Source organism: Anastrepha ludens, chromosome 2 (genome assembly GCF_028408465.1).
Source record: "Anastrepha ludens isolate Willacy chromosome 2, idAnaLude1.1, whole genome shotgun sequence".
NCBI lineage: Eukaryota > Metazoa > Arthropoda > Insecta > Diptera > Tephritidae > Anastrepha > Anastrepha ludens.
In genome coordinates this window covers 74234498-74357187 of record NC_071498.1, presented here as the reverse complement: position 1 = coordinate 74357187, position 122690 = coordinate 74234498, and the positions used below count along the sequence as shown (strand labels likewise).

Here is a 122690-nt window from a genome sequence, read left to right as displayed (position 1 = left end):
ATAATTTGTATGAAGAAAAACTTTCACAACAGTATTGTGACAGCTGATTGTACATTTTGAAGGTAATCTGCCATATGTGAGGTAATCACCATATGTTGAAAATGGTGGACATGTAAAGCTGGTGGACATAGGTGAACCGGGTGAAAAGTGGGCATAGCAGTAGCAGGAGTGGCTGGATGTGGAAAATGGTGGACAGGTACCGCTGGTGGACATGAGTGAACCGGGTGAAAATTGGACATAGCAGCAGCAGGAGTGGGTGGAACTCGGTGGATGTGGAAAATGGTGGACATGTGAAGCTGGTGAACCTGGTGAAAAGTGGGCAGTGCAGGAGCAGGTGTGGTTAGAAGTAGGTGGATGTGGAAAAGAGTGTACATGTGAAGTTGGTGGACAAGGGTGAACCGGGTGAGAAGTGGACCTAGCAGCCGCAAGAATGGGTGGATGTGGAAAATGGTGGAGATATGAAGCTGGTGGACAAGGGTGAACAGTAGAAATAGAAACAACAGGAGTGGGTGGATGTGAAAACTGGTGGACATGGGAAGCTGTTGGACATGGGTGAACCTGCTGAACCGGGTGAAAAGTGCATATAGCAGCAGCAGAAGTGGGTGGATGTGGAAAATGGTGAGCATGTCAAGATGGTGAAGCTGGTGAAAAGCATTGTCCGCAGGAGCAGGAGTGGGTGTAATTGGGTGGATGTGGAAAATGGTGGAGATATGAAGCTGGTGGACAAGGGTGAACCGGGTGAAAAGTGGACATAGCAGCAGCAGGATGGGGTGCATGTGGAAAATGGTGGACATGTGAAGCTGGTGAACCGGAGTGGGTGGAAAGGGGTTGTTGGGAGCAGCACCCGGTTTTGAAGGATATATTGTAGTTTAATTTTAAATTAATTATGTAGTTTAATATCATAGTTTAGTACTATAGTTAAATTTATAATATGGTAATATTTTGTTACTGTTGTTGTTGTTGTTGTTGTTGTAGCAGAATAAACATTCCCCATACTTACCTACGGGGAATGCTGCTGGAGTGACAGTCCTTGGCCGGATATAAATCCGGGTCGTTTCGGTAACGTAGAACCGACTGTCGTGGAAACGATACTCGTTTGTTACTCGTTACATTTGATCACCTTAATTCTTGTTCTTGTACTTGCATTATACTAGTACACATTATCACATATTTGTCGTTTTGTAATATTCGTGTCGGCTTACATTATCATATACATATATTATACATAAGCTGTGCTCAGTAAATATTTCGACACTCGAATTGCGACATCAGCTCGGATCGGTGAACTTGACAAATTGTAAAATAGCAAACACAGGACCACTTAACTTTTAAACTGTGAAATAAATTGTAAAGTTTTTCCAAAATTAAAGTGTTTTAAATTAATTTTAAAGGTAATAGCTGCCAAAAAAACTTGGTCGCTGAATATTTTTGGTGGCCCCAACGTGATTATCGTGTGTTTTACTTGTGTAAAATAAAAATTTATAAATATTATAATATTAAATATAATAATATTGTTAATGCTTCGAAAATATTTTGTTACGGTAGTTAATTATTGTCGCGTAGAGGTGCCCTATATAATAAATAAAACCGCTTGGTAATTTTTTGCGGGACTTGTAAAACGAAGCAGCTAAAACCGCAACCTATGTATATTAGGGCGGGTCGATTTAAAAATCGCTCATTGCTCTGTGAAAATCGTATTCTAGGGATCAAAATAAGAAACTTTGCCGAAGGAACCATACCTCTAAAACGAATTCTAATGTCCCCCAATTTGGGTCGAACGAAAAATCCCACTTTGACCCATTTAGAGTGCTCCAATCGAGTCCAAATGTATGACCGACCCCCAATAACTTTGGACGGCCGATCCATCCATGCCAGTGGCACACCCCCTGGAACTCCCCTGGGGGGTTCCCCATACAATCATTTCAAAATATCACCATTTTTGGCCCTTACATGAGAAAAGAAACTAAAAAATTCGACCCAAATTGGGGACATCAGAATTCGTTTTAGAGGTATGGTTCCTTCGGTAAAGTTTCTTATTTTGATCCCTAGAATATGATTTTCACAGAGCAATGGGCGATTTTTTTGCCTCCCCACAAAAGACACTAAAAGTTCGACCCAAATTGGGGGACATCAGAATTCGTTTTAGAGGTATGGTTCCTTCGGCAAAGTTTCTTATTTTGATCCCTAGAATATGATTTTCAAAGAGCAATGAGCGATTTTTTTGCCTCCCCACATATCGACCCGGCCTACTGTATATATATGGCTAAAAATTAACATGCACCATTCCTATTTATTGATTTTTTTAAGGGTTTTCGTGTACATAGAACCGTGTCTGTATATTTGTGCGCTATCGATATAACCGGTCAGTTAAGTTTTTAAGGCAAACATTCAACAGGTCGCTTAGTCCACGTAATGTTACCTTAATTAGAAGTGATTTACCAAACTTCAGACCGAGTGTCGTTTTTAAAGCTGATAATAATGCCAGTCTTTAGTCGACTTCAGCATATGACAGCAGAAATGAACACCGAAATGCTACAAGGCATGGATTAGTACGGCTTGGTGGCGATTGTCGAACCATTGGGAGATTTAAAATCAATATTCACCAGTTTGGAAGAATTGGACTTCGTGTCTAATGCCAGTGACCTACCCTACGTTAGTGAAACTTAAGGCGAACCTGCAACGAGAGATGAGGAGACGTAGACGAGATTTAGAGCAAGCACTGGTGACTCGCAGTCGATCATCGTGAATGCCATTCGTTCTGGCTTGCCTTTGCTAATGCTACCCAAATTTAGTGGCGCCTACACCAAGTGGAGCAACTTCTTCTCTATGTTCACCTCCTTCATTGCCAACGATGGCGACCTAACGCAAAGCAATAAGCTGCAATACCTGCGTTCCTGCTTGAGTGGTGCTGCTTTGGAGATAAACGAACCTAATTATAAAAATTCATTAGATCTACATAAAAAAACTTTTTTATAATAAGCGAATTATATTTCAGACACACATCAGACAGATCTTTGGGCTGAACGGGGCAGATGCATCCGCAAGCAAACTGCGGGAGTCCACGGACGAGGTCACATCAAACATACGCCCGTTGCACTCGTTTGGGTCACAGTAATTAATCGCTGACTGTGTCATAGTTGAACTACTAATCCAGAAGTTGGGCAAGGCTACTCAAACCAAGTGGGTAGAAAATTCCTACATCAACGAACTGCTGTCGTGGGACCAGTTAGCTACATTTTAGGCAAAGGGGTGTTGGACCCTGAAAAATGTGGATCATGCCATACAAACCCAAACGGATCAAGTAGACAGAAACGGAAAAACTGTGAGTACATCTAAAAAAAATCATTTGTCGTTTTGAATACCTCAGTAGGTTGTTGCACGTTTTGTCGGTGCTCTAATCATAGAATTTACCACTGTCGGCGGATTTGCAATCTTTCTCCAAACCTAGATTTCCAGTTCTTCTTTCGTCATTTGTGGCCAATCAAAGGTCTTCGAGAGACATCAACTCTGATACCCGACTAGACGATTTGGTACGTCGCTTCTGGGAAGTAGTCACGTTTTGGATCCAATCAGTAAAAAAGCAATGGAGGAGCTCGGCTGCGAGGCACATTTTTAGCAAAATGTTTCACGTTAACCTTCAGGCAAGTACTCGGTTCGCTTACCTTTGAAACTCGGCTGAATCACATGTCACTGGTCTCCGGCGCTGATGTCCACGAATGCAAATATTTCTTACCACATCACTGCGTTGTCAAGGAAGATAGCTCCTTCATCATGATGCAACGCCTTTTTGGATTCGTACATAAGTTCATCAGCATCGCAAAATCGTTAAAATCATCGCATCGTACATCCCAAAACATACGTCGAGGAACTCAACTGCTAATTCTGCGATTCATACATCGCGGAACTCAACTGACTACCGCGGTCCATTTAATTTCAAGCCGAAATCCGCAATAAATCACCCTAGAATGCTACATTAGCGTCTTCATCTGTTTTGCAACCAGGGCCGTGTGGATGGAGCTAGTGAGTTATCTTTCAACTGGTGCTTTCTTGGAAGCTCTTAAGTGATTTACTTCCACACGCGGCATGTCAAGCTATTTGGTTTCGATGAATTGCGTACATTGGTATGTCAAATATCTGCTGTAATTAGCTCTCGACCTCTTGTAACTCTTTCAGAAAACCCAGAAGTCCTTGATGTCTTAGGTAGGTAGGTAAGATGGCAAGAGTACCCCAGGCACATCATGGCACTTACTTCCAACAGCTATTTTGGAGACGATGGAGCGAAGAATATCTCACTCTTCTTCAACAAAGAGCAAAATGGTGTACCCCTCACCTCAATGTAAAAATCAACGATATTGTGTGCATCAAAGATGAAAATTAGCTCCTCTTAAGTGGCCTCTTGCGCGAGTTACCAACCCAACACCCTCGCCACTAGTTCTATGGAACGGGACTCAACAACACACAAACACATATATGGTACATTGATTCTTTGTAAAAACACACAAACACATATAAATGTAAGAAACTGAAATAAAAATAACTTTGGTTTTTGCATTTGAATTGACCAGACGTTTAATCTACAGTGAAAAAACCCACACACATATACACCATCCAGCTCCCGATGGTAACGTCGCATTTGCAAAGTGTGTGTGCATTGTTGTTGTTGTTCGTTAAGTGACACCCGTCGAAAAGTTCGGCGCCACCGATCTGCTAAGCAAAGCTGCAACGGGCAGACGACGCTAGCACAAGTAACAGCCTTTTACTTTACACTCATTTGCGAAAGTTATCTCGAGTGAAAAGACATAGTCAAATTAAAGTGTGTCTAAATTTTTTGTGAGACTAAATATTTTAAAACTTTTGCAGTTTCCAAACGAATATTGATAACAACGTACAAATAATACATGCAAATGCAATCATAGTTTAAAAACACCCCCACGTACACAAATCACGTTAACATAAATTTCATTCGATTTCAGTTCGTTTATTTCAATTATCACATAAATAAGATTTTATAAAATGTCAAGAGGATCTACATTCCGAACAACCAGATCAGAACAACAAGAACATCTGCCAGACGAATTCCAAGACAAATAAGTGAAAACCCAGTTTGCCCACCCAACGAAAACGCAGTGGATTCTGGCAACGCCTCGGTATCACTTCCCACTACTATATCGACTTCAAACGGGACGCCTACAATAAGCAGCATGGCCAACATCTTCTCCTTAATTGGCGCTATAACCGCTTACGAGTTTTTGGCTGAGTTTAACAAAGCGCGCCAGTCGTTTCTTTCTCGTGCTAACCGGAGCCAGTTGGACGCACCAAGTGAAGCCAAGTCCTTCTCCACCTGATCTTTCCAACGCAGAGGAGGCCTTCCTCTTCCTCTGCTACCACCCGCTGGTACCGCATCAAATACTTTCAGAGCCGTAGCGTTTGTATCCATTCGGACAACATGACCCAGCCAGCGTAGCCGGATCTTCATTCGCTGTACTATGCCTATGTCGTCGTAAAGCTCATACAGTTCATCGTTCCATCGCCTGCGATATTCGCCGCTGCCAACGTGCAAAGGTCCAAAAATCTTGCGCAAAATCTTTCTCTCAAACACTCCAAGCGTCGCTTCATCGGATGTTGTCATCGTCCTAGCATCTACGCCATACGTTAGGACGGGCATGATGAGAGTCTTGTAGAGTGTTAGTTTTGTTCGTCGAGAGAGGACTTTACTGCTGAATTGCCTACTTAGTCCAAAGTAGCACTTGCTGGCAAGAGAGATTCTGCGTTGGATTTCAAGGCTGTCATTGTTATCGCTGTTAATGGTTCCTAAAACGAAGTCTTTTACAACGTCGAAATTATAACTGTCAACAGTGACATCTGCATGCGCCAACAATTGTACGCTCTTATAATATAAAATATTGTGCCTGATTAAGTTCTGCAGCTGTTACGATGTTCTCCAACATTAGGTTAAAGAAGTCACACGACAGCGAGTCACCCTGTCTGAAACCTTGTTTAGTATCAAACGGCTCGGAGAGGTTCTTCCCAATTCTGACGGCGCTGCTGGTGTTGAGCAACATCATCTTGCATAGCCGTATTAGTTTTAGCGGCATACAAGTAGCTCCTTTCTAACTACTGTCGAATGCAGCTTTGAAATCGGCGAAAAGATGGTGTGTGTCGATTCTCCTTTCATAGGTCTTTTCCAAGATTTGGCGTATTGTGAATATGTGGTCGCTGTAGACTTTCCAGGTCTAAAGCCACACTGATAAGATCCAATCAGGTGGTTGACGGTGGGCTTCAGCCTTTCTCACAATATGACATGGCCAACATCCCAACATCTTTAAATCCAACTGACATCCTTGCTCTCATCAAAGAGCTACCTAACTTTGACGGAACCCTTAATCAACTGCAAGACTTCATCGTTAATGTGGAAGAAGTGATCACATTGATTAATGGAATCGACCAGACCCTATACAGCCCTTTTGTCCTAAGAGCCATCAGGAATAAAATCGTGGGTAGAGCTAATGAGGCTTTAAAACTGTCCGACACTGGACTCATCTGGGATGACATCAAGGCTAATCTGATTCAACATTATCGTAACAAGAAAAGTGAAGCTATGCTTATTCACGATTTGAGAAACTCCTGATAGTTTATCTTTAGGTCAACTTTTTTATGGTATTTTGAAATAAGATCTCAATTGACAGACATTTTAGAAAACGCTAACCAATACTCAACTGACAAAGCTAAGCTAACGAAATCTGCTTGAATACCATTTTAATAAATTTGCGAGAACCTCTTAAAGCTTTAGTAAAATCAAAAAATCCGCTAAATATTAAGGAAGTCTATGAATATTGCCATGTAGAAAAGACCCTGATAACAGCATATTCACTACCCCAAAATATAAGAAACCAACCAAACAATAACCCAAATTCTAACAATAGAAGTAATTCATATAGAAATTATTCAACCATTACTCAGCCTAACAATAACAACGCAAAAGAAATTCAACTGTAAATCCTTTTAACTCACCAATCATACCCAGCAATCAATTACATAATATTAATGAGCAGCAATCTTCAACTGACCTTTATAATATTAACGACACAGGAAATTTTTTTCGAAACTGCCTCCGAGAATCAACAGGGTAGTTAACAAAAAACACACGGGTCAACACCCCCTTTCATATGGACTAATTCCATCACAAGCCAACCCATAAAATTTTTGAGAGAAAAAGGTTCCATACATTTATTTGTAAGTCCAACTATAGTTCCCAATGTCGATCGCAAAACTCTTGATAATCCTATAACTGTCTAGTTAGGCTTAAACCAGCACGTCATTTAAGAAAAAACCGTGATTCAATCACTAACAAAGTTTAAAGAACAAATAAAGGTAGACCTTCTCCTTTTTGATTTTCATCCACATTTTAAAGGTCTGTTTGGATGTTCTTAGGAAATTAAAAGACAATATTAATCTAGCCCATTTTTGTTTTGAAATTCTAAAATCATGTTTAAAAATATGTATACAAGAGAATCCATTAACCGATGTACATGTATTCCAGCTTTACCAAAAGTTTTAGTAAACCTTCCGGTCCAATTAAAGCAAGGTAATATTTACACTCAACAGACAACCTATAACAAGCCCTTAGAGATATCAGAAGGACTTTACAATTCAGCTAACGGTTATAGCAATATGCTAATTATAAATAAGTCTCTCGAAGATCAGCATCTATATTTGGAACAGCCATTAGAAACCATCCCCTATGATCAAAATCACTTTGTTGAAATATACAATATATCTTCAGACAATCAGAATGCTCAACATGCCCACAAACACGTTATCACATTAAAAACAGAATACCCCAACCCCGAAGAAAGAATTGCATTAATGCAACTTTGCAGTAAATATACAGATCTTTCCTATGACGATAATCAAAATTATCATTCACTAGCGATATTAAGCATTATATACGCACAACTGACGATACACCAATCTTTGTCAAATCCTATCGCTACCCTTACACCCTATTAACCTACCCTTACATTAAAGAAAGAAGTAAAAAACCAAATAGAGTCAATGCTAAAACAAAATATAATTACAACCAGCTATTCACCTTGGAGCGCCTCACTTTGGGTAGTTCCAAAAAAATCGAACCCCAATGAAACACAAAAATGCAGACTAGTTTTAGATTGTCGTAAACCTAACAAAAAAAAATATTTCAGACCGCTATCCGATTCCAAATATAATTGATATTTAGACCAACTTGGTAAATCCAATTACTTCTCAACTCTCGATTTAGCCAGTGGAATGATTGAAATGAACCAAGCAGATAGAAACAAAACAGCTTTTACTGTCGAAGGTGGCTACTTCGAGTTCGTCCATATGCCGTTCGGGCTGCAACATTCCAAAGAGTTATGAACCATGTCCTTGGAGATCTTGTAGGTTCCATTTGTCTAGTATACCTGCGTGACATAATAATTTTTTCGACATCTCTGCAAAGACACTTGGTTGATATTAAACAAGTATTTGATAGGCTTAGATCCGCTAACTTTAAGTTACAAATTGCAAAATTTGACTTCCTTCGAAGAGAGGTAAATTTTCTGGGTCATATCGTGACTCACGATGTGGTCAAACCTAATCCCAACAAGATGAAATCCATTCAGGAGTTCCCCATCCCAAAAAAACAGGAAACAAATTAAATCATTTCTCGGCCTTCTTGGTTGTTATCGAAAATTTATTGAGGACTTTGCTCGCGTAACAAAGCCACTAACACAACAATTAAAAGGTACAAAAACTGTAACGATTGATGAAGAATACTGTAAAGCTTTTGAGTTTTGCAAGACATTACTTTGTAACAATCCAATATTGATTTACCCAAATTTGAACGAAACGTTTATATTAACCACCGATGCAAGCAATTACGCCATCGGCGTTGTTTTATCCCAAAAATTATCCGGAAGTGGCAAACCTATTTCTTATGCAAGTCGTACATTATCTGATGAAGAAACTCGTTATTCAGCTACAGTAAAAGAAATGCTTGCAGTTCATTGGACAGTAAAACACTTTAGGCCTTACTTATTCGGGAAAAAATTTATTTTAGTTTTAGATCACAAAACATTAACATAGAACACAGGGCCCGTTGGAAATTACAGTTAATGGAATATGAGTACGAATTTCAATACAAAAAAGGCTCTCAGAACGTAGTAGCAGATGCACTGAGTCGTATCCGGCCCGAAGCAGATATTAACGTTAACAATATAAAGGGTGTTTTTTTTAGAGGTTAGGTTTTCAAGATGAAATAAAACGTATATAATTTAATGTTATGGCCAAGAATTTAGCTTTATTATAAAGATAAGGGTTTGCCATTATGTTTTAAAAATGATTTCGGGCAAGTGGCCGCCGCGGCTGGCTCGAATAAATTCCAGCCGAGAGGCCCAATTTTCGACCACTTTTTGCAGCAATTGGGGCCGTATGTCAGCAATATCGCGCCGAATATTCTCTTCCAAGACGTCAATCGTCTCGGGCTTATCTGCGTGGACAAGCGACTTCACATAGCCCCACAAGAAATAGTCCAGCGGTGTTATATCGCACGATCTTGGAGGCCACGCCACAGGTCCACGGCGCGAGATAATGCGCTCACCAAAAGTTTCCTTCAATAAGTCGATTGTTGCGTTGGCTGTATGGCATGTAGCGCCGTCTTGTTGGAACCAAAGGTCGTCCACATCAACATCGTCCAATTCAGGCACGAAAAAGTCATTAATCATGGCTCTATAGCGGTCTCCATTGACTGTAACATTATGGCCGGCTTCAGTTTTAAAGAAATATGGACCAATGATTCCCTCTGCCCATAGAGCACACCAAACAGTGACTTTTTGAGGAGGTAACGGCGTCTCAGCAATGGCTTGCGGATTATGTTCACTCCAAATGCGACAATTTTGCTTATTGACATACCCATTCAACCAAAAGTGAGCTTCATCGCTGAACAAAATTTTTCGACTTTAAACTTTCTTAACAGAACACGAATTTTTATGATAAAATTCAATGAATTGCAAGCGTTGTTCAGGTGTAAGTCTATTCATTATGAAATGGCAAACCAAACTGAGCATAAATCAAGTGACAGCTGTCAAAAAGACCATCTACGAAAAAAGTAGTGCCAACTTGAAAACCTAACCTCTAAAAAAAACACCCTTTAGATATAGATAAATCTAATAGCCTTTCAACCAAAATCCCAACTGTTGAAAAGCCACTTAACCATTTTAACTTGCAAATTGTTTTAATTGAAGGTCTTCCTGCTTCTTATAAGGTTTCTACTCCCTTTAAAAACAAATTAAGGTGAACAATCACAGAACCAAGCTTTAACACAGATATTGTACTGGACATTTTAAAGAAAACATTAAAGCCTAACAGGACATACACAATTTACACATCTGACAATATTTTTAAAATAGTGCAAGATGTGTTTTCTAAACAGTTTTCTCACAATAAACTATTTAAATTGCTTAGGTGTACAACTCTTTTAAACGATATCACTAAAACTACTGATCAAGAAAAAATAGTCAATGATTATCACAATAAAAGCAAATCCCATAGATGAAAAGTAAAATAGCACAAATAATAAATAGTTGTGAAGTTTGCCTTACACTTAAATATGATAGTCGCAAAAAACCCCCCTTTGAAGTACCCGAAACTCCTTGCAAACCAATGGACATAATCCATACAGATATATGTATATACGATAAACAAAAACTATAACCTTACACTAATAGATAATTTTCAAAATTTGCATGTGCCTACCTTACTACTACATTCAACACTTACCGAAACCTCCCAGCAAGAAGAGTGGTGGTCATGTTACCCTGCACATAACCGCCACGCGTGGTCTGTAAACTGTCACTAGCCCCGCCCCTTTGCAATCACTTTGTTAAAAGTGTTGGGAAAATCGTGCCAAAAATTTTGTGTACGTGTGATTTTTTATCCCTTTCATACATATGGATTCGTTTGCCAGTGCCAGTTTCATATAAACGTAGCGACGAACAAAATAACTTTTAGGCCAGCGCCGGCAGCACAGCGCGATAGCCTAGCGGCTAGCAATGTGGGCTTCCGATCCAAAATCCTTGGTTCGAATCACAAAAAAAAAAATTTTTTTATACATTTATTTTATTTTGTTTTATGATATGTTTATGAGGAGAATTTTTTCATGGCAGAAATACACTCGGTGTTTGCAAAGCGACCGCTATTAGAAAAATGTTTTTATTAATTTTGCTTTCACCGAGATTCGAACTGACGTTCTCTGTGTGAATTCTGAATAGTAGTCAAGCACCAACCCATTCGGCTACGGCGCTTATTTACTTTGTTTGATGCAAAAATGAGTAAAAGTATTTGAATGAACTTTGCTTACTGCTAACACATTTGCCAAAAGTTGACAATTTGATTCTCGGCCTACTTTGATATCAAAAAGAGAGAAAAGATATCTTTTTGACTTATTGCTTTGACAGCCACTTATCGTTTTCTTTTGTTCTATTTCTATTGATGCAAAAATGAGAAAAAATATATGAATAAAGTTTGCTTACTGCTTACACATTTGCCAAAGGTGACGGAGAATCAAAAAAAAAAAGTCGATTTCCAAACAAATACGAGTGCATATGTGTTAGTAACAAATAAAAAAGTGTAATTGTGTGAGAGTTTCGGTCACGCAGGTTTTGCTGGGCTATATAATAATTACAGAATTAAAAAAGAAACACAAACAGACAAACGAACACGAAGAAACTCTTTCTGAAACTCTTCTCACATATAATAACGCTATACATTCATCTAAAAAATACACACTTTTGAACTTTTCACTGGACGCACACATATACTTGAGCAAACAGATAAATACAACACTAATCAAGAATATTTACAAAAATTAAATTTCTTCCAATCAAAATTATACCAAGAGGTAAAAGAAATGTTGCATACAAATACCAAAAACAATCTGGATAAACTTATCCACCAATTATGGTGTGTGTTCTGCCATGAAAAAGCTAGTCATAAAAAATATCTGCCGTTCGGAATCGGCTTGAAACTGTAGATCCCTCCATTTGTGGAACAACATCAAGACGCACGCCACAAATAGGAGGAGGAGCTCGGCCAAACACTTGAAAAGGGGTTACTCGTTACATTTGGTCACCTGAATTCTTATACTTATAATGCAAGTAATATTAGTACACATTATCACATATTTGTTGTTTTCTAATATTCGTATCGGCTTACATTCTCATACACATAAGTACACATATGTACACCAAGGGCTGCCGCCACACTAAACTAGTCCTGTCTAGTGTACCGTATCCCACCCCAATCTCTCGTCACTGGAGCAATCTCTTGCAGCACGTTTGCTCCAAATACTTCTATTCAGGGCTGGCGTCGAACCCAGCCTGGATCAGAAGTATTTTACTGCTGCATCTGCACAAACGGCTCCACCCGAACTCCACCTCGGTTAGGTGCAATAAGTGCAACGGGTGGTGCCATCTTAAGACCTGTTCAGGCCTTAAGACTCATAGGGAGTGGTCGACAAGGTATGTGTCCACGTGTTGCTCCCACCATCAGGCGGCCCGTGCCACAACGGCGCTACCGTCCGCACTTCAAACAGTCGCTACCAACAATACCTCAACGGTAAAGGAGCCCTCAGGCGCAACATACCTCCCCCACTGACCCACAACCCTCCTGCTCCTATCCCAGTGCGGGGACAAACCAGCAGCTCTTGGTCCGCCGCACCGTCTGCTCCGTGTGTCAGACCAGGGTCCCTCGGAGCCTGATAACAGTCCAGAGCAATTCTTGCAATGGCTGGTACCACGGACATTACATTATTTCTTCTTACCAAAGTCGTCTGTAATTTTGTTTACTACTCTGTTGCACAGTTGAATGTTGTTTTCGGAAACCGAACTGGTGTGAGGGGATATCGTCTTTTTGTTTTAGAATCAAGTCAATTCTGTCAAGCAGTATTTTCTCAAACAAGTTGGAGAGGATTGGCAGCAAGCTAATTGGTCTGTACGAGCTAGCAACAGTGCCGCTCTTGTTTGGCTTGGGGATCGCTTTCCATGCTTTGGGAAAGTATTGTAGCCTAATTATTCCGTTGAAGAGATCTCGTACGTAGTTTATTATAGTATCGGGTAGCTCCTTTAGTATTTTTCCGTTCCGGGTGTCTTTTTGTGTTTAAGTTTCTTTATATAATATTTTATTTCTTCTTTTGTCGTGTTTTGTATTGCGTGGTCTGCATTTTCAATTGAGTTTGGCAGGTCAATGTTTTGATCCTTATCTTTGCTTGTTATTGCCCATGTGTTGGAATTTTTATTTATTGGAGACTTGCATACGGTTGTTTTAGTAAGTTTTTTAGTTGCTTTCAATAGGGAATAGTTGGTAGCTGTAGTTGTTTCGAGGCTGCTAAGGTACTTCTTCAGTTGATTGTCATTAAGTTCTTGGAGAATTTTTTTTAAACTCATTTGATGATTTGTTTCGTTTAGTTTTATCGGCTGGGTGCTTGGAGCGTAGCTAGTCTTTTCTAAGTTTGCGTTTTTGTTGGAATTTTGTCTAAAATAAAAGTAGGGACTTTCTTCGTTGTTAAAGTGTGTAATATTGGGGTCGATTGTGTTACTGCTTTTACTATGTTATCGTTTAAGTATTCAATTGCATAGTTCGGTGGTGGGTCTCAAAGAGACTCTAGTTTCCATGTTTTTACTTATGACATCACGAAATATATTCCAGTTCGTCTTATGGTTATATAGCGAGGTGATGATTTTTCCAACAGGTTTATCCTGGAGCGCTATTATTATTGGTGAGTGGTCTGCAGATAAGTCAAGGCATGATTTTATTGCAATGTTTTCATGAGTCAGGTTTTTCGTAATACAGAAGTCGAATAAGTGCGGAAGTTTTTTAGTTTCAGTTGGCCAATACGTCGGTTCTCCTGTTCTTAAAATGATGTTGTTATTTGCCTTAATGGCCTCATATAGGTGTCTTCCTTTAAGATAATCGAGGTATTGATGTTTTGTATTATTATACTTCGGTGGACAATAAACAGCTGATATTGTATATATCAAAGTTATACAATAAAACACAGACTTTGAAATTTTCCGAGAAACTATTAAAAGCTCAATTGACTGCAATGTATCTTTTAAAACTGAAGAACAAAACGACGGCGCTATTGCGTTTTTCACCAAAGCAAACACACAACCAAAAGAAAATATATCGGACTTAGACAGAAGATAAAATGTAAAAGAAAACTGCGGAAACAATGGCAAACAACAAGACATCCAGGCGGCAAAACAATCTTAAACAAAATGACTAATAATATTAAACAGATGTTAAAGGAATTTGAAAATAAAAACCTGGTGAGCTTAGGCTCTACAATAAAATAATCAATTCTCACTATCGAAAGCGACGAAGAACATTAACAAAACAACACTTCACCAACATGCAGTTCTGACCGAAAATAATACGTGGGCTAAAACAAATTTGGATAAAGCCTTCCACAATTCAATTCAAAATAGGCAACAAAATAACTTACCTGATACATTTGAATTCAAAGATAGAAAAATAAGAAAAGTGACCCTACATGAAATACTGACAAAAATTAAGAATATAAACAATAAAAAATCTCCAGACCACGACAGAATTAATGGACAAATTATAAAGAATCTACCCGACGATGGAATTAAGTATCTAAGGCATATATTTAACTCGTCAATAAGGCTCAAATATTTCCCTTTGCCTTGGAAAGCATAGAGCAAATAAAATACAAAAAGAAATTGACAACAAAAATTATTTCGTCGAAATCTATCTTGACGTGGCTAAGGTTTTGACGTTTTGACAGTGTATAGCATCCCGGATAATTACACAAATTTAAAAAAAAATACTTTCAACTGACTATTATCTACTCTTGCGGAGTTACCTTAATGAAAGATATTTTTATGTTAAATATCATGACGAAGGCTCTGATGTACTACGCATGGAAGCAGGTGTTCCACAAGGAAGTGTTTTGGGACCACTCTTATACATTATCTATACACACGATATAGTCTGCCCAAGTGACGATAGCATGGTTGCAACCTCTGCTGATGACACCGTTTTAAAAACCTCTAACAAAAACATAAATGTTGCCACAAATAAATTACAACAGCTACTTAACTCAACGCTGGCCTGGTTCAATACATTTTGTTTTATATATATATATTTTTTTTATTTAGTTATTTTTTTTTATATCTTTTTTTTTTTTTTTTTTTTGTTTTACTTTTTATTTCCATAATAATTAACAATCTGTTAATATTAATAATAAGTAATTGGTGTTGGGGTTTGGAATTAAAATGGCCCTTCCCTTTGGAAGAGAACATTATTGTCTTTGGTGGTATTTAGTTATAATTTTACTAACACAACATAATTTTCTATAATTTTATTTATATTACAGTACGAGCAAGATCTGTGGGTGTTTTGCGCTTTAGTATTCTTGGTTGCAGTTCCATTTCCGGTATCAACCTCATTTCATAGTCTAATAGCCGCAAGATATTCTTACTGCTGCTTCTTTTTGCTGTTTCAGTGACAGTGTCTATGCCGAGGACGCGGTGAATATCGTCATTTCTTATGTACCAATTTGCGTTTGTGATTGTCCTTAGCATCTTAGATTGACTTCTCTGTATGTTTTGTAGGTTTGATTTACTAGCAGTCCCCCAAATTTCTAGTCTAATAATAAACTACGTACGAGATTTCTTCAACGGAATAATTAGGCTACAATACTTTCCCAAAGCATGGAAAGTTGCTCAAGCCAAACAAGAACGGCACTGTTGCTAGCTCGTACAGACCAATTAGCTTGCTGCCAATCCTCTCCAACTTGTTTGAGACAATACTGCTTGACGCAATTGACTCGATTCTAAAACAAAAAGACGCTATCCCCTCACACCAGTTCGGTTTCCGAAAACAACATTCAACTGTGCAACATATGGTTCCATATGGTCGAAATTTTATTGGCGGGCCAATCGATATTATACCTTACGTTTAAAATTGAAACAGTGGAAAAGACTATTCAGGGGGCATACTTCACACAGCTCATAAAGTCTACGTACATCTTACAAACATGTTTTATTATTTCGACCATAAATAAATAAATAAATATTTAACAATAGATGTTATGAATGGTTCTACACAAAAATAATAAATACTATCAAATAAATTTTAAATTTATTAGCTTTACTTCCCAATAAGGTTTCCCTTTACTACAGAAAAAGCATTGAACCACCTAAATGTATATAATTTTGTGCTATATATAAATAAGTAAACTGTTTCTCAAAGTTTCCTCCGAACTTACGTCATCGAGACCGGTTGTTCTTTATTATCATGCGTATCTCTACAGTACCAATTCCCAAATGTAATCTTTATGATTCCACTTCAAACTGTAGGCCATATTTATCGGCACCACCAAGCCTTTAAAAAATGTATTTCTAATCAAAGAGTGTTGAACTTGAAATTTCTTTCACTTCGTAAGTAATTTTCAATCTGGCTTTTGATCTAACCACAGTTTGATAGTAAAACACCATATTAGTACTTGTTAATTTTTCCAAAGCTTTCGATATTATAGTAAGCCTTGATATTTTACTCTTGAAACTATATCATTATTTCGGGTTACACTCAAAATCAGAATAGGCAGCAATTGGTTCTATATGGTTGTATCTTTTCGCAACGTAATGCAATCTTTCTGGTGTAACTCAAGGATCAATCTTGGGCCCGATACTATTTGCTATTCTTGTTAATAATATTGTCCGTTGCTGCCAAAATGCCTCATACACCTTTACGCTGACGATAATAAATATGCTTACGCTCTTGACGCGTACACCCTTTGGCCCAGTTTGGCCCAGCTCCTTCTCCTATTTGTGATGTGCGTCTTGATTTGTTCCACAAATGGAGGGACCTACAGTTTTAAGCCGACTCGGAACGGTAAATATTTTTTATGAGGAGCTTTTCCTTGGCAGAAATACACTCTGAGGTTTGTCATTGACTACCGAGGAGCGACGGCTAGTTCATTATGTGAAATTAATAATAACTTAATACTTTTTGAATATATGTATATTGCTTTAGGATATAAAAGAAGCCGCGCCACAGCCGAGAAACTCAATTAAGCGTGGGTCATAAGAAGTACCACCCTTGCGCAAAACATGGAACGGTTGATTCAATCTGTTACCTATGTATGCTTCAGCTAACGGACGACTGGCTTATGGATATTCTCCCAAAAAAAACGCAGTGCAGCTGAAGCCTTGTAATAAAAGGAAGAATTTAAAATTAAATTAGCTTTCAGATTGCAAGATTTACCTGTCGAAATCGGTTAGAAATTAGGTCCTCAGTCAAAGGTAACCGGAATAGTTATTGGAACTTCCTTGCAACCAAATGGAAAGGATTGTCCACATCACACAAGCCATGGGCCAAATACTCGAAATACATATTTTATTAATATAATTCAAGCTATTAATTCTTGTTTTCTCGTTTAATTTAAAATTGTTGTTTAGTTTGCGATAATCGAAAGGATAACCAAACAGCTGATTTTGTTTTACCGATTATCGTTGTGAAATATGTTACCGAAAGCAAATTCGTTAAAATTGTGCTTAAGGAAAGAAAACAACGCGAATATCGTTAAAATGTGTTAGTGAATCGCGCTATATAGATATATCTAATCTTGCAGCATTATATGATATTCTTAATTGTGAATCTAAAAACTAATTAATTTAACTGTACACGATGCACCAGATTTATATACGAATATTCTGGCAAAAGATTGACCTTGTTTCGTTGTGTAAAAAAATTATAGGCTCTAGCTTACGAATTTACTGGGGGTGTGCGAATCCCATTCGATTCGAATCCTAGGATTCGATTCGATATTCGAGTCGAATATCGAATAGTTCGAAATATTCGAATAATTCGAAATATTCGAATAGTTCGGAATATTCGAATAATTCGAAATATTCGAATAGTTCGGAATACTCGAATAATTCGAAATATTCGAATAGTTCGGAATTTCCGAATAGTTTGAAATATTCGAATAATTCGAGCGATTTGAATTATCCGAAGAAATAAAATCCTAAACAGGTTATTCTATTATAGTAATTCTACATAATAAAAATAAAATAAATTTTCTATCATTTAATTATCGTTGAATATAACATTTATCAATAACATTTTGAACAATATAAATAATTATAAGCTAATAAACTTTTCTAATTAAAAATTTCTTTCTAAGAATACGTTTGCTCGCGTGTCTAAATAGAATAGCGTTATTTTATTTAAAATTTCGATATAATATTCAATCAAACATAACGAGTTATATTTTTATTTAAAAATAACAACCGAGCAACATTATCAGGTGATAATGAATTGCGCCTTTCAGTCACAATGTCTCCAGCAGTAGAAAACAGCCTCTCACTCTCAACAGACGTAGATGGAATTGGCAAATAACGTCGAGTAACTGATTCTTTTTTCCACCAATGAATAGGATCATCCCAATGATCAATATCTGCTGAATACAAATATTGAATAAGTTCTTGATCAATGTCTTTCTCAAGGCGCAAGGTTCCTGTTTCTTCTCTATTAGCCCGTCGCTGTTGCATGAAGTCCCAAAACTTGGTGGGTTTGATTACAGGAGGTTCAGCAACAGTTTCATGTTCGTTTTCAAAAACACTATTAAAATACTATTCACAGACTTGATAATTCTAGTCCTTGGAGTCCGGGACAAAGTTAGGACTCCAAGTATATTTGCCATCAACCACCAAATAGTTCGTTGATAGTGGCTGTAGATACACTTGTCATGTAAAATAATACTATATGTTTGGAAAAGCCAATTGCATTCGGCATTTTTTTGATATGAAATTAATGGTATTTTATTCATGAACTTTAGTATTATTTTTTCCTTTCCTAAGCAGATATATGTAGCTTCCAAGTATAAACTTGAATGTACACTCATTAAAATTAGAAAACAGGTTTAAGAACAATACTGTAGTGGAGAATTGTAATATGCATAAGAGATTAGTGATTAACCATTCATCTAAGATAGAAATCATTTCATGTGTCGATCGATACGTACGATTAGAAGAATCGATATCATTTAAAAACCTATATCAAGTTATTTAAAACTACTAATTCTATAAAAATAATGATATCCTAACCGAAGATTAAACAATGAACTTTAAGCCATGTTAATTTTGCTTTTATTAGACCTGAAATCTTCAGAAAAATCGTTTAAAAAAATAAAAAAAAAGCATGCACTCAGTTAAATATTCGAATTATCTGAATTATTTAAACTATTCGAATTATTCGAATAGTTCGAACTATTTTAACCATTCGAATAATTCGAATAGTTCGAACTATTCGAATAGTTCAAACCATTCGAATAGTTCGAACCATTCGAATATTTGAGTCGAATCTCGGATCGAATAATTCGGTTCGATTCGCTTCGAATAGTTCGAAATTTCGAATATTCGCACACCCCTAGAATTTACCTTAATGTCCGCGATACCTTTTATTTTGCCGTTTTTGTTTATTTTAATAATGAGATACCACCAACTTTGCTGAGTGGGGAGCTATGTCGTAAAAGCTAAGTGTCGTAAAAGCGCAAGAGAGATTTACAAATTGGCGAAAAACTTAATATTTCGAGAATTTTTGTTTATCGCATGATCAATCGTTTTTCCTAAACGTCCGGAAGTCCTGGTCTGAATCCATTAGACTACAGTTCGAGTTTAGAATTAGATGCCATGGCCTGCCGAAAACTTCACAGAAATTTGGAGAGTGTCAAACAATCTTTTTTTTGGTTCAGCGACGTCAATATCCATGAAAACTGTGCATGCTACAATATTGCATATATATATGGGGCATTCTTCGCCAACCGGACACCCCCATCTGCCCAGAACAGTTTTTATAAAAAAATGTTTCCCTATGCCGAAATAAAAGCTTATGTCATGTACTTTAATTTGTCATGTGGCACTTTTTAAATATTCAAGATGGACGACGAATATTGACAAATATGTTGGAAGCTTAACAAAAGATTCGAGTCTGCAGCACCAGTACCAGAAATACTAAAAAGCCATTCCTTCCAAATCTTAAACAAAAAGGAAGTGATTATTAAAAGATTTTCCAATTCTCCAGAAGAAAAAAAAGTTTTACTGTGAAAAAAATCCTGTATTATGAAAAAAATTCCAATTTCAGCAATTTCCTTCAATATTTATATTCAGCAGCGAGCCCAGAAACCCCCGAGCATCATGTCAATATTCGTCGTCCATCTTGAATATTTAAAAAGTGCCACATGACAAATTAAAGTACATGACATAAGCTTTTATTTCGGCATAGGGAAAAATTTTTTTTATAAAAACTGTTCTGGGCAGATGGGGGTGTCCGGTTGGCGAAGAATGCCCCATATACATATGTAGTAACACTGCTGGGTGACAACACTTTTGACGAGGAACGTAAACAAACAGAAGTAGAAAACACTGTCTCTTTGATTCAACGCAGCCAGCATACTTACTTACTTGCCGCAAGGATTAGCAGACGCGTCAATATAAAGGGGAGTTTTTTAGAGCTATAGGAAAGTTTTTCAAAAAAACACACGTAAAATTTAGAAAAATGCAGGAAATTTTTATTTAAATCGATAGTACAGTACAGCCCATATAATTTAATGTTTGAAGATTATTTTTTGCAAATGTTGACCGCGACTGCGATTCAAATGGTCCATACGCTTAGTCCAATTTTGGCACACTTTTTCCAATGTCGGTATCTAACATATAAATGCTTTAATGTTGTCTTCCAATGCGTTAATTGAGGCAGGCTTATCTGAATAGACATGAGCTTTAACATAGCCCCACAAAAAAATAATCAAAGGCGTTAAATCGCACGATCTGGGTGGCCAATTGACAGGTTCCGAACGTGAAATAAAATGTTCACCGAACTCGCCTCTCAACAAGTCCATTGTTACGTGTGCTGTGTGGCATGTGGCACCGTCTTGCTGAAACCACATGTCATGCATGTCAAGCTCTTGCATTTTGGGCAAAAAAAAAGTTGGATATCATTTCACGGTAGCGCTCATAATCGACAATTCTGCTTATTTACGTACCCATTGATCCAAGAATGAGCTTCGTCGCTGAACACAATTTTTCGATAAAAAAGTAAATCTTCGGCCATCTTTCCAAGAGCCCATTCACCAAAAATTCTCCGTTGCGGTAGGTCGTTCGGCATGAATTTTTGCCCCAGCTGCTTTTGAAAGGCTTCACACCTAAATCCTTTCACAAAATTGTCCACGTTATTAAGTAACAGAAGCCCAATTGCTGCGAACGGCGACGAATCGATAATTGATGGTCATCATTAACACTGCCCGATACAGCTGCGATATTTTCTTCAGGGGGTCGATTAAACTGACCATAAAATGGAAGAAGCGCGCGATAAACTTTCTTAACAGAACACGCATTTTTATAATAAAATTCAATGATTTGCAAGCGTTGTTCGTTTGTAAGACGATTCATGGTTAAATTATAGACCAAACTGAAGAGGTTTGACAGTGAAACAAAACACGAAACGTGCGTCAGCTGTTTAAACCAACTGTTTAAAAAGATAATAGCTAAAAAATCACCCGTTATATTCCTTTTTTCTCTCTCTCTCTCATTCCCTCTCGGGCCTCTCCCTTTTTCTTTGTCTGCCTTGAAAGTTTCACTTCTGTTATGTGTACTACGCAAGGTGGATTTAATAAGGTGACAGCATTCACCCAGCTGAATTTTTCGCCGTAGGTATGGCTTACGTCAAAATGATATGCTTTGTTTGTATGTATTGGTATGTTTACATTCGTATGTTTACATTTGCTTGCTGATTTTGACATGATGCTTGCACCAAACGCAACAACAAATACATGTAGGGTTTTACTTATATGTGTTTGCTGTCACCTGTAATAAATTCGCCTTGGTACTACGGTACACGTACTATTTTCCTTATTTGGCTAGTGCCTCTTATCAAATGAACCGATAAATCAAGCACAGTATTACGGCTGTTGAAGTTTTACTACTGCGAAATATCGTTAGATGGAATAATACTTTGAAGCATGTCTATTCGAGCAAAGTACAGACTTCACGTGAATTATCAGAATTTGGATTACTATACTTTGGCGTTATATTTCCTTGGTGCCTACTGTTTGGGGCGTTTTTTAGTCCCAATTTTTTTTGCGTTGTTTTTTGGTGCCTCCTTTTTGGCGCTTATTTCCGTTTCCTGACAAGCTTGTGCGTACTATAAAGTGCTATCCATTCAGGCGTCGGATTTATTGGTATTGCCTTGCGGTAATTTGTGCCGTTGTAGCGGTATTTCGCAGTAGTAAAACTTCAAAAGCTGTAATACTGTGCTGGACAAGCTAAATCTCTCTTTAAATCACTTTTTCCTTCAATAAATATTGCATCAACGATGGGTTTAAAACGTTCACTCGTTTTATATTTGTTTGATGCGGCGGTAGTTATTGCTCTCAGAACTTTATCATAGCCATCACGCTCTGGAACAATACAAAAGGAAGCCAGTAACTTGACAGCTTCACACATTGTATGTGGTTTTCGGGGGTTTAACGACTGTGCTAATAATAATACAACTGTATGCAGCTCAGGTGTCAATACTAAGTTCAAGCCCCATGTATTGTTCATTACAGCTTTCAAACAGCGAATACACTCAAATTCAATTCTATCAAAACCACTTTTTTTCAAGCAACGTCTTAACAATAAAACTATTTCATTCATCCCATCTTCTCCGAATTCCTTTATCCATGAAATAGGATTGCTTGTAAGTGCTACCCGTAAACTTTCAAGGCACTGATATATTTTATTTTCGCTGTGTTCTTTATTACGCATACACTCTATGCAATCATACGGTTTCTCAAATCGTGAACTTGAGCGGTGTTCGTTCGAATTTTTTCCTGAAATCAAAGGAAAAAACATCAAATCAATGCAAAAACAAGCAATCAATCAAACAGTAATATTAATTTTAAATTACCGATAAATAACATATATACATATGTACATCTACTTACAAAAATGTTTTAAAAGTTTAGAATAAAATTTATGATACGCGCTGTAAGCTGCCAAATCGAAATTATTTTGCACAGTGTACTTAGATCAACTTGAAAGATCGATCTCACACTCCCAGTCTGTGCACTTGCAAGCTCGCTTATCAGGTACAATATAAACTCCACTTAAACTCTATATGCGCTCGAAACATAAAATGTGATACGAAAAGTAGAGGTGGCAGGAAAATAGGGCATTTCTTACGAAATAAAGCGATAGTGTGTTCGGTGGCAGAATTTAATTGGCAAAACTTTCCTTTACTACCACGATATATTTGAATGGGGGGCGGAGGGGGAGGAGGCGTGGCACCACCCACCCCGCCCATTAGAAAGAGCGAGGTCACACCATTATAACTGTGAAAGTCCCAACCTCCTAGTGTCCCTATAGAACCCCCAGGAGAAGTTTAAAAATTAGGTTTTTTCCGACCGCATTTGCAGTTTGTACCGAAATACAGTTGAAGAGAAGAGTATACAGCAGTCGTCAACCCAACAAGCATTTAACTTAGGTTTTATATATCATAGCACTTATGAAAACGTTGTTTTATCGTAAAAGTTATGAGTGCCGATGGCGAAAATGTAGGTCAAAAATTGTCCGATTTTGCATTATTTCACTATTTATAAATTTTTTTTTTTGTAAAAATATTTGTTTTTGTTATATACATGTATATTTGAAATCAAAAAAGCGCCGCAGGCGAAAATTTGGACTAAAAATCGCGCGATTTTTATTCCAAATTTTCAGTATTTGTTAAAATATTTGTTTTTGTAATATATATGTATATTTGAAATCAAAAAAGCGCCGCAGGCGAAAATTTGGACTAAAAATCGCGCGATTTTTATTCCAAATTTTCAGTATTTGTAAAAAATTTTGTTTTTGTAATATATATGTATATTTGAAATCAAAAAAGCGCCGCAGTATTTATAAAAATATTTGTTTTTGTAATATATATGTATATTTGAAATCAAAAAAGCGCCGCAGGCGAAAATTTGGACTAAAAATCGCGCGATGTTTTTTCCAAATTTTCAGTATTTATAAAAATATTTGTTTTTGTCATATTATGTATATTTGAAACTAAAAAAGCGCCCATATAAATAATAAAAGAATTGTTCGCTTTTGGGTGACTGGGTTTTTCTTATTTCGCTTTGTTCTTCTCTCTCTCATCGTCCGTTTGACAGTTCGCTCCTCAAATTTATTCTGCACGGTACAAGGTGGATTTAATAAGGTGACAGCATTCACCCAGCTGAATTTTTCGCCGTAGGTATGGCTTACGTCAAAATGATATGCTTTGTTTGTATGTATTGGTATGTTTACATTCGTATGTTTACATTTGCTTGCTGATTTTGACATGATGCTTGCACCAAACGCAACAACAAATACATGTAGGGTTTTACTTATATGTGTTTGCTGTCACCTGTAATACATTCGCCTTGGCACGGTATTACAAACGGTTAGAAGAACATTTGTAATAATAGAATTTTAATAGAATTTGGACTATTATTTAGTAAAAATAGCTTTAAATCGAATCTTAATGTAATAAAGAATGTTTATAAGTGATTTTGTTACTTTTCTGTGTTTGTATTTATGTGAAATAAGCGTCTGTAAAAGGGAATTTTTTCAAGCTTATGCAAAAAATCTGCATTTTTAACGTTAAATATTGCTATTAATTCTTAATTTCAATTTATCAAAAGTAATATAAATCAAAAGGCTGATATAGTGACTACATTTGCGTGTAATAATTTTTAAATTCGGTCCACGCACTTAGACATTATAAGCAAATATATCGTGGTAGAAAAGGAAAGCTCAGCCATTTAATTTAACTTCTAACTTTTTAATTTAAAGCGAATGAGCCCTAGCTTCGATATTTGTGTGGGTTATTTAGTCACGATGTCGCAGTGGACAAGTTAGCAACGTGCGGTCGTAAACGAAACGTATTTCAAGACCAATGATTTGTGTGCATTGCTCGTCTTTGTTCACTTCACAATATTCGATGTTTACATGTGTGGTATTTTCAATTTTTGTGTGGGCAAAACTCAGTGTGGTGTCTATAAAGTCGATGTTTTAAAAACCCTTACTACAAACATTTCAAATCTCAATTGTACTAAAAAATGTTAACAGTAATATTTGCGCCTTCTCATTCCATTAACATTCTCTGCTGGTACCAAGTGACCAGACAGAAGCAGCGTAATTTATAACCGGCCGGTCGATTGCTTTAAATGTTGCCAGCAACGTTCCTTTGTTTTTGTGCAAAGTACTGCCGGTAAGCGATTTGAGGACCTTGCTGCGTTTTGGACCTAAGTAGTAATTGTTGTTGTATGCATTAAAAAGGAGAGCAAACTATCAAAGGTGATGATCAAAATGTTGGGGTTGCTTACCGTCGATATTGGTGTGTCATCGACTTTTACCTTTAGCTGCAGTTTGACCCTCTTCGCCCAAGTGGTAAAGAAGGTCGCCGTGGATTTAGTGTTGGGAAGTTGGGGATTTATCGTAGTGAAAAGGCGAGAAAGGCTAGCGAATAGTCGTTCACTTTGGAACACAAGCTATCGATGTCACTGCCCATTCCCATTCTGAAAGCGTCCTCTTCCACATGAATTTGAATTTGAATTTGAAGAGGTCGAGCCAAGGAGCACCATGAGATTTGGTGGCTCCTAAAACACTCAGGCTAAAAAGCCCATTGTATTTAAAGCTCTGGAAAGGGGGTAGATAGTTAAGGAGGGAGGGAGAAAAGTATCAGAGAAAGAGATAGGAAAGAATAGAGACAGAGATAGAGATAGTTAGTCCTGTGAGAATTTTCCAGATTCTTTGGCGAATCTGTAAATATCCTCCAGTTTTAGAGAACGAATATTACTCATTCCCATGACATCGGAACCCAATACCCGTAGTCGCGCTCTAGCAAAGGCAGGACACTCACAGAGAAAGTGCTCAGTGCTATCCGCCTCCTCCAAGCAGGACAGGCATACCGGGTCCTCGATGATTCCAATGGTGGTCATATGCTGACCCCATGGGTTGTGTCCTGTAATGATGCCGACCATCAACCGAATGTCTTTCCTTCTAAGTTTTAGTAGAAAGTTTGACAGTTTTCTGTTCGGACTTGTCACAAAACACTTTGCAGTTCTGCAGCGTTCTAGACCGGACCATCGCTCTTTATGTAGATTGCCTACATAATCGTTGATCCAATTCTTGATTCCTGCGGGACTGATTCCGATTATTGGCTCTGGCCCCTGTGGGGGCACCGCTGATCCACGGTTGGCCAATTCGTCGGCAATTTCGTTTCCTTGAACACCGGAGTGTCCCGGAACCCATATAAGTACAAGCCTGTTTTGTCTTGCGACAGAATTAAGCTTCTTCTTACATTCTTGAACAATCTTCGAGGTTTGCTTCGCGTTCTCCAGGGCCTTCAATGCAGCCTGACTGTCACTGAAGACTCCAATCTGTTTCCCGCTCCATCTCCTCTCGATTATCCATTCGGCTACTTTTAGGATGGCAAAAACTTCTGTTTGAAAAACAGTTGCCATTCCCCCCATAGCATAGTGATACTTATTACTATCGTTTAAGTACCATCCGGCTCCAGACCCTATTTCAGTCTTGGACCCATCGGTAAAGAAAATATCCGTCAAACCTCCCTGCATGCATTCTGGATTGCTCCATTGCTCACGCAATGGAAATCTGACATCAAATTTCCTTCCGAACGAAACTGTGGGTATCAGGTCATCTTTAGGTGCCAAAAACAGTGGATACTGCTCCGACAGCAACTTAAAGATTTCTCTGTGTCCCGAAGTTCCATCTTCGTGCCAGAAACCATATTTATGGAGCCTACACATTGCTTTTATTGCTTCCTGTTGTATCTTAAGATCCAGGGGGAGCAAATTAAGCATAGCATTTAGGGCATTACCAGAGGTTGTACTCATGGCACCCGTGATGCATAAACATACACTTCTTTGCAGCCTGTATAGTTCCCGGATTGTGGACTTAACCATGCTCCGTCGCCACCAGACCACAGAAGCGTAAGTGATGATTGGTCTGATAAGTGCCGTGTATATCCATAGGACCACAGCAGGTTTCAGACCCCAAGTTTTGCCAAAGGCTCTACGGCATTGCTGAAAAATCTTCAATGCACGATTCACCTTCAGTGAAACGTGTGTCTCCCAGGTCAGCTTCTTATCCAAGATTACTCCTAGATATTTAACTTCGTTGGAAAGACCAAGTGTCACACCTTTCAGTGTTGGAAGACTGAGTCCATCCAATTTCCGTTTTCTCGTAAACAAGACTATGGTTGTTTTGTTCGGATTAACGGAAAGACCTTGTCTCATGCACCAATCATCGATTTTGTCAAGGATACTCTGCACTTTCGTGCAAAGCCTCCTTAAGGATTTATCCGATGTTAGCGCACAGACGTCGTCCGCATATGCTTGGACGTGAAAGCCGAGTTCCTGCATCTCCGCTAATAGGGAGTCTACGACGAAGCACCACAGCAGCGGAGAAAGAACACCCCCTTGGGGACATCCTTGCTTGGCCCTGACTGTGATTTGCTCGTCGTCGCTCCCACCAGCGGTTAACAGCCTCTCAGAGAGCATGGAGTATATCCATTTTATAATGGCTTGATTAACTCCGTGTCGTTCGGCAGAAGAACATATCGAGCCGAAAGTGGCATTATCAAAAGCCCCCTCAATGTCCACGAACACGCCCATTGTGTATTCGTCAGCTTCCAGCCCAGCTTCAATCTTGCTAACAAGATCGTGTAAGGCTGATTCACATGATTTTCCACTCTGGTAAGCGTGTTGATTTCTACTAAGTGGACTTCTCGGCAATACCCCCACTCGAATATGTTTCTCCACCACTCGTTCCAGACTTTTCAACATGAACGATGTCAAACTGATTGGTCTGAAACTTTTTGCTAGGGAATAGTCATCTTTTCCTGGTTTTGGAATAAATACTACTCTTACGCGTCGCCATTGGGATGGTATATAACCAAATGCAAGACAGGCTGTGAAGATCCTTTTCAGGGCCTCAATCAGCCTGTCTCCTCCTTTTTTAAGCATTACTGGATATATTCCGTCAGGTCCAGGGGACTTAAAGTTGTCAAAGGAAGATAAGGAAAACCTTATCGATTCCCTTGTCACTATCCGACTAGCAATATACCAGCTGTACCTAGAGGTTCCACCGTTGCCACCGTCATTGTTCATGCCACTCTCAGCTTCAGAGAGAGTTCTACTACCCGGAAAATGGGTTTCGAGTAGAGCATTAAACGTTTCCGATTTGGAAATGGTGTATGAACCATCAGGTTTTCGAATGGAATCCAGCCTTACTGAGCGGTCTAAATGAAGGACCTTACAAAGTCTCGCTGTTTCCCTCATTTCTTCGACGTTACTGCAGAAATTTCTATAGGATTCAAGTTTGGCTTGCCGTACATTTTTCTTATATTCTCTCTGTGTAAGTCGATGATTGGCCCAGTCCTCTTCTGTTTTGGTCTTCAAGGCCTTATTAAGAAGTTTCCTGGACCGTACACGAAGCTTCGACAGTTCAGGGTTCCACCAAGGAACCGCTTTCCCCTGTCTGCTTTGCCTGAGTGGACACAGTTCCTCAAAGCAGTTGATTAAAGTACCTTCTAATTTCTTAGTAGCATCTTCAATCATTTCTGCTGATTTGAGTTTTTTCAGGTTTGGTAATCGCTCTGTTACAAGCTCACCATACCTGTCATAACAAAATGTTTGTAGATACATATACATATATACATATAGTATAATTATGTTTGGGTATTTGGCCGAGCTCGTCCTTCTATTTGTGAAGAGCGTTTTCATGGCAGAAATACACTCGGAGATTTGCATTGCCTTCCGAGTAGCGACCGCTATTAGAAACAACTTTTTATTCAATTTGGTGTTTCACAAGGGTTTGAACTTACGTTCTTCCCGAATTCCGAATGGTAGTCACACACCAACCCATGTGGCTACAGTTGGAAATAATACAATTGGCCAATGTAAAAAAAGCATATGGAAACTTCTGATAAAAATGTTAAAAATTTTTCAGAATTTATATAATGCTTTTTGTTAAGTAATATAGTCAAAACTAGAAATATAAAAGTGTCGCACACCTCTTTTATTGTCCATGTATGTACACATATTATTTTATTTTTTCTTGAGTCCTTTTCAACTTTTTGTTTTTAAATTTTATACTCCGGGGTAGGCTTGCTCGCTTCCTAGACTTATTATCTGCTTTAAAAAGTTCTGTAAATTAAAATAAAAATTGTGTCAATAAGTACGACTTACAAGTAATAATAATAATCATGTAATAGTTACCTTCGTCAGGCTCTTCACCCACTTCCTCTTTGTAGTATTCAACATCATTTTCAGGTTCGCTATCCTCCTTCGCATCATCTCCAATAGCTGCAGTATTGTTTTTATTTTTCCTGCGCTTCCCTAGCAATGCTTCTTGTTCACGTAAATTACGTGTCCGATTATCTTCTTGCACTTTCTTGCGATACTCTTTGAGTTTACGTTTCTTCTCAATGTTTTTACGTAAAGATTCTTTCTCTTCTTCCGTTTTGAGTATGTGATCGTGATATAGTACTTCGCCGGTTAGCAGACCTTCCTCAATTTTTATTAGCTGTAGGGTTAGACGTGGACCAATTTCATACAGCCGTATTGCGGACTTATTATCTTCTAAATTACTTTTCCGCTTAAGAGTTTGTGGAAGCACAATCTGTGAATGCTCATCATCTTCCATTTCTGATTCTGAAGCTGCCCCGTCTCTTCATATATAGTAAACATAAGAATAAATGCAAGAAAGCACTAACTGAAAGTTAAACTTACTGCATTATGAAGTCAGCAATATCTTCGCACTTGCACAAATTAGGAACTTTGCCCATAACAAGTTTTTTAATGCCGCGTGTTAATCCCACCGGAACCACTTGCACAGAATAATGCCGCATTTCTATTAAATTTGTATCTGGTATATAAGAAAATAACACACAACGTCGAATTGTAGCTATATTTACCTACATAAAAATAAAAATTAATTATAGCATACTGAAGGAATTGGGAAGTATTTAATGCATACTTGGGCCAAATTAATGGCTGGGAACATATTCTGGAACGTACTGGCCATTAATTTCAAGTGTTTACCATCACCAGTGAAATTGTTCATGATAACTAATGGCGAGGTCTTGAACATGTCATCGTCCACAAATTGTCGTTTGTTGGTGGATAGTACATCGCGCGCCAATGTGAACTGGTGTACCTGGCATAACAAAAATTCGTTTTATAATCTGTTTCCAGAAAACTGTTGGCAGAAAAATTACCTTAAAAGTCAACGTTGGACCACGAGGCATGCGTACGATTTTAAATGACAATTGTGATGTTGCCTTATTAAATATTCCCATATGGGAGATATGAAAGAAACCACTCATTGCCACAAAATCTTTAATGCGATTAATTTTCTTTTCCTTCAGTTGGGATGCAGTGAAAGGTTCCATTATTTTACGAAAATCCAATGTCAAATCGGTTATGTAGGGGCAGGAGAGACCCCGATGGATTATGAATGAATGTGGTGCTTCTACAAGCTCGCTTGACTCCTTCTCTTTGAAGGCGGCAGTGCGTTTTCTCGGATGTGCCTTTTTTTTTGCTTTGCCCATTACTATTACAACTAATTATTTTTATATTTTATTGTTAGAAGAGTACACACGCGGATTAAAACCAAATTACAATTTAATTGAATTAAGAGCATGCGAAGTTCAGAGTTTACAATAATTACATTCTTACTGATTATGTTACATTCACAATGGCGTTTAAGATGCAAATGCTCTCAAGGCGAATTGAGTACCATAAGTGGCGCCTTTTCAAAACTCTTTATTTCACGATTTTGACAAGACTGACGTCAGCTCCTTTTCCTATACAAAACAAACTAAGCATAATCTCTCCTACATGATTGTGAAAATTCAGGGAATGGCTTGGTAATTTTTCGATTTGTGATATTTAAACAAACTAATGAAATCAAAGTGCCGTGTGTTTAGTTCGAAAGCACAAACTAATAAAAAGCCTCCAAATGCAGTTTGTTTCCCTTTTTATGCGTAAGAAGCCATGACAATATAATTTATTGTTTTTGGTTGTTTCTATTGGTTTCGCCTTCTCTTCCTCTTCAAAAACAAGTACTTCCCTTTCCTTTTGTTTGTTTATTCATGTGCTCTTATGACAGCGAATTCGGAAGGCACAATCTTTTATTCTATCATTCTTGAGTTGCTCTGAATCATGGTGAAAAGAGTTTTAGAGTTGTGCTCATAACAGACCGTTATTCGGCTCACAGCAAATGTGAGAGCTGCAGCTGATAAGCCAAGGTGGATTTAATAAGGTGACAGCATTCACCCAGCTGAATTTTTCGCCGTAGGTATGGCTTACGTCAAAATGATATGCTTTGTTTGTATGTATTGGTATGTTTACATTCGTATGTTTACATTTGCTTGCTGATTTTGACATGATGCTTGCACCAAACGCAACAACAAATACATGTAGGGTTTTACTTATATGTGTTTGCTGTCACCTGTAATAAATTCGCCTTGTGATAAGCAGACCAAACAGGAGACTTGTTCCGAAAAATACTCAGCTGGTGCTAGTGACATATGACGTTGTTACAACGTTGCGGCCTGAACAACGACTGATTGGACGAGTGTGCGAATACGCGTGGAACGGCCGGGTATAAATCGGCTGTTGAGGGTTTTGTGACGGGGCAGCCAAAGTTGCTCGTACATTTTGATATTTCACAATAGCTATTGGCCAATATTGGTAAATCTATCACCAATTGAATGACTTAATGTAGCGAGTAGGGTCAATTGACTCGAGGTGACCTTGCCATAGTAGCTGTTTTGATGCATGGTGATAAGATTTTTTAATGTGTGGGCTATATCAGACCGTTAACCGGCTCTCACAAAGCGGTTTGTTTATGAAAACACTAAGATAGTGTTAGTGATATACGATAAAGATCAACACAACACATCATATTTTGTTGCCTTCCAAACAACGACTGGTTGGACGTTTGTCTAAAGAGGTGTGAAATGAGCGGGCAGAACTCGGCTGCCTAGTACTCGACAAAGCTAAGGGCAAAACCTGGTAAATTTATCATCTTTGGTTTTGTGGACAGCGTAGCCGGTGTTGAGCTGATGAGGATTTTTTTGGAGCGCTGGTAAAGGCTGGCCACGCAAAAAGCAATTTTACGTAGAAAAAATTAAGTGGCCGCGTAACCTTCGTTAGTGATAATGAGGGTCATGTGTTCGATGGGCTAGTGGGAAATCTTTAGTATAATGTTTATCGCTTTGAAAAAAACCGTTAAAAGGGGGTGATAGAGGGGCGTATCCTCATCTTAAAACTGAAAACAGAACCTGCCGGAGACTTATAGTTTTTAAGTAATTTAATGTTAAAGTTCTCTAATTTAGCGAAAAGTTGGTGTTGCCATACACCTGAAATGAAAACGAAGTTCGCACGCAGAGATGTTCAGTGGAAGGTTCACTGTAAAACTGTAGTATTTTTTGCTGTAATTTAAAGTTGAGAAATAATTCTGAAAATAAAAACATACAACTCACTTAAACTTAAAAACAATGACATTAAGCGTATCACAAAAAATAATAAAGTAATTAAAATTAAATTAAATTAATTAACACAGTATTTTAGCGAAGAACTTCTTATCGCGTGGGCGGCCTTTGGCCGCGCTTCAAAAAAATAACCCTCATCAGTCCAACTCCGGCTACGCAATCCACCGTATTTTTGCGTAGTACTTCTTTTCGCTTGGGCGGCCTTCGGCCGCGCTTCAAAAAAATAACCCTCATCAGTCCAACTCCGGCTACGCAATCCACAGTATTTTTGCGTAGAACTCCTTTCCGTGTTAAAACCATTGAACCCAAAATTAAAACGTCATTTGCGTGTATGTAGTAAGGAGGCACAATAACCCCCATCCCCATCATTAACACTAAACTCAAGTACTTAATTTTTGTTTTCATTTGCAGGCATCCGGCAACACCATACTGTTGTAATTCCAATCTTCTTCTTATTCGCGTTTAAAATTGGAAAGTGATTGCATGGGCAAATGAATTTGCATTTAATTTTAATAGAAATAATTAGAATATTAGCATAAAAATCAGTAAAAACACGCGTGTGAGTGTATATTTGGTGAATTTTAGTGAAATGTTAAAAAATGTAGTGTAATGTGGCAAATTATAGTGAAGTTCCCGAGGGAATTTTGAATGCAAATAATTAAAAAATTATTATTTCCCGAATAATTTAAAGTTATAAAGAGTGTTCCTTAACACCTCACTAAAATCTCCACCAAGTTTCATTACGAACAACATTATACAATAGTTTGCCAAAAATTCCCAAATATACATTGTTCTAAATTCCAGCCGGCTAGTTCTATACAAAACGACAACCCCACTGGATAGGCTAAGCTTGAATCATCGAAAAACGCTTTTCCTTTTAAGTAAATCAAATCAAATACTCATAAGTATATCAAATATAAACAAAATAGTGCAAATTTGGAGTAAAAAATCGTTTCGAATTATATTTCATTTATTATAATCTATAGTACGTGAATTGTTTTTTTTTTTAATCGTCTGGCAGCATTTCTGCATTTTCTTCTTCTTAATTATCGCGATAACCGCTTACGCGATTTTGGCCGAGCTTAACAAAGCGCGCCAGTCGTTTCTTTCTTGGGCTAGCCGGCGCCAATTGGACACAACAAGTGAAGCCAAGTCCTTCTCCACCTGATCTTTCCAACAGAGGGGAGGCCTTTCTCTTCCTCTGCTACCACCAGCTGGTACCGCATCGAATACTTTCAAAGCCGTAGCGTTTGTATCCATTCGGACGACATGACCCAGCCAACGTAGCCGCTGGATCTTTATTCTCTGCGCTATGTCTATGTGGTCGTAAAGCTCATACAGCTCATCGTTCCATCGTCTGCGATATTCGCCGTTGCCAACGTGCAAAGGTCCAAAAATCTTGCGCAGAATTTTTCTCTCGAACACTCCAAGCGTCGCTTCATCGGATGCTGTCATCGTCCAAGCTTCTGCGCCATACGTTAGGACGGGCATGATGAGAGTCTTGTAGAGTGTTAGTTTTGTTCGTCGATAGAGAACTTTACTGCTCAGTTGCCTACTTAGTCCAAAGTAGCACTTGTTGGCAAGAGATATTCTACGTTGGATTTCAAGGCTGACATTGTTATCGGTGTTAATGTTGGTTCCTAAATAGACGAAGTCTTTTACAACCTCGAAATTATAACTGTCTACAGTGACGTGGGTGCCGATACGAGAATGTGCCGACTGTTTGTTTGAAGACAGGAGGATATCGATATCATCGGCATACGCCAACAATTGTACGCTCTTATAAAATATTGTGCCTGAGCGATTAAGTTCTGCGGCTCGTACGATGCTCTCCAACATCAGGTCGAGTCACCCTGTCTGAAACCTCGTGTGGTATCAAACGGCTCGGAGAGGTTCTTCCCAATTCTGACGGCGCTGCTGGTGTTGAGCCACCTCATCTTACATAGCCGTATTTGTTTTGCGGGGATACCAAATTCAGACATCGCGGCATACAAGTAACTTCTTTCCGTACTGTCGAATGCAGCTTTGAAGTCGACGAAAAAGATGGTGTGTGTCGATTCTCCTTTCATGGGTCTTTTCCAAGATTTGGCGCATTGTGAATATTTGGTCGATGGTAGACTTTCCAGGTCTGAAGCCACACTGATAAGGTTCAATCAGTTGGTTGACGGTGGGCTTCAGCCTTTCACACAATACGCTCGATAGAACCTTATAGGCGATATTTAGAAGACTAATCTCGCTGTAATTGGCACAAATTGCAGGATCACCCTTCTTATGGATTGGGCAGAGCACACTTAAATTCCAATCGGCAGGCATGCTTTCATCCGACCATATTTTGCATAGGAGCTGATGCATGCACCTTACCAGCTCCTCGCCGCCATGTTTGAATAGCTCAGCCGGCAGTCCTTCGTCGCCCGCGGCTTTGTTGTTCTTTAGCCGTGATATTGCTATTCTCACCTCGTCATGGTCGGGTAACGGAATGACAATTCCGTCGTCAACGATTGGGGTATCGGGATCTTCACTTTCTCCTTGCCCATCCTGGCGTTGAAGTCGCCAAGCACGATTTTTATGTCGTGGCGGGGGCAGCGCTCATAGGAACGTTCCAAGCGCTCATGGAAAGAATCTTTGGTCGCATCGTCCTTCTCTTCCGTCGGGGCGTGGGCGCAAATTAGCGATATGTTAAAAAAACGGGCTTTGATGCGGATTGTTGCGAGACGCTCGTCCACCGGAGTGAACGACAGTACTTGGCGACAAAGTCTCTCTCCCACAACAAATCCGACACCGAATTTGCGCTCCTTTACATGGCAGCTGTAGTAGACGTCGCAAGGTCCTATTGTTTTCTTTCCTTACCCCATCCATCGCATCTCTTGGATGGCAGTGATGTCAGCCTTTACTCTCACGAGGACATCAACCAGCCGGGCAGAGGCACCTTCCCCATTAAGGGACCGGACATTCCAGGTGCATGCCCTCAAATCATATTCCTTATTTCGTTTGCAGGGGTCGTCATCAGTAAAGGCAGTTCTCATCCGAGGCTTTGCAGTTCTTTTCATTGGGGGGGATTTTTAAGTGGCGGGTCCCAAACCCAACGCACAACCAGCTATTCTGGAATGCTTCGCCTTCTGACGTTAGCTCACTCCCGAACGGGTGTTCGGAAGCTACCCAGAGGATACGTGGGCTAATCCCAGTCGTTGTGAGCTGCTTGAACCATATGTGGAAGAATCGTCCTGGCCATTCCCAAGTGAATGGCGATCAGTAACTTTCCCCACATGCGTGGACTTCTACACATGGAACTACCCGCTATAACTAAGTGTGCGATTTTCGCATTTAGAATGTAGAATACGTCCAATACCCTCACATTTTAACTAATGTTTCAAAACGTGGTCCATAAATATAAAACTTAAAATTTGAGCGCTGGAAATAAACTTTGACAAATGATGTCTAGTATGGCCATTTACTGTATTTCTTTTTGGCATATTTATAAGGAATATAGTGAATAGAGAATATAGTGAACGTATAGCAACAGTGTGCTGGACACACTCTCGGAAGACGAACTGTTGGCTTCTAGCCCGGACACAGTGTTCGGACCCAGCACGTCGAGTGCTCACCACAGCACTCCACTGCTGCAACCCAGCCGTCTACAGCCAATAACTCCATAAACGCAATGCTCTTCTCCGGTGACCTCTGGTACGGATGCCTAAAAGAAAAAGAAAAAATTCTCTGGGTCGCTGCTCAAAGCGCGCCAAATTCATTCTGGCTAAGATGCTAAGAATGAATTGGCCGGTAGACGAAAAAAAAACTTCGAAACAAGGGCAAAATTAAAGTCTGGCTGCGTACAGAAAGTATGTTATATTGAGCTCGATTGTATTTGTATCACATTTTTAATTAACTTGTGTAATTATCTATTCTCATAGGATATTGATGGACTATGCTTCTAAAGACTATGCAGATGACTATGATCATAGCATAGCATATTCCATAAAAAATGTTTTCTCCATGTTTTTAGAAAATTTAGATAGAACACATACAAATAGATCGCTATGATTTACATCTAAAATTGTACCCTTAAAAATTCTGGATAACAAATTTCTAACATGCTTGTGAATTCAATTTATATAATTATACTTTATTAAATATGTATGTATAAAAGAAAAAAAATATTTTTTTGTACACTTTTTTAGATCTCTGTTGAAACAGTTTATCGATGACGAATGAGTATTCCTAATTTTTTTTTACGATATAAGAAAAACCTGGGTTTTATTATCTGTATTTTAGCTCACAACGGACCCATTCCGTGGTCTAAGTGGCATCGTTGTCTCTATGTGCGGTGCGGCTGCCAAACCTATCTGTATTTACAACATAAGTACTTAAACTTTGCAACATTTATTTAAAAATAAATTATTTAATTTAATTGCGGTATCGATATATGTACATATGTCTGTAGGACGTTCTCTAAATCTGTGTCAATGATATATTATTATTATTCGAACTATTAGTATGTATTTTTATTTGCTAATACTCGATATCTGAATTAGCATTTAATTTCAATCCATGCAACAAAATATCTAATGTATTCACTGGCAGACGCAATTTTCTGGTTTATAATCGCAATTGTATGTTTAAAACTGTAATATTCGCTTCCATCAGTGCATGTGGTAATTCGGCAGCTTCAATTAAGGGATTCTGTTTAACGAACAAATACAACAGCTCTGGACAACTCACCAAATGTTGGTATGCAAATTTCATACCTTGTAGTCATTATATAGCCATTTCGGTATAAAAGCGACTAAAGAGACTTAGCAGCTTGTTTGCTATATTTTAGCGTATGCTAGTAGAATTTTCTAACACATAATCATAAATGAGTTTTTGTAACAGTGACCGGGCCATATCGGCTGTTTTATTGCGATGAGGCAAATCTAAATTACAGAAAAAATCGTATAGCAAAGAAAATGAAAGAAACTTATTCTCACCACCCATTTAATTTTCTTATAACCACGACCATGCTTCATTAGCGCCTTCCTTGGTACTGCGGCGTACCCATATGGGAAGAAGGGTATATTCAGAAACGCATTATAAATGCGCAGTAATTGCAGCGCTGGCAGCACTGCCAATGTGACAAGTGATGCAATTGATAGATTTGTTAACGATTTGCAAAAAGATTTGTTGCATTTATGAACGCGTTTTACACTAAAATGGAAGTATTATTGAGTTTAGTTGTTGACGATATATTTGAAGTAAAAAATGATAGTTTTTTGCTAAATTTAAAAAAAAAGACGTGTAAAGCTAAACAGAAGATCACATATAGTAAGATGTTCATTAAAACGAAAAATTCCCAAAAATAAATCTTTTTTGCTAGTCGCTAATGCTTTTTAATTTATTGTGATTGTAATTCATTACTTTTCCAATTTTCACAAAAAAAAAAAAAATCTTTTTTTGAAACAATTAGAAAATTTTCGCCGCGCGATTTACCCGTCTATTTTCAAATCTTTATTCACTTTTTTTATTTCTTCCGCCACCTTATTCCACAAAACACTCTTTTTCCTCCTCCCTGAAGCAAATTCACTTTCCATGCTCAGTCGGACTCTGAGAAGCAACTTTACTTCTGATGTACTTAGATAATCGCTAAAATCAAGAAAAATGTAATAAAATATTGTTTTAATAACGTATATTTAATATATCTTTGCATTAAAAGCTAAAAAAATTAGTTTTATACTCAGTTTTCATCAGACATCATATTAGCGTAATCAGCGGCAGTATTAAATTTTTTCCTGCAAATAATGCATGACGTTTGATACAAAAATGGCGTTTTGGAACGCGACGCATTTGCAGTACTGCCATATTTGCATTTCTGAACGCATTGCCAACACTGCAAAAGTACGTTGCGCATTTTATAATGCGTTTCTGAATATACCTGAAGTGATGATTCGGAGCCAGTAAGCAGCTCCAATGCAGCAGTATATAAACCACCACCAGTTAAATGTTTGCCAATTCTTATAGACCTGCATTAATAAGTATTTGTACGTCTTTTCGATAATCAGCGAGTCGAACCAGTGCTTTGTATTATTCACCACGGTCTAGCAATGATACAGCTGCAATAAATTGTAATAAAATTTTAAATTAATTAAATTAAGGGACAACCGAGAGTCAATAAATTGGCATAATCATGAAATTTCGTTGTTCCTATTTACGGCGAAAAATTCAGCTGGGTGGTTACCATCACTTTATTAAGTCCACCTTGCATCTTATTATCAATTACCTATGCCATCTATGCTACACAATAAGAATTCTGATTAAAGTTTTGGTGTAAATTTGTAGAATTTCCACAACTTTTGCACAAAATAAAAAAAAAAAAACGATTTTTATGCTTTTTGTAGGATTCGTGATTAGTGTACCCTTCGTAAAAAATTAAGACACCGAATAAACAAAAGTATAACAAAACTAGTCAAAATATCGCACTTTTTATTTTTCATGAGTATATATATATATCTACAAAAATATTATAACATTAAAGAATACGCTTACAATGGAATATGTTCTTAGTGAGACTTAGTTTTTATTTTAACACATCACACGATGTCAACACATTATATCAAGTTTACATCCTTCTTTTTAATAAATGCTTTCAACGAACTTTAGGTAAACATGCGCTTTACTAAATTTTTATATTGTTTATTACTAGACTTCCAACTTTCCGTTATGCGTTGATGTAGTTTGGCGAATTCCTTTTTCTCTTGATAATTCCGAATATGTTCGATGGTGTGCCTTGCTTTTTCAAATTCTTTAAGGTGGTATAATGCCATTGCTCGTCTATATATACTCTTTTCTGATGCATCCGATTGTTCTTCAACAAACTTTGTTTGATATATTACATCTTCATAACGGTGTTGAGACAACAAGCAAGCTGCCAAATTTGTTTGTATTTGGGTGAACAGCATTTGTATATTCTTACGGGACACACCATCCATACATGCAGACAAGCTATCGTGAGGTTTATACGAGATCAAGCACTTGGCAGCACGTGAGAAATAGTCGTGCGCAAAGAGTGGGTATTGCTTGAACATAGTCACACCGTTTTCTTTGTAACGCAACGCTAGCGAGTAAGTTTCTGCCACGCTTAGTTTTTGTATTTCTTTTGTTTCATGTATGCTTACCAGGGACATTATAAAACTTATTTCTTCTCGTTTTGTAGTAATAAAGCAACGAGCCCGTTCACCCACTACAAATTGACGCACAAGCAGTTCTACATAGTAGTCAACCGGCGTAAGCGCATTACCCATTTCAAGTAGTTGCTCGAGACCAAGTACTTCATTGGCCAAGTGTCGACTTTTACGTTCATTCAAATTATGTACTTCCTCCACCTTTAATGTAACCTTAGACACCAAATGCGGTTTATCCAAATGCTTGAAATTGTCCAAAGAGAGTACATGTTTGCGCAACCCCTTTCGAGGCATTGTCCACTCGCTGCCAATATACCATGACATAGGCTTGAACATATCCATTGTAAGCGGGTATTATTTGGCAATGATTAAATGAAGAAAACTGGTATATTCTCCACTGTGTTGAAGTACTTTTCGTAAAGTTTATTTACTTTTTAAATATTCTGACCTAGATGGTTTCTAATAGCAGAGCTGAAGTCAAAGTAAGGCAAATTTATAGTGTGCATTCGCTTCAAAATAAAAGTAGGTTGATTCTAATCAAAGCGAATAAAAGACCAAAGGTGACGCCTTCCCAAAAGTATACTTTTATTTTTCGCGATTTTGACAAGTGCGGCTTCAGTCACCTTATTAAGAAAACAAATAAACAAAGCCAACCAAACTCTATGTGGGTTGGCTTTCCATGGCTAACACGAAAAATTTGCTTATAATGTCTAAGGGCTGGGATTCGCAATAATGTACATTGGGCAATTTTTGTCAAACTATGTCTTAATTAATGAAACTTGGTGCAGATGTTAGGGAGGTGTTAAGCAACAATCTTTATAACTCCCAATTATTCGGGAAATAATATTTTCGTAATTAATTGCCTTCAAAATGCCCTCGGGAACTTCGCTATAGTTTGGTACATTACACTATACTCTTTTACACTTCACTAAAATTCACTAAATATACATTCACTCGCGTGTTTTTACTTATTTTTATTCTTGTATTCGAATTATTTTCATTGAGATTAAATGCAAATGCATTTGTCCATATAATCACTTTCCAATTTTAAACGCGAATAAGAAGATTGGAATGACAAAAATATGAACAAAAATGAATTATTTCAGCTTAGTGTTAATGATGGGGATGGGGGTTATTGTACCTCCTTACTACACACACACATATGACGAAGGCCGCCCACGCGGAATGGAGTTCTGCGCAAAAATACTGTGGATTGCGTAGCCGTAATTGGGCTGATGAGGGTTATTTTTTTGAAGTGCGGCCCAATTCCGCCCACGCGAAAAGGAGTTCTACGCAAAAAAATTGTGGATTGCGTAGCCGGAATCGGACTGATGAGCTTTATTTTTTGAAAGGAAACGAATAATAATAGTAATAAAGACAACTACAATCACCCTATTTGTTTTGCAGACATGATAATCGAATTTTTGTGGAGAAAATCTGTTTATAAAAAGCATGAGGACCCGTTTGTAAAACTAATCGAAGCAATACAATATACTATAAACCGTAATTTTTTATTTTTAATTACTTTATTATTTGTTGCGACTTTAAATATCATTGTTTTTAAGCTTCGATGAGTTAAATACGGGCACAACATAATCCAGACAATCGCACTGTTTTTATTTTCAATTTCCTTCTGCAACGCCTTTTTTGTATGTTTAAATTTTCAAAAATGTTTCTCAATTTTAAATTACAGCAAAAAATACTGCAGATTTACAGTCAATGCTTCAGTGAACATCTCTGTATACGAACTTCATTTTTATTTCAGGTGTATGGTCCGATGGATTAAGATCTGGACTTCCAGACGTCCAATCTTCTGCGGTTATGAGCCCAATAATATTGTTTTTAGCCTCTGCTTGGCGGTTTTTGCCTTATGGGCTGGAGCAGAATCTAGCTAGAGGATTCAACTAAGAGAGTACTGCTCAATGGCTTCACTACGCCTTCTATGACATCTTCCTGGTAAACTTTTGCCCGGTTTTAATCCCTTTTTCCCAGAAATAAAGAGATGTAATGCTTTTTTAAGACACTCCTCGCTAAACCATTATGGAGGCTGAATGGTGGTCACACTGAAGTTTTAGCTTAGATTTTCTCGTTATTCTAATAAGGAATAATACTAAAATACTTCTTTAACAGGGGAAATTGTCTCATCTGTGAGAATAATATTTTCATGGCCGTTGACCGCGTACCACCGAAGAAGCTGCTTGGTTCTGTCGAGTCTAATTTTTTTCAAGCCTGTTGTCAAAAGATGACGAGTTGAGCGACGGAATACTTTCATGTGGAGATCATTTCTAATTGGTCTTGACATGGATCTGATTGATACATTCGCTTCTCTGGACATGATTTTGTGTTTTTTAAAGGGATTCTCTCGAATTATTGGTTCGAGCCACGCTTAAATAACGTTTCCACGACAGTCGGTTCTACGTTACCGAAACGATCCGGATTTATGTTCGGCCAAGAATCGTCAATGTTTATGGCGCTACAACAACAACAACGCTTAAATAAAATTAGCAAATTCTACATTTTAATTATATTCTTTTTCCAAACTGCTTGGAAAGAATTTAATTGTTTCTTTTGTGTTTTAAGAATACCATTTTATTTCGTGTTTTCTTTTACATATACATAGTATAATCGTAATGTAATTATGGTCGTATCGATATTTTATAACGTAATAAAGAATTTAACAGCATGAATATAAATATAGAAATTAAAATATATTTAATTTTTACTCTTTGCTTAATATAAATAACATTTATTATAAACACCTAAAGCGTACTTTAGAAATATAGAAATAAATTTAGAAATATATATATATAGAAACATTTCCGCTTGAACAATTTGTGTCATGCATGCTGGAAGATACCCTGGCGACAATATGAACTATGTATTCATTTATACGATCACGCCCATTATCAAAAATGCGGCGTCACGTCCTTTACCACTTTTATACTATACACATTACTGCCAGTAATATCACCTTATAAATTTCACAGCATAAACATTTCAATTAGGGTCATTAGGGCCACTTCTAATACCAATTGGTACTTTTGCTCTTAATAATAAACATGAATGGAACGAGTTCACAAATAAAATAAATGAGAATATCACTTGTGCTTCGCACTCAATTCGAATGTGTTCAGGGAATTATATATATGTATATACATATGTACAGTTTGTCAAGAATATGATTATTGAAAATAAATTCAATTTGTCTATTTCAATAGAAAAAATAGCACTCTTTATTTATCTTTGATTTCTTTTTTGTACTGATTCAATTTATTCACAGCATTTGAAGGGAATTAATAAAAAAAACTTCAAATTGATCGGAAAACCAACAGCTAAAGCAACAAAAACAAATATCACACTAATAAACTGTTTTAACAAACTTTAATACAGGACTTTTTATTAAATACATAATGTGGATATGTGATTTTTTAATTAATTTAATATTCGGTATGGTAACCGTTAGCTTCAATAATATTTTGCTGACGCTTTTTCATGGTATGGACTAATTTATTTACGTCGTATACGTTCGGTATGTCATGCCATTTCTCCATTATTGCAGTTTTTAATGCTGCTGCATTCTTTGGATGTCTTTTAGCTTCTCTTTTCTTCAAAAAGGCCCACACATTTTCATTCACATTTTTGTCGGAACTCTGGGTTGGTGTATTTATAGCTTTGTACCACACTCCTCGTTAAGCTCCTTTGCAAGTGTTCCCAAGGAAATTCTCGAGTTTTGATTCAATTTTCAGATCATCAAGTATTCTGCAAGTTCAGAAATTTTACATTAGGTTATGTTATGATGGTAGTCGGTTCGTACGACCAACTCACATAGACCTTACAGGTCCGTTGTGATACCACTGTGTGATACGGGAACCTTGAATAACCTCGAGTTACTGGTTGTTACCTTCGAAAGTTTGCTCTTCTGCTTATCTTCACAGCAAGGCTACTATGGTCCGAAAACAGGCCCTTCGTCGTTATTGGTGGAGTGACCCCCTAAGCGATTTTGGCTGAGCTCAACAAAGCGCTTCTTTTACATGCTAACCTAGTGACACCAAATCCTTCTCGACTTGGTCTTGCCCTTCTACCTTCAGGCGTTGTACCGAATACTTTCAGAGCCGGTGCGTTTGTTTCCATTCGAACAACTTTACGGTTTATCAACTCTTGTTATTGTGATAATTTTCTGTGAAATTAGATAGGCTTTCATTGAAATTGAAGATTGAATTGTAATTTCGAAGCTGAAGAAACGTATTTATATTTGGATGTTTACTACATCATCACTTCAGGATTTTGAGTCTTCATCACAACATTTGGCCCCTCTCGCTGTGTAATTTGGATGGGTCATCGACGCTTGCGAGAACGTGTCTTGTTACAAAAATGTTATATATGCCTAGAATACGGCCACATGTCGCGCAAATGGGCTAGTCGGAAATGTGGTGTTGACGGTCACTTCGCCAAGCGCTGTAAGGCCGCTCAAGACCTATTATCACAAAAAGTTGAAGAAATTAGAGCAGATATTGCCATTATAAGTGAGTCCTACAAGTGTGAAAACCACAGCACATGGGCCTCCGACAGCTAAAACTGCGCGGTCATCTGGCTTTATGGAGGGCTCGCTTTCTAAGAGGATAATAGCGCTGGTGAAGCGTTGTTCTGATCCAAAATAAATGGAACCAACTTCGTCAGTTGCTACGCAAGACCCAGTCTGACAACAACGCAGTACGAACAGCTTCTTCAAAACATTGTACTGGAAGCTAGTAGGAAATCGCCTTTAATCATACCGGGTGATTTCAACGCTTGGGCAACCGAATGGGGAAGCCGGCGCACAAACAAAAGAGGAGAGATGCTTCTTGGTGCATTCGCTTCCCTCCACATTACTGTTCTAAATAGCGGGTCAACTTACACCTACCGTAAAATAAGAATGGGGTCAATTATAGATATTGCCCTGGCAAATGATTCTCTTGCTCAAAAAATGGAGGGTGAGCGAGGGCTACACGCACAGTGACTATCAGCTATCATAATGGACATTACTGAAAGCTGACAGGTCCAAAGTCGAAGGACGAGAAACTAGGCGAAATCCTTAAATATATGATTAGTACCGGGTGGTATTATCCAAAGCGAAAAGCGTACGCCCACCCCAAATTACTTGCCCAGTAAGGCTGCGCCAAATTGTTACTACTATTTTTCCTCAAAAATCTGAAAACATTTTGCCATCCTGCACACAATACGAAGCAGGTGACATCCCTCGAGCCATCGAACAAGAACTCCAAGCGGCGTATAATAAAATAAAGTCAAAGAAAGCTCGAGGTCCAGATGGTAAACCAAATAGAGGACTGAAATTAGCGATTTCCAAACGTCCATACATATTTCTAGCGGTATTCCAAACCTGCCTTAACGAAGGCACTTTCCCAAAGAGGTGGAAGATGCAAGCACTTGTGCGGCGATTTCGAGTCTTACCGACCAATTTGTCTACTAGACACAATGGGAGAAATTTTAGAGAGTATTATTTGCGGCAGCTTGTTATCTTTCGCTGAAGATGAATGTATTCTATCTACATACCAGTTTGGCTTCAGTAAATCCCGCTCAATAGTGGATGCTATCAAATGCATAGTAGATTTAGCAACAGAAGCCATTGAAGGCAAGAGATGGTGTGGCTGGAAAAAAGAGTACTGCGTAACTCTGAACTTTAGAAACGCTTTTAACATAGCTAGCTGGCAACGTATACTGGAAACCCTCGCAAAAATAAGGTCGGAATAACTGGAAGCTATTTCATGGACCGTGAGGTTTAGAAGCGAAAAAAGTGCTGAGGAGTACATCGTGACAGCAGGGGTTCCTCAAGGATCAGTTCTGGGTCCACTGATATGGAACTTAATGTATGACGGGGTTCTAAGACTGGATATGCCCCTAGAATTTAAGTCATTGGATTCGCGGATGACATCGCGGTGGTAATGGTATCAAAGAAAATCCACGAAATAAGAGAATTGCCAGCAAATCAGTAAGAAGGATCAAGGCTTGGCTAAGGTCTATAAAGTTGGAACTAGCTGAACATAAGACCGATGTAGTCCTAATAAGCAGTATAAAGGTAGTAGAAACTATGAATGTAAATGTCGGGACTGTAACTATTAAAATACCCTGGAATATGCTGTGAAAAAGGCATCGAGGCTGAGGCACTGAATATCTACACAAAAAAACTGATAGCCGTCTATCGGATAAGCGCTTTGCGGACTATCTGCGGCTTCCGACGAATTTCGAACAATGCGTCCTTCGTTATAGCCAGCTTAGTCCCCGTAGACAAAGCTAACACGGTGGTAGAGCAAGGCATAAAAATATTACAGAAAAACGTTGTTCGATCGCTCGCTGGCAAGACCGGTGGGTGGACGCATGGATTAGTACCCATTCTCACTCATTGTTTTACATTATTCGCGGCATACAGGACTGCACACTCGATGCCTTCTTTACAGCACATTCCATTCATAGTTTTTACTATCTTTCTACTGCTTATTAGGACTACATCGGTCTTATGCTCAGCTAATTCCAGCTTCACAGACATCAACCCAGCCTTGGTCCTGCCTACTGATTCGCTCGAATCCAATTAATATAGTTCTAGGGGCATATCCAGTCTTAGAACCCCGTCATAGCGTATAGCAGCTACGTCTCATCTCAACAGATGGCACGAGATTCGTCGAATTGTTATGCCATCCTCAAGGATTTTTAGATGGATGAGGTAAGTACATCTGTAAAGACGAACTGGTGCATCTAGTAAAGAAGAACTTCGATTGCTGCAGCAAAAGGTCTGCGAAATATTGAGGGAAGGAGGGTTACAATTTCGAAAGTGATCATTGAACTGCACTGAACTAAACGCAAGCATTTCCAATGCATCTACTATCATACCACATTATATCCTCTACGCTAAGGTGTTCACGCTTTATGTCTTATCTGGAGCACAAGGGGAGACTACTTCACGTTCACCATTAATTTGAGGGAACTGCCTGTTAATTTGACCATGCTTATGTTTCTATCACGCAATACGTTCTTCGATCCTCTGGGGCTCCTGGCTCCCGCAACTATAAATTCTATGATGTGGTTTTAACACATATGGCGCACTAAAGTAGGTTAGGATTAAATCCTTCCTAAGTCCATCGCCACGAAGAGTTTGGAGCACCTCATAGAACTGCAGCAGTTGTCACGTTTGGATTGGTGCGGGAGTAGTTGGGTCATTTATGCAATTGCACGTATTCGCTGACGCGCATACGCTGCCGTTCTATACGCGCGTACACCACACAGCGACGGTAGCATTACTGTGCCACTAATTTGTTCGAGAACCAAGGTGACGGCGCTTAAATCAACACCGTTGCCACATCTTGAACTATGCGTCGCGCATCTTGCTGCGAAACTGGTGTGAACCGCGGGACACTGCTGGACCGATCTCAGCTAACCGCTTTGACGGGCACTCCCAAAGCATTTGCGTGGTTACAAGCTGACCCCAGCAGATGGATGACGTTTATTGCAACCGCGTCACTGACATTCAAAAAATTCTGCCTCCCGAATGTTGGAATTACGTCCGTTCTGAACAGAATCCTGCAGGCTGCGCTTCAGAAGTTATTACCCCCTCTGAATTATTACGTCATCAATTGGGGTGGGCTGGTTCTATTTTCCTGAAAAGCGCTTAACAATTGTGGAAGCAGATTACATCTAAGAGCACACGACAGAGCTGGGCATACGAAGTAGCCCTTGTGCCCATGTGACTAACTCTACGGATCCCTGGTCGGTGATGACGAAATACTCATAATTTTCCCAGCTGCGTCGAGTCATAACCTGCGTTCTAGTCGTATGAATGACGAAAGTCATATGAATGATAATTATAATAGCAATGAAAGAGACGAGTTCCATACAGCTGAAATATTGATTGACGGACCGAGCATAATTGAAGTAACCGAGAATAAATAAATTAAAAAACAATAAAACAGGTAGGGAAGACGGAATCCTGGCCATTCCGATTACAGGCGGTTCTTCGTTACCGGAATGACTCGGGATTTTCCCGTTTAAGGGCTGCCGCCCCAGTAAACTAGCCCTGTCTAGTGTACCGTATCCCACCCCCAGGCCTTAAGACTCATAGGGAGTAGTCCACAAGGTATGTGTAAGGTACTTCATACTCGCTGGAAGGATCCGGGACACACGTCCCAATTTCCCAGCTGAAGCAGCTGTTCTGGCGAACGAACGTGATCGCCTACACCTGGTAACTCAACACAACCGTAACAAATGGGAAGAGCATTTGAAGTCCTGTAACTTCACCTCTGGTATAAGCACGCTCTTAAGGTCTCTGTCGAACCCACCGGAAGGTCTCTGTCGAACCCGACGAAGCACAATGACAAGGTGGATATGACCTTCAACGGTCATGCTTCGTTGGATCCGAAGAGATGCGTGTGCCATTTTAGCCGGCAATTTATTCTGCATCCTCCGGCCGACAGATCCAAATGTAGTGCACCAGACGGCTGCACAAACTGACATACAACAGTGCGCCACTTGGTTTCTCCAGCGATGAGGTTCAGGGAGCCCGATAACTCTCCTTTCCCCAGTAGTGAACACTCTTGAGGCCCTTCTACTCCCGCTCCTCACAGAACAGTTGACCTCAGCTTCACACCAGCATGGCCTCCGAAGAGTGCATAGCACCACCACGGCACTCACCGTCATTAACACCCAGGTAAACCGCGGTCTCAACCAAAGCCGCCTCTGCAAGAGGGCTATCCTAGTAGCGTTGGATCTACAAAAGGCTTTCGGCATCGTCTGCCACGCCACGCTACTAGATGACATTTTACAGTCGACACTCCCGCCAGGGCTGAAGAGGTGGACCGCGAACTACCTAAGTGGTCGTCATTCGTCGGTGATATTTCGAGACCAAATATCTAAACAGAGGAAAATAAAGCAAGGCGTACCGCAGGGTGGTGTCCTTTCACCCTTGCTTTTCAACTTCTATGTCACGAAACTCCCCCAGCCACCAGAATGAGTCTCCCTGGTCTCATACGCCGACGACTGCACGATAATGGCGCCGGGCAATGACATTGATGGCCTATGCTCCAACTTAAACGACTAGCCTTTTTTCGCTTCTTCACTGCGAGGAATTTACAACCCTCCCCCACTAAATCCACGGTGACCCTTTTCACCACCTGGACAAAGGAGGTCAAGCTAAAACTCAAGGTGAAAGTCGATGATACACAAATTCCGACGGGTAACAACCCCAAAATATTGGGAGTCACCTTTGACAGCTTGCTCTCCTTTTCAGCGCATACAACAGCTATTGCAACTAAAGTTCAGAATCGCAACAAGGTTCTCGAGTCACTCGCCGGTAGCACTTAGGGCAAAGACAAGGAAATGTTGCTGTCGACTTTTAAAGCAATTGGCCGACCGGTTCCAAACTATCATGGCAAGAAAACAAAAACAAACTAATTCACATATTCAAGCTGCTAGAAACAAAAGCAAAAATTATAGGGGTGAATGTTAACGCCGAAAAAACTAAGTTTATGCTTCCCTCAGCACGTAATATGGATGCCAACAATCTACGGTTCTTACTTATGGCGCTGAAATCTGGACACTGTAAGCTAATGATATAAACCAGCAATTGCGATTTGAAAGAACTATAATGAGAAAAATCTACAGTCCTATTCGGCTTGAAAATGGCATATATCGCATCCGTTACAACAACGAAATTCAAAAACCTTATTGGTGGTGAAAATGTAATACGTTTTGTTAAAGCGCAGCGGATTAGTTGGAGTGGCCACATCATAAGAATGTCCAACAAAAGAATCCAAAAAAGGGTGTTTAATTTGCGTCCAATTAGAAGAGGAAAGAGAGGCCGACCAAGAAAGAGATGACTTGATGACGCAGAAGCAGACTTTAAAGCGGTGAAAGTTCGTAATTGGAGTAATGAGGCAAGAGAAAGACTGAATTGGAGGAGGATTGTTGATGAAGCTATGGTCCACCACAGACTGTGAAGCTAAGAGAGAGAGAGAGTTCTTATACATACGTGCACTTATGGTAAAGCACTTAAAGGTTTATCAACTCTTGTTATTCGTGATAATTTACTGTAAAAAAGGTAGGCTTTGATTGAAAAAAAAATATGTATATAAAGGGGAATATTTCGGAAAATATACATATGTAGATAAATTGTAATTTTGAAGCTGAATAAATGAGATTATATTTGAATTTTTGCCACAACATCATCGTTTTAATAACCACAGGATTTTGGGTTTTCATCACAACCTTTGGTCCCTCTGGCTGTATAATTTTTTTATCCTATGAACTGGATCCTCTCGCATTATATGCGAAACCTTTAAGCAATGGAGGATATTCCCCGCAACATGATATAAATTTCTTACTGTCTTCACCGCTTAAACCTATTTTTTTTTCTCCGTAAAATATACTCTGCATCTAATTCTGCCGCTCGCTTAGGTGTTTTAGTTGTTTCAGTACTGTATCCAGCAGCTTTTTTTTGTCATTTTTGCGCAGTACTGAAAACATTGTTTTCTTGTCTGCTTCGCGTATCTTCTCCAAAATAGTAATAATCGATTGTGGATGCACCAAGTGATATCTATTCTCTTGCTTGCCGTAATCATGCAAATATGTACTCCATTCCTCCATAATGAGTAAGTCGAGTAGTTGCCGATTTTCGAGAAAATATTTGGAAAGTTCACCTTCCCGCAAACCAGGGACCGGCTCAGATGCAGCAAAGAATTCACATTGCAACAAATCCAAATTGATTTGTTGCAGTGCGCCAGTTGAAATTTGTTTCACTTCCTCATCGTAGAGTATATTATAAATTTTGTTTGCGATGTGTTCACAGGTGCGTCGGCAAGCCGTTTGTGCAATGCCCGGCAATTTGAAAGCAAAGCTATCAAATGTACTCTTTAAATAAGAAATCATATCGGTAATGTAAGCGGATGCGATCCCGGGTGGTTCAATGAGCAACCAATCGTAGGCTGCCAAATCAAAGAATTCATCTATTTTAGAGCAAATGCGTACGGCAACCTGTTTTTCTGCTTCCTGGCGAGCCACATGGAACATAGCCGATGGCGTTAGTGAAATATTGCTTACCGTGTTAGTCATGTAACAAACGAATTCATCCAAAAAGCGACCAGCCTTTTCCAAGTACTGCGTGTCAATAATAATTTGAATAAGTTGCAGTAGGGCGACGCTAGGATTGCGAAACACCATAGACAAACAACCACTAAAGCTACGTGTCAGCAATAAATTTGCCGCTTTCCGTACCATTGCTGCCACTTCATTTGGTGAAAGTGTAAGTTCTTCAGCGAATTTCATACAGGCGTACATAAATTCTTTCGCTTGGTGATAGACTTCCGGTACCATGCGTGAAAAGGGAAATTTCTTCGGAAACGTCGTATGTTCCAATTGATCTGAATGGAAGGGAAAACGTTCAATAATTGACTCATATTCCTCTTGATTTTCTACAATCATCGGCAGAAATTGCTCCTTATCCAGTACATCACGGAAAACATGTACCCAGCGTTGTAATAATACCTGAAAATAAAGGAATTATTAAACTTTTTATATTTTCTAAATACTTTTTTATCTACTAGCCTCATTATAGTGATCGCGCATATTATGTAAACACTCGAACAGCATGTTTACTGTGTAGCCGTAACATTTGAAAGTATTGATGGACAACATAATCAAATTCTTTATGCGCAGTAATATGTTTGGATCGGTACAAGATGACGATGCCATGCTAATCTCATTTACGAATTTCGTTAAGGAGATGGACCACATATCTTCCAAATATGACGTTGTTACCACATCTCCAGCTGTATTTTTAACATGATCCTCCACAATGAAAAAGCCAACAATAGCACATATATATGTTTTGTATGCATCCAAGTTGTCGTGCATGCCTGGCGGTGGTTGCAGCACCAGCTTTGATTGATCTCGACGCTGTTGCCGATAGTCTTTTTCAAAGTATTCACGTTGGCCTAAAACTATGTTAATGTGTAAACAACGATATATTGGCGAGAAATCAATAAGATTCTGTGCACTTAAATTATTTTCTTCCTCACGATTGTCAGGCTGACGCAACTTGTGCTCTTCTATAATGGCATTGATATCACGTTTCTGCAGTTTCTTGGTATGCATTATAGCCACTTCACCGATCTTCGGTGAAAATTTTCTAATATTTTCGAGAAACTCTCGAAAGTCGGCCTCGGCGGAACGTCTTATATTCTCTTTGGCGACTGGTATTGCTTGCCGAATTTGAGTGGCAAAACGATAGTTGTTTAGTCCAACCAAGTGCTGGGATTCCAATGATTCCAGCGTGCGTAAAGATTGATAATACTGTTTATTATTTGCTTGCTGAATAAATTTAATGTAGCATTCGAGTGCCGGAAGACACGCTTGTAGAGCGTCAATGGCGTTAGCCAAATTTGACTCAATTTGGCGCGCACGCACCAAATCGTGTCCTTGCTGCAACACCGACGTACTTATTTGCTGTAATGAGCGATCCAATGTATGCACCTCTTCGTGAAGTTGTTTTGCTTGTGTGCGCACTTGCAGCAGCTCCTGTATGGAGTCTATGAATCCTTGATAATAGAGGTTGCATATTCGTTCAATGTCCTTATCATGGCTGCGTATACGCTGGTCGAGCTGTTCGGAGATTGACTCAGTATTGTTGCCTTAAGTAGTAAGAGTAAAGTTGTAGTAGTGCGTGGATATCTATGTATATATACACATTAAGTTATCCAAATACCTTCTAAAATTGAACGAAACGTGGGTCCCCAGTAGTCATCCACGGACTCAATATCCTGCACAGTAACTTTTGACATATCCTTATTGTAGGATTTTGTTGTTCAAAATAAAAAGATATTCAACTACTTAATGAAAGTTAGTAAATAAAGAACCCGTCAGCAAATTTTCTACTTCTTGCACTATTATCTGTTCACAATAGTCACCTTCTTATGGTTCAAGCAGAGAACGTAAATTCATAGAGAAGGCTAGAACGAAATGATGTCAATTGCTAACAAAACGTGGGTAAGAAACTTGTATTATTTCACCACGGCCTTGGAAAAGTTAACAGAAGAGAGTTAACATAGCGTAGCGTAGTCAACAGAATTAAATATAGCGTTTGCATTGAAATGTAAAATGCCAAGATTTGGTGTTAGGCAAAATAAAATAACAACAGGCGTGTACATTTTTCTTTCAGGCTTATTTGCCATCGGCATTATGCATGCGCAAATGGATTATTTCGTGTGAGATGAATATATTTAATCTAAGTATATGCATGCATGAATGTGAAATTTTAAGGATCTAATACTTAAATTGTATTGATATGGAGTGTATTATTAAAATTATTTCATAATATTCACATAAAAACTAATTTTGTAAACTATTCATTTACATCAAGGGTTAGTATTCAACAATATGTTGTACTTTTTAAATTAGTATGTATATTCATATACTACAAAGTGTTGAATGCATATAACAGTCACCATCCATTTTCAGGTGGGCAGAAATAATCTTGACCTGCCTCATAACGTCATCTATGCTCATAACACAGCTTACATGCATATCTACATACTATAAAAAATTCAAGAGCAAATAGACAAACATATGTAAACATATTAATATACCTATATATGCAAAAATTTCATGTAATCCGTATGCGTTTACATATACATATGAATATATATGTTGGGACAATGTATGTACGTAGATGTTTCTATTCTAAGTAAAACAATGCATATTCGTATATACATATGTATGTACATATAACCGCTCACACTCACTTTATGCCTCTTCATGCGTTTGTCTTCAAAACCAAAATTCTAAGCCTGGCGACTACAAAAACAAAATGCATTCATAGGCACGTTTGTAGCGGCCATTATTTACCCGCGACGGCGCTGAACAGTTTCAAATATTAGAAAGCACAACAAAAACAAATTCATTGATAAGTTCGAGCTCATTTTTCTACGAGCAAAGTACTTTCATACATAAAACGAGCCACCCATATGCCAATTTTCTTGACCATTCGAAAATAGTCTATATTGGAATATTTCGCATTGAATCATTTGCCAATTTTGGTAAATCTTGAATTTTTGTCATGTCGAATGGTCGCGTCTCCGTACATATGTATGCATCAATATATGTATGTAAATATAATATGTCTTCTTAATGTTCGACAACCGCAGCTGATGTGCGTCAAGTGCGCGCATGAGTACACAGTAAGTTGCAGAGAACAACAACAGCAGCTTGAATGCCCAGAAGTTTGCAAGCAGTCATCGATGCTGGTGGTGGCTCAAAAAAAAAAATAATAATTTCCACAAATTTAATCAGTTTTCCTAGATAATTCTTGTTTTCTAAGTTCGTATGTACACTTTTGTCAGTGCCTTTTTTTGGTTTTTCGTGAATAACTTTTAAAGTAAATATTGAAAATAATTTTTTCCTTTACATTTCATTTCTTTTAAATGCTTTAGATGGGGAGAAATTAAAAAAAAGGGATCGTATGGAGAGTTTTGTCCGCAACTGTATGTTTGTTTTGATATTTTTATGAGGTGCTTTTTCATTGCAGAAATACACTCTCAGGTTTGTCATTGCTTGCCGAGGAGCAACCACTATTAGAAAAAACTTTTTCTTCATTTTGGTGTTTCAGCAAGATTCGAACCTACGTTCTCTCTGAACTCCGAATGGTAGTCACGCACCAACCAATTCGGCTACGGCGGCCGCCGAGTATCGTAGGTGCCGTCTTTAAAAAACAGTTACTTTATTTTTTGCGACTTTGACAAGTCTGACGTCAGCGCCTTTCGCAATACAAAACAAACAAAAGGAAGGGAAATTATACATGTTTAGGAAAATTCAGTAAATGGCTTGGTAATATTGTGATTTGTGAGATTTAAACTACACACACCAATGAAAACGAAGTGCCGTGAGTTAAATTGTGAAAGTACAGTTGTGTTTAGTTGTATCCATTGCATTTGTCTAGTCTTCACCATCACAAACAAGTAATTCCTCTTCCTTTTGTTTTTTTATTCATAGAATCTTACGACACAGTGAATTCGGAAGGCGCAATCTATTTCTCGCTCAATATCGGATTAACACTACAAGTCTCCAAAGTGTGCTGCTTTCATGTTTCCGGATTCAGGTTCTCAAAAGTCCATTCCTCATACCACATCTTCTTCTTCTTATTTGGCGCGATAACCGCTTAAGCGATTTTGGCCGAGTTTATTAAAGCGCATTGTCGTTTCTTTCACGTGCTAACCGGAGCCATTTGGACAAACAAAGTGAAACCAAGTCCTTCTCCACCCGATCTTTCCAACGCAGAGGATGCCTTCCCCTTCCTCTCCTACTAAAGGTTGGTACCGCAATGAATACTTTCAGAACCGGAGCGTTTGTATCCATTCGGACGACATGACCCAGCCAGAGTAGCCGCTGTATCTCTATTCGCTGCGCTGTGTCTATGTCGTCGTAAAGCTCATACAGGTCATCGTTCCATCCCCTGCGATATTTGCCGTCACCTTGGTCTGATGGTCTAAAAATCTTGCGCAGAATCTTTCTCTCAAACACTCCAAGCGTCGCTTCATCCGGATATTGTCATCGTCCACGTTTCTGCGCCATACGTTAAGACGGGCGATGAGAGCTTTGTAGAGTGTTCATTTTAATCGTCGAGAGAGGACTTTACTACTAATTTACCTACTTAGTCCAGGCTAGCACCTGTTGGCAAGAGAGATTCTACGTTGGATTTCAAGGCTGACATTGTTATCGGTGTTAATGCTGGTTCCTAAGTAGACGAAGTCCTTAACAACCACGAAATAATAACTGTTATCAATGACGTGGGTGCCGATACGCGAGTGCGCCGAGTGTTTGTTTGACGACAGGAGGTACTTCGTTTTGTCCACGTTCACCACCAGACCCATTCGCTTTGCATATTTATCCAGCTTGGAAACGGCAGAACTAACAACGCCGTTATTAAGGCTGATGTTCCTGAGCAATTAAGTTTTGCGGCTCGTACGATCCTTTCCAACATCAGGTTAAAAAAGTCACACGACAGCGAGTCAACCTGTCTGAAACCTCGTTTGGTATCAAACGGCTCGGAGAGGTCCTTCCCAATTCTGACGGCGCTGCTGGTGTTGAGCAAGTTCATCTTGCATAGCCGTATTAGTTTTGCGGAGACACCAAATTCAGACATCGCGCATATAGGTAACTCCTATACGCACTGTTGAATGCCGCTTTGAAGTCGACGAAAGGGTGGTGTTAATGGTTGTTGATGGTTTCAGCCTTTCACACAATACGCTCGCTAGATCCTTATTGGTGATATTTAGAAGACTAGTCTCCCGTGTGGAGTTGCCTGATCTCCCATCGGGCTCGTCCCAGGTGGTAGATAGGGAAGCCCTGACATCACACGAATGGCTTTCCCTGATAGGGTGGGTTCAACACTCGTGTGATGAATCAAAGTTGGCATAGAATCAGGGTGCCATCCGCGAACCAAACTGGCTAGGAAGGAGTCCCGAACAAAACAACCGAAAAAGTAATGGACAACAATGGATCAATTACTCCAGGTGGAATCCACACAAGTGGCAATCCACCCGCTTCAGCGAGAGGAACATGGATTCTGGAGGCCCCAACCATTACCCAAGTCTCTCAGCTCTACGGGCGAGAGCGCATCCTGGAGGAGACGGGGGTTGCTATCGCAATCTCCGCTCCTTCAGAGTCTGAAAACGTTCCCCTGTTTCGGAGGGCCTGAGTTGTGAGGTCTCTTCGTTGGCTGCATGACCTCCCAAAGAATCGAAGAGCGTGGCAAGGAGGGAAAGAAGAAAGCGATGGGCAAGACTCACGCGGGAGCAATCCTCATGTGGCTCTACCTGCCCTTCTGCGTCTGTGTTTTCCAAAAGACCTCGGTCAGCGGAAGTGACACCCACGGAAACTACCGAATCCTCGGTGGGCACGGGCGCTCCTAAGCTGTCTTGCTCTCGAGGTAAGCGGAGACGTACGGTGGCTGAAAGCAGTATACCTCCCTGCCCTGCAGCTGCCGCTAATGGCCGAGGCACGACCCCCCAAGGTACGAGCGCGGTCTTGGCGCCAGTCAATGTGGTGGGAAAAGGTTCTGCTGAGCCACGTCCCTATAGGCGCCTCGACAAAAAGTCCAGCACAGCTGTCTGCCCGGCGAAATTCTTGTCAGTGGAGGATGGGGAGCTTGACCTTCGCCCAAGCAAATCCAAGGGTGCGGCCAAGCTATCTTAAAGCGAGAAGACTGCTGGCCCACGAGCGGGGGCTGGGATTGGTAAACCGGGTCCTCACCATCAGCTGACGGATGCAGAAATCAAATACTGCAAAAGTCGACTGATGCGTCAGGTTATTACCTCCGGTCCTGAATCCAACGCGAAGGGCAATGAGACAAAGGACGGCACCAGAAGGGTGACGGGCGCGTCTCTGGCCAACTTCGAGTGGATCAGGCCCGTGGTCAATAACGTGCTCCCCATGGGGACCACTCGCTTCGCAGTCTACAATGAAGAGAGTGTACCCCTCAGGAAGGTCATCTGCTGGATTCCGGATGCAGACCTCTCTACGGCGAATATCCTATCCTGTCTACGTGCCCAGAATCCGGACATCAGCAGGAGGCTTTGGCGAGACCTCTCGTACACCAAGAGCAAAAACCGGGAAGGAAAGGAAGGGGCTGCTCTTGTGGTGCGAGTGGATGAGGCCAGTGTTGATGTCATGGGCTCACGGTACGGGAACCGTCTGAGTCTCTTCTTTGGGACGGCCAGTTTTCACGTCGTTCCCAAGTGATTGGCTCGAAAGGTTCCTGTAGCTACCGTGCCTTGATGGTGAGGCAGATTAACTAGCAGCTTTCCAAAGCCGCTACTGCACTGCTAAGTAGAAGGCTTACCCAGCTGCACACATTACCCCACATAACATCGGTGCAAGAGCCCTGGATCTTTAGAGGCCGCCTCTGTGGCTTAAGCGCGTTGAAAGGGGCCACGTTATTATATGACAGGAATTCGAGTAGACTTAGGACCGGTCTTATAGTATCATTCCATCTCACTGTGGCGAGTCTTGAGCAATTCCGTTGCCAAGACCTGGTAGCGGCTGAGGTGTGTTACAGAGGTAGATGCGGATGGCCGAAGTTTGTGATTGCATCTGCTTATTTTCCTTACGATGCTCTGGAAAGGCCAGCATATACAAGGTGATTAAAAGATTGAATGATGTGGCGTATCGTCTACAGCAATGCAAAACTGGACAGGGAAAAGTCAAAGTAGTACATCTGGAAAGATTGTCTAGATTTGGATCGATAGATTTGGTGTTTAATCGGGACAATCAGATCACGAAAAGGGCAGTGTTACAATAGCGAAGTTTCGGGAAACGCCTGGCAACAATAGCGAACGTGAAGCCAAAACAAAAAAATTGATTAACCTTGATGGCGACAGCGCATGGCGAGGCATTACACTTTTTCTGGGTCTACTGCAAGGTGGATTTAATGAGGTGACAGAATTCACCCAGCTGAATTTTTCGCCGTAGGTATGGCTTACGTCAAAATGATATGCTTTGTTTGTATGTATTGGTATGTTTACATTCGTATGTTTACATTTGCTTGCTGATTTTGACATGATGCTTGCACCAAACGCAACAACAAACACATGTAGGGTTTTACTTATATGTGTTTGCTGTCACCTGTAATAAATTCGCCTTGGTCTACTGCTATATGAGTTAGATGAAGACGACAGGTGACTAGTAAGTTGCTGCTACAACAGAACTCGCCAGAAGGTACGAGCTGTCAGATCTAGATTTGACGATAAATATTAAGCACATGTATACAAGCCTTTTTTAAGAATAACTTTAACATTTAGAAGTGTTGGAAATAAAGTGTTGCCATTAATTTTTGTTTTTATTTAACAATCCAGTGATCGAGCTCACAGAGTTATCGTAAGAGATTTATTTTAATATTATCGTAACAATATATTTGTTTAAGTATCTCGTTTGCTCGTTAATTGTTGTCATTCGGTTCGCGAAGTTTCTTGTTTATTTTCAATGTTTGAGTGAATATTTACAAACAAATAATTTCTCTGCATCCCCATCTTAAAACTCAAAACCGCACCCTCCGGAGAAATATAGTTTTTAAGTAATTCAATGTTAAAGTTGTGTAATTTAGCGAAAAGTTGGTGTTGCCATACACCTGAAATGAAAAGGAAGTTCTTATGCAGAGATGTTCAGTGGAGGGTTAATTGTAAATCTGCAGTATTGTTTGCTGTATATAAAATTGAGAAACATTTTTGAAAATATAAACATACAAAAAAAGCATTGCAGGCGGTAATGTGCGATTGTCTGGATTATGTTATGCACCTGTTTACCTCATCGAAGCTTAAAAACAATGATATTTAATATCGCAAAAAATTATAAAGTAATAAAAAACCAAAAATTACGGTTTATAAGTTTATTGTATTGCTTCGGCCAGTTTTACAAACGGGTCCTCAAGCTTTTTATAAAGAAATTTTCTGCGCGAAAATTCGATTATCATGTCTGCAAAACAAATAGGGTGATTGTAGTTGTCTTTATTAAAAAACTCGTTTCCTTTCAAAAAAATAACCCTCATGAGTCCAACTCCTGTATTTTTGCGTAGAACTCCCTTCCGCGTGGGCGGCTTTCCACCGCACTTCAAAAAAATAACCCTCATCAGTCCAATTCTGGCTACGCAATCCAAAGTATTTTTGCGTAGAACTTCATTTCGAATGGGCGGCCTTCGGCCGCACTTAAAAAAATAACCCTCATCAGTCCAACTCCGGCTACGCAATCCACTGTATTTTTGTGTAGAACTCCTTTCCGTGTTAAAATCATTGAACCCAAAATTAAAACGTCATATGCGTGTGTGTAGTAAGGAGGCACAATAATAATACGTTCTCATAGAAGGAGACGATCTACTTTTTCGTGCTTAACTCAAAATCCGTGATTAAAAAGCTCAATTTCCCATACAATTTTTCTCTCCCAAAATCTGAGATTATAAAATAATCCCAGATAATAACGATACTTTTTGACATACAACCCTGTGTTTTCTGTGTTAAAGATAATTATTATTACGAATGTGAGGAGAAACATGAAAATAAGAACTAAATGAAATGGTCGCCGGCAAAGAAAACAGGTCTGTAAACATAATTCTAATAAAAATTTTGTTGAATATTATTAATTATAGATTCATTTTACAGAAAAAAACGTGTGCCCATAAACGTTTTGTCCTGTTATTAGTTACTATAAAATGTAATATCGAATTCCGTATACGTATTACTGCCACAATTTTTTGCAACCTCAGTAAACGTCGCATACAGATTTCCTCCTACTATTTATTATTAGCAGCCAATTAATTTCGCATTTAAATTAGCTGTTCCTTCTCCTTGTATTTTCTTCATATCGCTAATAATAATTAAAGAAACCAAATACACCGAAATATTCCACCAAAATTGTTTCTATGAAGAAAAGCAATTTCTCAAAGCAGTATTGACAGCTGATTGTCAATTTTGCAGGTAATCTACCATATGTGAACGGGTAGATTAATTTGGTGGATTTATAGGTGATTAATGCATATGTTAACGTATTCGCGTTCAAAATTGGAAAGTGATTATATGGACAAATTCATTTGAATAGATTTGAATTTTAATGAAAATAATTCGTATACAAGTATAAAAACAAGTAAAATCACGCGTGTGAGTGTATATTTAGTGAAGTGTAAAAAAATATATAGTGTAATGTGTCAAACTATAGTAAAATTCACAATAGCACTTTGAAGGCAAATAATTACGAAACTATTATTTTCGAATAATTGGGAGTTATAAAGATTGTTCCTTAACACCTCCCTAACATCTCTACCAAGTTTCATTAATTAAGACATTATAGTTTGCCAAAAATTGCCCAATGTGCAATATTGCGAATCCCAGCACAAAAATTTTACAGTATATTCTTAAAAGCCTATGCTTTTGAAATATCAAAAAAAAAAAATCGATTTTTTGAAAATTCTATACCACCCGGACCCCTTAAAAGTCTAATCTTTTTGTTTATATTTGTAGTTGCGTTTGTTGTTTGATGCGTTTGCTACATACATATATTACTGTAGTATTCGGTAGCTTTTGAATTTGTCGCTCTGTATACACTATGTCTGGAGCAAGTTTCACTTTATATTATATGTAATTGTAAAGTCGGTCGGTCAATCCGGTTCAGCGCTGTGATATTTGGCAAATAGAGCATTTAAAGTACTGAAGCATACCAATAGAATCCAAAGCGTATTTATAATTAAGTTTTAAGATTTTGTTTTAGGGTGTTTCTATTCTCCATCCACATGTCTGAACTCACGATAAGGAAAAGCGGTAATGGCGACAAAATCATAAATAACAATGGTGGAGACGAAGTTAACAGCGCAAGCCATGATAAGCGGATGAAGGAAGTACAAAAAAACGATGGTAGCAAAAATGATGCGAACTCTATGGTGACCGTTGTATTTATATCACTGATATTTGATTTACTCGCTTTTACCATGATCCTGCCACTCATGCCTTTATTGCTTGAGCATTACCGCCAGAATGATAGCTCTGGATTGTTTAATTTGCTGACGCAGCAAATACATTGGTTCCAGCAATTGGTTGGCGCACCTGAACGCTACACTTCGGTGTTATACGGTGGGTTCTTGGGCTCCATGTTCAGTTTTTTGCAATTCGTAGCGAGTCCGGTAGTGGGCGGTCTGTCGGATTACTATGGTCGGAAGCCGTTAATGCTAATTTGTACAGTGAGTAACTCAAATATGCAATTGCAGAACATTTCTGGGCTGTGCTTTCCTTTTCTACCACGATATATTTGCTTATAATATGTAAGTGCGTGGACCGAATTTAAAAATTAATACACGCAAATGTAGTCACTATATCAGCCTTTTGATTTATATTACTTTTTATAAATTAAAATTAAGAATTAATAGCAATATTTAACGTTAAAAATGCATCTTTTTTGCATAAGCTTGAAAAAATGCCCTTTTACAGACGCTTATTTCACTTAAATACAAACACAGAAAAATAACAAAATCACTTATAAACATTCTTTATTACATTAAGATTCGATTTAAAGCTATTTTTACTAAATAATAGTCCAAATTCTATTAAAATTCTATTATTACAAATGTTCTTCTAACCGTTTGTAATGCCGTGCAGAATAAATTTGAGGAGCGAACCGTCAAAAGAACGATGAGAGAGAGAAGAACAAAGCGAAATAAGAAAGACCCAGTCAACCAAAAGGGAACAATTATTTTATTATTATTTTTATTATTTATAGGTGCGCTTTTTTGATTTCAAATATACATATATATTACAAAAACAAATATTTTTACAAATACTGAAAATTTGGAATAAAAATCGCGCGATTTTTAGTCCAAATTTTCGTCTGCGGCGCTTTTTTGATTTCAAATATACATATATATTACAAAAACAAATATTTTTAGAAATACTGAAAATTTGGAATAAAAATCGCGCGATATTTAGTCCAAATTTTCGTCTGCGGCGCTTTTTTGATTTCAAATATACATATATATTACAAAAACAAATATTTTTACAAATACTGAAAATTTGGAACAAAAATCGCGCGATTTTTAGTCCAAATTTTCGCCTGCGGCGCTTTTTTGATTTCAAATATACATATATATTACAAAAACAAATATTTTTACAAATACTGAAAATTTGGAATAAAAATCGCGCGATTTTTAGTCCAAATTTTCGCCTGCGGCGCTTTTTTGATTTCAAATATACAAATATATTACAAAATTAAATATTTTTACAAATACTGAAAATTTGGAATAAAAATCGCGCGATTTTTAGTCCAAATTTTCGCCTGCGGCGCTTTTTTGATTTCAAATATACATATATATTACAAAAACAAATATTTTTAGAAATACTGAAAATTTGGAATAAAAATCGCGCGATATTTAGTCCAAATTTTCGTCTGCGGCGCTTTTTTGATTTCAAATATACATATATATTACAAAAACAAATATTTTTACAAATACTGAAAATTTGGAATAAAAATCGCGCGATTTTTAGTCCAAATTTTCGTCTGCGGCGTTTTTTTGATTTCAATATACATAAATAATAGTGGTGTATGCGAACGTGAACGGTCGTGTTTTTTGATTGCTCCGCTATCGAAGTTTTAAATATGATCCTAAACCATCATAAATACGAAATTGTGTAATTTTATTTGCGAGACAGTGACTCTATTTTAATAAAATTATTCTTCTTGGCTATTGCATAATATACTGATCTAAAAATGCCGTGTCTATGTGCCAACAAAGTTGAGCGTACACAAGACAAAGTGCAGTGCGACAAGTGCAATGACCTTTTTCATTTAAATTGTGTCAACCTACAACCTGTTGACCTTGAATTCTTGCTTAAATCGGGTAAGCAATTCATATGTGATAAGTGTGCCGCTGCTCGACGACAATCCCTTCGAGCACCATCAACTCCCATTAACCTGGATGACGAAATTGCCACTGCTGATAATGTACCTGTGAATCCAGCTAATCTAAGTATACAATTATCACCACATCAACAACTGCCGAAATCAACATCAGCTGATGACGTAAACAATTTAGATATCAGTCTGAATACAATTATCAGAGAAATTGCTGCACTGAGATCGGAAAATGCTCGTGCGATGGCTGCAATTAGCTCTCTCAAAGTGGATAAGCAGTTGCTGATTTCGCAAATAAGTGATTTGTGTGCAGAAGTGAAGGAGTTACGAAAACATCAAACGGTTGATGTCTCCTCTGCTCTGGTACAGCTAACCGCTGAGGTGAAAGACCTTAATGCTTGTGTTCTTGCATGTGAGTGTCATGCAAGGAACACAAAAAATGCGAAAAGCAAATCGAAGAGACAGGAATCACTATCAGTGACTGCTGCTACGTCGCCTGTAAACGTGCCTATTGTTGCTGCTCCGCATGGTGAGACTAATTCGTTTTCCTCTGCTTCGCACCCTCATGCTGCTGCTGGTGATGCGCCGCTCTCTTATAGCGCTGCTGTTACTAATACAGCTAAAGTGAAGCTGACGCCAATTGCTGCTGCTGCTGCTACTACGTCCGTTCCCCCATCAACATCAACTTGCAGAAAAGCGTCGGCATTGCCGACTTCTCTTGCACCTACATCAAATCGTACACGTGAATGGAAAACCGTAACTAGAGCTAATAGGAAAAAGCTTAAGCAACCTTTAGTTATTGGTTCAAACCAAAATAGTGAATTAAGTGTAGTTCCTAACATGAAGTGGCTGCACATATCGTCCTTCTCAAACACTGTGACAGCTGCCGATATTGTTGATTATGTTGCGAAACATGCAGAAATTGACCGCAAATTTCTTTCCTGCTATATGCTTATCAAAAAGGATACCCTCGTAAAGGATTTCAAGAAAATCAACTTTAAGCTAGGCGTATCTGAATTTTCCTATGATAAGCTTTTAAATGCGGATATATGGCCTACGAACGTAAAAATTCGGCCATTCACTTTTTTTCAAAAAGACGTCACTCCACCTCTAAATCCGTAACTTCTGCAGCTAACTCCATCACTAGTAATAAGTTATTAAAATTGTATTTTCAAAATATATCTGGACTTCGGACTAAATGCTCCACGGTATATATGAAAAGTTCTTTCTTAGATTTTGATATTTTTGTATTCGTTGAATCTTGGCTGAATGAAAATTTCTTCGACTGTGAAATTTTTGACCTCAATTTGTACGATGTTTTCCGTAAAGACCGTGACCCTGTCAAATCTGGATGTTCCAGAGGAGGTGGTGTTCTCATTGCTGTTCGGAGAAAATTTCGGGCATCATTGGTTACACTTACCAATTCTGACACACTCATTGATCAGCTTTGTGTACGTGTTTATGGCTCATCTGGAACAGTTTATGTGTGTGCATCCTACATTCCGCCGAATAGTCCGGATCATTTATACTTTGCACATTCTGACAATGTTGTGTCATTAGCATCAAGCATAGCTGGTGACAGTCATCTTTGTGTCCTCGGTGATTTTAATTTATGTCGCCTGAATTGGTCCCCACTTAGAAACTCGGCTGCTTTTATGGCTTCTAATGTAAATTCTTCAGCCGAAATTCATGTCATTGATAGCTTTTTAAGCATTGATTTATCACAAATCAATGGTTTTTATAATAGCCTTAATAGAATCCTAGATCTAGTGTTCATTTCAAATAACATCAACTACACATTGTCTGAAGGCATTGCTCCCATATCTTTAACTGATAAACATCATGTTCCTCTTTCTCTTGAGTTGGAATTTTATGAGTTTTCTGAGGTATCCGATGAGCCTAACATCAAATTTAACTACAACTTATGCGACTTCTCAATTTTTAACGAAATTTTATTAAGTATTGACTGGGGTAATGCCTTCCACGACAATGATGTTACCTCTTGTTTTAATTTTTTTAAGACTAAGGTTTCTGAGCTCTGTTTGAAGCACATTCCTATTTATCATAAGAAAGTATATAAGTCACCTTGGCATACCAAACGGCTTAGGCACCTAAAGAATCTAAAAAACAAATTCTCTAAACTGTATAAAAGGTCTGGAGACCCAATGCACTTCTCAAAATTTCAATGCCATTTAAAAGAGTTTAACTGTTTGAACAAGTTCTTATATAGAAATTACATCTTGAATTTCGAAAACAATATTATTTCGGATTCGAAGGCCTTTTGGCAATTCATCAAATCAAAAAAGTCTTGCTCAATGGTGCCAAACAATGTTTTTTATAATGGTAAATATGCAAATTCTGCCATAGAATCTGCCAATTTATTTGCTGACTTTTTTTGCTCTAATTTTGAACCCGACCTAGACTCCGATTCTAGTTTGCCCTCTAATAGTTTTTCACCTCTAAATTTTGGGACTTTGTACCTATCTGTTACTGATGTCGTCAAGGGTATTACGAAGCTTAAGTCTACAACGAAAACTGACTCGGATGGCCTTTCGGGCATTTTGCTGAAGAATTGCTTGTGTCTCGCTGAGCCTCTTACAATTATATTCAATAAATCGTTGTCCTCTGGTATCTTTGTTGACGACTGGAAATTTACTTCCATTACGCCTATATTTAAGAGTGGAAATAAAAACGATGTTAGCAATTACAGACCGATTTCGAAGCTTTCGTCTGTCTCAAAACTTTTTGAGATAACAGTAAATGATAAGTTATATTTTGCTGTCAAAGGCCTAATATCTACCAACCAACATGGTTTCGTTGCAAGTCGCTCCACTGTCACTAACTTGTCTATTTTCAATGATTACTGCATTTCAGCCTTCCAGAACAGATCTCAAGTTGATGCAATTTATACAGACTTCTCTAAAGCGTTTGACAAAGTATCGCACCGAATACTCTTGTCGAAGCTTGCATCATTGGGTATACACTCCACTTTTTTGTCTTGGATCAAATCATATTTGTCCAACAGACACTGCGTTGTAGCCGTCGATAATACGACATCCCGTGCATTTATTGCATCCTCCGGTGTCCCACAGGGAAGTATTCTAGGACCCCTCCTCTTTATACTCTTTATTAACGATATTGGTTCTTGCTTTTCATTTGCAGAACACTTGTTGTATGCTGATGATCTTAAAATATTTGCGGTGATTAACAGTGTTAGGGACTCTGAAAAGTTGCAAACCGACTTGCACAATGTCCGGAACTGGTGCTATTTAAACCATCTGTCACTAAATATTAGCAAATGCTTTCACGTAAAATATGCTAAATCAAACAACACTTTGCATACTTCGTATAATATTGCTGGCTTACCTTTGCAATCCGTTGAGGAAATTAAGACTTAGGCGTTATTTTCGACTCTAAGCTGAATTTCACCAGCCATGTTAACCACGTCATAAGACGATCATATGCGATGCTAGCATTCGTTCGCCGAAATTGTTCTGCATTTACCAACCCACACACTCTCAAAACATTGTATTGTGCTTTTGTTAGATCAAGATTAGAGTATGCCGCTATTATTTGGAGACCGTACCAAATAGGTCTGTCTAATCGGATTGAGAGAGTGCAGAAAGTCTTTCTTCGTTTTGCGCTCCGATCTTTAAACTTTTCTGAACCTGTACCATCGTACCGCTCTCGATGTTTACTAATTGACTTAAAACCACTTGATAGCAGACGGTCTATTCTATCGTGCTCATTTATTATTCGTATTATTTCTGGATCTATTGATTGTCCTTCCCTCTTAAGTAAAATTCAATTTAATATACCCAATATGAGGCTCCGACAGTACGAAACCTTTAAAATTGGCTTCTCGAGAACCAACTATGGGATGAATGCTCCGATTCCTAGGGCATGTTCAGATTTAAATATGTTTTTCAATTCTTCTGGTGCTGATTTTACATGGCCGTATGGCATCTTAGTCAATCATCTTAAATCGTTCTTTTCTTAGTAACTAATAAACTATTGTACATTAGCTTAATATAGTCTGTAAGAATGTATCCATTCAAAGACAATAAATAAAAAAAAATAAATAAAATAAATAAAAATAAAATAAAATATTACAAAATTAAATATTTTTACAAATACTGAAAATTTGGAATAAAAATCGCGCGATTTTTAGTCCAAATTTTCGCCTGCGGCGCTTTTTTGATTTCAAATATACATATATATTACAAAAACAAATATTTTTAGAAATACTGAAAATTTGGAATAAAAATCGCGCGATATTTAGTCCAAATTTTCGTCTGCGGCGCTTTTTTGATTTCAAATATACATATATATTACAAAAACAAATATTTTTACAAATACTGAAAATTTGGAATAAAAATCGCGCGATTTTTAGTCCAAATTTTCGTCTGCGGCGCTTTTTTGATTTCAAATATACATATATATTACAAAATTAAATATTTTTACAAATACTGAAAATTTGGAATAAAAATCGCGCGATTTTTAGTCCAAATTTTCGCCTGCGGCGCTTTTTTGATTTCAAATATACTTGTATATTACAAAAACAAATATTTTTACAAAAAAAAAAAAATTTATAAATAGTGAAATAATGCAAAATCGGACAATTTTTGACCTAAATTTTCGCCATCGGCATTCATAACTTTTACGATAAAACAACGTTTTCATAAGTGCTATGAAATATAAAACCTAAGTTAAATGCTTGCTGGGTTGACGACTGCTGTATACTCTTCTCTTCAACTGTATTTCAGTACAAACTGCAAATGCGGTCAGAAAAAACCTAATTTTTAAACTTCTTCTGGGGGTTCTATAGGGACAGTAGGAGGTTGGGACTTTCACAGTTATAATGGTGTGACCTTACTCTTTCTAATGGGCGTGGTGGCTGGTGCCACGCCCCCTCCCTCTCCGCCCCCCATTCAAATATATCGTGGTAGTAAAGGAAAGTTTTGCCCATTTCTGTTGACTTTTGACAAAACATTAAATGAATCTCGAAATTTGCAATTTAACTGCCAATAAGGAAGTTTTATTATTCTTAGTTAGGCGGAAATAAGAGTTTTAATATTGTAATAAACCCCAGTTTGATTTAAATTGTATTATTATGAACCATTTAAAAGACCTATTATATTTTTTCACCAACTTGTTAATATTTTCGTGTATTTAATAGACAGGAATTGCACTATCGCACCTGCTGTGGGCATTTTCCAGCAATTTCACGCTATTCGTGTTGGCCCGATTTGTTGGCGGTATCAGCAAAGGTAACATATCGCTATGCATGTCTATCATCACTGATGTTTCCAGCGTAAAAACACGGTCATTCGGTATGGCCTTAGTTGGTGTCGCTTTTTCGGTGGGCTTCATAGCTGGTCCTTTAATTGGTGCACTATTTGCGGGTTCATTAAATAATTCAGGAGAATCGTGGTATGTGGCACCCTCATTATGTGCTTTTGCAATGGCTGTATGTGACTTAAGTATCATTGCATTTGCCCTGACAGAGACGTTGCCAAAAGTAAGTAATAATATTATATTACTAAGGAAAATCCAATACTACAATTTTTGATCTCTTACTAGGAAAAGCGAGTAAAAGAGATTTCTTCAGCGATATCATACGCCACACAGCTGCTAGATATTCGCTCAATATTCAAGTGAGTATAATTGTGAAAAATAAAGAACATTGGACAAAATTTATTCCAGTGTTTCAGACACGTTTTTCCCATTCAAACCCCCAACAAAACTACGTACGTTAATTGCTTTCTATAATTAGCATTGGCAAAATTTGTTAATTACCTTAACTTTGCTTACTTATATTATTGTGCTCGTGTTTAAAATGAGCCACCACCAGCCATTTACCCAAATCAATAGCATATACTCTCGCAAAGAGCAGAAAATGCAGAAAGTAGAAGAGATATAGGTTTGTGTTGTTCTAAAACAAAAAAAAAAAAAAAAAAAAAAAATGACACAAATATACTTTATGTGTTGTAGTAAAGTTTCTCGTTGTTAAATTTTACATTTTGTCGTTTTGGAATATATGTATAAGTAAACTGCAAATTTCAGGCCGGTGCAGGGGCACGATAGAGCAGGTTGCACAAAAAATAAATTTGTTTATTTACAAAGAGTTTAATCATACAAGGGTGATAGAATCTAATGTTTTTCCATTGGAAGCAAGATTTTGAGAATAACTTTGGATGTTACATAACGGATGTACTTTGGATGTTACATCATTTCACACTTATCCTTTTCCTTCTGTCGTTCAGACCATATATGCCGTTCAGAGTAACGAAGTAACATGAGCATTGGCTGCGTTAACTTTATCGTATATCACCAATCTCTGTTTTTGTCGATCTCTGTCGTAGCCCTGTCTATTACCGGACCCCGGTTACGTTAGCAAAACAGCCGATTCCTTCAAATTCGTTAAAAGTCAAGCAACGGCTTGATGTTGGCCACGTCTTTACGTTCTATACAATGTTCAATCATTTGCTTTAAGATCACGGAGTATAGAATACAAAAGGTGACAAGTTCCGAAAACCGCTACTTTCTTTTTCGACATTTTGACAACCAGATGACGTAAGTGCTGCATATATACAAACAATGGCGAATCAAATAAAGGTGGTATCGATTTCTTTTCTTTCGCTGCGACCATGTGGCTGCGAGCCCAGAATGAAACATGGCGAATTTATTATTGGTTTTCTTCTTTGCCAATACTTTGCTTTGCTAACCAGAGCTACAAAACATTGTTGTTGGTCTAGTGGCACCACCTTTAATGAATGCGCATTGATACTAACAAAACGATGATAAGTTGCTTGTTTGACGACATTCAGTGAATGGCTTGGTAATATTGTGCTTTTTAAATTAAATTGATGAGGTGCCACGTATTAAATTGCGAAAGCATTAATTATAACATTAAATATGGTGTTTTGCTTATTTTTTGCCAATTACGCTGTAGTAAGAAATTATATATATGTGTGTAATTTTACTACCAAGCCATTCACTGAATTTTTACAAACATGCAATTTCTCGTAATTTTGTTTGTTTTGTATTATTATGGCGCGTGACGTCAGCCGTTGTCAAACTCGCGCTAAATAAGGTAACCTTGGCATAACTACGTTCTGGACATTGTAGCCGGTTAAACTTCTACTTGTGCAGAATAGACCCTGACATACCAAACATATGCCCAGCATGTGAGGGCACCCTGCACGGCACTAACCACCTTTTCACATGCCCCATCAAATCGACTCATGTAACACCCCTCTCCCTCTGGACCCAACCTGTCGAAACAGCAAGTTTTCTGGGCCTAACGTTAGATGAGCTAAACGAAGAGAACCGATGATTTACATTGCACTTGCTGTAACAACAACATCAATAGCCGTTTGTTTATTATGGACACTATGATCTTGTTCACTATGCTTAACAATGTTATACCCCTCCAATTTTCGCATTCAGATAAATTTTCTTTCTGCGGTAGTAGCGTAATAACACCTCCCTTAAATTCGTTGGGAATCTTTTCAGAGTTTCAAATATCCTCTAATATAATAAAGGAAGTAGACATCGTGGACTCACTTAAGGGTTAGTCTTGAGAAGTTCTGGATTTATCTTATCCGGTCCTGGTGCTCCAATGGCTATTATGATCTCAGTAACGGAATTCACAGAGAGAACGTAGGTTCGAATCTCGGTGAAGCACCAAAATTAAGAAAAACATTTTTCTAATAGCGGTCGCCCCTCGGCAGGCAATGGCAAACCTCCGAGTGTATTTCTGCCATGAAAAAGCTCCTCATAAAAATATCTGCCGTTCGGAGTCGGTTTGAAACTGTAGGCCCCTCCATTTGTGGAACAACATCAACACGCACACCACAAATAGGAGGAGGAGCTCGACCAAACACCCAAAAAGGGTGTACGCGCCAATTATATATTTTATATATATGTAACGTCTGGACAGTTGGTAGAGATATCGCGCCTTACAAAGTGGTGTGGGGAATCGCACAGCTGAATGGATGCCGATGGAGTAGAAGATAGCAGTTTCCCATAGTATTTCTCCCATATAAAAATTTGTTTGTTCTTGGAAATTGTTGTTTCACCATACTCACCTTTCAGCGGCTTTGTAGCTTTGACTGAAGTTTTTGTAGGGCTACGTACAGATCGGTAGATGTAGCGGGTGCGGTACGTATCCGCAGCGGGCTGTGCTTTGCTGGCAAGGTTGTCACTCCAAGCTCTTTTGTCTTCTCTTGCAATTCTTTACTTGTTTATCAATGACGCTGAATCGCTTCTGCAAAGCTGCTTTTGTAATGTTGCAAGCTGTTGAGTTTGATTTTTATTGCTTTGCGCTCACTAATTAAATTCCAGGCTCTATTTGAAATCCAGCATTTGCGTTTACTCGTACGGAATCCAATGTGATTCTCTGCCGCTTCCAGAAATATGTGCTTATTTCGCTGCCATTCAATTACACAATGTGTTGTTGAGGAATTGGTTAGTGGTTAGTGCTTCGATAAATATAACGCAGGTATTTTCGTCTATAAGTTTTTCTACATCCAACCAATGTGGGGTCTTCGATTGCTTAATGTTGATGGCAGCAACTTTTACGTGAACTACAAAACAAACTAAAAAATGATCCGCAATTACAAGATTGTTGCTTGAACAAAGCTCGATGAACATCTCGACCCGTTTGTGTGAGTGTACCGAGACCAAAACAACCCATTGTTCAGTCGCCCATCAGAATAGTGTGTCTCCTTTATTAACCTTACTTAATACATTTGTGAGACTGCTAAAGAAAGCTTCCTTAGCTTCGATGTGTGCCGCGTCCGTAGGAGCGTAACATTGAATTATTGTTACCTTTCTTACCCTCGTGCACAACATTAATGTTATAATCCGGTCAGAATGTACTTTCTAGTCTATTATAACTGCCGAAGCAGACTTGGAGAGCAAGAAGCCCACACCGTGTACCCTTCGCAGCTCGGTGGAGAGTTGGAAAACTTCTGACCAGTCGCTGTTGTGATTTCGCCAGAGTGTACCCAACAAACCTCACACTGCCCAAGCACTAGGAGATTATAGCGTTCAATTTTTTTGCATAATTGCGTTAGCTTAGATGGTTCCAGCAGTGTCCGTACTTTCCATGCAACATTTCGTGATCCTTTTTTCATGCTGAGGGCCGCCATCAATCCGTCGAGTTTGCTATTTTCCTTGTTTGTATTGGTATCGTTGATCTGTATGGTTTTAGATGGGTAGGGCATTCGAGCCTGGTCCCCGAGTTGTCGGCTTTGCCTTCAGGTTGTCATGGAGGGCAAGGACATTTTCCCTCGTTGTTTTTAGGTTATACCGCATATGCTCGGTCGTCAGAGCCTCGTTCATTTTAAACAGGGAGTACCACGGGAAGGTGTGCGTGGCGGTTGGGTGGGACAAGCTTTATACTTGCATCACCGTCCCCAATAACGCACGTAAGATCGTGTTTAGTGGGCCCGTGTTGATATATTCAGGCTATATTCCTCATTTATTTCTAGCGTTACCGTTCGAGGGGATATAAAAGAGGTCATTCTTACTTTGTTTATGCCTCGTTCTGCTGAATTGCTGTCTTTCGCGCAGGCGTTTCGAACTTTCACTTTTTAAACAAATTTTTGTCTGTACTAATACATTTGATGCCATTATGTACCATTTTACGTGAAGAACTCACGCGAGAAGCTTTCGACCTACGTTAAATTTACGTGATTATCCCAAGTTGTTCTTTGGTTTAAAATGATTCCGAGATTTTTAGTCATATGCATATTTAGTCATATAATTGGTAGCAATGATAGCAATGCCGTTAAGTTGGAAAGATTGAAGTGTGAGTGTATTTCTAGAAATAAAAAGCACTTGAAACTTTTTAGGATTAAGAGTCAGATGCTCATTTGTTAATGCGGCATAAATTTTGGTTGATTTTATGAATATTTATATCATTGAGCTTGCAATATCAGTAAATTTGGACATCATTTGCATACAAGTGAGAATGCATTTCGGTAAAGATTGTTGGTAGGTCGTTGATGTCCAAGAATATATTCTTGCAGACCTCTCCTATGTAACTTTAAAACAGATGATGCCAGAGGTCCAGTACTGACAGCTTGTGACCTCTTTTGTAGAGACGAGGCAGTCAACGGTATAGAAGTAGGCGAAAGCCCAAATAAGATACTGTCCTTAACTGAATCGAATGCCTTTCAGATTGCCGTTTGCTTAAAAGGGAGTTCTTAGAAAGGAAAGCGCTTAACTGTTTCTCCATGATTAACTCGAATACCTTTGAAAGATAGAGTTTGAGTTCACCGTCGGCTTTAGGAATCGGTCAAATTTTAGCGCTTTTCAACATTTTGGGAAAACGGACGTTTCTGGTTTCATGATAAAGCAATGAGTAATATATGGAAGTAGAATTGGCAAAACAGCTTTTAGAAACACAGCTTTCCCAGCGGCATTTGATTTGATAACGAGAAAACATTCAAGGACGTCGGACTGGTTAACACACAAGAACTAAATTTTAGATCATTTGGTACAGGGCAAGATAAATTTATGTTAGTTTTCGTGGCTCGAGGTGCTAAAATATTTACAAATTATTCATTTGTAGAATCAAGATCTATCAAGCTTTAACAATTTTTCACTTTACTTTTAATAAGAAATAATGGTTTAGAGCCGAGCCCCTCCTCCTATTTGTGGCGAGCGTTTTGATGTTGTTCCACAAATGGAGGTACCTATAATTTTTAAGCCGCCTCCGAACGGAGAATGTGTTTTTATGAGGACCTTTTTCATGGCAGAAATACACTCGCAGGCTTGCCATTGGCTGCCGAGGGATGATCGCTGTTAGAAAAAACATGCACGGAGATTCGAGCCTATACACTCCCGAATGGTAGTCACGCACTTACCCATTCAGGTACGGTGGCCGTCGACAAAGAGTGCGACATAATTTGGCTTCGTTGTTGACAAATTGTCTCAGTTTAAAATCTATCTGGACAACAATTCAAAACATAAGGCTCATATGGACAGAATGTGGTTTCTTTTTAATTGCAGTAAAGTATTGGACTAACACTCGATGGCGCAGAAGCTTGGACGATGACAATATCCTATAGAACAATGAGGGGTATGAGATTCTTGACGACATAGACATATCTCAGCGAATAAATATCCAGCGGCGTCGGTGGCTCTGAAAGTATTCGATGTGGTACCAGTTGGTGGTAACAGAGGAAGAGGAAGGAAAGATCAGGTAAATGACTGGCGCCTGTTAGCACGAGAATGAAACGACTGGTGGGCTTTGTTAAACACGGCCAAAATCGAGTTAAAAGGTTATTTAAGAAGGAGGACACAAAACACTTCACTATATTCTTCAAAAATTGCATAATTCTATGAGAAGCAAACTACAACTTATTAGTTGGTCAGTCGGGGTCTTTCAAAAGAGATGCCTCAGGCCTGTAGTGAATAATTCCTAGACGATACCTTTCTCATCTCTGACATTTTTCAAGTATAAAGATGTACAGTTTTACACGACAGAGCAATGCGTTAAAATATTGAAACCAATTATGAAATTGGTCGATCTTTTCCAACAAAATATTGTAAAATTCGTGATATTTTTGGTACAAGTAATCTTTCGAATGAATCGAAAGCTTTGTTAAAAAATTTCAAGAAACTGATTCTGTTGTGGATAGAAAAAGGGCTGGTAGACCAAAAACTGGACTGGATTTTACTTGTAGACGTGCTCATGGTGGGCATTTAAATGAGCCGCATTTTGGGTAAAAATAGTGGAACCTGGAAGAATCTAAATTTTACATGTTTAATTTTTTTCAAGTGTGTTAATAATATAATAAATGCATTCATATAATAAGCGTATGGAATAAGTGTATAATGTTTTGGCCCGCCGTAGCCGAATAGCTTTGTGGGTGACTACCATTAGAAAATCGGAGTACGTAGGTTCGAGTCTCCGTGAAGCACTTATATGAAAAAGTTTTTTCTAATAGCGGTCGCCCCTCGACAGGCAATGGCAAACTTCCGAGTGTATTTCTACCATGAAAAAGCTCCTCATAAAAATATCTGCCGTTCGGAGTCGGTTTGAAACTGTAGGTCCCTCCATTTGTGAAACAACATCAAGGTAGGTAGGTAGGTGAAATGGTTGAAGTGCACCTGGCACTCCTCAAGTAGCACTAAAGCGCCGTTTTGATACCATTATGAGACCTCCAGCAGGCAGATATCTACAACCAACCAGAGCTATTGATATAATGGAGAAGATTGATTGGATTTAGGTTGGCGCACTGCCCCAAGCTGTCGAAGCAAGGAGCTCCCAGTGACCGTAGTCTTCTAGCTGCCAAACCCGGACATTTTCAGAGAAAATGCTCAACGGTCTCCTTCTCTGGAAGGTCCCCCCACAGCTTCTGCAATGGGGGTTAAATGGTAACCCTAGCTTTTCCCCGTGTGTGACCGGTAAACACAGCTACCAGTTTGGAAATTGAATGGCGAGGAGTCCAAAGAACTTTCTGAGTTCTTCGTATATCGTATTGGGGCCAAAGGGTTTTCGAAATAGCACATGAAGAAATGGAGCTCCATCTAATATAAATTTATAATAAAATAATTAAAAAAAAAACATCTAGGCGCGTGATTTGACTGACCCTTTAGAAAATATAGGTATAACTTAAAGCTATTTACTGGAAATGTAAAAAACTTTCTTGACAGTTGTGTTTAAGTGTATATTGTTTTTAATTTTAATTTTTCTGTTTTTTTCAAACGGAATAACTGTATTTTCTGCTGTTGGCTTATGAATTATTTAGATTTTCTTCTTCTTAATTGGCGCGATAACCGCTTACGCGATTTTGGCCGAGTTTAACAAAGCGCGCCAGTCGTTTCTTTCTCGTGCTAACCGGCGCCAGTTGGGCACACCAAGTGAAGCCAAGTCCTTCTCCACCTGATCTTTCCAACGCAGAGGAGGCCTTCCTTTTCCTCTGCTACCACCAGCTTGTACCGCATCGAATACCTTCAAAGCCGGAGCGTTTGTATCCATTCGGACGACATGACCCAGCCAACGTAGCCGCTGGATCTTTATTCGCTGCGCTATGTCTATGTCGTCGTAAAGCTCATACAGCTCATCGTCTGCGATATTCGTCGTTGCCAACGTGCAAAGGTCCAAAAATCTTACGCAGAATCTTTCTCTCAAACACTCCAAGCGTCGCTTCATCCGGATATTGTCATCGTCCACGTTTCTGCGCCATACGTTAAGACAGGCATGATGAGAGTCTTGTATGGTAGAGTGTTAGTTTTGTTCGTCGAGAGAGGACTTTACTGCTCAGTTGCCTACTTAGTCCAAAGTAGCACTTGTTGGCAAGAGAGACTCTACGTTGGATTTCAAGGCTGACATTGTTATCGGTGTTAATGCTGGTTCCTAAATAATCGAAGTCTTTTACAACCTCGAAATTATAACTGTCTACAGTGACGTGGGTGCCGATACGCGAGTGCGCCGACTGTTTGTTTGAAGACAGGAGGTATTTCGTTTTGTCCTCGTTCACCACCAGACCCATTCGCTTTGCCTCTTTATCCAGTTTGGAGAAGGCAGAACTAACGGCGCGGTTGTTAAGGCCGATGATGTCAATATCATCGGCATACGCCAGCAATTGTACGCTCTTATAAAATATTGTGCCTGAGCGATTAAGTTCTGCGACTCGTACGATGCTCTCCAACATCAGGTTAATTATTTATATCAGTCAAGTAAAACTAAAGATTGAAAAAAAGCCATGAAAAAAAAAATTTTATCTTGAACAAATCTGAATTTTGCTCGATTAATAGATGTCAAAACACTTGCTTGACAAGCTGTTTATGATATGAAATTTTATGAAATGCGGCATACGAAAACTGTAATGAAACAGTTCAATATTTTGTAAATTTAGACTTAACTTTAGATTATCACAAGAAATTTCACTAAAAATATGCAAGGAGTATATATGAATGTTCAAGTATATGTGGTATGTCCAGCCGAACGTAGAAATTTTTTTATTTTTATATCTCCTTAAATGTTGTGTGTCCACTATATATGTATGCATGTATGTATACATATAAAGTTCATAGCATTGAATCTCGTGCTCGTTTTTATGAGTATGACAATTTTAAGATGTTCGTTGCAATAACTTTCCAACTCGTAAGTTGAGCTTGAAGAGTTTTATTTTAATATTATATATAATTGGTAATTTTGAAACCAAATGATTTTACGATAGTATTTTTTGTATTTCCATTAACAGCTTCTCGGCAATTAGGAAAGTATCAAAAACGGATATAGATGCACTTCGAAAAATTGGACTAATTTACTTCTTATATTTATTTTTGTATTCCGGTTTGGAGTTCACTGTTACATTCCTCATGTTTCATAAATTCGGCTACAATTCCATGGAGCAAGCGAAAATGTTTCTTATGACGGGTAAAAATTACTATATATTTAAAAATATTTCATTAAATTCCATTTCCCTACCGTTTTATCAACATTATGATTTTTTTTACAATGCAGGTATTGTTATGGCCCTCCTGCAGGGCGGAGTTGTGCGTCGTCTGCCACCACAAGCGACCAAACCATGTGCCGTATTTAGTTTATATCTTATTGTGCCCTCGTTTGTGCTGGTTGGTCTAGCCAAAGATGGACGTTTGCTGTATACGGGCATGCTGCTGTTTGCAATTTGTAAGTTTGTGAAAAGGACATTTTTTATATGTGCTTATATGCTTACGAAACTTTTTTGCGTCCTTTAGCCACTGCCTTTGCTGTTACATGCCTAACTACATTAGTTTCGCGCTATGGTAATGACGACCAGAAAGGTTCGGTTCTAGGTATTTTTCGTTCACTAGGTGCTTTAGCGCGAGCCATTGGACCTTTTGTAGGTTGCGTATGTGAGTATATGTTTTTTTTTTAATTTTTGTATGTAATTAAATTTTAATCTTTCTTTGATATTTATAGCATTTTGGTGCTTTGGCTCGCAACTTACTTATATTACTGGTGGTCTTTTATTGATATACCCAGCATATCAATTGCAACGTGCAAAGCTCTGAACTTTTCCCGAAAAGTACAATTTCAAGTATTTACCGGTATTTATTGTTTTTGAGGCGAATTTTTTTCAAATGTGTTAATAATATAATAAATGCATTCATATAATAAGCGTATGGAATAAGTGTATAATGTTTTGGCCCGCCGTAGCCGAATAGCTTTGTGGGTGACTACCATTAGAAAATCGGAGTACGTAGGTTCTAGTCTCCGTGAAGCACTTATATGAAAAAGTTTTTTCTAATAGCGGTCGCCCCTCGGCAGGCAATGGCAAACTTCTGAGTGTATTTCTGTCATGAAAAAGCTCCTCATAAAAAAATATCTGCCTTTCGAAGTCGGCTTAAAACTGTAGGTCCCTCCATTTGTGAAACAACATCAAGGTAGGTAGGTAGGTAAAATGGTTGAAGTGCACATGACACTCCTCAAGTAGCACTAAAGCGCCGTTTTGATACCATTATGAGACCTCCAACAGGCAGATATCTACAACCAACCAGAGCTGTTGATATAATGGAGAAGATTGATTGGATTTGGGTTGGCGGACTGCCCCAAGCTGTCGAAGCAAGGAGCTCCCAGTGACCTTAGTCTTCTAGCTGCCAAACCCGGACATTTACAGAGAAAATGCTCAACGGTCTCCTTCTCTGAAAGGTCCCCCACAGCTTCTGCAATGGGGGTTAAATGGTAATCCTAGCTTTTCCGCGTGTGTGCCAATCGTCCAGTGACCGGTAAACATAGCTACAAGTTTGGAAGGAGTCCAAAGAACTTTCTGAGTTCTTCGTATATCGTATTGGGGCCAAAGGGTTTTCGAAATAGCACATGAAGAAATGGAGCTCCATCTTTTCTGCGCTTTCCTGAGAAATAATTTGTGGAGTTCCCCTTTAACAACTGTCAAGGGGATGCCGATGACCGGATAAGAGGTCTCTGAGGCCAGTCCATTCCCCTTCCTGGCAAGCTCATCAGCAATTTCATTTCCCTCTATGTTCCTATGTCCTGGAACCCAGATCAGAGAAATGTTACCTGCACACCCAAGTGATTTGATCTCTTTACAGGCGTTTACTAATTTTGATCTGCACCATGGGGTCGTCAGAGCCTTAATCGCGGCTTAACTATCGGAGAAAATGTTAATATCTCCCTCGCTCCCGCGTTCCTTAAGCATTTTGCATGCCTGCAAGATCGCAAAGACTTCTGCTTGAAAAACACTAGTAGTGCTGGGCGGTTTAAAGGAGTTAGATAAATTGGCTGATTTAGAGAAAACCCCTGCTCCGACTCCCAATTCCACCTTGGAACCGTCAGTGAAGACAGAGGTGCAAGCTTCGGTGCAGATTTTCCCCTCGTTCCAATTCTGCCTATTAGGAAAGATTGCTCTAGCACGACCCTCAAACTCTAGTTTGCGGATAGAGAGATCTGTTCGAAGTTCGCAGAAATACGGTGTTAACTGCCCAAAAATGCTTCCATGTCCCTTGAGAGATTGTCTCCAGAGACTAATCTCCTTTAACCTTTAAATGACGGAAAAGTCGATGGGAAGTAAGTGCAAAAGGACATTCAGGGCAGCACTGGCGCAAGTTTTACATGCTCTGGTGATGCCAATGCATACAGTACTTTGCACCCTCCCCAGTTTAGTGATATTATAGCCCTTCCGAAGAGCTTCCCAAACCAGGCATCCGTACGTAAAATTGGCAAAACCACTGCGTTGTGCATCCACGGCACGACCTGTGGCTTGAGTCCCCATTTTTTACCGAACATAGATTTGGAGGAGTAGAAGGCTATACTGGCCTTCTTTACCCGATTTTCAATATGTAGCTTCAAATGGAGTTTGGAGTCAAGTATCACTCCAAGATACCTTCCGATGAGAGCAACATCAAGACGCACGCCACAAATAGGTAGACCAGCTCAGAACTCTTTCATATGCTTTACTAAGTATGTATAATCAATTTGAATATATAGTACACTAGTTGCGTTCGATAACACAAAAATTTGTAATAAAAAGGACATAGTTATCTTTTAATAACTAGACATAGATGCTGAAATTGATCTAATCTTGGATTTCACTTTTCAGTTTCTTAGTCATTTGAATTTTGTCATCGCCAAATCTAGACTTGCCTTCATTCGGCGTTTTCCGCTCCATACACTTTAAAGTTACTATCACATCTTTATTTGGAGCCCATATCATCAGTGCCACACATGCAAAATAATTTTTTTCGTTTTGTGCTCAGATTTTTAACCTTCACTATTCCGATTCCTTCATACAAGCAAGGTGTGCATTACTAAATTTAAAATCGTTACAAAGTAGAAGAGGCCTGCTTTTTTTCGATGTTGTGAATGGTCTATATACTCGTACATATGTATGTTTTTGTGCATTTTTTATCAATTGGAGAACCACATACTATGACAGAACAATTTATCTCTCGCCTCGGCCCAGTGGATTGGCCACCAACATCGTGTGATATCATAACTTTGGACTTTTATTTGTGGACCGAAGTCCATGAGTGAGTTATTGAAAAGTGGTGTATATACTGATGGCCGAAGTACAGCGCAGTTTCGGAGAACATTTGAAAGGGATTGTTTTTAAAAAATAAATTTCATGAGTTTCTACGTTGTTTTATTTTATTTTATTTATTTAAATTCCGATACCTCGTAATTTCTAGATGCAGCTCGCTTGTTTTGGCGAGTTCTGATTCGCCATCCGTTGTCAGCATCAAGCTTTGCGCGTCTTATGGAGCATGTGTTGAGGAAACTCCACTGGAAAGCGTGTTTGGTTTATCTAGATATAACCATAAGTATAAGTTAAGCGACCATCTGAAAAACTGGGAAGCGCATTGCCTCCGCTAGAATACGATTGAATCTGAAGAATTGGGTCTTGTTTAAAATAGAATTCACGTATCTCGAGCATAGGGTGACCACCGAAGGCATTAAGACAAACACAGAGGAAGCAAAGGCAGAAAAGATGAGCCAAGATCAAGAAATATGCGCAAAGCCTATATTAACGTATACGGACGCGGGAAAAAATTCGTTTGGAAAAGCTGATGTACTATCTCGGCGAACTTTTGCTATAGAGTGTAAAGATTCTTCCAATGCCGAGAGATCTGAAGGGATAGTTGATAGTCCTGAGGCTAAGGTATACTGAGTACAATGGAATGGCCTTAAAATAATTGATGAAGTTCTGCATCGCATACGGGAAAGTGGATATGAAATCATTCCCGTAATCTGCTTATAATTCCTAAATCCACAATTACATCCCTTTTAGACGAATTCCACAGTGGGCCAAGTGAAGATAATCTGGACATTCAAACAATTGGAAATTTTTTAATTTGAAATTTGTAAGACGAATCCTAATATATTGTTGGCAGCATGGTCAGTATAAAGGTGTTAAAGCATTGTTGATACGGGACATTATCATGTAAGTGAATATATAGTTGATATATGATCGCTACAGTACTTCATCGGATGCCTGGTGAAACATATATGGGCGTGTTCAAATGAAAATTTGAATAGATTAAATTTACAAGGTACGCTTTAGCTGTTTATAGAAAATGCGATTTATAAAAAGTTAATAACAAAAATTAAATAGATTTTAATTTATACATTGAAATTCCAGCTGTGAAATTCTTTGTTTTTACTATATATGGTATTATAGAATAAGAGTTTGTGCCTTCCGAATTCGTTGTGACGTTAGTCTCCGAGAATAGTATAAACAAAAGGAAGGGGGGAGTTACTTTATTTGTGAAGGCGGGGACTAGGTAAGAGCCAATAACGATAGATTAGGAGGTTTGGCCAATCTGCTATGGTGAAAATTTAAGTTGTGTGAGCAACTTCGACTTCAGTTGTTGTTAAGATGGCAACGCAGGAACATGAGTGGAGACTGTTGGTTTGTTTTCGTATATTATCAACACAATTTTAGTTTTTTCGTAAACGTAAACTTTGGTGACGTCAGCCAATCAGCTGATTCTTTCAAATCCGCTGAGAGTAGGTTAATGGTCTGATCTTGGCCACACCTTCTGAATTATTTTCAACATAGGTGAAAGCAATAGAAAGTACCAAACTCGTATCAAACCAAATTATACACACACACACATTTTCTTGCCACGGCGTCAACCACAGAGAAACTGCATTTGGATGTACTTTTATAATTCGTGCTAAGTCGTATCTATACAAGGTTATGTGATTAGAACAGTTAATTTCTTCTTCCTCAATTCGACTTTAATTTATAATGCCAGTTATAACGGAATGACAGAAAGTTTTTTGTACATTTAATTCATTATGCGAAAGTGAATAATCGTCATATGGTGACTTTGTTCGTTTTATCTGTGAATTTAAAATAAATAAAAATATTGTGTGCGTACTTAAAAAAATTAAATGCGGAAGTAACCTTTTTTTAAATTCTAATTGGCGAACCTGTACGGCACCTTTGGTCCCGATCATGCCGGACGCTGCTTGAAGGTAAAAGTTTCGTATGTTCGGATCCTTTTTATGCACTGATATGGTTATCAACTGTTAAAGCTACCAACAATTAAAAAACAGAAATGCTAATTTTTAATATAGCACGGTCATTGCTACATCAGTTTCGCTAACAGAACTATCTCAGTGTGTGGATTTCCGCTAAGTATGTATGATGATATCTGTTAGTAATAAAATTATTTATCTATTTTTTTACAATAGTTTGGCCTTTTCTTTAGCGAAGTGAGCAAAGACTGGGACATACTACCACCTAAACACCAGCTACCACCAAAAACGACGTTAAAAACTTCAGGTAAGAAATAAACGCAAACTATGTGGAACAGTACCAACAGATTGATGGATCAAGTTTCAACAACTGCACCAAAAAGACGTTGTCAGTCCACCACAAAATTCTCCAACGACGTATCAAAGATTTCCGGACCCTAAAATTTGTAAGTATTTGTATGACTGGCGTAAATCCTCCACTGAACCCTTCCCTAGCTTGCCAGCTGGAAATAAGTTACACAATTGTCCTATTTTTAAGAGGTACTTAGCTAAGTTAAGGGTATTATGGTTAGTGTTCGATACTCCTCAATATTACAGCACTATTCAAAGTATTTTTAACGTGGTCGGGGGTGAAGGGCTGGATTAAGGTTTGATGCGACCCCTGCCGAGAATCTGTCTGGTTTGGGGGTCTTTTTGTAAATAACCTTTTTTGTAAATAATCTCGAACGGAGCTTTCGGATACCTGACGCCCTCCGTAATAACTAGCCTTACCCTCCGACACTCGTAGGTCCAAAAATGTTAAATTCAAATAACAAAAATAACACTAAAAAAAGGAGATCGGTCCTCCTCCTAACAGACCGACAGGAACAACCAGTTCCGCAATACGAGCAACGGTCGCACCGGACTCAAGGAAAAATGCAAATATCGGCTTAATAAGTCATTCCAAACAAGTGACAGCCGTAGCGAAAGGCAGTCCCGTAACTATACAAGCAACAGTACTGGGCACAGGTCCAAGCACAAGTAAAAGTGCACTAGACCGGCAGTCAACTGTGATTCAACCCCCAAAAACGGTCCCGACCGGAAGCACAGCTACTGCTAGCTCTAGTACCGAAGGATGGCCGCTTTGGTAGGTCCAGCGAAAGCCAGCTACCAGGATCGCAGAAACGCTGCAAGTCTCCTAAGGAGTGTGTACGAAACCAAGCCTAAAGATAACGAACTCACACAGGAGTTGAATGAAGCGATTGAAACAGCGAAAGCAATCATTCCTGACTTCTACCCCGATTTCAAATCAGCACAATCTGTTCCAAAACGACAACAGTCCTTGAAGGTAAATAAGCCAAACGCAAAAAAGGACAAAACCATTGGCTTGACGCCAATTCTTTGCGGAGGTTGCAAAAGACCGCATAATAATAGGAGTCCTGGATGAAAACCATGCCGAAGGAATGATCCCCAAGGCCCAATGGAAATGGGTTGAGGCCGAGCTAACGAAAGTGGCACTGAAGATTATACTGGAGAACCCCGGCCTCCCGCCTGCGTGCGAGGCTTAAGGCTGGCACCAAGGCCAGATAAAAATAATAGCGTGCGATGATGAGAGATCGGAAGATATAATGAAACTCATTCGGGTCTGCAATGCAGACAACCTAACGCAGGAGGGGAGATACGTCAAAGCGTTAAGTGATAAGAACAGCGCAGAAGAATCGAAAGAGCAGAAGCGCGCTGCTATGCAGGCTCTCCTACTCCTGACCGAAAACTCGATTGAACCGTTAGCGAAATGCGATGGGCAATTGAAATACGGTCTTGTAATAATAAAACTACATATTTACACAACCGATACGGAGGCAATACGATTCCTCACCACTAAGGATAACACAGAACCCATGAGCGAAACAGAACCAATGAGTGAATACGCCTCTTCAGGCTCAGAAATGGGTTTAGGGAGGTTGTACTTCGAACGGGAGAGTAAGTATTCCGCACAACAGCGAAAGTATTCCGAAAGAGAATTTTTATGCGAAAATAAATAAGATGCAGACATAACGCTAAGGGCTGATGCATTTTCTACAGATAAATCTACTTCACTGTAAGGAAGCCTGCCTTGCCCTCCTGGATCGTCTGGCAGAAGATCAGCCAGATGTAGTCCTCATCCAGGAACCCTGGGTATGGAATGGCGAAATCTGCGGCTTGAAAACCTCAGGTTATAAGTTATACAAGACCAATTGTGAAGGTATTAAAAGGGCATGTATAATTGCAAAAACACAACTTTATATATTTATGATTAAAAATTTCAGTAACGCGGATACTACGACGGTTAGTTGGGAAGTGAGCGGAAGCAACATCTGGCTAACCTCGTTTTACTTTGCCGGAGACGACACAGGTCCACTACCGTCCCCGCTGATAAGAACACTTGCGGAAGACTGCAAAGCACACAATCGTGAATTAGTCCTAGGAGGTGCTCTTATGGGGGAGCTCGGATACAAACGAATGTGGTGAGTTTCTCTTTAATTATAGTATAAGTAGTAAACTTTTAGTGTGTAACAAAGGTAATGAACCCACAATTATTATACATAATAGATAAGAAGTTCTTGGTATTACGCTAGCAAGTCACACCCTTTACGGAAATATGATGCAGTGGAGAGTTCTGAATGAACACTCATACTCCGATCATCGCTATATAGAAATAAAATTTGAGGGAAGCAGCTCACGGGCCCCTGATGCCAGCAGGAGCTTGAAAAATACCAATTGGCACGTATATAAACTAGAACTTAAGGAGCTTAAGACTTCCTAATCCCAAAAATATCACTACTGAAAATAAAGAATCACTGAATGATCACGTACAAATCCTTACGGAGATCTGTAGAACTGCGCTAAATAAGGCCAGCCCTATATTTAATTATAAGGGTAAGAAAAAACCGCCCTGGTGGTCTGGAGACCTGATAACATAAAGAAATTACAGCAGAAGACAGTTTAATAGAGCGAAAGTGTAGAGACTGGGACTGCTATTACAGTAAACTAAGAATTTACAAAACAGGAGTTTGAAAAGCGAAAAGGTCTGGTTTGCGGACATTCTGTGGAGAAATCGAAGGAACCACAGAAGCTTCTAGACTGCTTAAGATCCTTTCAAAAAATCATATTCATCCGGATACCTCCAAAAACCGGATAAGAGTTGGACTATCTCGAGTGATGAATCTTTGAAGTTGCTAGTGGACACACACTTTCCCAAAAACGAATAACCAAATGTATTAACCAACAATCAGAAAAACAAACAGAAAACCCTAATTCTGACATTGAAGATATGATATAATCATTGAAACTAGGATAACCAGGGCAGTGAACACCTTTAAACCATTTAAACCACCGGGTCCAGATAGTTTATTCCCGGCCCAAATACAACATTCACTCAATTATATTATAGAGTGGTTAACGACTATATTCAAGGCTGCTCTGAAGCTTAAAGTACTGCATCAAGGAAATAAGTAAAAGTTGTCCTTATTCCCAAGGCGGGAAAAAGTTCACACACAACACCCAAGGATTTTAGGCCAATTAGCCTATCCTCCTTCTTGCTAAAAACATTAGAAAGATTAATAGAAGAGTATATTAAAGCTAACCCTAAAAATCTTAGTATCTCACAACATGCGTACTGTACAGGGAAATCTACAGAAACAGCGCTTAAATCAATTTATAATAAGGAATACACACTGGTGTATCCTTGATATCGAGGACGCGTTTAAAAACATCCTGCCGCATACCATATAAAAGCACTGACTGATTTCGAGATCTCCGGGACTCTGGTTGAGTTTATCAAAAACATGCTCATGAGCAGATTTGTGATCGCAACCCTAGGGGCCACGAAGATCAGGAAAAGAGTCAGTAGAGGAACACCTCAAGGTGGATTGCTTTGCCACTAAAGTCCAAAATAGCAACAAGGTCCTCAAATCGCTTACCGGCAGCACTTGGGGCAAAAACAAAGAACTGTTGCTATCGACATTTAAGGCAATTGGTCGCCCGGTTCTGAACTATGCTGCGCTTGTCTGGTCGCCTGGAACTAGTGACACGCAGTGGATAAAGCTACAGACATGTCAAAATACCGCCATTCGGACAGCGACCGGTTGCCTCCTGATGTCTCCCATTCAACACCTGCATAACGAGGCACAAATGCTCCCAGTAGTGGAGCGCAACAAACTGCTCAGCAAGCAGTTCCTGCTTGGATGTTACCACAGGTTTCACCCCTGCAGACACCTGCTTGAGCCTGAGCCGCCTCCCAGGCACGTCAGGAGACACCTTTTAGACTACGCTGACGGAATCCAGGACAAAATCTACTGGACCTGACAGTATCTAAGTCAATAACCGGCTTTCACCACCTTCTTAAGCTCCCGTCCTGTGAATGCCGTAATCGGAGTCCAACCACCACCTACAGCAGATGAACAGCTCCAGCTTCCTCGTGAGACACGTGTAACACTGGCACAATCACGTTCTGGATATTGTAGCAGGTTAAACTCCTACTTATCCAGAATCGACCCCGACATACCAATTTCCTGGGCCTACCATTAGATGAGCTAGACGAAGGCGACCGGTTATATGCCCTACACTGGCGGGGCTTCTATTACTGTTAACAAACAACGAAACATCCCAAGAACAACTAAAGCTGCCATTGGCTCAAGTGTTCAACAAAATCGCAAGAAGTTTAACATTATTGTGAACTAACCTTTGAGATCTCAATGCCATCGTTCACACAACCGTTGGTTTTACGTTACCGGAACGACCCGAATTTATATCCGTAGGCAGGAAATTCAAACAGACGAGCACGTGCTGACATAGTACCCAGCACTGATTCCTAAGCAGGACGTAAACGTATATTACTAGAAGAATAAATAAAACACAATGAATAGGGCAAATACTAAAATTTATTGAGGAAGTTGAGCTCAGAGAAACACTCTGCATCCCTGAAGGGGCACAATAGATTTTTCAGGTCATCTTACGAATTCAGCTTGGTAGTAAATATGGTAACAGAAAATAGGGCAGAAATTGTGCCCTACTGATACTTTTTCTTTGAGAAGCAGGAAAAGTCGTTAAGAAATACAAAATTTTAAGAGTAGAACAAGTTTTTTAATTTATATACATATGTAGGTAAATATATATATATTTTTTAACAAAAAAGGTGTTTTAGAAGATAAACGTTTTGAGGACCATCCAAACTCTATGCTGACATCCCGAAAGGCATTCTGGCTGACAAACGAAGCCAATTTTTACGTCGAATAAAAAATCGGATTTGCTTTTGTAATTTTTAAGAATTTTTTTAATTTTAAGCTCACCTTGTACATTTACTGCACAAATAAAAAGTTGTAAATTGGTGATTAATAAAAGCAAAAGCCTTTGTGAAAAAAAAATCAATGAACTAACTTTGAGAAAAGAAATCGTGTTACTCGTACATTTTTCTTGTTTTTATTTGATTTGTATTATATTTATTGAGATATACTTAACATAGGTAAATATAGCAAAACACAATGTAATTGCATTAATCAATCAATCGATTAATTATATTTCTTCTCATTAATATTATAATCATCAATAATTTACAACTGGCTGTTGTTAGATGTCTTCTCGCTTTCCTTTGCTTAATTCATATACGTTTTACGATTTGCTACGCATTTTCATTTTTTTCCCATTAGCTTCGCTACAAACTTCCTATTGCTTTGCACACCAGATCAATAAATTCCCATGCTATGATGAATTCTCTAGTCATACGCTGAGTGCCGATTATTTAAATAGTTTTTCATTCCATATATACTGAACTACAACTGCCAGTCCTCTACTTACTCTTCAAGCCCATCCTTATGCATTACTCATGGCGTGTATTGGTCTTCGAACGATTTTTGATTACTTCATAATTTATAATTTTATATAAAACATCATTTATTTTAAATTTGATTGTTGTTTTATAATTAAAAAAGCAGAATATTCAATTGTTCGCGTTTTTCTCTTGCGTATGTTGCCCTTACTTATAATTAATATTTAAATTAACTTAGTTTTTTTTTTTTGCTTTTGCGTTTGTTTTGTTGCTTTTAATTTGTTTTCACTAAAGCATTTACTTTTTTTTTTTTAATAAATCAAGATGGAATAGTTTTCTTAATTACCTCAGCATCTAATCTTGGTCGCTTTTCCTTTAAGTCAAATGTAAAAAATGTTTATAAAAAAAAGTGTATTTCAATTTATCGAACAGATTCATAAAGCTCAATTGAGAAGAAATATTTAAAAACGCTCTAGTTTGAACTTAACGACTATACGAGCAGAAGAAATCATTGGAGAGGCGGTGGTCATGATAATGGCTGGGCGATTGGAAACAGGCAAAGTGTACAAATAAAGCTCTCACCAATACAATACTCATTTATGTTTCTTTTTGGCAGCGGTTTTAAGGTATATTTTGTGGGATTTTTTAGGGGGACTACGCCTTCTTAAGGAAATACGAAAACGGGAAAAATTATTCTTGTAGATAGCGTTGAGAAGATATCAGTTTTCATTTCATTAGAGAGTTTTGAAATCATAATTACATATGAATGTTATTAATCTTCCTTCTAAAAAATTTTCAATGCAGTTATATTTTTTTTCTGTTTCAATTGTTTTCTTGCCATTTACTATAATATTAATAATCGTTTAAGCTGCTTTTTATCTATTTAATTGTTTCTGCTTTTTTTGTTGCCATGGTTTTGTAGTTTGGAATTGATTTTGATTTGTTTGGGGAATCGTGATCGTAGTTTATTGAAGTATTGTTGGTTGTTGTTATTTATGCATAGATGACGTTTAAAAGTAATGCAGGACGTGCATAAGGCGGTCACTGACAGCACTGCTTACGAACATCAGCCGTAACAGTCGGCTTTACATCGATGGGCTCCACATTTGGACGAATAACATCACCTTCGGGTGGGTCTCTGATTTGCTTCTGTGATACGATTCGATAAATTTCTGTAAATATCAAATTAAGGTCGTTCTGAAGAGTCCACTTTTTCGCCCTTTTGATAAATTTTAATTTTACCTGTGAGTATATTTTGGAATGCAGTCTCGACGTTCGTCGAATCCAGTGCAGACGTTTCAATGAAACTTAGCCCATTGCGTTCTGCAAAGAGTTTCGCTTCATCCGTGGGCACAGAACGCAAATGCCGCAAATCGGACTTATTGCCAACAAGCATAATAACAATATTCTGATCGGCATGATCACGCAACTCTCGCAACCACCGCTCCACATTCTCGTACGTCAAATGTTTGGCAATGTCATAGACGAGCAGTGCCCCAACAGCTCCGCGATAGTATGCAGACGTAATGGCTCGATATCGCTCTTGACCGGCTGTATCCCATATCTGCGCTTTAATCGTTTTGCCATCCACCTAAATGAAACAGAGAAAGTAAGCGCAATGAAAACAAAAAAACAAGTTACAGGTAGCCATCAAATTAGCTGACGATTCAACAAATGTGAGTAGATAAACGTTCAAATTAATAGTTAGGCAAGGAAAAAATAAAATAAAAAACGTAGAATTTGTCTTTTTAGATAACAAAAAATTATTAACCCAACAAGTTATTTTTTGGTTAGACAATATTAAAGCACTCCTTTAAAACAAATGTTTAATAAAGAAATCTGACTTGCCTCTATGCTGCGTGTTGCAAATTCAACTCCAATTGTCGACTTCGACTCCAAATTGAATTCATTGCGCGTGAAGCGGGAAAGTAGATTACTTTTGCCGACACCGGAATCACCAATAAGCACAACTGCAAAAGTTAAAACAAGAGTTTAGGATGATAAAAAAGATATACATACTTATACAGTCTGTCTGATAGAAGCGCGAACGACAAAATTCAAACTGAGTGTTCGCAATTTGTTAATTTTATGAGAAATTTAGAAAGCGTACGCTGTTTTTACAATATGAGGTCTGCGTAAAAAAATCGATTTGAAGCAATGTTATACGGTTACGTGCATCTACTTCAAAATATTTGAAGAATTAGAAGACTTTCATACTTAGTCCTGTCATAAGTTCTGTTTCATATTAAATCGGTCATAGATTTGAAATTATAATACTTTTTTAATGAAGTTAGTTCCATTTAATCATGTAAAAATTAAAAAAATTCTGTGAGATCTTCCAGAGGTCATGTTCTTAAGTTCTGACCGAAATTGATTTAGATCTGAACTTCCAGACGGCCAAACTTCTGCGGCTATGAACTCAGGAATATTGTTTTTTAGCCACTGATGGGTGGTTTTTACCTTATGGGTTGGAGCGGAAAATTGCTGGAAGATCCACAGGGAACTGGGAAGGTAACGAAAGAGCACAAGATCTCGAATCAGGGTGCAGTTGTCTCAAAACCTACCAAGCGATTTAGTGAGGTGGCACGGGACGATCTTCAAATGGCATTGGTAGTTGAAAACTCCAACCGCGGAAAACCAGTGCTTAACAAGTGGTGAGAGATTGAGCCACGGTTGTCTCGAATAGTCGTTGACCATATCATGACGAACCCGGAGGATCAAACACCAGGATTCGACTCGGTAGAGGTAGTTCGCGGGTACCGTGTCATCAAATGCGATGACTAATTCTCGATGTACTTCCTAACAAACGCTATTGGTAGAATCCAGAACAGCTGGGAGGGATTGAAACTCAAGCTAATCCCGGCTTACGAAATTCCACGAAGGCCGAGGGCTTGCATCTGGATACGAAACATGGAGTTTGATACCAATCAACTGATCCCCTACCTTCAGTGGAAACCAAACTTCGGTTCGGCATTCGGAAAGCCCAACTCAGGATATTCCGTTCTGCAAATCCATAAGAGGAGCAAGATGAGGTCGATGGTGTCTATGAACAGCTGACTGGCATGCAGCTAGAGGACACCGAGTCCGAAAAAGAAAACTGATAAACATGGGTTTAAAGGTTGTCCAAATTAATCTGCAGCACTTACAGACTGCAACGGACAACCGCAACCCAACCGTTTTCGTGGCGGAGGAGGACATGACCATCGCCTTAATTCAGGAACCCTGGGTGCGGAGCACCGAGGTGAAGGGATTTACTGGAGAAAACTACAGTATCTATTATAAACGGATTCAAAGTAATCCCATTTAAATACATTTTTAATCCCATTATATAGTTCACAGGATGTGACAGCTGTTGAGGTGGCAGCCATTGACGGAGTCAGAATTATACGCGCCTCAATATACATGGCACATGATATACCAGCACCGCCTGAGGAGAGCCGCAGACTTGTGCATGAAGATATAACCAAAATCTTGCTTCTCAGATGCGGCGCCAATGCGAGGCACGCCTTATGGGGAAGCTCCAAAACAAACGACCGAAGTCAGTCTCTTTATGTTTTCATAATTAATACTAACTTGTCGGTATGTCACATGGGTAACACTCCCACTTTCACCTTTCCTAGTACGAAGTACCTTATGGGATTTGAGGGAGTGATTGATGTTACTCTATTGTCTGAAAACAGCTCAGTAAGGTTAGACAATTAGAGGGTCTACAATAAAATGTTTTTTTCGGATCCTAGCTGGATATTCTATGATCCAGACCTTAATGCTGACCTAATCGTACCGAAATCCATTGAGAACCAATCGGAAGAGGTTTAAAAATGTAGTTAAAATAGGATAGGATGGATTCCGATCGACCAAATCACTCTCACGGGTTACAGCATTGGAGAAGACATTTAGTAGGGCCTACAAAACGTCATGTCCTCTGAAATACAGCAAAAAAAAAACACACACTAAGAGAAAATTCTAGGTCAACATTTAACCTCAGTTACTGTTACAGGATATATCAACATAACCAAGAAGGTCCATAGGGGCATTCCCCACGGGGAGTACTATCTCCACTTCTTTGGTTATGTGTAATTAGAAAATTCTTAATAAAACTGAGGTGGGGTAACAGTGGTGGCGTACGCTGATTATGTGGTGCTAATGGCGTCAGGACTGTCTCCCAATTCGATCAGTGGGATCATCCAAAGGGCGTTAAGCGAGCTTAACTTAAGTTTAAACCATATATAAGGTACAAAATTTTACCCTACCAAATATTAACGGACAAACTTTTTCACTCTCACGCAGTGCAAAGCACTTAGGGGTAATTCTGGACTCCAAACTTAGATGGAAATTAAACGTAGAAGAACGGGTAAGTAAAGCAAAAATTGCTTTATATGCTTGTAAACCTATGCTTAGAAGAAGATGGTGTCTTCAACCTAAGCATACATTATGGTATCGTAATGTTCGGAAGTTTGATGGAAAACTCTAGAGAGGGATTACAATAACAAATTACTCGGCGGAATACAAAGATCAGCTTGTGCAATAACAGTCAGTGCAATCAGATCATGTCCTAGGGAGACTCTCAATGCACTGGCAAACGTTATTCCAACAGACAGACCTACATATTAAGAAGACGGCAACCATGAGTGCATTTAGGTTAAATGAAGCGGGTCGCTGGAAAGAAAACACGTATGGTCATGTAAGTCTATTACTGTGACAAACACAGTTAACCTCGGAGAGGACCGACCACAACGTCCCGACAGTAACATTTAATAGAAATTTTCCCACTCTCTTTCCATCTAAGGAGGAATGAAATAAAGGACTCTCACTAAACAACTTCGGCACTAAAGTCTATACACATGGCAATACACATGGCAATACAATGGATTGTATCGCTCGTTTGCGCCCACGCCTTGGCGGAAGAAAAGGACGATGCGACCAAAGATCCCTTCTATAAGCGCCTGGAACGTTCCTATGAGCGCTGCCCCCGCCACGACATAAAAAACGTGCTTGGCGACTTCAACGTCAGGGTGGGCAAGGAAGGAATTTTTGGTCCCACAGTCGGAAAAATCAGCCTGCACAACGAAACATGCGGTAATGGACAGAGGCTGACCGACTCCGGCTGGGCCCGAAACATGGTAATCTGCAACACCAGATTCCAGCATACGAAAATTCACCAAGCAACGTGACTGTCTCCTGATCGGAAAACGCGAAACCAGATCGATCATGTTGTGATTGATGAAGGACACGCTTCTAGTGTTTTAAATGTAGTCAAACTACAAGGTCAGGCGAGCTGCTACAATTGCCCACTGCCCTGATGGGGGCTTCGTTGTTGTTGTTGTTGTAGCAGAATCAGGGCGAAGATCAGTGTGTAGTGTAATGGCCGGTCGTATTCGTCTAGCTCATCAAACGGTAGGCCCAGGAAACTAGCTGTTTCGACGGGTTGGGTCCAGAGGGAGAGAGGTGTTAGATGAGTGGGTTTGATAAGGCATGTGAAAAGGTGGTTAGTGTCGTGCGGGGTGCCTTCACATGCCGGACATATGTTTAGTATGTCGGGGTCGATTCTGAATAAGTAGGAGTTTAACCTGCTACAGTATCCAGAACGTAATTGTGCCAAGGTTACGCCGGACTCTCGGGGAAGCTGGAGCTCTTCATCTGCAATAGGTGGTGGTTGGACTCCGATAACGGCATTCGGGCTGTTTTGTCCTGGATCTCGTCCACGTAATTGAGGAAGTGCCTCCTGATGTGCCTGGGAGGTGGCTCAGGCTCAAGCAGGTGTCTGCATGGGTGAGGCCTACGGTGATTTGCTGAGCAGTTTATTATGCTCCTTTACAGGAAGCATGTGAGCCTCGTCATGCAGGTGTTGTATTGGGGACATTAGGAGACATCCTGTCGCGGTCCTAATAGCAGTATTTTGGCAGGTCTGGAGCTTCGTCCACTGCGTATCACTGGTTCCGGGCGACCAGACAGGCGCAGCATAGTTAAGAACCGGTCGGCTTATTGCTTTGAAAGTCGAGAGCAACATTTCTCTGTCTTTGCCCCAAGTGCTGCCGTCAAGCGACTTGAGGACCTTGTTCCGATTCTGTACTCTCGTTGCAATAGCGGTTGTGTGCACGGAGAAGGAGAGCAAGCTGTCAAAGGTGACTCCCAATATTCTGGGGTTATTTACCGTCGGTATTGGGGTATCATCGACGTGTACCTGAAGTTGCAGCTTGAACTCCTTTGTCCAGATGGTAAAAAGGGTCGCCGTGGATTTAGTGGGACAAAGTTTTAGGTTTCTCGCAGTGAAGAAGCGAGAAAGGCGGGCGAGGTAGTCATTTACTTTGGTGCATAGGCCATTAATGTCATTGCCCGACGCCATTATCGTGCAGTCGTCGGCGTATGAGACCAGTGAGACTCCCTCTGGTGGCTGGGGGAGCTTCGAAATGTAGAAATTAAAAAGCAAGGGTGAAAGGACACCACCCTGTGGTACTCCTTGCTTTATTTTTCTCTGTTTTGAAGTTCGGTCTCGAAATATCATCTAGTAGCGTGGTGTGGCTGACTGTATCGAAAGCCTTTTGTAGATCCAACGCTACTAGGACAGTCCTCTCGCACGGGCGGTTTTGGTTTAGTCCGCGGTTTACCTGGCTGTTTATGACGGTGAGTGCCGTGGTGGTGCTGTGCACTCTTCGGAAACCATGCTGGTGTGAGGCTGGAGTCAAGTGTTCTGTGAGGAGTGGGAGTAGAAGGGCTTCAAGAGTCTTCACTACTGGGGAAAGGAGAGTTATCCGACGATAGGACTCCCCTTAGTTGGCGGGTTTCCCAGGCTTCAGTAGTGGGACCACTCTCCCTAATTTCCACTTATCAGGAATGATGAGAGTGGCCATAGACAGGTTGAAGACCTTGGTGAGGAATTCTACTCCCAGTGGACCCAGCTTTTTCAGCATCAGCATGTTTAATCCATCAGGGCCAATGGCTTTAGATGGTTTCATATGTTTGATGGCCCCCTGAACCTCGTGGCTGGAGCAAGCAAGCGGGGCACTGTTGTATGGCACTTTGTGCAACCGTCTGGTGGCACAACGTTTGGATCTGTCGACCGGAGGATGCAGTATAAATTGCCGGCTAAAGTAGCTCTCGCATCTCTTCGGATCCGACGAAGTACGACCGTTGAAGGTTCTATCCACCTTGTCGTTGTGCTTCGTCGGGTTCGACAGGGACCTTACGGTGGACCAGAGCTTGCTCACACCAGAGGTGAAGTTACAGGACTTCAGGTACTCTACCCATTTGTTCGGCTTGTGTTGGGTTACCAGTTGGCGTATCTCCGAATTGAGGTCCTTTATTCGAGGATCCCCGGGATCGGTCTGGCGTAGGCGGTCACGCTCGTTCGCCAGAACAGCTGCTTCAGCTGGGAAATTGGGAGGTAAGTCCCGGATCCGTCCAGCGGGTATGAAGCGAACCGCGGCGGCTGTGATCGCCTTGCGGAATGCGCGTTCGCCTGCGCGCACATCGGTGGGAATGGGTAGGGATGCGAAAATGTCCTCAGTAAATTCCGTGAATCTGGCCCAATCAGCTTTGTTAGAGTTGATGTATGACCGGTGATCCGCGGAAACAAAGTCGGCAGGTTTCTCGATCGATATGATAATGGGCAAGTGGTCTGATGCAAGCGATAGCATAGGTCGCCAGGTTTTGCTATTTATCAGACCTGCGCTAGCAATTGTTATGACAGGCGAGCTGCTGCATTTGCCCACTAGCCTGGTGGGGCGTCGTCGTTTACAGTGCTGAATGTCGAATCGCCTATCTGCTCTGCCAATAGCTGTCCCCTACGATCATTTGGCAAGCTTAAATGCCAAAGATCGTGATGCGCGTTAAAGTCACCTACTTCTTCTTCTTAATTGGCACTATAACCGCTTACGCGATTTTGGCCGAGTTTAACAAAGCGCGCCAGTCGTTTCTTTCTCGTGCTAACCGGAGCCAGTTGGACGCACCAAGTGAAGCCAAGTCCTTCTCCACCTGATCTTTCCAACGCAGAGGAGGCCTTCCTCTTCCTCTGCTACCACCAGCTGGTACCGCATCGAATACTTTCAAAGCCGAATACTTACAGCTCATCGTTCCATCGTCTGCGATATTCGTCGTTGCCAACGTGCAAAGGTCCAAAAATCTTACGCAGAATCTTTCTCTCAAACACTCCAAGCGTCGCTTCATCCGGATATTGTCGTCGTCCACGTTTCTGCGCCATACGTTAGGACAGGCATGATGAGAGTCTTGTATGGTAGAGTGTTAGTTTTGTTCGTCGAGAGAGGACTTTACTGCTCAGTTGCCTACTTAGTCCAAAGTAGCACTTGTTGGCAAGAGAGATTCTACGTTGGATTTCAAGGCTGACATTGTTATCGGTGTTAATGCTGGTTCCTAAATAGACGAAGTCTTTTACAACCTCGAAATTATAACAGTCTACAGTGACGTGGGTTCCGATACGCGAGTGCGCCGACTGTTTGTTTGAAGACAGGAGGTATTTCGTTTTGTCCTCGTTCACCACCAGACCCATTCGCTTTGCCTCTTTATCCAGTTTGGAGAAGGCAGAACTAACAGCGCGGTTGTTAAGGCCGATGATGTCAATATCATCGGCATACGCCAACAATTGTACGCTCTTATAAAATATTGTGCCTGAGCGATTAAGTTCTGCAGCTCGTACGATGCTCTCCAACATCAGGTTAAAGAAGTCACACGACAGCGAGTCACCCTGTCTGAAACCTCGTTTGGTATCAAACGGCTCGGAGGGTCCTTCCCAATTCTGACGGCGCTGCTGGTGTTGAGCAACGTCATCTTACATAGCCGTATTAGTTTTGCGGGGATACCAAATTCAGACATCGCGGCATACAGGTAACTCCTTTCCGTATTGTCGAATGCTGCTTTGAAGTCGACGAAAAGATGGTGTGTGTCGATTCTCCTTTCATGGGTCTTTTCCAAGATTTGGCGTATTGTGAATATTTGGTCGATGGTAGACTTTCCAGGTCTGAGGCCACACTGATAAGGTCCAATCAGTTGGTTGACGGTGGGCTTCAGCCTTTCACACGTTTGAATAGCTCAGCCGGCAGTCCGTCGGCGCCCGCGGCTTTGTTGTTCTTTAGCCGTGATATTGCTATTCTCACCTCGTCATGGTCGGGTAACGGAACGCCAATTCCGTCGTCAACGATTGGGGTATCGGGATCTTCACTTTCTCGGTGACATGCGCAGCTGTCACTGTTTAATAGGTTCGAGAAGTGTTCCCTCCATAATTTAAGATTGCTCTGTACGTCAGTCACCAGTTCGCCGTCTTTGTTCTTACAGGAAAACGCCCCGGTCTTGAAACCTTCTGTAAGCCGCCGAACTTTCTGGTAGAATTTTCGGGCGTTGTTCCTGTTGGCCAGCATCTCAAGCTCTTCCCACTCACGTATTTCGGCCTCTCGTTTCTTTTGTCGGATAATACGTCTCTCTTCCTTTTTCAGCTCTCTGTAGCGATCCCACATGGCTCGCGTTGCGCCCGATCGCAGCGTGGCTCTATAGGCGGCATCCTTTCTTTCTGTGGCAACATGACATTCCTCGTCGTACCAATTGTTTTTTCGGGCTCGCCGGAATCCGATTTCTTCTTCGGCGGCGGTACGTAGAGAACGAGAAATGTTGCTCCATTGCTCATGCATTCCGGTTTGTTGGGCAGTACTCTCTGAGAGCAGGAGTGAGAGTCGAGTGGCGTATCTTCTAGCTGTCTGTTGTGATTGCAGCTTTTCGATGTCGAACATTCTTTGCGTAGGTAGATGCACGTTTTTTGCTGCACAGAGGCGTGTGCGCAGTTTGGCTGCAACAAGGTAGTGATCCGAGTCGATGTTGGGTCCTCGGATCGTACGTACATTTAATACACTAGAAGCGTGTCTTCCATCTATCACAACATGATCGATCTGGTTTCGTGTTTTTCGATCAGGAGAGAGCCAAGTGGCTTGGTGAATCTTCTTATGCTGGAATCTGGTGCTGCAGGCTACCATGTTTCGGGCCCCGGCGAAGTCGATCAGCTTCTGTCCGTTACCGGATGTTTCGTTGTGCAGGCTGAATTTTCCGACTGTGGGACCAAAAATTCCCTCTTTGCCCACCCTGGCGTTGAAGTCGCCAAGCACGATTTTTATGTCGTGGCGGGGGCAGCGCTCATAGGAACGTTCCAGGCGCTCATAGAAGGAATCTTTGGTCGCATCGTCCTTCTCTTCCATCGGGGCGTGGGCGCAAATTAGCGATATGTTGAAAAAACGGGCTTTGATGCGGATTGTTGCGAGACGCTCGTCCACCGGAGTGAACGACAGTACTTGGCGACGAAGTCTCTCTCCCACAACAAATCCGACACCGAATTTGCGCTCCTTTACATGGCAGCTGTAGTAGACGTCGCAAGGTCCTATGGTTTTCTTTCCTTGCCCCGTCCATCGCATCTCTTGGATGGCAGTGATGTCAGCCTTTACTCTCACGAGGACATCAACCAGCCGGGCAGAGGCACCTTCCCCATTAAGGGACCGGACATTCCAGGTGCATGCCCTCAAATCATAATCCTTAGTTCGTTTGCAGGGGTCGTCGTCAGTATAGGGAGGTCTCATCCGAGGCTTTTTTAAATTTTTCATTGGGGGCGATTTTTAAGTGGCGGGTCCCAAACCCAACACACAACCAGCTATCCTGGAATGTTTCGCCTACACCAATCGGTTTTCTCCCCTGATGAGCGCACCAATATCAGAGAGATATCCTGCCGGGCAGCAGGTGACAGGGGGTATGTATATGTTAAATATATTATTTCGAGCTCGGAATCGCCTGACCGGACAGCTATGCCTTGACATTCTAAGGTGCTGTCCCTGCGGTTGAAACCTTCATCGATGAGACGATACTGCACTGTGTGGTGGACTATGAACGCTAGGCCACCACCGTTGTCTCGCTCGCGGTCCTTTCTATGCACATTGTAGCCGTCCCTGGTAATCATGGGGGAGCTAGCGTGCAGTTTTGTCTCCTGGACCGCAGCTATCTTGATACTATACCGGCGCATGAAGTCGACTATTTCGTCAATCTTGCTTGTGAGTCCGTTGCAGTTCAGTTACAATAGCTTGAAACTTCGCGGGAGTATGGTCGTAACTCGGGGGGTGAGGGATGCGTGATGTTGTCAGCGTTGGTCCTGCTGTGCGTTCCGCAAAATTGGTTGTGGCCTGATGTTGACTGGTGGCCGCGCCACTGGGAGCGGTTGCGGGTGCAGAATTCTGCAGCAGGGGGCAACGTAGTCGCGTGTCCACTCACGGGTGGTGTGCAGGCCGGAGTACCTCCGAAAATGGCACCAGCCATTGCAAGAATTGCATTGGACAGTTGTCAAGTTCCGAGGAACTACGGTCTGACACACGGAGCAGACTGTGCGGAGGACCACGAGCTGCTGGTTTGTCCCCGCACTGGGGTAGGAGCAGAAGGGTTGTGGGTCAGAGAGGGAGTTGTGTTGCTCGTGGGGGGCTCCTTACCGTTGAGGTGTTGTTGGTGGCGGCAGTGTGACGTGCCGGCACTGAGGGCAGTGTCGCCGTTGAGGCAGAGGCCGCCTGTGAGCGGGAGCAGTACGTGGCCACATACCTTGTGGACCACTCCCTGTTTGTCTTAAGGCATGAGCAGGCAAATGCAGCAGTAAAATACTTCTGGTCCGGGGTTGGGTTCGACGCCAGCCCGGAAGAGAAGTATTTGGAGCAAACTTGCTGCAATGAGTTGCTCCTGTAACGAAAGATTGGGGGTGAGATACGGTACAGTAGACAGGGCTAGTTTACTGGGGCGGCAGCCCTTGGTCGGGAAAAACCCGAGTCATTCCGGTAACTTAGAACCGGCTGCCATTTAGCATGGGGGCTTCGTTGTTCACAGTGCTGAATGTCGAATCGTCTATTTGCTCTGCCAATTGCTGTCCCCTACGATCATTTGACAGGCTTGAATGGCAAAGATCGTGAGGCGCATTAAAGTCACCTACAACCAATCGGTTTTCACCTCTGATGAGAGCACCTATATCAGGGTGATATCCTACCGGGCAGCAGTGACAGGGGGTGGGTATATAAATGTTAAAAATTTCGACCTCGGAATCGCCTGACCGGACAGCTATGCCTTGACATTCTAAGGTGCTGTCCCTGCGGTCGATCCCTTCATCAATGAGACGATACTGCACTGTGTGGTGAACTATAAACGCTAGGCCACCACCATTGTCTCTCTCGCGATCATGTCTGTGCACGTTATAGCCATCCCTGGTGATCAGAGAGGACCTAGCGTGTAGCTTGGTTTCCTGGACCACAGCTATCTTGATACTGTGCCGACTCATGAAGTCAACTATCTCGTCGACCTTGCTCGAGAGTCCGTTACAGTTAAATTGAAGAAGCTTAAAACTTCAGGGTGAAGTCGTTGTAACTCGGGGGGTGAGGGACGCATGGGGTTGTCTACGTTGGGCCTGCTGTGCAATCCGCTGTTGTTGTTGCGTCCTGATGATGTTGGGCGGCCGCGCCACGAGGGCGGTTGCGGGTGCAGGGCTCTACAGCAGAGGGCAACGTAGTCAGTTGTCCACTCACGGGTGGTGCGCAGGCCGGAACATCTCCGAAAATGGCACCAGCCATTGCAAGAATTACACTTGACTGATGCCAGGTTCCGAGATATTACGGCCTGACACACGGAACAGACTGTGCGGGGGACCAAGAGCTGCTGGTTCGTCCCCGCACTGGGGTTGGAGCAGGAGGGAAGGGGATGGGTTAAGTCAGGAGAGTGGTGTTGCTCCAATAGGCTCCTTACCGTAGAGGTACTAGTTGTGGTGGCGGTTGGTAGTGCCGGCCTATCAGGGGGGGTAGTAGCCGTGGAGGCATTAGGCGCCTGCTGGCGGGAGCAACACGAGGCCACATACCGTGTGGTCCACTCCCTATGTATTTTAAGGCCTGAAAAGTTCTTAAGATGGCTCCACCCGTTGCACTTGTTGCACCTAACCGAGGTGGAGTTCGGGTGAAGCCGTTTATGGCAGACGCAGCAAAAGAATACTTCTGACCCAGGGTTGGATTCAACTCCACCCCTGATGAGAAGTATTTGGAGCAAAGTTGCTGCGAAGAGTTGCTCCTGTGACGTAAGGGGTGGGGTGATATACTGTTCACTAGACAGGGCTAGTTTACTGGGGCGGCAGCCCTTGGTCGGGAAAAACCCGAGTCATTCCCGTAACGTAGAACTGGCTACCATGGGAATAAAAATAACAAATCTCGCCAAGTGCCTTTGTCATTGTTTGGTTTTTATGAAAATCTTGTTGCAATCAGCAACTATGTACCAAACAAGAATAGTGGTTAATTTACTTTCTACCGTCCATTATAGCAAAGATTGTGAAGGCGAAGCAAAATAATCATAGTCCATTATTTTTATAATGCACACAAAGCTGGCGTCGATTGCATGGATCAAATGGTCACACATCTCATATCAAAAGGGTAAGAAGTCGATGGACCTTTGCTTTCTTCTGCAACATGTTGGCATTGGCAACAAACACATTGGACCTTGCAAATATCGAAAATCGTATGAACAATCCAGCCGTTATTTCTCAATGCACTTCTTGTAGGGCTATGGAATTATTTTTCAACAAATCAATAGCTATGCCTGGGAATATTGTAGTCAACCGGCCAACCAGAGCCGATACACCCATAATGAAGAGAGAAAAGCTGGAGAAAAATTTAGTATAATGTATCCTGGTTTGAAAAAAAAGGTTTAAGGGGGGATAGAGGGGTGTATACCCATCTTAAAACTGAAAACCGCACCCTCCGGAGGCTTATAGTTTTTGAGTAATTTAATGTTAAAGTTGTGTAACTAAGTGAAAAGTTGGTGTCGACATACACCTGAAATAAAAAGGAAGTTCGTATGCAGAGATGTTCAGTGGGATTGATTGTAAATCTGCAGTATTTTTGCAGTAATTTAAAATTGAGAAACATTTTTGAAAATATAAACATACAACAAAACCGTTGCAGGAAGAAATTTGAAATAAAAGCAGTACGATTGTCTGTATTATGTTATGCTCGTATTTAATTCATCAAAGCTTAAAAACAATGATCTTAAAGGTATCACAAAAAATAATAAAGAAATTAAAAATCAAAAATTACGGTTTATAATTATATTGTATTGCTACGATCAGTTTTACAAACGGGTGTTCCTGCTATTTATTAGCAGATTTTTTCCACAAAAATACGATTATCATGTCTACAAAACAATTGGGTGGTTGTAGTTGTCTTTATTAAAAAAATGTTTCCTTTCAAAAAAACTCTCATCAGTCCAACTCCAGCTACGCAATCCACAGTAGTTTTGCGTAGAACCCTTTTCCGCGTTAAAACCATTGAACCCAAAATTAAAACGTCATATGCCTTTGTGTAGTAAGGAGGCACAATAACCTCCATCCCCATCATTAACACTGAACTGAAATACTTCATTTGAAGATACTGCTACAACAACAACAACAACTTCATTTTTGTTCATATTTTTGTTTTCATTTGCAGACATCCGGCAGCACTATACTGTTGTCATTCCAATCTTCTTCTTATTCGCGTTTAAAATTGAAAAGTGATTATATGGATAAATGCATTTGCATTAATTTTAATGAAAATACTTCGAATACAAGTTTAAAAATCAGTAAAAACACGCGTGTAAGTGTATATTAGTAAATTCTAGTGAAGTGTAAAAAAATATATAGTGTAAGGGGCCAAACTGTTGTGAAGTTCCCGAGGGCATTTTGAAGGCAAATAATTACGAAACTATTATTTCGCGAATAATTGGGAGTTATAAAATTGTTCCTTAACACTTCCCTAACATCTCCACCAAGTTTCATTAATTAAGACATTATAATTTGACAAAAATTGTCCAATGTACCTACAGTATTTCGAATCCCAGCTCATATTTTAAATAAATATATAGATGTTAATGTACATATATTGGTATTGTAAATATATTATGGATATAAACCATACAATTTTTTAGGTTTATTCATTTATTATTCTATATTGTTTACTTTTAAGAAGTCTGGCAGCGCTACTGCCAAATAACCAAAATAGGAGAATCGTAGGTATTTTATAAACTTTGCTACCTCCTCTGCAAAAGATATATGTATATGTACTCGAAAAATTCAATCAGAACATAATATAATAATATGCAACGTGTCATGTAATCAAATGTCCGAGTGTGATAGCAAACCAAATGCGTACTCATACAAAAAATAAACGAGAACAAGAATGTGTTACGGCATGCAAAATCAATGGCTGATTAAAATTGGCTCGTATATTGTTTATCCATAGTTTTGAGTAGTAGAATTGACAATATTCACTGCTGACTACTGATGACCAACGATAGGGGGCGGTTTCGACAAAAAGATAATTTAAAAACAAGTACAAAGAGCTCCTTATATTTGAGAGTTGCTAATGACTCGCAGCGCACTATCAATATTTCAAACATGTACTAACATAATTAAATCTTTGAGAAATCGAGATGTTTTGTGCAACAGTGGAAGTCATAGTCACTCTTAATTGTATTTTGTTCGTCTGTACTATCATTCCGTCTTGAGCATTCTCTATGGCATCAATTACGCCGTCAACAATTTTGTATAGTACAGTATCTTTACATATATACGTAATTGTAATTTAACAAATACTTTGCCTTTTTACCTCTACACTATTGCCACTATTAGGCTGCCCAACATAACCAGCCACAAACTCGAAATATCACCAACCACACATAGGATACGTCATCGCATTTTATTGATGAATGACTATTACATTTTTGTTCCACTTTCATCGCTTTTTTCTACTTAATTTCCTTCGTTACTAATTCATACTTTTACGATTTCTTATGCTTTTCTTAGTTAATTTAAATAAATATAAAATTAATTACCTTTGAATAAATAATCGTATTCGTCCTCCCTTGTACCCATGTTCGGTTGTGAATTGTTTTTCAACTATAATTGGAGGTAATTTGCTGTGTAATTGGGTGACTGCGTCTATCCTTTTTGTTGATCCACTTCTTTTTTCTCAATACTCTTCGGTATTCTTGCAATTTCTTTATCGTGGTTTTTTAAGTCTCTTCTTCTGTATGTTTCACTACTCTTTCTCAAAGCTACTTTTTATAGTAGTAAAAAATCAACGATTATTCACCAAAATACGACGAAATGCACAAACACATATGACAGCAGCGAACTCAATGTGGTACAACGGTGGTCCAACGGATGGGTAACAGCGACGACAAAGACGACCGTAAACGCAGTGAAAGAAAAAAAAAAGAATATATTAAATTAGAAAAAGTGACGGGGCGGTGACTTTCTACTGATTTCGAGGTTGTCGCTTCTACTAATCATAAATTTTCCTTTGTTTAGTGTTCCTCCTGCCACATTTCAACGAAATTCACCCAAAACTTTGTAGAATTTTCTAAACTACACTTTAAAATACCGTTCCACTATAATTCCTACACTTCAGTTCTTTCATAAATATTATCTTGAATATATCAGGAGAATTAAAAGGTTTCGTTGTGCTCTTCTAGATTTTAAAAAATTAATCACCTTTTTACGCGATAACTACATCGACGACACACGAAAATATCTTCTTCTTCTCCTCCGAGATGCCGTTGTTCAATATTAAATATGGCGGGCGACGAATACGAAGATAACAAGTAGAAGAAAAATTAGCCTCTATTACAATACTGTATTCCGAACATCTCCATTTAATTTTTATTTTTATCGTTGCTGTTAATATTGATGCTTTTAAGCTGTTTTCTTTAAAAGAGGCTATACTTATTTAAATAGGCTTCATTAAGATAGCGAAAAGCATAATTTAAAGTAAAAGCTAAATTAAGAGAAAATACTAACGAATGTAAAAGCTTCTTTAGAGTTCTTACAAGCTTTATCTACCATAGATGAATTCATAGATGATTAGATGTGAAACTCTTTTTCTCGTGAGAGCGCTGAAAAATGTGCACTTTTTATAACATTTTCCAATATTGCCACACCGGTAGAAACATGAATTGGGTATTTTTGAACCAAAGGTCTGGAATTTTTATTTCCACACCACCATTGAGGTTAGTATTTAGTGTGCGGTTGCCCAATAGCCTTATATCACTCGTAAACACCTACATATACTAAAAATAAGCACAATCCGTATGAAATATGTACATAAATAAGCCAAAAATTTAAAAATTTATATGTAAATCAAATTATTTAAAAGTGATATACATAAGTAATTTAATAATAATAAAGTTATGAACCCGAAAAACATAAGTTATAATTAAAAACATGACTTATTGCGATTTTTTAATACAACAAAGAAAGTGGGTAACAAAAAAAAATTCTCTAACAAAGAACAGAATAAGTTAAAGCAGATTACCTTCAATCTTTGTAAAATATCTAAAACACAAATTCAGTTCCCTTACCTACGCTTTTCAACCATAGAATATTTACGTATATACAAATTTACATAAACCATCACACAGTTTTCAATAAAATTACATTATGTACATAAGACTAATTAAAAGTAGAAGTCGAAAAGGATATAACGAGCTTTGGATTCTACAAACTCACTTCAATTCAGATTATTACATTTCAATTGAATTAATTTTAAGACAAATAATTATAAACATTTCAACACGTAATTTCTCCATTAAGCAAAAACGAACTGTTTTCGCCAGTTATTTTTGGCGCGTTTCTTCTGGCAGTCTGCCATTTCGCCTATCAGCTGTTCAAAATCCCATAATGTGTGAATGCTCCCAAGTTTTTAAACGTCCTCATGGGCGCGCTCTCTCTCAAAATGAAGAAGTTTCACATCTTATTATCTATGGATGAATCACGGCGAATTTATTAAGGTGACAGCATTCACCCAGCTGAATTTTTCACCGTAGGTATGGCTTATGTCAAAATGATATGCTTTGTTTGTATGTATTGGTATGTTTACATTCGTATGTTTACATTTTCTTGCTGATTTTGACGTGATGGTTGCACCAAACGCAACAACAAATACATGTAGGGTTTTACTTATATGTGTTTGCTGTCACCTGTAATAAATTCGCCTTGAGATGAATTATCTATGATAGATGACGAGATGTGAAACATTTTCATTTTGAGAGAGAGCGCGCCTATGAGTTCGTTTCAAAACTTGGCAGCATTTACACATTATGGGATTTTGAACAGCTGATAGGCGAAATGACGGGCTGCCAGCGAAACCGCGCCAAAAATAACTAACGAAAACAGTTCGTTTTTACTTAATGGAGAAATTATGCGATGGGAATGATTATAATTATTTGTCTTAAAAGTTATTTAATTGAAACATAATAATTTAATTTGAAGGGAGTTTGTACAATTTTCCAAAGCTTTTTATATCCTTTTCGACTTCTACTTTTAATTCGTCTTGTGCACATATCTGAATACATTTTACATACATATAATTTTATTGAAAATGTGTGTTGGCTTATGAATGTAAATATGTATTTATGTAAGTATTTTGTGGTTAAAAAGCTTAGGTAAGGGAATTGAATTTGAGTTTGAAATATTTTGCAAACATATTGTACATAACTATTTTGAAGTAATAAAAATTTGAAGGTTATCTGTTTCAGCTTTACACTTATATACATTTTCGTGTTCATTACTTTATTATTATTATATAGCATTTGTATATCAATTTTGACGAGTGTTATAAAAAATGCACATTTTTCAGCGCTCTCACGAGAAAAGCAGTTTCCCATCTAGTCATCTATGCCAGCAGCATCTGTTAACTATTAAAAAACACACGTTCTTATGAACGCGACTATTTTGACGGCAGCATAACTTCTCGCAAGACTTTCATTGTCGTTGTCGCCGAATTAAACCTATTTCAAATGTTGTTGGCGACAACCAAGGCATTCATTCGCCTTAGTGACAACTTAGGGAAAAACTGCTTCGCTTTTGAGACGTCTTCCAGACCCTCAAACAGTGGGGCTCCCAGGCATCTTAGTCGCGTTTTTGATAATGCCGGACAAACGCACAGAAGGTGTTCTAAAGTCTCCTCAACATCCTCTCTGCATTTTCTGCATTTGTCCGTGTTAGCAATCCCTATCTTGTACGCATGTGCAGCCAATAGATTGTGACCTGTTAGCATACCTATGATAGTTCTGCATTCCTTTCGCGAGAGCGTAAGTACGAATTGAGTAAGTTTTTTGTCGTTAGTTCTACACATGACTTTTTCCTGTTTTGCATGTGGTCAGGTTAGTCCACCTAGCTTTCACTTGCCTTTTCATGTGGTCGTCCATTTTATTGTATGTTGTGTTTAGCGGTCTCGGTATGTCGTTCTCTTGTTCAAATGGTAGTCTCACAGCACTTTTTGCTATCTCATCTACTATTTCGTTCCCTATAATGCCTTTATGACCAGGTACTCAGTAGATATGCAGCCTACTGTTTCCGGCTAGCCTTTCTATGGCCTCCCTGCTCCGTCGAACATTTTTGGACTTAATACAATATGAGCTTATTGCTCTTATTGCTGCTTGACTATCCACGTATATATTAATTGTTGAGTTCTTTCTTGTTCTAGTGTAGGCTAGCTCCGCGGCCTTCCCCACAGCAAAAACTTCCGCTTGGAAAATACTGCTGTGGTCTGGCAGCTTGATAGACTGCCTTATTCCTAGTTTTGAGCAGTAAATACCCGCTCCCACTCCGTCTGGAGTTTTCGAGCCGTCTGTATAGATGTGAAAGGTTCTATGACCAGGCTTCATGCCTTTGTGCCATCCCTCCTCTTCAATTGTAGTGCGGAACCTTCTCTCCCAATTAAAATACGGAGTCATGTCGTCTGTGCCACCTGAGCTCCACTTTCCTATTGAGCTGTGACCGAAGGTTCTGCAGATGAATACCCCCGAAGCCATTAGCCTCCTCGCGGATTTCGCTGCCAGGTTTTCTGCCATGAGGTCAATAGGTCATGCTGAGTATCATTTCCAGCGCCGCCGTTGGAGTGGTCTTCATCGCTCCTGTTATGCACAGAGCAGCGAGTCGTTGAATCCTTTCCAGCGGCATTAAGTATGCCAGTTTTTTTGTCGCAGTCCACCATACTAAGGTTCCGTACAGCAATATCGGTCTGACTACTGCTGTGTATCACCAATGCATCAGAGAGGGTGATAGACCCCAAGTAACGCCCAGCATTCTTTTACATGCGTACAACGCATTACTGGCCTTTTTCACCCTCTCCTCAACGTTGTGCTTCCACAGCAATTTGCTGTCCAATATTACTTCGAGGTACCTTGCATAATCTTTGAGAAGTAGTTCGTTGTTGCCTAGCTTCGGGAGGTTCCACGCCGGAACTTTGTACTTCCTGGTAAAAAGTACCATGTCCGTTTTTCCCGCGTTTATCCCTAGCCCTGCGCGAGATGCACATTGGTGTATCGTTTTGAGAGTGCTGTTCATCACATTACTGATGGTGTCCAGGTACTTTCCCGTAACTACTATAGCTATGTCATCGGCATATGCCACTAGTTTAGGTGCCCCTCTGTCAAGTTTCTTAAGAATTTCATTTGCTACTAGTAACCATAATAGCGGCGATAGTACCCCACCTTGCGGAGTACCTCTGCATGCATATTTGGTGACGCTCGCATCGTTCCACTCCGCTCTTATCTTTCTGCTAGCTAATAGCTGCCTTATCCATAGATAAACCGCGGGTCGCACATTATGTGACTCTATGCTATTTAAAATAGCATCTTTTGTCACGTTGTTAAATGCCCCTGATATATCTAGAAATACTCCTAGAGCATACTCCTTATATTCTAACGCCTTTTCTATGTTTAGTACAAGTGAGTGAAGTGCAGTTTCAGTGGATCTGCCTTTAGTGTAAGCATGCTGCGCCTTGGATAATTCGTCCGGTACAATTGTGTCTCTAATGTATGTATCTAGAATCTTCTCTAACGTTTTCAGGAGAAATGAAGTCAAACTAATGGGCCTGTATTCTTTTGAGTATAGAGGGTTGCTTTTTCCCGCTTTTGGAATAAACACAACCCTCGCTTCTCTCCACAATACAGGAACGTAGCTGAACCTCAGGCATCCCCTGAATATCGTTCTTAACCATGGTACCACAAGGTGGCTTACCTTTTGGAGCATGGCTGGGAAGATTCCATCCAGTCCTGGCGATTTATATGGGTCGAAACTTTGTATAGCCCATTCTATTTTGTTGGTTGTAATTACGTTCGTCGGGATTTCGTGCACAATATCTCCTCTAGGTTCGAGATCTGCAATGTCCGCACACCCTGGAAAATGTGTACTGACTAGGTCTTCTAGAGAGTCCTCACAGCTGTCAGCCCACTCCCCGTTAATTTTTCGTATTGTTCTTGGCATAGACGGATTCTTGGATAGCAGTTTCCTGAGTCTAGCCACATCGTTAGTGTCTTCCATACTGCTACAGAAGTCTTTCCAAGATTCTCTCTTGGCTTTACGTATCTCTTTCTTGTATACTTTTAGTAGATCCTTATACTCTTTCCAACAGAACTCATTGTCAGCAACTTTGGCTAACCTATAGAATTCATGTACTCTACGTCTTTGTGCTCCTAATTCCCTGTTCCACCAGGGAGGCTTCACCTTGCGTCTATTACGTGTTGGAGGGCAGGATCTTTTAAAGGCTTTGACAAGAGTAGTTGCAAACAATTCAACCCCTTTCTCAAGTGCGACGTGTGACTTGTATTTCCGGGGTATCATTGGTGTTTTTGATAGTATATCCCTATACAAGTCCCAGTTCGTATTCTTAGGATTTCTAAAGGATGTAAGCTTGTTTTTTGAGCGGAATATAACCTGAAAGCTTATGTATCTGAGATCAGAGAATGAGGGCCTACTCAACACTTCCCATTCCTGAACCATAACATGCCTACTTGTGTAGAGTGTTAAATCGAGTACATTCTTTGAGGTTGGTCCCACATATGTTGGTTCTTCACCGCTATTAGCTATTTCTAGGCTACTCTGAAGAATATAGGTAAATAATGACTCACCTCGGTCGTTTATATCTGCACTTCCCCAGACCGTGTGATGTGCGTTTGCGTCCGTTCCTACCACCAGAGCATGCTTCTTTCTGGCAGCTGTTTCTACCAGCTTCCGAAGTTCCGTCTGTGGTGCTTCTTCATCATGTGGCATATAGCAGGACCCAAAGAGTAGCGTCTCATCCTTGCAGCCCTCCAGCGCCACCACTGTCAGATCGTCTGAAGAGAGATTATTATCAATATAAGAACATATACTTTTTTTGACCATTATCACTGTTCTTACCTTATTTTTTACAATTGGGATGTATGTGTTGTAGTTGTGTGACTTTAGACCGGAGACTATGTTGCCCGATGCTATCCATGGTTCCTGGACTAGAGCCACATCGTAGCCGACTCGCTCTATGTTGAGCAGGAGCTCGGCTGAGGCGTTCTTACTTTTGTGGAGGTTTATCTGAAGGACTTTCAGCATCTGGCCTCAGTACCTTCTCGGGGTTAGATACTATCTCCAAGTCACCCTTCTCCACTTCCTGTATATTGAGGGAGGCTTCCAGGATCTCTTCTATACCGAGATCCTTTTCCACCTCCCCCGCAGCGAGCGTGTTGTGGTTGTCATCTGTCGGGTTGCGCTTTTTGAGGCGAAGGTGCACGCTACCAACTCCCCAAGCCATCCTCCCGAATCGCGCGTAAAGCAGGTCCTCTGCCGGCTTGTTGATTTGGATGATGTAGTCCTGGCCACCGTCAGCAGTTGCTGGTTTTGCCACACTCAACACTTTCCAATCGTCTGTCGGCACGTCCGTGTTTTGTCATTGTAGTAGTCGCAGCGCATATTCCGGTTTTACCACTCGCGGAATGAAAACCTTTGCCTTCGGTTTTGAGGGCATGCAGCTGCGATCAACAATTTCCAGTGATGCCTCCTCCCACAGGCCGTGAAGCGTTTTTACCGCTTCCTTTAGCCATGTGAGCGTGGGGTCATCCTTGCATTTTATGATTTTGACGCCGCTGAACCACCCTGCTCCGTCGAATGCTGGCATGGGTGCGTCCGGCTCTGCGTCCATCTTTGTAAACAAGGTTTCCAGTAGCTTCATTTCCACTACCTTCCACCGTTACTGCGACATTCGCCCCAGCTGGTCGCTACGGTCAGTGAGTGCCACTATGAGGTGTCTCTTGGCAATTTCACTGGCCGCTGCCGCTACTTTCGACGTCGTAGGTCTTTCGTCACCGTTTTTCGTTTTAGCCGTCTCGTGCCTGTGCTTCTGCTTTTTTGATGGCCCTGAGGCCTCACTATCCGCAGAACGCTGCCTCTTGATGGCTAGCTCTTCTTCGATTTTGTTCGCATATTTCCGATTGGAAGCCGCGAACATTGGCTTTGTTGCGTAGAAGGCCCGGCCATTTTTGATCTCCTCTCTGGCCCAAGCCAACCGTTCCTCCTCTTGCTTCGTCAGGTTGGACTTGCTGCCAAATCGGTCACAAACTTTGACCGCGGCCTTGTATCGGGCTTTGGCCTTCAGCTTCTCTTTATCAGGCTTGATCCTTGGTCTGATCTTGCTATCCGAAGCAGCACCATTGGACCCAGCCGGAGAACGCAGAAGAGCCTCTTCCTCAGCTGTGTTAGTGCTCCCGACGCTTTCGTGGTCCGAGTCTTCGTCGACAACGGCACCTCCGCGCTGAAGAGCGTTATTCGTGTGTTTAGCAATAGAATTACGACCACTGTAGTCTGCTTTTTGTTGGTATTCATCTTTTTCTTACGACCACCTGCTCGACGAGGCGAGCGCAGTGGTATATTTTTATAATGGGGAATTCAACACGGTCCACCACGGCAGCGCCCCATGCCGTGGCAAGGCCACAGTTACTTCCTAAGGCGGCCCGGTGTTAGGAAGGCGCCGTTGAAATACAGCCGGTCTGGTGAACCCCCTGGCTGCAAACCATCCAATGGGCACGGTGTCGCATAACACCCTGGATTAGGGGGTGGGCTAGGAGAGGAAATAACGGGATGTAGGGGGTTTCGGGATGACAAAGGGATCTTCGTCGGTACGGTGATCTTCGCATGGTGATTGGGTGGCCACCAAGTACGCCGTAAAGCGAGTGGATGGCTAGCCAATCCCCATGTGGAGCTTTCCTCTTAGTTCGTGTTGGGTTGGCCCCCATGCTATGGGGGTCAGACCACCACTTAAGTCTCAACCCCGCGTCAAGTAGGCCAACATGATGAGTTACTTTCAGAACTTTATTAAAATTTATTCGCGTCGCGCGCATCCTCAAAACCTTAACAACTCAGTCGCAGGAATAAACGCACTGCGTATTTATCCTAGCCACATGACTCGACATCAATTCCCGTGTAATCAATTCCCGTGTCATCAATTCAATTGTGTAAAAAATTTTATGTATGCGCATATCATTGCAAAAGTAACAAAATAGTAAAAAAATAAGCAGTCACAGAAATAAACGCACCGCGTATTTGTCCTCGCCACATGTTAGACTCGAAATCGATTCGCGGCGCGAATTTTTTTTTTCATTTGTTTTTTTTTAATTAGTTTTTTTTAATGTAACCGAAAAAAATTTGTGTAATAAATTTTACGTATTCGCTTATTATTTCAAAAATAAGAAAATAGTAAAAATTTAATTGGTTTAAAGTCGAGGTGAGAGATGTGTTGAGGTGAAAGATGTGTGTTCATGCGACCATTCAATTTTTGAAAGCGCAAGACTAAGTGCTTTATTAATTTCTCTGTGACATTCGGATAAATTCTTTATTCCTTGATTAACCTTTTTCATCTCGTCTAATAATACATACAAAGGTCTTCGGTCCGCAAATGTATAGTCCAATCGATTTATAATCGAATAGAAGTTTAATTTCGTGCTATTATTGCTTAGTATGTCGGCTGCTGTTCCTATAATTTTCGTGCGGATGATGCCTACTGCGCTATAATACCTAGGATGTCCTGTGAACGCTTTGATGTCATCCATAAACATCCAGACTTGCGATCTCCATGACCGATACAAGTTTTTATCCCCATCAAACTTGGGTAAAGCTTTGAAATGCTCCAAATCGATATCTTTGGCGTTTGTTATTGTAAAAGGGATTTCTTCGTGTTGTGTAATGGTGGTGGTATTGTGGAAGGCTGTTCGGTTTTCCTTTACAGTATTAAGCTCCTGTTGTAGAGTAGTTACTTGTACGACTTGTTGTTGGAACTGTTGTGTTAGTACATCAATTTGTGCTCTTAGCTGTGCTGATTTGGCCATATTTCTTGTGTTGTCGGTTCTTTGACGTCTTAGAAAGGAGGATTCGGATTTCCTGGCACGTCGTTTGGAAGAATAGAATAGGAAAGCATTCCTAGCTTTTATTCCGCGCTGATCCAGTTTGTTCTTTTTCTGTCACAATAACTTTTTCGGAAGTTGTTAATATTGTTCCCCTTTTCCAGGAACCGTTTTTTTTATTTAGTGTTTCGCTTTTTCAGAAACTGGTGTTTTGTCTTTCTCCAAGACCGTGAATTTTTTATTTTCCTATATTTCGACGATTTTGGCATTTAGGTGACAAAACGTATTGTCATCCCGGTTGAGCCCCCAGTTATTCTATTTGAATAGAATAGAGTAAAGAAATATGCTGCACCGTCACGTGCTTTGTTTATTAATAGAGATTCAATACTGCTCTACATTTTGTATACTTAAGGCTATTTATAATACTAGGATGCGGCGGCAGATTTGCAACGGAAAATTGTTTATCAGTCCTTATCCATTGCTTATGTTATTTACTAATACTTATCTATTGTTTGTTTGTGGAAAATTCCGTTTTAGTTGCTGCCTGATACGGTTTGTATCGATAATGCATTCGCTGCATGTTATAACGTATTATATGGCAACGTCAGCAGTGGCGTAGTAAACATTCCTTGACTCGCGCATGCACAAAACCTTGATTCACAACTCAGTCGCAGGAATAAACGCAGTGCGTATTTATCTTCGCCACATGACTCGACATCAATTCCCGGCGCCATATTTATTTTTTTTTGTTTTGTTTTTGTTTTTGCCTTTAAAATTTTTTTTATGTAATCGTAAAAAAAAAATGGTTTAATAAATTTTATGTATGCGCTTATCATTGAAAAAGTAAGAAAATAGTAAAAAAATAAGCAGTCGCAGAAATAAACGCACCGCGTATTTTTCCTCGCCACATGTTAGACTCGATATCAATTCCCGGCGCCAATTTTTTTTCATTTGTTTTTTTTTAATTAATTTTTTTTTAATGGAATCGAAAAAAAATTTGTGAAATAAATTTTACGTATTCGCTTATTATTTCAAAAATAAGAAAATATTTAAAGTCGAGGTGGGAGATGTGTTGTGTGTTGAGGTGAAAGATGGTGTCTATAAAGTCGGTGTTCTAAAATCCATTACTACAAACCTTTCAAATCTCAATTGTACTAAAAATTCTTAACAGTAAAATTTGCACCTTCACATTCCATTAACATTCTCTGCTACAAATTAGTACTCGAAAAAAGCTCATTTAACATTCCTTTAACATTCTCTGCTGTTACAAATCTTTCAAATCTCAATTGTAGTAAAAATAGTTAACAGTAACATTTGCGCCTTCTCATTCCATTAACATTCTCTGCTTATACAGAATTCACTGTAATCAAGTCTGTTAATAGCTTCTTCGCTGTCGAGTTGGGCGAGGTGAATATGTTCGCGGTTGTACTTCATTGTCAATTCACACTATTCGTAGCCCGTGCTAGCTTCTGAACACGCTCATGCACGCACACATATAAGCTGTTGGACATGCTTGCATGAGCGTGCTCGTAAGCTATGATATTCCTCTGTACATTAACGTTCTCTCTTTCCTCTTCACAAACAGGTAATTCCCATTCCTTTTGCTTGTTTATTCATGGGCTCTTACGACACAGGCTCTTACAGGGCGTCTCTGTTTCTCTATATTCTTGTCAGCAGCTTATATGCGTGCGTGTCGGGTGATACACGTACTTGCTTCGTGTCACACATACTTGTTGTCGGCTTTTACATGATGAAAATCAAAAATTTTAGATTTTTTCGCTTTGCATGACCGTGTCGCAGTCTGCATGACATGCACTAGAGTTTCAGTTTGTGCTGACACTAGAGATGAATAGGTGTGCGGAAGAAATTCAAATAAAACTGCTGCAGTTACAAGCTACAACAAATCATCTTCCGAAGGCGACATATTTACGTGCGCACGCTACGAACAGTCAATTTAAATGGCGCATGACATTTTTTGTATGAACGTTTGCGGGCAAGCGTCATGCACCCGACACACACACATATAAGCTGCTGGACGTGCATGCATGAGCACCCTCGGAAGCCATATCTATGTCAAATTTATCCGAGGTATCGAAAAAATCGATGTATTTCTTGCATCTTTATTCGACGCAAAAGCAATTTTTTTAAGAGCGTATATGTATTTTATTTTACTTGCCGAACACGTATTTATTCCCTAAAGCAACTGTATCATCTGCTTTCGTTTTGCTTGGATTTCGATTAAATTTTCATAGAACTGACATTGATCCAGTGCTTTTTCTTACTACATAGTTGACTAAGGTATTCGAAAAATGGGAATTAAGAAATTGAAATAAAATTCCAAAGGCAGACATTGTTGGAAAAAATGCTTAACAATTACATAAAAGTCTATAATTTACATATGTATGGAAATTAGATGAAACTAAAGTATATAGTAAATAAGAAATTTTGTATTCGAATATACTATGGACAATAATGTAGCCTGTGGAAGTCAAAACGGGAACAACAAAAGAAATAAAATCACGGCAAGTGCAATACCAGCGGCAGAGATTATTAACGGTGCAACAACAGCAGTGCCAACTTTGTCTCAGAAAAATAGTAGTGACAGCAGTGCAAGCTCGTCATTTTGGAAAAACAGCAGTCGATTGGTACCAGGGCGTCCAAGTCCTAAGCGCAGTGACACCACTCATCTTAGCCGCAATAGCGGTGTTGGTAGTGGTGTAGGACGTGCTAGCGGTGAAGGTGAAGGCATGGTATCTACATTTCGTGATTATCAGCAATCGGTTAGCGATGCATGGGACATGGGTGATGATGAATTCTGCATAATATCAGGAGCAGCAGAAGTTGGATCATCAGCGAGTGGTGAGTTTGTAAAGCAGTTGCTTTTGTAGAATATTGGGGTAATTTAAGGTGGCTACTATATTCAACGGCTGCAGTTGCATAAAAAAAATAATAATTGGCGCGTACACTTCTGTTAGGCGTTTGGGCGAGTTCCTCCTATAAGAGGCGTGCGTAGTCATATTGTTCCACAAATGGAGAGACCTACTGTTTTAAAATCCACTCCGAACGGCATATATTTTAATGAGGAGCTTTTGTATGGCAGAAATACACTGAGAGGTGTGCCATGCTTGCCGTGGGCCAACTGCTTTAAAAACAATTTTTTTTTTCATTTTGGTGTTTCAGGCACGGATATTCGAACCTACCTATTGCGGCTACAGGGTCCGGTCACATTTAAATAAAAACTCTAGATTGTGAAGCATTTATAAGCAACAAACTCACATTAATATGTACAAGTATATTAAAAAAAAAATGAAACTCATTAAAATAAATTTATTTTTATCTGGATCTTTCTAGATTCGCGTATTTCAAAAAAAGTATCGCACACGGCGGCGTTAAATGTCATTGAAACGCATCGTAATTCAGCAACTATTTCCAACGTAAGATTTCCAGCAACGGATTCATCTACTAGTCTAAAAGTGATTGCATGCAAAAGCAATACGATATCAACAGGAGTGCCAGCAGTGACAACGGCAGAGGAATTGCTAGGTTCAACCAGTGAAACAAATGAAGAAGCAGGGCAATCGAATGCTTCGAAAACCGACACTGAAGCAAGGTACGTGTAGATGATGCAGATGGTGCAGATTTTACTCTATCTTTGCGCTATTAATTTTAGAATAAAAATTGTGCGCAATTTCCATGCCTATCCGGGACGACCACAATTGCAAAAGTATAGTTCAAATGCGCAAGAAACCGAATATGAGACCAAAATCGAAAAATTTCTAGTGCTGCTGGAGTCGCCGCTTTTGGATTTAATAGCTTTAAAGAAGCTAAGCTGGTCGGGCGTACCAAAAAATGTGAGTGTGTGTGGAATTGAATGCATAATAATTGTACACTTGGAAATAAAATTTATAAAAAATAATCTTTTCTTGATCTGAAATTTTGTCAGATGCGTGCGGTTAGTTGGCGTCTATTGTCTAAATATTTGCCACCAGCAGGCGAACGTCGCAACGCGGTGCTCGAAAGCAAGCGTCAGAGCTATCAGGACTTGCGGCATAACTATTTTAGAGTTGACAGTCAAGATGAGTCACAACAGGATACCTATAGACAGGTGTGTACCACGTGATTTAAAATGAAAAATTAACAGAAAAAGAAAATTTTATTTGTGGGAAAAATATTCGAGATGCTATTTTTCACACTTTTCTTAAAAACCAACCAACCAATATTAGATACATATCGATGTGCCACGTATGAATCCACAAATATCACTTTTTCAACAAAAACTCGTGCAGGAAATGTTTGAACGTATTTTATTCATTTGGGCCATACGTCATCCAGCTTCTGGATATGTGCAAGGTATTAATGACTTGGTTACCCCATTTTTCATCGTGTTTCTGCAAGAAGTTTTGCAACCAGGTACGCTGAGTTAAAACGAATGAATCTTACGAAATCATTGTGTGTTTTATTTTTCTTACAAAACATCAGGCACGGATTTGGAAAAATTTAATATAGGCACCCTATCGGTAGATAAACGGGACGCTATTGAAGCAGATTCTTTTTGGTGCCTCTCAAAGTTTCTTGACTGTATACAAGACAACTACATTTTTGCGCAGTTAGGTATCCAGGAGAAAGTTAATCAATTAAAAGATCTTATACAGCGGATTGATGGTACGTTTAGCGAAAAATTGAGAGAACTGTAATATCCCATCACTGTTTATTTTAGGAAATTTACATCGCCATTTGCAAGCACACGACGTGGATTATCTGCAATTCTCTTTTCGTTGGATGAACAACTTACTAACCCGTGAGTTACCACTGCATTGCACAATACGCTTGTGGGACACATACCTCGCCGAGTCAGATGGCTTTGCTCTCTTCCATTTATATGTCTGTGCGGCATTTCTATTGCATTGGAAAGATAGATTGATGCAACAAAATGATTTCCAAGTAAACTTATCCGTTAGCATTCCTGGAACTGCCAGCGATTAACGTTTACATATATTTCTTTTACATAAATATAGGGTCTTATGCTGCTACTACAAAATCTCCCAACCGAAAATTGGTCTGATCGTCAAATAAATGTCTTGGTTGCAGAGGCGTTTCGTCTGAAATTTACCTATGCTGATTCGCCAAAACACTTAGAAGTGAAAAGTTGACACCAGCAGCATAAAAAAGAATATATTTATGAGTACGAAACATAGATTTGAAAATAAATAGAAATGCAGTTGTTCTGGTAGCGTTCAAATGCTTAGTTATTAAAAAAAAAAAAAAACATAAAGCAAATATTGAGAAAATATGGGCAATTGAATCAATAACACAAATGCATACGAATATTCAGCATACAAGCATATACGATTATTATAATAATAATTATATATTAATACATATACTTTGTATTTATTACCAATAATTGTTTAACTCAATGATGCATAAAAAATTACTACGCGTATATCATAAACGAAATATAAGCAAAGTTGCAATTATTTTACATATTACAATAAAATTAAGAAAGAGATGAATTTCATTAAAGGGTCATTGAAGTCAAAGTCTGGATCAGGTAAACAAATCCAAACACCACTTCATTTAAAATCATGTTGTTGTTGTTGTTATTGTAGCAGCATAAACTGGTGGAGTGACAGTCCTTGGCCGGATATAAATCCGGGTCGTTTCAGTGACGTAGAACCGACTGTCGTGGAAAATCATGATTTGGTTCGCTTAACTAAGGCTCTGTTGAAATAGCCACCCAACAAACGAGAGCATCTCGGAAATTTAAGCCTTGTGTATTTTCGTCAAATAAAAATCGTAACTTGTCGATTTGTGAGTATCTGTACAATGTTTGCTACAAAAGTCAATGGGGTATCATCGTTATATTTATATATCATATATACATATATATATATAATGGACGCGTACACCGTTTTTGGGTGCTTGGCCGAGATCCTCCTATTTGTGGCGTGCGTCTTGATTTTGTTTCACAAATGGATCGACGACAGTTTCAAGCCGACTCCGAAATGGTGTAATGACGTTTGTGGAATGCCTCATTCTAAAGAACGACGAGGAATGGACAAACCTGGGTTTTATTCAACACTTTCGGCTACAACAGCACAACAGCTATATTTTCGGCTGTTCTTGTCTCTGCCAAATTTTCACCATTTTTATAGAGAATTTTAATAATTTCAATGCGTTGTTTAAGCGTGTATCGTTCCATTTTTATTAATGGCGTAGTTTCTCCTTGTCAAATATCAAAAAATGACAGCTTCAAAAGTGACATCTACCGAAATAGTGGGTGCGTGACGACCATTCAGGATTCGCAGAGAGAACGTTGGTTCGAATCTCGGTGAAAACACCAAAATTAAGAAAAAAATTTTTCTAATAGCGGTCGCCCCTCGGCAGACAATGGCAAACCTCCGAGTGTATTTGTGCCATGAAAAAGCTTCTCATAAAAATATTTGCGTTTCGGAGCCGGCTTGAAACAGTAGGTCCCTCCATTTGTGGAACAACAACATAGGAAAGGGAACTTACGTCAGACTTGTTAAAATCGCGAAAAATAAGGTAAAGGTATTGGAAAGGCGTCACCCTAGATACACAATTCGCCTTGATATCCAGAACTCTGACGTCACCTCCCTTGGCAATACAAAACAAACGAACAAAGCAAACAAAAGTAGGAGAAATGACATGTTTGTGAAAATTCAGTGAATGGCTTCGTAATATTGTGATTTGTGAGATCACGAACTAATGAAAACGAAGTGCTGTGTGTTAAATTGGGAAAACATAAATAAAAATAAAACCTCTAAGTTCCGCTTACATATTTATGTGGAAGACGCCGTGGCACGAAAGTACATATATTGTGTGTGTTAATTTTCTGGTGTTTGGTTTTTCCCATTGCTTTCATCTACTCTTCTTCTCCACAAACAAGTAATTCCCCTTCGTATTGCCTGTTTATTCATGGGCTCAAGGCGTATCTATACAAGGTGGTATCATTAGAAGAGCTGATTAATTCGCCTTGGGCGAATTGGCACCTCTCAAAAATTTGTACCAAGGCGAATTCGCTTTGTTTACATATTTCTTTGTTTCTATATTGTTATGTATGTTAAGTTCCCTTCAGTTAGAAACGATGTTCAACAAAATGAACAAGGATTATGCGTAAGTATTTTAAAAAGTTTTTTACGAGTATGCAATATTTTTGTCTTATGTGCTTCAATTTATGTTTCATATCTGGGTATGGTAGATGCATATGCTGCGGAAGGCGATGTGCCTGTTTTCCTATACCTATTTTTGTCTTATGTGCTTCAATTTATGTTTCATATCTTGGTATGGTAGATGCATATGCTGCGGAAGGCGATGTGCCTGTTTTCCTATACTGAAATATTGAAGTCAACCAGCAGTGGGCTGAGCCTCTTGTCCATGCACTGAAGCAAGAAAACTTTACTATACAAGAACCGGTTATGGACTTCATTAGTCCCAATAGGTTTGAATAGAACAATGAAATAACCTAATTTAATGTACATATTTGCGAACAAATCCACTTTTAATTTATAAATTATCAAACAGTTTTCCCCTACATGTAAACCCATTAATATACATATGTATGTGTTCTCCTCATAGCCACTATCTATTTGTTATATCATCATAAAGCTAGCTTTGTGTAGTAGAAACGAATGTAATTCAAATAGTTATGCAACAACTTCATAGTCATAGTCAACATCAAGCTAAGTAAAGGAATTGAAATAAAAAAGACAAAAGTAGTTTGTAAACCTTTAAGCTTAAATAAAACTTGCTAATACGGCATTTTAATTATATCCTTTTGTATTTTAAGAATACCATTTTATTTCGTGTTTGCTTTTTCAAAATCTGTTTAATTTTTAATCTTTAATTTATATAAACAACATTTGTCGGGAATTTTTATAGCTTCCTTTTATTCACTAGCTTTTCGGCAGCTTTTCAATTAGAAGTTATGAAATCCTCACAGCAGGCACTGCACATCACCACAAAGCAGACCCCTAATTTTGTTGATGATGATTCACATGAATAATTTGTGTCTCCAAGATAATCATAATTCAAAACGTACTTTTACATCTATGTCTCCGCAAAATTCGTTTTACCTGCTCTCCATTTTCATTTAATAACAAAATTGAACACGTTGTTATTATGAATGCTGTTACTTTTCGCAAGAACAAACTGCATGTAACTTTTTGTTATTCTACAACTGCTATCTAGATACGCCGTGCATGGACTCTTACAACATGGCGAACTCGGAAGGCGCAATCGTGTAGTCCAAGGCTAATTTATTACAGGGGATGGCAACCACATATAAGAAAAAATATACATGTATTTGTTCTTGCCTGTGGTGTAGGCATCACGTCAAAATCAGCTGTTTGTGTTCAGGGCGCTTTGCTTGTGAAATTAAATTGCTTAGTAAATTCCAAGATGGATTTATTAATTTGTGGGAAAATTGCTTTGAAGATGCCAGCATTTGCGATGCGGTGATGTGAATGCAGGTAAGCAAAGATAATACTTACGGATACTTGCTTTTAAAGAAAATTTCTTCCTAAGCACAGCGGCGGCTAGGAGAATTCCATACAATTACAATGGGCGTCAGAAACACTCGCCAAAACTAAAACAAAAAGCAACGATTGTTTTCCATACTTCTAGCAGAAAAACAAGAAGAGAAAAGTTTAACTAATTTACCACCTGATGAAAAGTTAGCTGAAAAACTAGGCTGGAAATTGTCAGAATATAAAAAGTCGCCACATTTTCCACATGATTTTTATAATCTGTATTTAGAATATAAGTCCTTAAACTTGGTAAAATTGATTGAAAAATAAATTATTTAATTTAATTTATATTTACTTTAATTTTATTTAATCCATTTGTATTTTATCTTCTGCTGTGGACTGTGCGGTATCGATATATGTACATAGGTCTGTATGACGTCCTTTAAATCTGTGAGCACTTAGGGGGCGTCCATAAATTACGTGAGATGTTTAAGGGGGGGAGGGGGTCGAGTCAAATCTCATCTAATCTTACGTTGGAGAGAGGGGGGGTCTCGGCAAATATCACGCAATTTTTTTTCTGATTGAAACAA

The 122690-nt window shown here is 39.5% G+C and overlaps 6 protein-coding genes and 1 long non-coding RNA gene across 17 annotated transcripts; 3 read left to right on the top strand and 4 right to left on the bottom strand.

Moving 5' to 3' along the window:
- Nucleotides 1-29124: 29124 nt before the first annotated feature.
- LOC128858079 (protein Peter pan) lies at nt 29125-30837 on the bottom strand. Its single transcript, XM_054094028.1, has 5 exons — nt 30355-30837; nt 30114-30293; nt 29867-30051; nt 29354-29805; nt 29125-29281 (listed from the first exon to the last, which is right to left on the bottom strand). Exons 1-5 carry the CDS (start codon nt 30685-30687, stop codon nt 29178-29180), a joined length of 1254 nt encoding a protein of 417 aa, XP_053950003.1. The 5' UTR covers nt 30688-30837; the 3' UTR covers nt 29125-29177.
- An 8233-nt stretch (nt 30838-39070) lies between these two features.
- Nucleotides 39071-40296, bottom strand: LOC128871856 (uncharacterized). Its single transcript, XM_054113981.1, has one exon. The coding sequence runs from the start codon at nt 40125-40127 to the stop codon at nt 39261-39263; it is 867 nt and encodes a 288-aa protein (XP_053969956.1). The 5' UTR covers nt 40128-40296; the 3' UTR covers nt 39071-39260.
- Nucleotides 40297-43149: 2853 nt separating this feature from the next.
- LOC128871855 (exocyst complex component 6) lies at nt 43150-52723 on the bottom strand. Of its 2 annotated transcripts, XR_008456068.1 has the most exons (4): nt 52528-52723; nt 51369-52453; nt 43611-51308; nt 43150-43544 (listed from the first exon to the last, which is right to left on the bottom strand). XR_008456068.1 is itself a non-coding variant. In XM_054113980.1 (3 exons), exons 1-3 carry the CDS (start codon nt 52601-52603, stop codon nt 50202-50204), a joined length of 2268 nt encoding a protein of 755 aa, XP_053969955.1. In that variant the 5' UTR covers nt 52604-52723; the 3' UTR covers nt 43150-50201. The 2 variants fall into 2 exon arrangements, 1 of the variants encoding a protein (XP_053969955.1); XM_054113980.1 differs by having other exon boundaries at nt 43150-51308.
- Nucleotides 52724-60818: 8095 nt separating this feature from the next.
- Nucleotides 60819-78332, top strand: LOC128871854 (major facilitator superfamily domain-containing protein 10). Of its 3 annotated transcripts, none has more exons than XM_054113978.1 (8): nt 60819-61003; nt 61068-61533; nt 68377-68718; nt 68781-68854; nt 77402-77601; nt 77689-77856; nt 77925-78062; nt 78130-78332. In XM_054113978.1, the coding sequence occupies exons 2-8, from the start codon at nt 61090-61092 to the stop codon at nt 78219-78221; spliced, it is 1458 nt and encodes a 485-aa protein (XP_053969953.1). In that variant the 5' UTR covers nt 60819-61003; nt 61068-61089; the 3' UTR covers nt 78222-78332. The 3 variants fall into 3 exon arrangements, with proteins under 3 accessions (XP_053969953.1, XP_053969952.1, XP_053969954.1); XM_054113977.1 differs by having other exon boundaries at nt 61056-61533; XM_054113979.1 differs by having other exon boundaries at nt 60823-61003; nt 61056-61533; nt 77426-77601.
- Nucleotides 78333-88070: 9738 nt separating this feature from the next.
- On the bottom strand, nt 88071-105063 carry LOC128871853 (ras-related protein Rab-11A). 7 transcript variants are annotated; one of them, XM_054113974.1, is made up of 5 exons: nt 104955-105063; nt 104294-104515; nt 90281-90402; nt 89675-90023; nt 88071-89604 (listed from the first exon to the last, which is right to left on the bottom strand). In XM_054113974.1, exons 2-5 carry the CDS (start codon nt 104331-104333, stop codon nt 89474-89476), a joined length of 642 nt encoding a protein of 213 aa, XP_053969949.1. In that variant the 5' UTR covers nt 104334-104515; nt 104955-105063; the 3' UTR covers nt 88071-89473. The 7 variants fall into 7 exon arrangements, with proteins under 7 accessions (XP_053969949.1, XP_053969951.1, XP_053969947.1 ...); XM_054113976.1 differs by having other exon boundaries at nt 104294-104518; nt 104955-105050; XM_054113972.1 differs by having other exon boundaries at nt 104294-104595; nt 104955-105014.
- A 10646-nt stretch (nt 105064-115709) lies between these two features.
- LOC128871852 (TBC1 domain family member 22B) lies at nt 115710-119197 on the top strand. Of its 2 annotated transcripts, none has more exons than XM_054113969.1 (8): nt 115710-116470; nt 116963-117221; nt 117282-117462; nt 117555-117716; nt 117898-118021; nt 118091-118273; nt 118329-118552; nt 118627-119197. In XM_054113969.1, exons 1-8 carry the CDS (start codon nt 116074-116076, stop codon nt 118759-118761), a joined length of 1665 nt encoding a protein of 554 aa, XP_053969944.1. In that variant the 5' UTR covers nt 115710-116073; the 3' UTR covers nt 118762-119197. The 2 variants fall into 2 exon arrangements, with proteins under 2 accessions (XP_053969944.1, XP_053969943.1); XM_054113968.1 differs by having other exon boundaries at nt 115711-116470; nt 117835-118021.
- A 1091-nt stretch (nt 119198-120288) lies between these two features.
- LOC128858077 (uncharacterized) lies at nt 120289-122417 on the top strand. Its single transcript, XR_008453979.1, has 3 exons — nt 120289-120748; nt 120834-122103; nt 122164-122417. It is a non-coding gene; the product is annotated as an uncharacterized LOC128858077 (long non-coding RNA).
- Nucleotides 122418-122690: the final 273 nt, after the last annotated feature.

What these genes read in the sequence shown, in the direction of transcription:
- LOC128871854 (XM_054113978.1), top strand. Translation starts at nt 61,090, where the DNA reads ATGTCTGAACTCACGATAAGGAAAAGCGGTAATGGCGACAAAATCATA. An exon ending in GAAAATGTTTCTTATGACGG is followed by an intron (nt 77,602 to 77,688) that starts GTAAAAATTACT and finishes TTTACAATGCAG; the next exon opens with GTATTGTTATGGCCCTCCTG. An exon ending in CATGCTGCTGTTTGCAATTT is followed by an intron (nt 77,857 to 77,924) that starts GTAAGTTTGTGA and finishes TGCGTCCTTTAG; the next exon opens with CCACTGCCTTTGCTGTTACA.
- LOC128871855 (XM_054113980.1), bottom strand. Translation starts at nt 52,603, where the DNA reads ATGTCAAAAGTTACTGTGCAGGATATTGAGTCCGTGGATGACTACTGG. An exon ending in GTTTCGTTCAATTTTAGAAG is followed by an intron (nt 52,454 to 52,527) that starts GTATTTGGATAA and finishes TTACTACTTAAG; the next exon opens with GCAACAATACTGAGTCAATC. An exon ending in TGCGCGATCACTATAATGAG is followed by an intron (nt 51,309 to 51,368) that starts GCTAGTAGATAA and finishes CTTTATTTTCAG; the next exon opens with GTATTATTACAACGCTGGGT.
- LOC128871853 (XM_054113974.1), bottom strand. Translation starts at nt 104,333, where the DNA reads ATGGGTACAAGGGAGGACGAATACGATTATTTATTCAAAG. An exon ending in ATACGATTATTTATTCAAAG is followed by an intron (nt 90,403 to 104,293) that starts GTAATTAATTTT and finishes TAACTTTTGCAG; the next exon opens with TTGTGCTTATTGGTGATTCC. An exon ending in TTGCAACACGCAGCATAGAG is followed by an intron (nt 90,024 to 90,280) that starts GCAAGTCAGATT and finishes TGTTTCATTTAG; the next exon opens with GTGGATGGCAAAACGATTAA.
- LOC128858079 (XM_054094028.1), bottom strand. Translation starts at nt 30,687, where the DNA reads ATGGGCAAAGCAAAAAAAAAGGCACATCCGAGAAAACGCACTGCCGCC. An exon ending in GTCCAACGTTGACTTTTAAG is followed by an intron (nt 30,294 to 30,354) that starts GTAATTTTTCTG and finishes TTGTTATGCCAG; the next exon opens with GTACACCAGTTCACATTGGC. An exon ending in CAGCCATTAATTTGGCCCAA is followed by an intron (nt 30,052 to 30,113) that starts GTATGCATTAAA and finishes ATTTTTATGTAG; the next exon opens with GTAAATATAGCTACAATTCG.
- LOC128871856 (XM_054113981.1), bottom strand. Translation starts at nt 40,127, where the DNA reads ATGGATATGTTCAAGCCTATGTCATGGTATATTGGCAGCGAGTGGACA.
- LOC128871852 (XM_054113968.1), top strand. Translation starts at nt 116,074, where the DNA reads ATGGACAATAATGTAGCCTGTGGAAGTCAAAACGGGAACAACAAAAGA. An exon ending in GCAAGAAGTTTTGCAACCAG is followed by an intron (nt 118,022 to 118,090) that starts GTACGCTGAGTT and finishes ACAAAACATCAG; the next exon opens with GCACGGATTTGGAAAAATTT. An exon ending in TGCAACAAAATGATTTCCAA is followed by an intron (nt 118,553 to 118,626) that starts GTAAACTTATCC and finishes ACATAAATATAG; the next exon opens with GGTCTTATGCTGCTACTACA.